Here is a 118948-nt window from a genome sequence, read left to right as displayed (position 1 = left end):
GGAGCTTCAGCTTTATCATCAGTCCCTCCAATGAATATCCAGGACTGATTTCCTTATAGATTGACTGGTTTGATTTCCTTGCTGCCCAAGGGACTCTCAAGAGTCTTCTCCAACACCAGAGTTCAAAAGCATCAATTCTTCAGAGCTCAGCTTTGTTTATAGTCCAATTCTCACATCCATACGTGACTACTGGAAAAACCATAGCTTTGACTAGACCGACCTTTGTCGGTAAAGTAATGTCTTTCCTTTTTAATATGCTGCCTAGGTTGGTCATAGATTTTCTTCCAAGAAAAAAAGAGCTTTGTTGAAGGAAATGGCAACCCACTCCAGTATTCTTGCCTGGAGAATCCCAGGGACGGGGGAGCCTGGTGGGCTGCTGTCTATGGGGTCGCACAGAGTTGGACACGACTGAAGTGACTTAGCAGTAGCAACTTACTTGGGTGCCTCCCAGGAGAGCTTCATACCTACTCAGGTGACAAACCCTTAAACTCGCAACTACAATCTAGTGTGAAAAATGTGATAAAAGGGTAAGAGCATTGAAGGGGTGCCTAATTGCAGGAAGAGGGGATGTCAGAAAGACATTGCAAGGGAAGTGACACTAGAATTGGATTTTGAAGACTGAATAGGGGTTTGTCAAATGGAATACAGGGAAACCTTTGCAAAGGATGAGAGATGAGAAAGTGCCTGATGCATTCAGGAAGCAAGAAATGTTCGGTGTAGCCAAGGGAGAGGATAGGTACATGGACAGGGTGAAGACAAAGAAAATGGATTAGGAAAAAAAAAAAAAGAAAATGGATTAGGGTGTGGCAGGATATGGGGAAATGGCTGGGTGAGATTATGAAGGACTCTAAATATCACGCAAGAAATTTAGTCCACTGGAGTCAATGGAAGGATTTAAGCAGGGGAAAGAGAGGCAGCATTGCACTTTAGAAGGATACCCTTGTGGTGGGTGGAGGATTGAGAAAGGAGTGGGGAGACCAGTTTGGAGGCTTAGGCTGTAGACCAGGTCAAAAGTGATGAGGCTTAAACCAGGCTAGTGACTAATCTTTTGGATCACACACTTCCTTTACAAAACTAAAGAAAGCTATTCCCAGAAAAATGCTCAGATGCATTCACATGTGTACACACAGACATTTTGCATACAGTTCCAGGGGGTTCAGAGTCCTCTGAATCTTGGGCTCTAATTGGATAGCTTTACATAATCAAATCAAAAGCTAGTGAAGGAAGAGAAGGAGTGCTTGCAGCAGGCCCAGTCTCTGGTACCCTAGGCCAGGACCTCGTACCGCCCCGGAGCTGACTTAGAGGACACCGGTCTTGAGTCTGGGAAGGCATCGAAGTCAGGGTCTCCCAGTTATGCCCAGAGCCAGCTCTCCATAGAGGAATGGAGGGTAGCGTTTTACCTGCGATTTATACTAGATGCCTGAAGTGGCTACAGATTAGGACACTTCCCTTCCCCTCTCAGAGCCTCAGTTACCTCAGCCACAATCACTGACAGGATATCTAAGGCACCTAGTAGGTGCTGAGCACTGGACATGCATCAGCTCAGTGAATCCTCTCAACGAGATGGATGTTATTCCCAGTTTTTTGGACCTCGCCCATGGCATGCAGGACTGTGGAGTCCTAGCCACTGGACTGCCAGGGAATCCCCTGAGGAATGCTGACTTCTGAAGGACAGATGAGAGGCAGAAATGCCTGGGGAAGAGGCTGGACTTGGGGACATGGGGTGAGCATGATGTCTTAGATCCAAGAGAAGGGTTCCATGAAGGGGGTGCTCAATGATGACAGACACTTCTGAGAGGCCCAACCTGCTGGTCCCCGGGAGGGGAGCCCATCCCAGAACCCAGGGCTCCTGCCTCCCTATCTGGGGCTCCCTCATTTTTCAGTCAACCGGCTGACAATCAGAAACGTCCCAAACTTCTGACTTAGCACAGGAAGGCCATTGGTGACCGCACAGCGGTCTCCGTTGAGAGACCCGAACTGAGATCATGGAGGTTAGGAACGCCTGGGAGTACAGGCAGCTCTTCCAAGAGCCATCTTTGTGTTCCACATGTGGGAGGGGGGATTGAGAGGATCGTAGAGGATTAAACCCCCACGGGGGGGGGGGGGGGATGACGCCACTTACATAAGGATGCCTGTGGCCATGTGCACTTCAGAGGACACGAGCCAACCCAGTGACCTCTGAAAGGCGGAAATAGCAGGTGATACACTGTCTTTGTACTTCTCCTGTAGCATTTGAGTGTGTCCCAATGAATAGTTTCCATTTTTATAACCTGAAAGGAAAGACTATTTTTATTTGGGGAAAAATGAAGAGTTCCGGTTGTGAAAAGAGGCAAAATAGGGCAGCAGCAAGAGGGAGAAGCGGGGACAGGGACTCTGAGCTTTTAGACAGGAGAAAGTGAGTGTGCTGTGCCCTGAGGTCACAGCAAGATGTCCCTCGGGAAGCTGGAAATGAGGGAAGCTGGATGGACCACTTGCAAACTGAACCTGAAGCCAATACACGCAGCAGAAGGGGGCTGGTTAAATGACCCTGGGATGCTAGGTAGAAAGGATGAGGAAGACTCACAGGTCCTGATGGAACTGGGAGCTGAGATCTAGTGTTAAGTAAAAAAGGAACTTTCAGAGCAGAGGGTTACAGTAGAGTAGGTAGTTATTTGTGTGTGTGTTTATTGGTGTGTAGTTGATTTACAATGCTTTGTTAGTTGCAGGTGCGCACCAAAGTGAATCAGTTATTCATAGACATATATTCGTTCTTTTCAGATTCTTTTCCCGTATAGCTCATTACAGAGTATTGAGTTCCCTGCACTATGCAATAGGTTCCTTTTTTTTTTTTTTTTTGCAGTAGGTTCTTATTAGTTATCTATTTTATATATGCTAGTGTGTATATATCAATCCCAATCTCCCAATTTACCCCCCCTTCATCCCCTTCCCACATAACCATGTTTCTTTTCTACATCTGTGACTCGATTTTTGTTTTATAAATAAGTTCCTTAGTGCCATTTTTTAGATTCTACATATAAGCTATATCATATATTTGTCTTTGTCTAAACTACCTCACTCAGCATGACAATCTCTGGACCCATCCATGTTGCAAATGGCATTATTTCATTCTTTTTATGGCTGAGTAATATTCAACTGGGCTTTCCTAATGGCTTGGTGGGTAAAGAATCCACCTGCATTGCAGGAGACGCAAGACATGCCTGTTTGATCCCTCAGTTGGGAAGATTCCCTGGAGGAGAAAATGGCAACCCACTCCAGTATTCTTGCCTGAAAAATCCCATGGACAGAGGAGCCTGGCAGGCTACAGTCCAAAGCATTCCAAAGGATAGGACACAACTGAATGCCTGAGCACACAGCATGATATTCCACTGTAAATGGGTACCACATCTTTATCCATTCCTCTGTCAATGAACAGACATTTAGGTTGCTTCTCTGTCCTGGCTACTGTAAATAGTGCTGCAGTGAACACTGATGTGTGTGTGTGTGTTCAAAATGCACACACAGGCTCATTGGCAGAGATTTTTCTGGGAGGAAATCTAAGATGCTCCAAGAAGGTAACAGATGAGCTGAAGACTTTTATTTTATTTACTATATATTCGGGCTTCCCTGATAACTCAGCGGTAAAGAATATGCCTGTAATGCAGGAGACACAGGAGACATGGGTTCGATTCCTGGGTTAGGAATATCCCCTGGAGGTGGAAATGGCAGTATTCAATGCTAATATTTTCTATCACAAAAATATGAGACTGCCCCCACACACACACAGTAGGGTAGGTTAGGTATGCCTTATGGGAGCTGAAACATTCCTGGCAGAGGCTCTGTCCTTAATCATCTGCCCAGAAGGAAAGACTTTTTTCTAACGTCTTAAAGACCAGGACTTGTTCCACCCATGGAACTTTGAGGGTTCCTAAGCAACGGAAGGGCTTCCCAGGTGGCCCTAGTGGTAAAGAACCCTCCTGCCAATGCAGGAGACATAAGAGACGCAGGTTCGATCCCTGGGTTGGGAAGATCCCCTGGAGGAGGGCAAGGCAACCCACTCCAGTATTCTTGCCTGGAGAATCCCATGGACAGAGGAGGTTGGCTATAGTCCATGGGGTCGCACAGAGTCAGACACGACCAAAGCGACTTAGCACGCACCCACATAAGCAACTGAGAATGAATGATGTGGCCCAAGAAAGAGGTGGCCATAGATGGGGGAGTGGTGGTGGCCAAAGGAACTTAGATTAAAAAATAAAGTTGGGGTGAGGGGAACTTTCCTGGTGGCCCATTGGTTAAGACTTTGTGCTTCCCATGGAGGGGGTGTGGGTTCAATCCCTGCTTGGGGAACTAAGATCCCACATGCCATGGGGCATGGCCAAAAGAAATAAAATAGCCTAAAAATAAATAAATTAACAGTCGGACTTCCCTTGTGGTCCAGTAGTTAAGACTCTGACTGTCTACTCCAGGGGGCAACCAGGTTCAACCCCTAGCAGGAAACTAAGACCTCACATGTCACGTGATGTGGCCAAAAAAATAAAGTCCTTCAACTCCACTCCAGGTGTCAGCATTTCCTGCTTCCGAAAGCTCCAACCCTGGAACCAGCCTCCAGCTCACCCTGGAGCAAGAAAAGATCAACGTAAACCTGGGGAAAGGCAAGACACTGGAGCCCAGGGATGCCGCTGAGGGGATCAAGCCCTTTCTGATGTTTTGCTTGGGAAGGCAGAATTTTGTTGTGTGGTGCCTCAGCTAATTGGCCTCCATCTGATACTCCGGAGGGCTTGTGTGATTAGAAGCCACAGCTGCCTTGCTCATTATTTCTGATTAATAGGCAGCACTTGGCATCTCTGGGCAATGATGCTGGCTTAGGATCCAGGTGTGATCTACACAGCCCATAAGAGCATGATGGCTTTGCAGCCCTGAGGTGGGAAGCTGTCCCCACCGAAAGCATTGTCTTATGTAAGTCCCAGTCCCTTGGAACACGATTTGATGAACTGCTTTGTCCTCGCTAGTTCCCTTGCTGCCAGTCTGAAATAACTAATGTGTACTCAGAGTTAATACATTGGAGACGTTTGTTTTAAATCTAAGCAATCACACTTGACCTCTGGCCCTCATTCCACAGTTATTGTTTTTATTGTAAAGTAATGCTTGGCACCCTGGTGTCAGAAAGAGAAAAAGAGAAAAGAGAGAGAGAAAAGAAAAAGAGAGAGAGAGAGAGAGAGAGAACAGGCCCCAAATGGACTCACTTGTGCTAAGCTCAACAACAGGAAACCAAGACTTACTACCTAATTGCAGTTTCAGCCTCTCCCAGGAAAATAATCCTTTAGCCAGCTTCTCCTTTAACCAGTCAATCTGGAATCACCTAGCCAGTACCCAGTGGTGGTTCAGACAGTAAAGAATCTGCCTGCAACCCAGGAAACCCTGGTTCAATCCCTGGATCAGGAAGATCCCCTGGAAAAGGGAATGGCAAGATCAGGCTTCCCATTGATCTTCAGAATACTGGTTACCCACTCCAGTATTCTTGCCTGGAGAATCCCATGAACAGAGGAGCCTGGTGGGCTACAGTCCATGGGGTCCCAAAGAGGAGGACACGAATGAATGAGTAACACACACCCATCAGTGGAGTGATTCGCCCCATAAACACTTCGTGCCCATAGTAGGAGGGTAACTTTCCCTGAAATAACCCACTCTGCCTAAAACTTCCTCTTCCCACCCGCTTCTGCCTATAGAAGCGTTTCACTTTGTACAGCTGTTTGGAGGTCCTTTCTATTTGCTAGATGGAGTGCTGCCTAACTCATGAATCATTGAATGAAGCCAGTAAGGTCTTTAAATTTACTCAATTGAATTGTGTGTTTTACATTCATTTGGGATCTTGAGTTACTCGAGAGAAGGGATCAGGGCCTTCTTTGGCAGTCCGGTGGTTAAGACTCTGAGCTTCCACTTCAGTGGGCGTGGGTCCAATCCCTGGTCAGGGAACTTAAGATTCCACATGCCATGCAGTGCAGCCGAAGGGAAAAAAGATAAAGAGAAGGGATCCACTGCGGCGTGTGGACAAACTCAGGTGTCCTAGCCTGAAGGCTGAGGGCAGGTGGTCCCTTGGTAGACAGTGGGTTATCTTTCTGGTGATATCCAACCTCCTCTGGAAAATTTCCATTAGCCCTTAGGAGTTGCTCAGAATCTATTGAAGAAAAAAACAAAACACCTGATAAATCTCACACCTGTCAGGAAAAATTGTAAAAGACCTTGAAAATGAAATGAAATTCACTCAATTGTGTCCCACTCTGTGAGACCCCATGAACTGTAGCCCGCCAGGCTCCTCTATCCATGGGATTCTTCAGGGAAGAATACTGGAGTGGGTAATCATTCCCTTCTCCAGGAGATCTTCCCTGACCCAAGGATTGAACCCGGGTCTTCTGCATTGCAGGCAGATTCTTTGCTGTCTAAGCCACCAGGGAAGCCCCCAAAAGACCTTGAAATAGGCAGAAAGTTAATCTGGAAGGATGTTAGAAAACGCCTGCTTACCTGATTCTTTGAATCTGTGCCTGTGCCTTTCCTTTTACAAAACCGATAGTAATACAAATAACTCTTATCCAGAGGGATGCTATTGACTTCTGTCTGTGGAAGCCGTTTTTGCCTCTATTAGCAAATTCATGTCTGCATTTCTGCTTGCCTTTGTAAATCTGTTGGGTCTTTTTTTGTTTTCCTTTGTTTTCTTTTTTTCCTGATTCTCATTGGAACCACTTTTTTACGCCTTGCACTTACTGTCAATGAATGAGTTAAAATAAGATCTTCGACACTTTTTATATTTGTGGGATCGTGATTCTTTTCTTCATTGTTCTTTAACATACCTCATATCTCCCTTTTTCCCCTGGCTATCAGGAAGGCAAAATTTTAAGATTAAGTTGTCTTATTTTTCTAAACATTTTACCAGTGGGGAATGCCTGTGGGCTGGGGCTGCAGCCTGGCTCAGGCAACAAGTGTGTGGGATTTCCCAAAAGGGCAAGCAAGGGGCAGCTGGAGCCCCCAGGATGTGCTATGTGACTTTGGGTGAAGTTTTAAACCTTGAAGTCTTGATTCACCCAGGGTTTCCTAGCAATACAATAGAAGCTTCCCCAAACAAACACCAGGGAACCGTGTGCCTGAGCTGTGTGCCTGCCACTTTCCTCCCTTTCCCACGGAAGCTCCACCTTGAGGCGGGCAGGCAGGGTCCTCTGACATTACTGCTGGAGGCCAGTGTCTCCGCTCACTGAGCTGAGACCCCCCGGGAACTGGCTGGGGCTGACACTCGGGGTCACATCCTCAGCACACTTCCTCCCCACACCAGACCCAGCCACTTCCTCTGAGGACAACAGAAGTTGAATGAGAGATGAGTTCCTGAGATGTTGCAATACCCGGGACCATGAGGACAAGTAACCCGTAGGTGTCTGCAGCATGAACAGTCCCCCAGGGGCCCTGGGAGTAATCTTTCTGGAGAGTAGCTCTGAATGCCCACTGCGTTCCAAGTGTCACATGAATCCTTCCCATAACCCTGAAGTTGAGAGCTCCCCTACCTGAAACAGGATAAAGCTTAGCAGGAGGAAGTGGGCTCAGGAAGGGGTGGACCTGGGTGGGAGATGAGACCAGCCACCTGGCCCAGGGGTCCTGACCAGGATTCCAGCAACGCTCTGCTAATCTGCAGACAGTACCAGGTTACAGATGTAGGGAACTGCCAGCCCGACCGTGGCCGGCTTTCTGTCGGCCCCCGGACTGTACTCCGCTGCTCAGCTGATCTCCCCGACGGGGACGGTCCATCCATGGCACTCAGCCCTTCAGTGGCTCTTCTTCCTGTCATCAGCCCTACGCGGCCTCCCTCTCTACTCTCCCCCTTACTGGACATCCAGGCCCTCCAATCCACCAGGGCCCATGTTCTCCCCCTGTCCTCTCTTCCCTTCATACCCACCTCCCCCATTTTGCCCAGCTAGGAGGAACTGCTTGATCTTTGAGGATTTACTCCAGGATCACCGCCTCCAGGAAGCCCACCCCTCCTACCCCAAGTCTCTTGTTATATAGCATACCTGATAGGAAGGGAGGCAGATTCCTTCTTGATGCAAATCCCTTGGCCCAGGATCAGCCGGGGATTTTGTTGAGATGCAGTCTTAGGTCTGGAATGGGGTCCCAAACTCTGCCTTTCCCACAATCCCCAGGTGATGCCCAGTGGTGTTAATAAAAAAAAAAAATACATGGACTTCACTGGCGGTACAATCATTAAGAATCTGCGTGTCAGTGTAGGGGACACGGGCTCAATCCTTGGTCCAGAAAGATTCCTCATGCTGTGGAACAACTAAGCCCTTGTGCCCTAACTACTGAGCCCCCATGTTACAACTACTGAAGCCCACGCCACTGGAGTCCACGCTCCACAACAAGAGAAACCCCTGCAATGAGAAGCCCATGCACTCCAACTAGAGAGTAGCCCTCCGCTTGCACAACTAGAGAAAGCCTGTGTGCAGCAATGAAGACCCAGTGCAACCAAAAACAAATTTTTAAAAACCATGGGAAAAAACCAACAACAGAGGAGCAAGGATCTAGGCCTTCCTGTAATTCTGAGACCCCGAATCACAAAATCTTGTTCTGAATGTTTTTAAGCACCATTGGTTCCAATCAAGTTTATGCCTCAATAGCCCTGCCCAGCTGGAACCAGCCCCATTTGGCCCCCAAGGGTGCTCAGGGCTCACAGCAGGTGACTAGCAAAGCTGGGATTCCACAGTGATCTTTACCCAGTGAGGAGTCACAGCCAGGGGCGAGGTTGGAGGCAGCTAAGGGCCAGCCCAACATAGGGACATCACAGCCCTCATCAGAAAGAGCATGGCCACCTCCTCTGGAGAAGGGCCGCAAACTTCCTGGGTGCCCTTCCCTCACTGAGCACCCCTAGGGCCTGTGGCCCAGCTGAGAGCACAGAAGCCTCTGTGAATGGAGTGAGGGAGGCTGAGAAGCAGGTCCTGTCTGTCACAGGAAGCCGTGAAGCACCCATAGCTAGTGACTAGACGCTTGCTCCTCAGAAGAAAAGCTATGACCAACCTAGACAGCATATTAAAAAGTAGAGATATTACTTTGCCAACAAAGGTCCATCTAGTCAAAGCTTTGCTTTTTCCAGTAGTTATGTATGGATGTGAGAGTTGGACTATAAAGAAAGCTGAGCGTTGAAGAATTGATGCTTTTGAACTGTGGTGTTGGAGAAGACTCTTGAGAGTCCCTTGGACTGCAAGGAGATCCAACCAGTCCATCCTAAAGGAAGTCAGTCCTGAATATTCATTGGAAGGAGTGATGTTGAAGCTGAAACTCCAACACTTTGGCCACCTGATGCGAAGAACTGACTCATTGGATAAGCCCCTGAGGCTGGAAAAGATTGAGGGAAGGAGAAGGGGACGACAGAGGATGTGATGGTTGGATGGCATCACCAAGTCAATGGACATGAGTTTGAGCAAGCTCCGGGAAGGACAGGGAAGCCTGGGATACTGCAGTCCGTGGGATCGCAGAATTGGACATAACTGAGTGACTGAAGTGAACTGAGACCACAGCACCCCCACACCCCGGAGGGGCTCCTCTACAGCAGCCTCAGCTCTCAAGATGAGCACTGCCTTCAGCCATCACCTATGGCCTTTGAGCTTCTAGTCCACAGACATGTGGTTTTCTACCAGCTGCCACTAGAGAAAAAGACTAGAAGTCCTTTCCTCCTTGCCCCAGATCCATGGGGCCCAGAGCCAGGACCCTCTGCCACCCTAGAAGTGGGGCAGGGCCCACCCCACTTCAGCCCCCAACATCCCTTATCTTAGGCTTCTTGCACACACGGGGTTATAGTTGCCCCTGGACAAGTGAGCCTTGGCCCAAGAAAGGACACATTGCCCAAAGCTAGGAAAACACAGGCTTGTCTTTACAAACCAACTTGGCCTCTCTCCTGTTGTTTAGTCACCAAGTCGTGTTAGACTGCAACCCCATGGACTGTAGCCTGCCAGCCTCCTCTGTCTATGGGATTTCCCAGGTAAAAATACTGGAGTGGGTAGCCATGCCCTCCCTCCAGGGGATCTTCCCAACCCAGGGACTGAATTCTCGTCTCTTGCATTGGCAGGCAGTCTTTACCATTGAGCCACCAGACAAGTCCATACAGACTCACTAAAGACAGTGGTACTTCGATTTCACCATTTGAGTCCATGACCCTGTTATAGCCCGCTCTCCGCCCCTACACAGCCACTCCCAATTCACCCCCATCTAGTCACTGCTCCACACCGATTTCACTTTCTTCTTTTATTGGGAAGCAGACACAGGGCACCCAGGGTGAGAAGCAGCCCGACGCCTCCCAGTGAGACCCAGGACAATGGCGGCCAGAGTTAGGGTCATCACAGTAGCCAGGCCTAAGCCCAGCATCACCAGAGGGGGAGAGGAGGTGGGCCCTTCCATGCCACGGTCCCTCATCTTCCCCAGGAAGATCAGCGGCCCCACTGTGACGTCTGCTTCCTCCGTCACTGAAAGACAAGACATCTGAGGGTTACCCGAGTCCCCAAGCCAGGAAGCAGGTGAGGGGTTCTGTTCTGCTCAGCGGGCTGAACCAGTAGGTTTAGTTCTAGGAGCTGCATTAGTTTCCCAGATCCCAGATTATGGGCTGCCCTGATGGCTCAGCGGTAAAGAATCTCTAGCCAATGCAGAAGACACAGGTTCAATCCTTGGGTCGGGAAGATCCCCTGGAGGAGGACATGGCTACCCACTCCAGTATTCTTGCCTGGGAAATCCCATGGACAGAGGAAACTGGCAGGCTATAGTCCATTGGGTCATAAAGAGTTGGACACGACTGAGCAAAACTTAATAACCCCCTGATTGTGCGTCAGGACTCCAGGATGACTGCAGAATGGCCCTGGCCAACATCAGGTGGGGGCTTGGAGCCTCTCTCACTTAGCTTTGAGATGGAATCCCCTAGAAATACATGTTAAGTCCCTTCAGTAGGGTTTGACTCTTCAGGACCCCATGGACTGCAGCCCACCAGGCTCCTCTGTCCATGGGTTCTCCAGGCAAGAATACTGGAATGGGTTGCCATGCCCTCCTCCAGGGGATCTTCCCCCACCCAGGGATAGAATCCTTATCTTTTATGTCTCTTGCATTGGCAGGCAGTTTCTTTACCATTAGCGCCACCTGGGAAGCCATCCCCTAGGGGTAAGCAGAATTAAATGGGGAACAAGAAAAGGACTGTCACCCTAAGGCAACAGCTGGTGCCTCTGAGGGGAGGGGCCTCCCGAGACCTACCGTGCCTGCGACTTCGGGGAACAGGCTGGCCCTCCCGGTGGGACAGCCTCATGGAACGGCCTGAAATGCCGCAGCGCCCCTTGCTACAGCATCGACAGATGTCAGTGGGGCCTTCAACCGGGGACCACCTGAGTGAAATACAGGAAATTAGACAGCTGTGCTGCCTTCAGGAAGCAGTTTGCGAATAGTGGGCACATTGGGGGAAATCAACACGAGTGAGGGTGGCCGGTCTTCCACCCCAGCCTGGACTCCTTACCTGTTGGAGGACTTGCTGAAGGAACAGGCTTTGTTTAGTTGGTCTGGGACTCGGTCAACCGGAGTGACTTTCAGGTGGCAGGTGATATATATCTGGAAACAAGAGCAGCTATTACGAGGGAAAGTTCTAGGCAGCTCAGTGACTGGTAAGCCAGTTCAATAACCCTTAACTTTTGAGGAGGGGAAGCCCACTTTACAGATGGGAGGATGCAGATTCAGAGATCAGCTTGCCTACAAGTCCAGAGCAAGTTGCAATTTGGATTCTGAATTAGAACCCAACCTATCAGCTTTATTCCTAGACTCTCTCACATTTCTCCCAATCACTCAGCCATGTCTCACCCCCAGGGCCTCATTAAATCAAAACCTTAGAACAGGGAATCAAGCCCAGTGGGAACAAAATCCAACTTGGCTGTTGGAATGGGAGGAATTTTGACAAGACAGGTCAGCCCAGGGCCTCTTGGTAGAGGCATCCACAACCAGAGGTCCCCCTCACATTCTAGGGGTTCCACACAGCCCCTCCCCACATCCTGCCAAGGCACTTGAACACCAGCTATCTTTCCTGAAGCCTTCCGCATACAGAACCATAAACTGTGGCCACCACCTAGTGGCTGAATGCACCAGCAGGGAAACCCTTTCGGAAACTTGAATCAGCCAGGCTGCACTCACAACCCAGAGAAGTGCTCCCTGGTCCTTTAGCATCCCTATTCCAGGAAGGGAACTGCCTTGAGCCTCAGCTTCTTCCCAGTTGACGCTAACTGGGGCCTCAGATCCCCGGAGCGGTTCCTCATTAGCTTTTGAGTAAGAGTCCATCTCCCCTGTACTGCAGCCTCGGTTGGCCCAGCCACCTGCCCACCTTTGAGGGAGAGCCCTCCCAGAGTTCAGGCTGCCTTCCCTTGATCAGGATCCTCCTCTGGTCTTCGGTACCCCATCTCCAGATGCGGATGCTGGCTGGCTCAGGTGTTGCCCTTGCTGATGGCATCTCCTCCTTCAGTGGACCACCTGTGACGTCCACTTTCTACCCCCAACCAGGATCTTCTACCTTAAGACCCACAAGGTCATCGAACTGGGGACCAGGACCCTTCCCCCATCTAGTCTCCTTTCTCCCCAGCCCCGTTCAAACACATGACCTGCCTTTACGAAGTTTCAGGGCAACACCCAGTAGCTTCAGCTGCACCCTTCCTTTTATCACCGTCTGTAGCAATCGACTCCTGTTCTCAGGTGAGGTGAAGCAGCATCCATGTGCTCATCTACAAATTTCCCACTGCTTGCCTCTCAGCGCCAACCCGCCACGTAAGCCTCTGGTTCAGTGTTCTGTGAACCTAGCTGCTTGTTAGACACAATTTAAATGGCTTTGATGCGTTTGTAAATAGACTAGTGACTAGGTATGGCATAACACTAACAGAACCTAGATGGTAGGTAAATAGCTATTCGCTTTGAAATCCTCTCTCCTTCATATTATTTGCAGATTTTAATGGAGTGGGAAAGTTCATGTCAGACCCCACCCCAGTTAAGTGAAAATATATGGGATGATTAAGTATCAGTATTTTGATGATCTTTCCAGGTGGTCAGAACAGGAGCCAGAGCTGGAAATCCTTGCTTTAATCACTGTTCCTTCTTGACCAGCTATCCCGAATTCCCATCTTCCCAACTCCTTTCTCAGGAAAACTCACTTAAGAGCTACTTGAGGGCTTCCCTGGTGGTGAAGGGGTTAAGAAGCTACCTGCCAATGCAGGGGACACAGGTTTGATCCCTGGTCCGGGAAGGTCCCACATGCTACAGGGCAACTAAGCCCGTGTGCCTCAACTACTGAGCCCCCTTCTCTAGAGCCCAGGAGCCCACAGCAAAGACCCAGCACAGCCAAAAGTATTTGAATAGAAGCATCTTTTTAAGATTCTACCAGCACTTTCTGGCGAGCTGCCAGTCCTACCTGTTCTTCCTGCCACAGTCGTCACATGTGGTCCGAATCTTAGCTCCCTCCCCCCAACCCACCACCCTTAGTGTCAAGCTGAGCTTCCTAGCTTAGTGGCTCATCAACAGCACCTGAAGACTTGCTAGGAATGCAGGTGCCAGGCTCTACTCCAAGTCTACTGAACCAAACCCTGGAGGGTATGGGGCTCAGTGGTCTAGTTCAACAAACCCTCCAGGTGATGCTGGTAAACTCAAAGTTCAAGAAGTCACTGGTCTAGCCTATGTTCAAGTTCGAGAGGCTACCTAGTATGAAAAGCTCATACTGACTTCCCTTGCCCTTCTAGAACTCCTCCAGGAAGGCTGGCACCTGCTGTTATGAACTCCTCTACTCTGCCATCTGGGTTCTAGTCCTGCTGACCTTGGTGAGGATAAGGTCAGTGACCTGGTCACCAGATACTGCATTGCTAATGCAGTATCATCATCTGATGTGAACTGTCAGCTGAGTCTCCTGGGTTCCCACTCTCCTACCTTGTTCTGTTTCCAGGATCCCTGACTGATTCCATCCTTCGTGGATTTTCTCACTCCATCCCGCATAGATTTTCTACCCGTCTCTTAAGGCCCATGCTTTCCCAAAGATCTCACTGGAGATCATGGCTTTATCTACTTGCTAAGTTACTAGGATGGGACAGAACTATCAGATCACTGCTTAAGGGAACAGCTCGCAAGCAACAGCACCAGCTTAGGAAGGCTTGTCCACCTGACCCTACGAGTTCAGGCTTATTCCAGGCTATTAAGCCATTACCGTGTTTCTGGAGTCATTAGCAAAATGGAACATGTCCACGATGAACTGGAGGATCTCCGGTCTGGGTCTGGGTGCTTTGAAAGCAGATGAGGCATCAGTGAGACCATCGACGAGACAACTTTGAAGAGAGCAAGTGAAACATAGTTAGAGCCGGAGGAAGGTGACATCTTTCCAGATGTGACAGTCACATCCCAGAAGGGTCCCCCGGAGAGGCAGGCCAGCCTCACCCGTGGAAGTCCACGATGGTGTGGTAAGGGGAGGTGCTCCAGTCCGGCGTCAGCGTGGCCACGCAGTGGTCCACGAACAGTCGCAGGGGCACGTGGCTGCCGGTGTGGACTTGGGCCTGGAGGTGGGCTCTGTCTCCCAGCTGGAAGGTGGGCATCATCTTCTCGGTGCTCCAGTTCTCTGCAAGGCGTGCCGGGGATGAGAGCCTGCCGGAGCACTCCCCTGTCAGCTCCCCGCTCCTGAACCACCTTGCTCACCCTCCATCAGGCGCAGAGAGAAAACCAGCTTCTCCTCCGAGAACACCGTGGTCCTGAATGGCACCCAGGTGGGCTGGATGGCCCAGCTACTCACGTTGCCTTGCCTGCGAAGAGACGAGCAGCTGCAGGGCTCCAGGCCCTACTAGAGACACTGTCCTCCTCTGGGGTGTGTCTGCCCACCTGTCTGAGCACTACCCCCCAGGATTTTGTCTGGGGAGGCCCTTCCACATATGCCTCGTCCCTTGTGCCTTCATCATATCAACACCCTCTCTCTTCCCCCTCCCAGACCAGAGTCAAGTTCAAAGCCTTCCTAGGTGTCCCTGGTGGCTCAAAGAATCCGCCTGCAATGCAGGAGACCTAGGTTTGATTGCTGGGTTGGGAAGATCCCTTGCAGAAGAGAATAGCAACCCACTCCAGTATTCTTACCTGGAGAACTCCACGGACAGAGGAGCCTGGCGGGCTACAGTCCACAGGGTTGCATGGAGTCAGATACGACTGAGCGACTTTTACTCCTCTGCCCTCAGCCCAGCACAGAGGGCCAGGCCTTGTAGTTGTAAACCAGTCACCTGGTCCCCAACCCTTTATGCTCCAAGGTCACAGGCACGTACTTTGTGCTGGGGCCTCCCCCACCCTCACTCAGCTACGGAATGCAGGTTATGATGGCCAAGGTCAAGGTCAGAGCTTGGAGCCCACCCCTGCTCTACTGAGGACCCTTTCTGAAGTGAGGGGGCGGGGCAGCCCTGCAGCTTCCCCCAGGAGGCAGCTGTGGCCCCGGCCAGTTTCAGGGGCTCCGAGCAGAGGCCGCAGGGCCACCCCCACTCCCACCAGGACTGAGGGCGGCGACCACAGCCTTAGCCCCTCCCCCTCCTCACAGCCCCACTGCCAGGCGCTGCCAGGCTTGCCGAGGAGCCTCTGGGCCAGGGGCGGCCACACAGACCTGGGGTAGCGGCACTCGATGGGGACCTCCGCGCGGTTAGTCCTCAGGATGGACAGGTTTCCCGCGGGGCGGGGGTTGTGGAGCAGGAAGGTGCTGTACACCAGGGCATCGTCGGTCACCTGAGGGGAAAGGAAGGGGTCAACTCTACCAGCATCACCGCTCCAGGTGTGCCCGGCAAGGGGCAGGGGGGCCGGGGCTGCTGGAGGTGGAAAGAACATGGGCCCTGGGCTCAAAGCCCACGTCGCTGACCCATGGGAGCGCCTGCACAGGCGCCCCGCTTCGCACCTGGTTTCACCGCAAAATCGTGACACCGCCCCTGGGCGTCTGGATCAGCTCCATTTCACCAGCAAGCAGCACCCTGTGACCAGAGGGTGTGAGCTTGGGTGTGAGCTCCCGTCTCAGGCTGCTGCCCCTACCCCAAGACACACACACCGTTTCCTTTTCCAGGGAAGGCCTGGGGGCCAAGAAAGCCCCCAGGAAGAGGCTAGAAAGTTCCAGGAATTTCAACTCACTGCCACAGCGGCTACCACCTAACTCACCCTCCTTTCTTCTGACTTATTCTCACGCTCTTCTCACAGACGAGGAAGCTGGTTTTGTGGTTGCCCGAGGCCGGAAGAACACCAGCAGATGCTGCTGGGCAATTTGCATCCCCTCTCAACGCCCCCCTCCCAGTGAGCAGCTGCCTGGCCCGCCCTCACCGCTCAAACTTCAGGGGAGAGTCCTAGCTGTCCATTAGCGTGGTCCCCAGGTAGAGAATCTGCATTTTTGTGGTACCCGGTGCAAAGGGAAAATGTGGGGCTCCTTGTCCAACAGGAAAGAATGTCAGGACAGTGAAGCATCATTCAAGCAAGCGTGTTCCCCAGAGTCAGCGCAGGTGGTGTTCCCCACAAGCCGCCAGAACCCCACGTGAATTTTCCCACGTGATTCTCCTCTAGTGAGACCAGGCAATCTGCCCAGCTGGGCTCCACGGTAGAGTCATGGGGGATCTTACAGATATTGATGTCTGCCCCCACTTCCATCCCGATTTCAGATGGAATATGGGAATCAGGAGTTCTAACCACTCCCCAGGTGAGTCTGATGACCAAATACTGGGAGTTACTAAGTTAGGATAATTTCTTAACTCTGGGCAGCTCTGGCTTCCCCAAGTTCTCCCCAGGGAAATGAGGCCCAGGCGGCTTCAGGTCCAGCCCTGGGGACCACCCTGAGACCAGAGCTCCCGAGGAGGACTCCTGGGGGGCTGAACTTGCCCTGCCCCTAGCCAACTGAGACCAGAGTCCAAGGGCCAGCTGGGTGGGGGGTGTAACGGAGGCGAGGACAGACCTTCTGAGGGGCAGCAGGAAGTTGATCCAGGAATTGTGCAACCACTGGGGTCAGTGCGCCGGCCCTTGCTAGGAGGGTCCTCCTACCGAGACCCTGCCCCTCCCCATCTCCTTGGGAGGCGATCTGGCCTGAATTACTCAGTTTTGCCCCTGCACACACACACCCATTTGAGACTGCCCCCACGGGACCCACACTTTGAGCCTCTTCAACCACGATGACCTTTGACCCTGCCCTCAAACCACTTTCAACTCAAGGCTTCAAAGCCATTAACATGAATGAGGGACGCCAAATTTTTTTTTTCTTCCCTGTGATGACTTCTGGGCTTTGAGGTTTCAAAGCTCACCTCTTCCATACAAGTTTCTAGGGCCCCACGAAAGCGCTGGGCCACCTGCAGAGTATCCCATCACGCTCCCCCCCTGCCCACCCATGTTGACTAAATGTCTCCTGGTTGCCCCCTAGGGGTTCAGAAGTCCTCAGGAATCAGAACGGGGGTGTCCGGCCTGGCGCAAAGTTCACGGCCACCTCTGGTCCCCACCCCGCCTCCCCAGCTTTGGCACCTAGAGGCAGGAACTCCCCCACCCCAGCGCCACCAAGGCCCAGCTTCAGGTCTCAGCGCCTCCACCCACCCAGCTCCCCCGAATGAAAGGAATCCGCCCCAGCCCCACCTCGCACCCACACTCCACACCGCCGGCCCCCTCCCTTGTCATCCCACCAAAGCTGGGGCTGCCGAGGGGGGCCAAGCCTCACCTGCAAGATGTTGCCACATTCATGCAGCCCGACCTCAAACCTAACCACGCCATCCGTGTCCGCGGAGGCCAGCGGCTCGCAGTTGTCGGGGCCCAGGGTGAGGTCCGCAGGCCGGATGAGCTTCCCGGTGCCGAAGAGGTCTTTGTCGACCGTGACAACCAGCTGAGCCTCCTGACACTCCACCATCACGGTGGGCGGTTTCGATGGCCTGAAGCGCTCGGTTTCATCATCCCAGAAGGGCTGGGGGCTGCAGAGCTCCGTGCTTCCCCAGAGCAGAAAGCAGAGGAAGAGCCTAGAACGCAGCCCCATGGTGCCCACGAAGACACTCCCACCCACTGTGACTCCTGGGCCGGCACCACCCACCGTCTTATACCCCCGGTGAGGGCCACTCACACCTGGGCTCCCAACTGCCTCTCTTCCGCAGTCAATCAGGTGGGCCAGGCCCCTGATGCTCAAAGTGGCCCCCCGGGCCCACAGCATCAGCCTCACCTGGGAGCTTGTTCGAAAGGCAGACTGGGATTTCTCTGGTGGCCCAGTGGTTAGGAAGGTGCACTTCCACTGCAGGGGGCACGGGTTCAATCCCAGATGGGGGACCTAAGGTCCTGCAAGCATCGTGGGCAGGCCAAAAGAAAGAAAGAAACCCAGATTCTCTGACGCAGCCCAGGCCGACTATGTCGGGACCCAGTCTTCTGCTCTCTCCCCAAGTGATCTGTATTCACATTAAGTTTTGAGAAGCATCAGCTGGTAGCCTGGTCAGTCATAGCTTCTCACCCCTTCCCTCCTCCCACCCTTTGCTGGCCTTTCCCTCATCACCTAGAGAGGGAGCTAAGAGCTACCTGGATCCTTAGGGTGTGTGTGTTGGTCGCTCAGTCGTGTCTGACTCTTTTCAACCCCATGGACTGTAGCCCACCAGTCTCCTCTGTCCATGGGATTCTCCAGGCAAGAATACTGGAGTGGGTTGCCATTTCCTTCTCCAAGGGATCTTCCTGACCCAGGGATCGAACCCACGTCTCTCACATCTCCTGCATTGGATGCAGATTCTTTCCCACTGTGCCACCTGGGAAGCCTGGATCATTGGGGGAGACCAGGAGAAAGCCTTTGACTAAGGATGAGGAGAATTTTATCAGAGATGGGAGCTCTTTCCAAGCAGAGAAACCATGGTATCATTAGGAGACCAGGGAATGTTGTGGGCTGCTACTTAACTTTGTTTTTTTTGTGTAAGGTCATGTTTTCCGATATTTATTTATTTGGCTGCACCAGGTCTTAGTTGTGACACAGGGGATCTTTAGTTGTGGCATACAGGATCTATTTCCCTGACCAGGGATCGAACCTGGGCCCCCTGTATTGGGAGCGTGGCGTTTTAGCCACCGGACCCACCAGGCAAGTCCTTGCTGCTCAACTTCATAGGAGGTAGTGGGGAAGGGCAGTGCAGGCAGAGGGATCTGTGTGAACAGCAGTGTAGACAGGGCACTGGGTGGGTCTGAGGGAAAACCTCAGGAACTCAGAGTTGCTGGCGCCTCAGGTCCCTAGGGTCCAGAGTGACAGTTTAGGGGGCGGGGGAAGTAGATTGGGGCAGGATCCTAAAGGTGCTGGGCTGAGATGCTGGACTTTGCTCTTGGTAGGGGAGAGGTAGGGTGGGGAAGATGAGTGATCTGGCCAGCTCTAGTTGGGGAGGGGTAGGTCTGAAGACAAGAGTCGGGGGGCTACTGCACCGGTCCTGTTTGGGGAGGTGGAGAAGGACTGCCAGACAAGGTCAGCCCTTCCTCACGGCCTCCTCCTTGCCAGGCCTGGGTGAGATTCCTCCAAGAGGAGAAGAACTCAAAATAGTCACGGCGTTAAATTCCTAGGGGCAGAAGTGATACCAAGCAGGGTGCTGTGGGGCTCCTGGGCACAAAGGCTTTCTATGTCCCCCATTTCTTTGATTTCAGGAGACAGCCTTCATTCAGCCCCCATGCCCTTTCCTGTGTTCCAATGAGCAGATTCAAGCACTTGTTAAGTAGGGAAGGGATGGGATTTGAGACCAGGGAGAAACAGTCAAGAGCAGCATTGGGGCAAGGTGCCCTTTCCCCATGAATGGGTACACACAACAATATCTTTGAGCTATTTTGCAGATACTGAAAGCCCCACCAGGTGGGAGAGTTAACAATTAACAACGGTGTGCTGCCCACAAGCATGTAGACCCCAGACCATCTGGACCTGAAGGTTGATGATGCTGACTCCTACTTGCCTCACCAACCCAAGAAGAATGTCCACGAGCTAATCATGCCCGCTTTGAACAACTACTATAAAACTTCTCACTGTCTTCTCCAAGAGGGGGGACACACAGTTTTGAGGGCATTAGCCCACCATGTTCCCCTTTGTCTGGAAAAGTAACAAAGTTATCCTGTTCTCCCTCACCCAGAACTCTGTCTCTGTGATCTGATTTAGCACTGGAGTAGAGAGAAACAGCTTTCAGCACCAGAAGTGCAGGTGTGCGTGCTAAGTTGCTTCAGCGTGTCCGACTATTTGCAACCCCATGGGCTGTAGCCCGCCAGGCTCCTCTGTCCATGGGATTCTCCAGGTGAGAATACTGGAGTGGGTTGCCATGCCTTCCTCCAGGGGATCTTCCCGACCCAGGGATGGAACCGGCCAGCGTCTCTTATTGCAGCGTCTCTGCATTGGCAGGTGGTTTCTTTACCACCGGAAGTGTGTACTCTTGTAAATGCTTGCTTCTAATTCCCTTGTGGCTCAGATGGGAAAGAATCTGAGCTACAGTCCACGGGGTCGCAAAAAGTCAGACACAACCGAGCGACTAACACTAACTGAAGGGACTGAACCATACTTCTAAGTTGCTTAAGTATATACTTCCTTGGTGTTTTTCGTGTTAATAAACTTGTTATTTTGTTACTAAATGTGTGTGTTTTTGTTAATAAACTTGTGGGAAAATAAATGAAGGGGAGAGATTACCCTCACCACTTCCTTTGACTTGATCAACACAGGTGGGGGTGCGGTGGGAGGAAGCCGGCAGAGAAGCAGATGGGAGTTCAGGCTTCAAGCTTGCCTGGACGGCCTGCCCACCACAGCAGAAACCACCTGGGTTTCCTGCCTAGCAGGCCCACAGGCAGAGAGCCAGCTGTGGCCTGAGGCCCCCGAGGGACAGCCAGCCGGAGAGACTGCGTCCTCTGCTGGGAAAGGGACCCCTCAGTCCCACAGCTGTGTTCGCAGGTTGTGCTGGGAGTAGGGTGGGGTTGGCTGGGGATGAGCGACCAGGGAGGGCATCCCTGAAGCCATCAGCCCCTCTCCGCCTTCGCGTTAACCCCCATTAGAGGACTTCCCTGGTGGCTCAGATGGTAAAGAACCCTTCAGCAATGCGGGAGACCTGGGTTCGATGCCTGGGTCGGGAAGAGCCCCTGGAGGAGGGCATGGCAACCCACTCCAGTATTCTTGCCTGGAGAATCCCCATGGACAGAGGAGCTTGGAGGGTTACAGTCCATGGGGTCGCAGAGTTGGACACGACTGAGCAACTAAGCATATCATAGCATAGAGGGCTTCAGGGGGGAAATAAGAATCAGTGAGGGTAGGGGTGGGGCATGAACTGGGCAGGGGGAGTCTGGGTGAGAGTCTATATGCACACGGGAGGTGGTGAGCATCTGTATTCCCGTTTTTCAGAACAAGGACCAGAGACAGCACCCTTGGGAACATGGCCAGTCCAGCCCCGACCACACCAACCCAGAACAGGTTCTGGATCGTTTACATTTTTTTCTGAGAAGTGCTGCCCCCTGGCGGCCAGAATGCACCAAAGCGGAGCCACCAGCTCAGAACATTTTCCCTTACTTAAAACTTTTTAAAGCCCAGAAGTCGTTGTTGCTTTAGTCGCTAAGTCGTGTCTGACTCTTTTGGGACCCTCATGGGCTGTAGCCTGCCAGCCTCCTCTGTCCATGGGCTTTATTTTTCCAAGCAAGAATACTAGAGTCGGTTGCCATTTCCTCCTCAGGGGATCGTCTCGACCCATGGATGGAACCCTCGTCTCCTGCATTGCAGGTGAATTCTTTACTGGGAAGAAAACACCTGGGAAGCCCAAAGCCCATAGTGGTTTCTAAAATACTATTCCTCTTTAAATGCCGGACCCAAGTCTCCTTGGAGAAATGGCTGATTCTAGGACTAGGGCTGGGAAAGTACAGGGTGAATCTGGAACATCTTGCTATGCCAAAAAAAATGTTCACAAAATGATAAGGATGTGTCAGAAGAACATAGGAGCCAAATGAATGGGGTGGGGTTGTGGGAACTGGCCCAGCTGGGGACACCTGTCCACCAGAATGAATGAAGACAATAAGGACAGCACATTGAAAAAAATAATTCATGAGTGTCCATGCAGAAGCTAAAAACACACAAATGAGTAGGCTTTTTCCATAAAAAGGGAGACTTCCTTATAGTACAATGCAAACTAATGACTGTAGAAGGAGAAATAGATTCAGAAAATAATCATTTGCAATCATCACAGTGGCAACAGATGCAGGCAAGAGGTATTACTGCAGGTTAAAAATCAGCTAATGGTGGGTTGGGAAGGGATGGATTAGGAGCTTGGGATTAGCAGATGCAAACTATTACATGCAGAATGGGAAACAGGGAATTCCCTGGCAGTCCAGGGGTTAGGACTTGGCATTTTCATTACTGTGGGCCCAGGGTTCAGTCTCTAGTCAGGGAACTAAGATCCCACAGGCCACGTGGTGCAACAAAAACAAATATAAAAAACGGGTAAACAACAAGGTCCTATTGTATAGCACAGGGAACTACATTCAACATCCTACGAAAGGGCACTTCCCTAGTGGTCCAGTGATTAAGAATCTGCCGTGCAATGCAAGGGACGTGGGTTCGATCCCTAGTCAAGGAACTAAGATCCCACATGTCTCGGGAAAACTAAGCCCATGTGCCACAACTAATATCCGACATAGCTAAATACTTTAAAAAAATATCCTGATAGAGAATTCACTGGTAGCTTAGTGGTTAGGACTCATCCTCTCACTGCTGAGGGCTGGGGTTCAATCCCTGGTCAGGCAACTAAGATCCCACATGCCGCATGGGGAGGCCAAAGTTAATTCTTCTAAAACATTCAATGAAAGTGAAAGTCGCTCAGTCGTGCCAGACTCTTTGTGAGCCCATGGGCTATCTAGTCTATGGAATTCTCCAGGCCAGAATACTGGAGTGGGTAGCCTTTCCCTTCTCCAGGGGATCTTCCCAACCCTGGAATCAAACTGGGGTCTCCTGCATTGCAGGCGGATTCTTTACCAACTGAGTTATCAGGGAAGTCCAGACATTCAGTATCACCTATTAAAATTTTTAAAATATATATCCTATGGTAAAGCACAATGAAAAAAATTAGCTGATGGTGTGATGAAGATGTTAGCTAATTCTATAATTATTTTGCAATATAAGATCAAATCAACATATTATCCACCTTAAACTTATACAACGTTATGTCAACTATATATTGATACAGCTGGGCAGGGGGGAAGCTCTGGAGATGATACTGAACACCACTGAACAGTACACCTAAAAATGGTTAAAATGGTCAATTTTGTGCTATGTGTGTTTTACCACAATTAAAACAAAACTATGTGATGGAAGTTTGAATACATCGTCTCAAGATTTCTCCCTAAGGATTCTTTATTAATTACAAAGGAATAAGCATGTGTGCATGCTCCGTTCGCTCAGTCAAGTCCGACTCTTTGCGACTCTATGGACCGCAGCCCTTTAAGGCTCCTCTGTCCATGGGGATTGTCCAGGCAAGAATACTGGAGTGGGTCGGCATGCCCTCCTCCAGGGAACTTCCCCAGGATCAAACCCGAGCCTCCTGCACTGGCAGGCTTTATCACTTAGCCACCTGGGGAGTCCCTTTTCAGTGGTTAAATCTGGCAAACAGCACTTTAGCCACGTTGTCAAAGTTAACCATTAGTTGAATAAACACTATTATTTATTTAGTGGGATAAAAGGACATTATGTGCCTCCTCATGAGAAGAGATGATGCTCAGGGTTTTTTTTTTTTTTTTTCTTTTCTTTTGCCCCAAGTCATGTGTGATCTTATTTCCAAGATGAGGGATCAAACCCAAGCCCCCTACATTGGAAGTGTGGAGTCTTAACCACTGACTGGACCGCCAGGGAAGTCCCGATGCCCAGTGTTTAGGAAAAGGTTATGTATGTGTAAATATACATGTGTGTATGTAAAAACACATGTACATGTATACATGTGTGTGCATGTGTATACATAAATATCTAATATATAGCAAATTACATATATACACATATTACATATATACAGAGAGAAAGCTTATATAGCAAAATGTTCATATTTCCTCTATATGGGTAAAGGGTAAAGAGGATTTCTAAATGAGAAATTAAAAATAAGCCCCTCCTAGGTCAGATTCAAGTGAAAGAGAGGACAATCAGGATCTGTTTTCAGAAGAAGGCTGTTAACCAGTTTCCAAAAGCAATGCCTGAAACAAAATATGAGGTTACTTGGTAGAAAACAAAAAGATGCGTGAGAATTTTGAGGAATAATTTATGAAAATCATCAAAGAATATCATCTAATTAGAGCTTCCATATTCATGGATGGGAAAAGCAATCTCAAAGATATCAGTTCTCCCAAAATTAATTTGTAAGCTCTATCAAAATCCCAACAGGTTGTGTGTGTGCGCACATGCGTGTGTGTGTGTGTGTGTGTGTATGTAACTTAACAAAACTAATCTAAAATGTATATGGAAAAAGTGAGTTGGCCCTTCACTTGGCCGTAAAGCAAGACTTTTGAAGAAAAAGTACAATGTGAGATATACACCCTAACAGATACAAAGACGTATTATAGAGCCATGGTGATGAAGGCAGGGTGCTGTTAGGACAAAAAAAAAGTACAGTGGAATAGACAAGACAGCCCAAAACAGCCACTTGCATATGTGGGAACATGATACACGACAAGGGGAACAGATGGACCACTCAGTGAGAGGAGCTGTGACAAGTATTATCCATATGGGGGAAAAATTGGATTTCTATCTCATACATAAAAATGAATTCTAGAGAGCTTAAAAAGCTGAATGTGAAAGCACAAAAATTAAGACATTTAGAAGGAAATACAACATCCCAGGGCAGAGTGAGGTGAAGGATATTTCCTAAATACAACCCCATGTCCTCCCTTCACAAAAAAAAAAAATTATAAGAGAAAAGTGACTTTTTTAGGGCACTCTCATAAATAATAATAAAATAGCTATAATAAAAATAGTTACCATTCACCATGTATTCATAATACATGCGGACTAGGCTGAGTACCCTAATCCTTATATCCATCTAGGGAAGTGTCATTGGCCCCATTTTACAGATGTGCAAACTAAGACTCAGACAAGTGGTACCCAAGGTCACACAGCCAGGGAACACCCAAACCAAGATTTGACTGCAGATTGATTGGACACCAGTTCCTGTTCTTCTGCCTCTAACCTTTACTGTCTCTCTGACACTTTACAGTAAAGTCAGTTCAGTCAATACCACACAATTGTGTATGGGCTGGGGGTAGACATGCCCAGATAAATAATTCCAATACAAACAAGGGTTAGGATTTACGGATACATGCCTGTCTCCCCCAACTATTCACATTAGATACTCAATAGGTGCTTTACAAATAGGACTTTCTACCTGTCACTCTGGGAAGACAAACTAGCTGATGCGTGATTAAGAATAGTGAGAACTGTGGGGCAGCTGAGATTTGCCACACACACACACAACACTGGCACTACTGCCATTGCATTAATTCTGTAGCCAGACTTTAGCTGGAGAGACTCTGATGGGCTGAGATTTGGCACATTTTTTTGTGCAGTGGGAGAAATGGAGAGAGATTTAGGGGTATAAAGAGCAAGCCGATCTGGAAAACTTTTCACTATTTCATTATTAAATGTCAAATTGTGTACAACATTTATAGCCCACTTGACTGAGTGAGTGACCTTTTTAGTGTGTGTGTGTGTATCTATATATATTTGGCTGCACTGGGTCTTAATTGTGACGTGTGGGATCGTCAGTCTTCGTTGGGGCATTCAGGATCTTTATTAATTTATTCTTTAGTGGCATGAGGGATGCAGGATCTTTAGTTGCAGCATATGAACTTTTAGTTGCAGAATATGGAATCTAGTTCCCTGACCAGGCTTCGAACCTGGGCCTCTTGCATCAAGAGCATGGAATCTTAGCCACTGGACCACCAGGGAAGTCCCTGAGTATGTCACCTTGATCACAGCTAAGAAAAATGGATTTTTGTACAACGTTTTGGCTTTAATTTACAGAGTGTTAAAAATTACCTTAAAAAATAGTGTTGAAAATTCCTTGGTGGTCTAGTGATTAGGACTCTCACTGCTGGGGCCTGGTCATAGAACTAAGATTCCACAATCCTCTTGGTGTGGCAAAAAAAGAAAAACGTGCCTAAAGGGAAAATGAAATACACCTCCTCCCACCCCAACTATTGTTACCAGTTTGTAATGAATCCTTCCAGACATTTCTTCTATGCATATAAAATCACTTAAAAATACACTTACTACATGCAATGTTGTGTCCTAGATTGGATCCTGGAACAGAAAAAAAAAAAAGACATTAGTGGGAAACGTGGTATATTCAAATAAAGACTGGAGTTTGGTTAATATTAACGCACCAATGTTAGTTTCTCAGTTTTGACAAATGTGTTGTAGTTGTGTAAGATTCTTAACGTTATGGAAAACTAGGTGAAGAATTTATAGGAATCTCTGTACTATTTTGGCAATTTCTCTGTAAACCTAAAATTATTCCAAAAGATTATTTTAAACATGCACTTAAATGGGGATCATATTCTACACTGTTCCACAATCTGCTTTTTCTCATAAGATATAGAGGACATTTTTCCTGCTGAAAATCACTCCATTCTTCTTGATGGCTGAATAGAATGCCACTATACAGAGGTAACCACAATTTATCCAACCAATGTCTTCATGCTGAACATGTGGATGGTTGTGATTTTTTTCCACTGTTACACTAGGACTTCCTTGTTCATCTATCTTTCCATATCTGCTTAGATATTTCTTTAGGATCAATTCTGAGAAGCGGACTTGTGGGTCAGAAGGTATATGTGATGGGACTTCCCTGGTGGTCCAGTGGTTAAGACTCTGCACTTCCACTGCAGGGGACTTGAGCTTGAGCCCTGGTTGGGCAACTAAGATCGGATTCCCACATCCTGCACCCCACACGGTGCAGCCAGAAAAAAAAAAAGAGCAAAACAAAAAAGCCTAGTTAAGATGGTAAATTTTCTGTTAAATGTATTTTTCTGCTTAAAAATAAAATAGTTTTAAAATATTTCATTAAAAAAAAAAATCCAGTTTCTAGCCAAGAGGGCCTGCTTGATTCTCAGAATGTGGCAGCCGCTGCCAGAAGCTTCCTCCGCACCGTTGGTCACCCAACACAAGGCACATCTCTTGGGATCTTTTTGCTTCAGCAACCCTTAGGTTGCTTCTGAAATAAAGGGCTGGATAAACATAATGGTCTTCACTTCTGGTCATTCAAAATTCTCCATCAGCAATAGTGCTGCCCCAAACATGCTCCTGGCTGAAGTCCACGGAAAGATCAAAGAATGAAATTTCAGTGACTAAAGGGGGTGATACAGGGCACGTCTCTTCTATCCTCTGATTTCACTTTTGCGTATTCTGTGGAAACTGCATTTTGTCACCGTGCAAACGTTTCTCACGATGGGACTTTCATTTCCCAACAATGGGTTGCAACAGACTCCCACTTCAGCCTAGAAAAACACACCAAGAAGGAAGGGTGATGTGGGCCGTCGTTGTACGATTTAATGCAACAGATTTCCTCCGAATAGGCGGGGTTGTTGGAGGTGCTTAGGGGAATTCCTTGGTGGTCTAGTAGTTAAGGGGCTTCCCAGGTGGCTCAGGGGTAAAGAATCCGCCTGCCAGTGCAGGCGATGTGAGTTCAATCCCTGGGTCGGGAAGATCCCCTGGAGGAGGGCATGGCAACCCACTCCAGTATTGCCTGGACAACCCCACGGACAGAGGAGCCTGGTGGGCTACAGTCAACAGGGTCTCAAAGAGTGCCTAAGCAGCAACAGCCAGTGGTTCGTTCAGGGTCTGTGCCCTTTCAACGCTATGGGCCTGAGTTTGATTCCCAGTCTGGGAACTAAGGTCCACAGGCCACTTGGCCAAAAAAAGAGAAGAAACGAATTAGGAGTTCTTTTCATGACTATCATAAATGGAATCATCAAGGTTTTGGGATGTCACTACCCTCCCAGGGGGCAGAAGAGCAGAAGAGCTGCTCCACTCGGGAAAGGCATTCCAGAATTTGGGGCCCTCGTGGAGATCTACTCACGCATCTTACACCAGGTTTTCCTACTATTCAGCCAAGCCTGGCTGCTTCCAAAGGATCTTTTTATTTTTAATTTTTTGGCCTCACCCCTCGGCATGCAGGATCTTAGCTCCCCAACTAGGGATCAAACCTGTGCCCCCTGCATTGGAAGCTTGGAATTCCTAACCACTGGACGGTCAGGGAAGTCTCCGCCATAGGATCTTTGAGAAGGTAAATCAGTGAATCAACCCCCTGGGCACCTGTCATTTCTCACACCAGGGAAAACCCCTTGTCAGAATCCATTTTCACACCTCAAGGTGATGATTTTTTTTTTTAAGGTGATGATTTTGAGAAATGCTAAAAACTTTTTTGCTTTTATTTTGCAGGGGTAATCTGTATTGCTTTTGGAAGTCATCTATGACTTTTTACAAAATGTCTTATTTTTAAATACTAATTATAGATTCACAGGAAATTACAAAGAAATGTATAGGGAACGACTTCCCTGGTAGTTCAATGGCTAGGACTCTGTGCTCCCAATCAGGGGACACAGGTTCAATCCCTGGCAAGGGAACTAGATCCCACATACTGCAACTAAGACCCAAATAAATAATTTTTTTAAAAAAGAAAAGAAATGTATAGGGAAGCCCCATGAACCCTCCGGGCTTCCCTGGTAGCTCAGCTGGTAAAGAATCCGCCTGCCACGCAGGAGACCCCCATTTGGATTCCTGGGTCGGGAAGATCCCCTGGAGAAGGGACAGGCTACAGGCTACCCATTACGGTATTCTTGGGCTTCCCTAGTGGCACAGACAGGAAAGAATCCGCCTTCAATGTGGGAGACCTGAGTTCGATCCCTGGGTTGGAAAGATCCCCTGGAGGAGGGCATGGCAACCCACTCCAGTATTCTTGCCTGAAGAAACCCCATGGACAGAGGAGCCTGGTGGGCTACAGTCCATGCAGTGGCAAAGAGTTGGACAGGACTGAGCGATTAACACTTTCACTTTCTTCTTACCTAAGCTGTATGTCAAGTGTATGTTCAGTTGTTGTTTTTTTTTTTTTTTTTTTAATATGTTCAGTTTTTAAAGCAACTGCTAAACTATTTTCCAGAGGGCTGGACCATTTTATGTGCCCACCAGCAATGTATGAAGGATCCAATTTCTCCACATCCTTGTTAGCATTTGGTACTGTCACTATTTCTTTTAGCAGTTTTGAAACGTGTGTGGCGATGGCTCATCCCAGGCTTCATTTGCAACACCCTAATGGCTAGTGATGTTAAACATCTTTTATGTGCTCCTTGCCATCCATATATTTCCTTTGGTGAAATGTCTCTTTGTGGTTTGCCCATCATCTAATCGGATTATTGGTTTTGTGTGTGTGTGTGTGTGTGTGTGTGTGTGTGTGTGTGTTCAGTTTGTTTAACGTCGAGTTCTGAGAGTTCTCTACATATTCTAGATAGGAATATCTCTATTCATTTAGGTGGTATAGCCATACAGTGGAATATTACTGAGCCATAAAAAGGGATAAAATACAGATCCATGCTACGACATGAATGACCTTTGAAGACTATAGTAAGTGAATAGAGCAGAACACAGAGGCCACATATTCTAGGACTTCACTTATAGGAAATGCCCCCGAATGGGCAAATCCGTAGGGATAAAATATAGATTAGCAGCTGCCAAGGACTGGAAGGAGGGGGAGAAGGGATTGACTGATAATGGGCACAGGGTTTCGTTGGGGGTAGTGAATATGTTCTGTAATTGGATAATGGTGATGGTTGTACAACTCTGTGAGTATACTCAAAACCAATAAATTGCACACCCGGAGCTTGTTCAAAGTCTCCTAGACGGGAGTACGGATGGAGAAAAAGGCTAGGACTGAGCCGAGGGCTCGCACCTACTCGCCAATCATGCTTTACGACCGGCAAGTTACTGGATCTGGCCAGTGAGACGTGAGGGGATTTCTCTTCTGGGTTTTCTGGGAAAGTCTTGTCGGCTTTTAAAATAGGACACAAGGTGGGGATGTTTCCTCTTTTCTGGCTCTGACATCGTTGTATGCTTGAGCTGCTCGGAACTGAGGCCACCATCTTGAGTCATAAGGGAAACCCGCCAAGGGAGGAGCAGCTTGCTGAAGACGGCAGAGTAGACCTGGGTCCCTGGTGATGTCCGTCCGCTGAATTAACCAGTCCTGAAACGGCCTTCCCCTCTTCCCTGCTGGCTCAGACAGTAAAGAATCTGCCTGCAGTGCAGGAGACCTGGGTTTGATCCCTGGGTTGGGAAGATCCCCTGGAGGAGGAAATGGCATGGAGCCTGGTGGGTTAGAGTCCATGGGCTCGAAAAGAGCCGGACACGATTGAGCGACTAATGCTTTCACTTTCTAAGTGAGGCCAAAAAAAAAAAAAACCACTCCTCTTTTTGAGTAACTTGGATTTGCATCTTCCATTACAGCCAAAACACTAATAGAGTATCAGACGCCTCTGAGGAAACTTATTCAATATTCTGTAATAACCTGTAGGAGAAAAGAATCTGAAAAAGAATATATATATAGGACTTCCCAAGTGGTCCAGTGGTAAAGAATCTACCCGTCCCGCCTGCAGGGGACACAGGTTCAATCCCTGGTCTGGGAAGATTCACAGGCCGTGGGGAAACCAAGCCCATGGGCCACAATAATTAAGCCTGTGCCCTGGAGCCCGGGAGCTGCAACTAATGACGCCTACGAACTCTAGAGCCTGTGCTCAGCAACAAGAGAAGCCACCGCAATCAGAAGCCCACACACCGCAACTAGAGAGTAGCCCCTGCCCTCTGCAAACTAGAGAAAAGCTCTCGCAGCAACAAAAACCCAGTGCAGCCAAAAACAAAAGAACATATATACCTGAATCACCTTGCTATACACCTGAAACTGACACAGCATTGTAAATCAACCATGCTTCAATTAAAATAAAAACAAAGAAACACTTCTGAGATATCAGGTAACACAAGGACTAGAGCAGAAACGGTAACTGTTCCCGGCACTTTTTCTCCCCTATTACACAGTAACAGAATTCTTAGCCAGGCTAGGGCCATGGGAAGATGTTCCGGTCCCGAGACAGCAGAAGGGACACGGTCGTGCCTCTTAAGGGGAAAAGCATGCCTTCACTGTTAACCTAAGGAAAGGTTTGGTGCTTGGCATGCTAAGGACCAAAAGCAGACTGAAGCCAACTGACCAGTGAGTGAGAGGTAAAAAAAAAAAAAAAAAAGAAAAAAATGAAGGTGGGTAAGCAGATGGCTTTGGGGGAGATTTGGCTGTGATGGGGAGCAGAGGGATGGGGCAGCAGCTGGAGGGGATGTGGAGGCCGGGGGCAGCCATGCCGATGCCCTGCTTGGATCTCCCTGCGAGAAAGGAGCTGATGAGCCCCGAGGAGTGCAGTCAGCCGACAGCCTCCACCTGTAGCACCTTGGAGCCTGGGATACACCCTTCCCGGGTGTCCCCCGCCAGTGACAAAGCAGGGTGGGGATACCGGGCCGGGCCATTGCTACCCTGAGGACCCAACCGATGGAAAGGGTTTTCTGTTGTTCCCTTTAAATGACAGAGACCAGAGTTTGCTTAGAAGTCCCATGAGAAGAAAGAGCAGCCGAACACGGACTAGAGAAGATGCACAGATGGAGAGCGGGAGGTCCCTGGGAAAGCAGAAGACGGAGTCTGGACTGCAGGGGAACAGATCCTCAGGCCCAGGGAGGAGGAAGGAGGCAGGAGGATGGGGGGACTGAGCATGGACATGCAAGGGGGTGTAGGTTTGGGAGCAAGGTGATGGTAGACCTCCCACCAGAGAAGTTTCTTTTCCTGAGACGCAGGAAGCAAGGCTAGACTCCAGAGTCAGGGAGCTAAGTCCTTCGAGGTTGCCCAGAACTGTGTCTCTGTTTCTTTTCCTGGTCTCTGTTTTCCCACCTGCACAATAAACAGCTTGGGTTAGAAATCTGCTCCCCCAACTTGTTTAAGCCTCGATGGATTTTCAAAAATACACTTTTGGGGGGACCCCCACCCTCAGCTTCTGGATCAGAATCTCTGGGGCAAAAGTGGTAAGGGCAAGAATCTGTGTGTGTATGTGTATTTGTGTATATATACATATGTATATACGTACTTTTAAAAATATATGTTACTTATTTATTTGGCCACATTGGGTCTTCGTTGCAGCACATGGATCTTTAGTTGCAGCTATGTGAACTCTTAGTTGCGGCTCATGGGATCTAGCCCTCTGCCTTGGGAGTGCAGTCTTAGCCACTCTACCAGGGAAGTCCCTTTATATATTTTAAAAAAATGGCCGGGGATGATGTGAAGGCACATCCAGGTTTGGGAACCACCCTGCCGAGCCTCTCAAGACCCCTCCAGCTCTGAGAGTTTGTGGTCCACCCTCCGCCCCTCCCAGGATGGTGCAGAATTCCAGCACAGCATTTGACTGAAGCTATAAGCTACAGAGTAAGCCACATGCCACTATCTGTTACCAGGAATTTAAAAAGCCGCAAAGGGCTTCTCTGGTGGTTCAGACAGTAAAGAATCTGCCTGCATTGCAGGAGACAAGGTTCAATCCCTGGGCTGGGAAGATCCCCTGGAGAAGTGAATGGCTACCCACTCCAGTACTCTAGACGGGAGAATCCCATGGACAAAGGAACCTGGAGGGGTTCAGTCCATGGGGTCACAAAGAGTCAGACACAACTGAGTGACTAACACGAAGTCCCAAAGGTACCAGAACTCAAAAGAACTACAAGGCAAAAAACCTGGCAGCAAAATCAGAGGTTCTGCCTGCGTGGGAAGCCCACTCAGGCTCCTACGATCATGTTTCCAAAGCCCCCAGGTGGGAGGTGGTCAAGGGCAGTCCCAGGAACCGGAGACAGGCATGCTTTTGGCACCTCTACAAAGGGGTGGAGACCTAGCCAGGCCTTTCTGAAACCTGAACCCTGGGGTGGGGGAGGGGAAGGAGGGGCGGCCTGGCCCTGAGAGTCCACGTCTGCCCCCCTCCTCCCCAGAACTCTCCTCGGCCTGGTCCCCCTTCTGGGGGCTGCTCCAGACCCCGCAGGCCACCTCCGCTCTCTTTTTGCCTCTCTCTGCCCCTAAGGTCGAGTGGGGACAGGCTGGGGCCACCAGCCAGCTCCATGGACGGGGGACTTCGCCTCTGTTCACATCCCAGCTTTGGAAAGAAAAGAAGAAAGGTCTGTGTTGCTTTGCATCTGGGAGATCCTTCCCCGTCTTAAACTTCTGGAGGCAGGAAAAAGGGATTTGACCTCGGATTGACTATAAAAGAAGGAACAGAAGGAGCCTAGAACCTTCCCACAGGTATGAATTTCTTCACTTTTGCTGGCATGTGTGAGTATGAGTGTGTGACAAGTTTTCTATTGGTCCGAGATGAAGCTGTCTTAATGATCTCCCGGGCCCCTTCTGACTGCTTCGGTGCAGTGATTCTGCAGCCCTAACTTTCATTCAGTCATTCAGTGTTTCCTTAGTACCCATCCTGTGCCAGATGCTGCCACTAGATAAGCCCTGATCCCTGCCCTCAACGGTCCCCAATCTGGATGGGGAAACATAATCGTAATAACAGCGACCGCACTTACGGCGGGTCAGGCGCTGGGCTAAGCTTTGTATTTACATTAGGCTCATGTATCCTAGCAAAAACTGGAAGAGGTTAAGTGTATTCCTAGCCCCATTTTACAGGTGAGAAGAGTGAGGCTCAGGGAGATGAGGTCACACAGTAGATTGTGGAGCCAATGCTTGGAACCACTGTGGATGCAACCTGCCTGCACCTAAAGAGGCAATTCAGGGCAACAGGGGCACCATTACAGAGTGTAGATCTCCAGAGTGTAAGGCAGGACCAAGCTCAGAGCTGGAGATGAGGCAGCCTCCATGAGGCCCGCTGAGAGCTCTTGGGTCATCTGGGACTTGAGGTCAGTGATGGTCTGGATCAGGGGTCCCCCCTCTCTCATTCCGGGGGGCCAGGGTGATGGCGGATAGAGCAGGAGGACTTCAGGATTCCCAGCCAGCTTCCCTGGGAGCTGTCTGTCCCCATACTTACAGAGCGGGGACTTCCCTGACCTGGGGGGCTAGTGTCCCAGCAGCCTGAGAGGTGGGTGGCCCCCAGGCCTGGGAGGCAGGGGCAGGCCCAGGTCACTGTGGATTCCCCTCAGCAAAGCCTGGACCACAGTTTCCCCCTCCTCACAGTTCTCGACTCCCATCTCCCATCTGTCCCCAGAAGGACAAAAGCTGATTATTCCACTGGGGGCTGTACTGGGCCCCATGAATGGAGTATTGAAAACCCTGTGTCCACATCCAGATAGATTTTCATCCTCTTCCCAACCAGACTGTTTGTCCGCCAGGATGGAGGCAGAGCCAGGGAAAGATGGCGGGGGGGCGGTATTCCTTTTGAGAGGGGCACCCACGTCCCTGGGCACCTCAGTCTCAGTATATCCCAAACAGAATCATCTTCTCTTTAAAAAAAAGTTTTTTTTTCTTTGTCTACACTGGGTCATAGTTGCAGCATGTGGGATCTAACTAGTTCCTTCACTGGGGATGGAACCTGGGTCCCCAGCATCGGGAGCATAGTGTCTTAGCCACTGGACCACCAGGGAAGTCCCTCAAACAGAACCACCTTCTAAACCAGCCACCCCTCACCGCCCCTGCCACAACCATCCAATCATTATCCACACACTGGGATGCTGGTGACACGGTGTGAATATTCACTGAGCTCTACACTTAGGATTTATGTTCTTCTTGGCTTGTAAACTTCAATCCAAAATTAAACAAAATAATCTCCCAGGGCTTCCTACCTCAAAAGGGCAGAGAATCCCAAATGGCATTTAAACCTCCAGTCCTACACCATTTTTGAATATTTGTGACTCATGAGAACCATGTCTCCTTGATGTTTTTTTCTTTACATTGACTCTTTTTTTTTTTTCTGATTTAAATTAACTGTAGTCTATTCCCTGGCAGTCCAGCAGTTAGGACTTGGCGCTTTCACTGCTGGGACCCAGGTTCAGTCCCTAGTTGGGGAACTAAGATCTCACAAGCCATGGTGCAGCAAAAATAATAATAATAATAATAAATTTAAAATTTAATTAGCTTTAAAGGGAAACCTGATATTGTTCCAGATCAATGGAAAGCCAGGATCCTTTGTCATAAGCAGAATGCACTACAAAAGGAAAAAACTAAGGCAACAGTAAATGTCCATCTATCTCCTCCCCAAATGATGTGGGTTTTGCTACCAGTGGCATCAGCACCCTGTTTCGGGATTTCCTGCCCTGGAGGAAAAACTCAAAGCCCTTAGCACAGCCGTGTGGACCTATCTTGGTTTGGGATCTCATGACCCTCCAACCTCATCTCCCACCACCTGCTTTCATACACCCTTCGCTTCAGCCAGACCTAACTCCTCATGAGGAGTTACCATGAGTATTTCCATTCTTCTCATCCTCCAACCACTGCCTCCATTCAGAATACCAAACCCCAGTGGAAATGTCATTCCCCACCCCGACGCCCCCACAAAGCTCTCCCTGGGCCCTTCCAGCTGGAAGAAGAGCCTGGAACCTTTAATTCCAGATGTTCCAGCTGTGACTGCTCACCACACCTTGATGGGACCATTGGAAAGACCACCCATTGGCTGGACACACAAGGAAGCAGAGATGCACACTGGTCCCCAGCCTGATGAGAGGAGCAGGGGATGGGGGCCCGGAGACAGGACCGCTGCCCCTTCTCCTCTCCCCCCAGCCCTGTCCTTCCTCCTCCTGTTACCACTGGGTGAGTGCCCTCCGGCCCCCCAACCCTTCCCCTTCCCTTTTCTGACACTCAGCTTTCCCAGTTGTAAAACTATGTTGGGATGTGGCCTGTAAACGAGGTGGTTTCCAGCATCCTTTCCAGCTCTGACATTTGCCCCAGGTTGATGAAAGATAAGGTCTGAGTTGGGGGAGTGGAAGGCTCAGTGTTAAAGGCAAGGGCTCGATGCACACAGAGTCTAGGCAGTGAGGATACTGGAAATAAGGACGGAGGGAAAGGACATGGGCTCACCAACGGCTGTTGGAAAGCCAGCTGGTGGAACAGATGGAATCAAACAACCGAGGGACTAACCTAACTTAGGAAAAAAGAAACTGACTCTCAGTTTCTTCATCTATAAAATGGGTACACTAGTACATGCCTCAGAGGTTGTAAGGTAAGGTATGTGGCTGTGTCTGAGAAGCTTGTGCACAAATGAGGGGCTACTAAGGGGTATTAACTTCTCACACCAGGCCAGTTTCCTTCTTAGGCCACATGCTCAGAATGGTTTGGTGAAGAGGAGTGTGGCTATCTGGGTTAGAGTTCCTGCTCCACCCTTTATTTGCTATGTGGCCTTAAGCAAGTGGCCTGACCTCACTAAACCTGAAGTTTTCCCTTCTGCAAAATCCAAACTGCCTCATAAATTGTCCTAATGATTAAGTGAGCCAGGCCACATAAAGCAATAAGCACAGTGCTGACATATACATATGTGAAAAGCTGAAGCAGAAGGACTGATAGGGACTTCCCTGGTGATCCAGTGGTTAAGACTCTGTGCCTCCAATGCAGGTGGTGTGGGTTCTATCACTGGTCAGGGAACTAAGACCCCACATGCCACAAAGCATGACCAAAAAAAAACAGAACCAAAAAAAAAAAAAACCAAAACCCACCAAAAAAGAAACCCAAAGGAAAGACTTACATAGGTAAACTTTTTAGGGGGAAACCAGAATGAAACCCAAAGTTAATTTACACCCTTAAGGGAAAGCTACTAAACATCTGGGGAGTAACAGAATCTGGGCAGGAAGCCCTAGGGGAAACCAAGATGACACAGACCTGGCCACATCACTGGGCAGAAGACCTGGAAAGGGGTATGTATATGGCGCCCAGAGATTCAGAGGAAAAAGAGAGCCCTTTTAGCTGAGAGTTCCACGAAGTCTTCCCATAGGAGGGGGCTCCATCTGCAGGGTTGGAATGAGCAGGGTGAGCAGAGGAGATGGCAAGATTACAAATCTGGTGACCAGACTGATGCAAGATTAAGAAGGAAGGTGAGGCTGGTCCAAAGATCCTAGAAGGCTTTGCAGAGAGTTTAGGGTCCAGGACTTCTGCAGGAAAAGGGGAGGCTTTGAGGAGTCCAGCAGTGGAATGGGATCAGCCTGTCTGGGTCTCAGGCAGATCTCTCTGGGATGGCCCATGGATCAATGGGTGAGGGATGAAGCTAGAAGGCCAGCTGGGGCAGTCAGGGGCTTTGGCAAAGCAGGGGCGGTGATAAGGAAGGGGGTGATGGTGAGGACTGGAGGGGAGGCCTGTAGGGGAGGCTGTGATCCTGGGGCCAAGGGAGGGGGCTGAGGGGCCAATGCTCTTCCTCACTCTGTTTCAGCTGGTGCCCTACAGCCCACCTCACTGCCCTTTCCAGGTAGGTGCCCCTGCCTCTCCCCTCCACCTTTTCCCCAGACTCTCGCTCCCAAAGCACTCAGGTGCTTAGAAGACCTCTGTTACTCAAGATGCAAGGGGACAGCCCCAGTGTGCCCATTTTACAGAAAGGGCAAAATAAGGCCCAGGAGGGACTGATCCCAAGGTCCCCACAGCTTCATGGCAAGGTGGGCATCCTCTAGGTAGGGCCCAGTGATGCCCCTCACCACCCCGTGCCAGCTCAATTCTCTCCACAGAACTCAGGCTGGTGGGGGGCCCGAGCCGCTGCCGGGGCCGCCTGGAGGTCCTACACGGGGGCTCCTGGGGCAGCGTCTGCGATGACGACTGGGACGTGGTGGATGCCAATGTGGTGTGTCGTCAGCTGGGCTGTGGCCTGGCGCTGCCCGTGCCCCGGCCCCTTGCCTTCGGCCAGGGCCGAGGCCCCATCCTGCTGGACAACGTGGAGTGCCGCGGGCAGGAAGCCGCCCTGAGCGAGTGCAGCAGCCGAGGCTGGGGCGTGCACAACTGCTTCCACTACGAGGACGTGGCGGTCCTGTGTGACGGTGAGCGTGACAGCCCGGGACCCAGAAGGGCAGGCCGACTGCCAGGCAGCAGGGCTGTGGGCTGGACACGTGAAGGGACTTCCCAGAGGTAAGAATGTTCCAGTGAAGACCAAGCCAGCAGCTGCAGTGTGTACATAGTGGGAAGACCCCCAGCCTGGCAGTCAGGAGCCTGGGCCCTGCCGTGCTCCGGCTCATGGTATGACCTCTGCTGAAAACCAGCAATGTTACTTCCACAGAGGGCTTCGATCGTCCCAACAGAGAGCCCCCTTCCCAGTTTTATATCCAGACCACTGGGGTCTGGTGGTTTAAGGCCCACTTGGCATAGACCTGCAACAAATCTCTAGGAGGCTTTGACCTCGAAAGCAGTAGTCCTGTTTTTCTAAGAAAATCAGCTGGAGGGCTTATTATAAAACCCAGATGGTGGGACTTCCCTGGCGGTCAAGACGCTGCACTCCAATTGCAAGAGGCACAGGTTCAACCCCTGGTCAGGGAACTAAGGTCCCTGAATGCTGCATGGCTCAGAAAACACACACACACAAACACATCCACAGATGGTAGCCCCATCCCAGAATTTCTGATTCTGCAGATTTGGGATGGAGCCTGAGAATTTGCATGCTGCATTTCAAACAAATTCTCAGGTGATGTGATGCTGCTTTAAAAACCAAGGAAACCAAGAACTGAAAGAAATCCTCTAAAGCAAACTCCTCTAAAGCTACTGCTTTCAGGACTCAGGCGGCCCTTTCTCCCCTCTTACCCAGAGTCCCCAGCTTTGACCCTTTGTGTGGCCAGAAGCCCAGAGATCAGGAAACTTAGGGGTCCATACACTGCCCCTCACATATCTGTGTGTGTGAGGATGGAGAACAAAAATATCCACATCTTCCTCTCTTCCACCCTGCTTCTTTCCCAGAATTCTTGCCCACGCAGCCCCCAACAAGGAGAGTGTTAACCAGCAGGGCACCCCCTACAACGCCCCAGAATGGAAAAGGTAAGTAAAGGTAATGTGGGGGACCACCTGGGTCTTAGGAGAAGGACCCAGGAGGAATCTCCCAAATCCTACCCTAGGCAGTGGGAAGAGACGGATTACTGATGGGTGAGTTTGGTCATTCCCTCACCCCTGCTCTGCCCCCTGCACCCCCACCCCCCAGGCTGCTCACTGTCTCCATAGGGAAAGAGGATTCATTCTAGTGAGATGATAAAAATAGTCAGCACAAGGCTGGAGAAAATAAAAGAGGTGGGCTAGTGTTAGTCATTCAGTCGTGTCCAACTCTTTGTGGCCCCATGGACTGTAGCCCTCCAGACTCCTCTGTTCATGGAATTCTCTAGGCAAGAACACTGGAGTGGATTGTCATTTCCTTCTCCAAAAGAGGTGGGGGCTGAAGCTTAATCCAATGGGAGAGTCAGATATACATAGAAATGCTGATAATGATCTTAGAGCAAGAAAATGAAAAATTCTCTTAAAGAAGGACAGATAAAAAGGCAATGAAGTCCAGAGGAGGAAGAGGATCCCATTCATCAGAGATTAGGGAGGACTTCCTGGAGGCAGAGTTGTTCCTGAAGTAAGGAACCAGCACATTCTATACAGTTTAGGAGCGCATGGACAAGGGCAAGCAGAAAGTGACAAGAGTCATAGGATTCTATCCTCAGATCCCCAAAAGCGCCCCTAATTTAGACTGTGAGGAGGCAGTGCTTTGGGGGTAAGTGGGTGAGCAGGTCCTAGGTCCTGAGACACCAGGTACTGTGGATATGCAGAGGGCCTGGGGCAATAGGAGGACCACTGGATTGGGATGGGCAGCAAAGCCCTGCGGGAGGTGCTCCTGGTTCCCGCCCCCGTCACCAGGTGAGGGCAGCGTGCGCCTGGTCGGGGGCGCAGGCCCGTGCCAGGGCCGAGTGGAGATCCTGCACGGCGGCCTGTGGGGCACCGTGTGTGACGACGACTGGGGGCTGCCGGACGCCGCCGTGGTGTGCCGCCAGCTGGGCTGCGGAGCGGCCCTGGCGGCCACCACCAACGCCTTCTTCGGCTACGGCACGGGGCACATCCTGCTGGACAACGTGCACTGTGAGGGCGGCGAGCCCCGTCTAGCAGTCTGCCTGAGTCTGGGCTGGGGCGTGCACAACTGTGGCCACCACGAGGACGCCGGCGCGCTCTGCGCAGGTGCGGAGTTGGGGGCGGGGATGGGGCGGGGATGGGGCGGGGCGGTATTCTGAAGCAGGAGACTGGGAGAGGGGCCTTGGACGCGACCGGGATGTTGAGTGGCTTGATGTTTCCCTGAGCTCTTTCGAAAAGGCCCCCAAATTAGTTTTTATTTCTCAGTACTGCTCTAGAAGTGCCTCAGAAAATTCTAGTAGACTTCACGACTATGTAATACCCCACCAATACTCCAGAGTTGTCTAACAGTACTCCAAATATGTCTCCAGAATTTTCTGGCACTCAGTTCAGTTCAGTCACTCAGTCGCATCCGACTCTTTGCGACCCCATGGACTGCAGCACGCCAGGCTTCCCTGTCCATCACCAACTCCCAGAGTTTACTCAAACTCATGTCCATTGAGTGGGTGATGCCATCCAACCATCTCATCCTCTGTCGTCCCTTTCTCCTGCCTTCAAGCTTTCCCAGGATCAGGGTCTTTTCAAATGAGTCGGCTCTTTGCTTTCAGGTGGCCAAATAATTAGAGCTTCAGCATCAGTCCTTCCAATGAATATTCCCAGTTGATTTCCTTTAGGGTTGACTAGTTTGATCTCCTTCCTGTCCAAGGGACTCGCAAGAGTTTTCTCCAACACCACAGTTCAAAAGCATCAGTTCTTCGGCACTCAGCTTTCTTTACAGTCCAACTCTCACATCCATACATGACTACTGGAAAAACCATAGCTTTAACTAGATGGACCTTTGTTGGCAAAGTAATGTCTCTGCTTTTTAATATGCCGTCTAGGTTGGTCATACCTTTTCTTCTGAGGAGCAAGCGTCTTTTAATTTCATGGCTGCAGTCACCATCTGCAGTGATTTTGGAGCCCAAGAAAATAAAGTCAGTCACTGTTTCCACTGTTTCCCCATCTATTTGCCATGAAGTGATGGGACCAGATGCCATGATCTTAGTTTTCTGAATGTTGAGCTTTACGCCAACTTTTTCACTCTCCTCTTTCATCAAGAGGCTCTCTAGTTCTCTTTCGCTTTCTGCCATAAGTGTGGTGTCATCTGCATATCTGAGGTTATTGACATTTCTCAAGCCTTGACATACTCCTTCTCCTATTTGGAACCAGTCTGTTGTTCACGTCCATTTCTAACTGTTGCTTCCTTACCTGCATACAGATTTCTCAAGAGGCAGGTCAGGTGGTCTGGTATTTCCATCTCTTTCAGAATTTTCAGAATTTTCCACAGTTTATTGTGATCCACACAAAGGCTTTGGCATAGTCAATAAAGCAGAAATAGATGTTTTTCTGGAACTCTCTTGCTTTTTCGGTAATCCAACGGATGTTGGCAATTTGATCTCTGGTTCCTCTGCCTTTTCTAAAACCAGCTTGAACATCTGGAAGTTCACGGTTCATGTACTGTTGAAGCCTGACTTGGAGAATTTTGAGCATTACTTTACTAGCGTGTGAGATGAGTGCAATTGTGCAGTAGTTTGAGCATTCTTTGGCATTGCCTTTCTTTGGGATTGGAATGAAAACGTACCTTTTCCAGTCCTGTGGCCACTGCTGAGTTTCTGGCACTAAGTACTCTTTTTTTTTTAACTTTTTAACTTTTTTTTTTTTTACAATGTTGTAATTCTTTTCAGTGTACAGCACAATGATTTAGTTATACATATGCATGTGCGTGCTCAGTCATGTCTGACTCTTTGAACCCTTAGACTATACTTACACGTATATACATGGATTTTTCTTGATTCCTTTCCCATATATGTTATTATTACAGTATGTTGAGTGCTATACAGTAGGTTCTTGTTGATTACCTAGTCTAGCACTAAGCACTCTTTGTGAAATACTTCAGAGTAAAGTAATAGTACTTTAAAATGGCTCCAGAGATACACCAGAATTCTTTCACTGAAACTCAGGTATGTCCCCAGAATTCCCTATCTCTTCAATCTGGATTATGACAGTATTTCCCCTCACCTGGTCCTTCTTCCACAACGAAAGGTTTTCTGAACAAATAGAAATAATAGGGCTGTTAATGGCACTTTACAGATGGACTCCACTCTGCCAGATATAAAGTGCTTACCCATGCCTCATGGCAAACCACGAGGCATCAATCCCGATTTACAGATGGGAAAGCTGAGGCCCAATGAGGCAGAGTGAGCCCTGGCAAAGCCTCGGCTAACCTCGCTGCATAATCCTGAGCATGCCCCTTGCCCCTTCTAATCTTATTTATCTGTAAGACGGGGATAGTTTTGTTCTTCAAGCTCCTCAGGACTGTGCATGGCCCTCCCTGGTGGGCAAGGCCTTCTTTATCTCCCCAACTTGGACACACATTGGGCTTCTGAGAACCCTGGAAAGAAAACATGCCTGTAAAGGCGTTGTATAAACTGTAGAGTGTATGCCTAGGCAGCACAAATAATTGACCAGAATTGGCAAAGCGGGGCAGACTTCCTTGGACCCCAGCTGAGGCTGAGCCTCCAGCTCTGGAAGTAAAATCTATTTGTCTTCTCAGGGAAACCCTCTCATCCTCTCCAGGAACCAGAACCTTGGCCTCTGACCCCACTCCCTTCTCTCCTACTCTAGTCCTGGGCCACCCGACTCTCGCAGCACCGCCACTGTTGGCCACAAGAGCGGACTGGGCCTGGAACACAGAGCCAGAGGGTAAGGAGCCCTGCCCTCCAGGCTGGAATGGTAGGGGTGAGGTGGGTAGGACTGGGAATTGGAAAGACTGTCTGGATCCACGGGGAGGGGGCCCAGGCTAGCAGGCCAGGGCTTTTGACCAGATGGTAAAGAGGTGGGTGAGAGAACAGATGAGCAGATGGAGCTAGGATGAAATCCAGAGCTCTGGAAAGTTCAGCAGGGTGGGAGGAGGCACTTCTTCGAAGCTCTGAAATAAAATTTGGCAGGGGTCGGGTGGAGTGGGGTGCTGAGTTTGGATATCGAGGGGACTTGTTAAAATTGAGATACAAGTTGAATGAAGGATATAAGTACTTTTGGAATGAGGGCTGGAACTATCGTTGGCACTGAAATCTGGAAGTAGGATTTGGTTCATTCCTTTCAAGCTTCCTGAGGACCCCACCACAGCAGACAACATGGTAACTCTAGAATTGAGGCTGAGTAGGGTGAAGGCGTGGTAGAGGTCGGACATCTCCGTAGGCGCGCCCTGTGCCCTGCTGCAGGCCAGAAGTCCCCTTTGTCCCATTCAAACGCTCTAGATGCCTTGTCTCCGCAGCTACAGGAGTTGGTGCCCTGCCTTCCAGGGAGCCCACACGGCTCACCACTGACGCCTGGGCGGCAGGGAAGAAAAGTAAGTGGCAGGACAGGGGTTCCGTTGCGGGTGGGAGAGGGTGGGGCCGGGGCTCTGCCAGGGAGCCGGCGGCCCCAGCCCAGCCCCTCTGGCCGCGGGCCTGTGCGCCCTGCAGGCGGGCGGCTGCGGCTGGTGGGTGGCCCTGGCCCGTGCCGCGGTCGCGTGGAGGTGCTGTACGCCGGGGGCTGGGGCACCGTGTGCGACGATGACTGGGACTTCGCGGACGCGCGCGTGGCCTGCCGCGAGGCGGGCTGCGGGCCGGCGCTGGGCGCCACGGGCCTCGGCCACTTCGGCTACGGCCGCGGCCCCGTGCTGCTGGATAACGTGGGTTGCGCCGGCACGGAAGCCCGCCTCAGCGACTGCTTCCACCTGGGCTGGGGCCAGCACAACTGCGGCCACCATGAGGATGCGGGCGCGCTCTGCTCAGGTGAGGCCGCGGCAGGACCACGTGTGCACTGCGGCACAGGCGAGGCGGAGCGCCGTCTGAGAAGTGGGCGGGGCCGCGCGCAGGCGCTTACTTAGGCATGGGCGGGGCCTGCTGTGAAGTGGGCGTGGCCGCGCGCTGGCGCGTACCGCAGTGCCGACGGGACGAGCAGTCTGAGGATGGGCGGAGCCTCGCGAAGGCACGGTCTTTGGCGCGGGCAGGGCGGGGTTCGTTGGGAAATGGGCGGGGTCGCGCGTGAGCGCTCACCGCGGCACTGCAGCGTGAGCGCGGCGGGAGAGTTCATGCTCCGCAGTGAGAGGTGGAGCCCACCATCGGGTGGAGCCCACTCTCTCTGCGGCTGCGCAGCATGGGCGGGGCCGGGAAGGGAGCGCCCTCTGCGGCAGTGCGGGGCGGGGCCCGAGCTGAGTCCGAAGTTCCCGAGCACAGTGTGGGAGAGTTAAGGGCGTGGTTGGGGAGCTTTTGCTGTGCTGCGTCAAGGATCCGAAAAGCTCTAGTTAGCAACGAGAGTTGATCAGCTTTCGGGGAGCATACGTTTGTCCCTTGGGAAGTCACTGGAAAAGGGATAGTTGCAGAGTCTGACACATTTAAAAATGCGTCTCCTTATTGACGGAGGTGGAAATTGATATTTTCGCCCTTGTTTGGTGCCCTGGTGGTAGCTTTGGCCACAGAGGGCTCTGCCTTGGGCCCAGAGCGAGAAAAACCAACCCCCGTTTCTGTTCCAAGGAGCGGGGGCCTATGAAGTCCTTTCTGATCCTAGATCAGGCTTCCCTTGGAGGGTAAGAGGTAACCAGGTCTCAAGGGACTGGTTCCCCAGTGTCACAGCCACCTCTTTCTCTGTCCTTGCTGAGCCAGGTCCAGAGGAGCTAGTTCAGCAGGAGGGTGCTGAGACCACCCGGGTGCCCACTCCTCGGCCCAGGGATGGTAGGTGTTCACAGTCCCTAAGAGTGAGGTGGAGGCATCAGGGTAGGAGGGACCAGATCTGGAGGGAGGTCACAGCCCCGGGTTACACAGCAGATTTGCACCAGGTCCTAGAACCCTTGTCCTTTCCTGCTAGTCTCAGGCCTCATCAATAGAGATGTGATGTCTGGAAAGAAGGAGGGGGGTTTTAAGCTAGAGCAATCGAGAGATTTCTAGAGTTGGGACCAAAATAGAGGGACGGGGTTCCTGTCCTGAAGAGATTAATGAAAGAATTCAGGCTTTAATTTGGGGAGTCCAGAGGGGAGGGGAGATGGTGATGACCTTCGGGGACACAATCTCATTTGACAACAGCCGTAGGACTGAGGTATTGGGATTGTAAACAGACAACTAAGGAGAGAACAGACATGGAGCTCCCAGCTTGCACAGAGTACCCCACAAGGGCTTGCACACATCTCCTGATGCCCATCTTATGTTATCTCATTTGTCTGCCCTCATCCACTGGCTCCCAGGGCAGCGAGATGTCCCAACCCACCACCCTTTGTCTCCTCTTAACTACCCCTCCCCTGGCCTAGCTTGGGAGTGGCCTGGCCTGGGCCAGCCCCTTCCAGCCCCAGGCCTTGTCCCCCAACAGGGCACCTACGTCTGGTCAACGGAGCCCACCGATGTGAGGGGCGTGTGGAGCTCTTCCTAGGGCAGCGGTGGGGCACCATCTGTGATGATGCTTGGGACCTGCGGGCAGCCGGCGTCTTGTGTCGCCAGCTGGGCTGTGGCCAGGCCCTGGCAGCCCCTGGTGAGGCTCACTTTGGCCCAGGCCGAGGCCCTATTCTCCTGGACAACGTCAAGTGCCGTGGGGATGAGGGTGCCCTGCTTCTGTGCTCTCACATCCGTTGGGATGCCCACAACTGTGACCACAGCGAGGATGCCAGTGTCCTGTGCCAGCCGGCGTGACCCAGCTCACTCTGCAGACCACCTCTTCTGGGAGCCTACTGCGGCCTGCCCCTCTTCCTCCAGGAAGTCGTCCTCCTGTGACAGCAGCAGTTCACTCTGCCCTGCCCTCCCCTTGCCTGGGAGAGAGCCTGCCCAAATGGTGTGGTCCTGCCCAGGGAAGCATAGCCCATCAACTTAGTGGGTGACCTCACTGTCATCACCTATGGTGGGCCCAGTTCAGTGAAAGCTCCCACTTTCTGCTCAGCTCAAACAAAGTGGTGGGAAGTGAATAACTCCTAACTGTCCTCTTTGGCAGGGGTCCCATTACGGGAACCCTGACCCAGCCTTCCTGGCCTGTGCTCCAGAAGGTTCAGCTGTAAATGGGGTATATCCCTTCCCTCCCGCCTCTATTCATCTTGGAATCCTCAAGAAGAGGGAAGGCAGGAGAGGCCTACAGTTCTGACCTTAAACTGCCAAGGGCTGCAGAAGAACCAGGGTCATTGCCCTGGCCTGCTCCAAGAGGGCCAGATGGTGCTTGGCTGGACAAGGGGACTGGAAGGGGCCAAAGCAGTGACAGTGGCCCCTCCCTGCAGCTGGAACCAGCAACTCTGATTTCTGCTGCCCCCACGACAGAGCCTCCATTTTGTAGATGCAAAGAACCCTGGGGGCCTGTAGCCACCCGTTCATAGGTGCCAAGTCAATAAAGCATTGTTTCCCCCTCCTTGTCTTTTAACCGAGGTCAATGTTGGGGCTTAAGTGCACTGTTTGTGGCAGCAGGAAAGACTCTGGTTAGGACTCTGGAGGAAACCCGCTGGGGGGTGGAGGACGGGTCAAGAGCATCATCAGAGAGCTTTCCACAGGCCCATCGCATCCTGGAAATGCTGACTCACAGTGTCAGGCCGCCAGGAAGGCCCCTAGAAGGTCCCCTGGGCCATCCTCACTTTTACGTTCACAGAAATCTGGGTCCTTGACGGGGTCTACTCGAGGTCATGAAACACGGTGGTCACGGCAGTGGAGTGACTAGAAGAGAAAAAAAATTGACAGGAGGCAGAAAGGATGATGGGGAAAAGGAAGCAGCACTGGGGCTTCCCCAAGGGCTGCTCTTGGGGTGCCTCACCTGGAGCCCCAGGGCCACAGAGAAGTGGGGGATGCTGCCAGAGCCTCTGTCAGCTCCAGGGTGCATGACTTGCCAATAGCAACTGTCTGACCAAAAAAACCCCGCCTTCCACATTAGCCTGCAGGCTCTGTATGAGTTTTCTCTCATTGCTGTAAATTATCACAAATTTAATGACTTTAAACAACATAAATTTATCATCTTACAGTTCCTGAGGTCACAGGTCAGAAATGGGTTTCCCTGGTCTAAATTCAAGAGTGTTGGCAGGGCGGTATTCTTTCTAGAGGATCTGGAGGAGAATCGATTTCCTCACCTTCACCAGCTTCTAGAGGCTGCCTGCATTCCATGCCTGCTCAAGACCTCCTTCCGGTCAGCAATTGCATCACTCCCACCCCAGCTTCCATCATCTCTTTTCCTGACTCTCCTGCCTCCCTCTTCCATCCTTAAAAGTCTTTTATGATTATATCAGGCCCACCTAGATAATCCAAGATAATCTCCCCATCTCAAGGTCCTTAATTTAACCACATCTGCACAATCTTTTTAACCATGTAAAGTCACATTTTCACCAGCTCCAGGGATTAGGACATGGACATCTTTGGGGGGAAGGCATTATTCTGCTTCCCACAGGCTCCAAACCCAAGTCCTGGCTGCCAGCCAAAGAGCGAGGCAGACACTTAAGCTCCAAACTCCATCAGCTCTTGGCAGTATTGGTTTTGTCTCCATTTGTCAGGGAGCTCCCTGTGTCATTGGAGGGATGAGGGCTGAAAGAGGGAAAGGAATGACAATGCTGAAGAATTCAGGCAGTCGGGGCTTCTGGTTCAGGATGGTGGAGTAGAAGGACGTGTGCTCATCTCCTCCTGTGAGAGCACCAAAGAATGGAGGGAGTGAGGCAGAGAAACAGGGATGTTCTAGCCACCCAGAGCCCCAGACCTGAGTGCAGCATGCTATCATTCTCACAGCCCATGGTTACTACCTCTCCAGGTACATCACCGACTTGATAAGACATGAGTTTGAGCAAGCTACGGGAGTCGGTGATAGACAGGGAAGCCTGGCGTGCTGCAGTCCATGGGGTCGCAAAGAGTCGGACACGACTGAGCAACTGAACTGACTGACTGAGGTACACCCACATTCAAGTATGCCTCTCCACTGTCTTGAGGTGTATCACAGCTTCCCACCCCTGGACTCCCCTTCCCCATCTAAACAAAGTGCTTTCATCGGTGCTCAACTCAAGGGAAGTATTAGCATCCCTTTTTACAGACAGGGAAAACTGAGGCTCAGAGAAGGGAAATGACTAATCCAGGTTTGCAGAGCATAGCAGGACTGGAAGCTAATATTCTTTCTTTTCTTGGCTGTACCACATGGCATGCAGGAGCTTAATTCCTTGACCAGGGATCGAACCCATGCCCCCTGCATTGGGAGCATGGAGTCTTAGCACTGGACCGCCAGGGAAGGCCCTTTGCTCAACTCCTTAGTTCAGTCTACAAAGTCTCCTGCACAGACTGGCCCTGCTTGTGTTTTTGACATCATCCATCACCACTTGGTGCCAGGATCTCGCCAGGCTGAACTACTTTCAGTTCCTCTAATGTCTGGGCTTTCTTCCCACCGGGCCTCTGCACATGCTGTTCTCTCTGCCTGGAATACACGTCACCCTCTCCCCTCCTTCCCCCTTAGTCAACTCTTATTTAGCCTCATGGCTCAGCTTTCCTTTTCTCCAGAAGGCCTTCATGGGTATCCCCCTCCGGCACCCATGGTCAGGACTAGGAGCCCCCATCACACCCTGTACCTGCCCAGGGACGGCACCGACCCCCGCATCTCAGCGGGCTGCTCTGACTTGGCTGTGTCCTCCTGGGGCTGGGGCTGTTGTGTTCAACTTTGTGTGCAAGACCTCATACACAGCAGGTGCTCAAATAATGTTTGGCCAGTGAACAGAGGACCTGAGCAAATATTTCTGGAGCACCCGTGTGCTAGTCTGAGCACTGGGCTGGACTCTGTGAGATCTAGACCTGTTCCTGTTTGCATGGCCCAGAGGTTACCTTCAAGGCAAGTCCCGTGATAAGGCACTGAACGAATCAACAGCCAAGAGATTTGGAGCAGTGATTCCTGCTACAAGGAACATGAGGCAGGGTGTTATGGGAGGGATTGGCTGGTGAGGGAAAGCCTCTGAGGAGGTAAGACTTGAGCTGGGCCTGGGTGGGAACCAGCCATGAGCCTTTTGTTGACCATGAAAAGGTTTAGGGTAGACCATTCCCGGTCCTTCACTAGGGATTTAGCCTGGCCTGCAGAAGGACCAGCAAGAAGGGCATTGTGACTGGAGCAAGTGCCAAGAGACAAGTCAGGAAAGCTGGTAAGGGTCAGACCACTCAGGGCTTTCTGGGCCACAGGGAGGAGTTTTATTCTAAGGGCAATGAGCCTCTTGGACATCTCCCGCATCTTTCAACTTCCTGACTGCACCTTGCCTCATAAGATTAATTAAAAGGGCCCATTAAAATAGAATACTGAGGATCCCTACCAAAAATCTCAGGAATTCTTATGGAGGTTAGTGAAGTGAGTGAAAGTCACTCAATCATGTCTGACTCTGTGACCCCATGGACTACACAGCCCATGGAATTCTCCAGGAGAAGCCTTTCCCTTCTCCAGGGGATCTTCCCAATCCAGGGATTGAACCCAGGTCTTCCGCATTGCAGACAGATCCTTTACCAGCTGAGCCACAAGGGAAGCCCAAGAATACTGGAGTGGGTAGCCTATCCCTTCTCCAGAGGATCTTCCCGACCCAGGAATCGAACCGTGCTCTCCTGCATTGCAGGCGGATCCTTTACCAACTGAGCTATGAGGGAAGCCCCTTATGGAGGTTAGGTCCTGCTAAGTCCCCCTGACTTTTGCTGATTTCTCAATCTCCCATCTGCTTTTACCTCCGTTGTGACTCCCCCTTTTACCTGTTCACTGACTAAGCCCTTCACCCCCAAAGTTCCACCGATTCCAGGCTGCACATGGTGCACACTTGGCCACTGACTTGGAGCAAGCATTCAACAAGCAGCTGAGGGACTTCTCTGGTGGTCCAGTACTAAAGACTCCACCTTCCAATGCAAGGGACTCGGATTCAATCTGTAGTTGGGAACTAAGATCCCACATACCTCGGGGGAACTAAGCCCTCATGCCCGTGGGCTCTGGAACCCATGCGGTGCCACAACTCGAGAGAAGCCCGCGTACAGCAACGGAAGATCCCACATGCCACAGCTAAGACCTGACGCAGCCATAAGTAAATAAATAAATGTTAAAAAACAAAGATCCAGCATGCCCCAACAAAGATCGAAGATCCCCGTGTGCCAAAACTAAGACCTGGCACAGCCAAATAAATAAATACAAAGAACAACATTAAAGAATCAAACAACTGAAAATTGTTAAACTCATGTCTATTATCATTATTATTATTATTTTGGCCACACCACACAGCCTGTGGGATACTAGTTCTCTAACCAGGGATAAAACCCAGGTCCCCTGCTGCGGAAGCTCAGAGTCCTAACCACTGGACCATTAAGAAGTCCCTACATATCCTGTTTTTAAAGAGCCCTTTTGTACATTCACATGCACATACAGGGCCACCATCACCACCACTGCACACACAGGCACATTCCCACATCATTTTTATTTCGATTTTCTCTACTCTAGCCCTAACAGCCTACCCCAAATGAGACCCTCCCTGTCTCCTCCCCCAAAGTTTGCAAGCTCTCTGACTCCCACATTTTTGCCTTTTCTTAAACAACAGCATTATTGAGATACAATTCACATAACATTCACCCTTTTAAAGTGTACAGTTCAGTGGTCCGTTAGCTATTTGCAAGGTTGTGCAACTATCACCACTATCTAATTCCAGTATATTTCATCACCCCACCAAAAAAACCTCATGCCCATTAGCAGTCACTCCCCATTTCCCTACCCCTGGGGCCTCTGGCAGCCACTAAATTCACTTTCTGTCCCGATGGCTTCTAGACATTTTGTAGACATACAATCAGGCAATATGGGAGACCCAGGTTTGATCCGTGGGTCGGGAAGATCCCCTGCAGAAATGGCAACCCCCTCCAGTATTCTTGCCTGGGAAATCCAATGGACAGAGGAGCCTGGTGGGCTATCCATAGCATTGCAGAGTCAGACACGACTTAGCAACTAAACAACAATAGCAAAAATGGTAATTACATATTTAACATTTTGAAGGATTACCAAATTGTTGTGCACAGTGGATGGGCCATTTTACATTCCCACGTGCACCGCACAGGGGTTCCAATTCTCCACATTTTTGTTGTCTTATTATCCCCAACCCCTTAAAAAAATTCTAGTCATCGTATTGACTGTGAAGTGTTATCTCCTGGTTTTAGTTTGTATTTCCCTAAAGACTAATTATGTCAAGTGTCTTTTGCTGTTGTTCTTATTGACAATTTGTACATCTTCTTTGGAGAAATGTCTATCAAGTCCTTTGCCCATTTTTCGCTTGGGTTCTTGCCCATTTCTTAGGCAGAACTGTCTATTTTGTCTACTGCAGAGTCTCCAGGACTAGCTTTCCAAAACTGTCCCTTTTGTTTTGCTAATCAAAGCTGTTTCTCCTAATTGAATTCTGCAGCCACCTATGAAACCAAGTGGTTATATACATTGTATTCATTGTCTCATTTCACTGTCTCAACCTAAGAGATGGAGATAAAAATCTTTCTATGATTTTACACAGGAGGATTTAGGGACTGGCTAGCATCACACAGCTAGATAATGGGTGAGATTCGTTCCCTTAACTGTCAAACTCCAAAAAAGCCCCATGCTTTTCCTACTAACTAGTACGATCGTGTCTCCTGACTTCTCCTGGACGTGTTTATCGCTACTGTAAGAAAGGGAAACGCAGGGTCAGAAAAGGATCAGTTTTTCTGGGTCACAAAGATCAGGGATCAGGTCTAGGGATTCTCACCTCCGCCCCCAAATCCTCCTCCAAGTCCCACACGCTCAGTGGCGTGGACCTGGAGGGGGTGACTTGGCTCGGCCTTTCCGGCCCGGTCGGGTCGCGCCTTCCTGCTGAGTCACGGCGGAGGGGCAGGGCGGGGTGGACGCCCCAAGAGGAGAGAGACTAGGAGCCGCCCTGCGTGGGAACCGAAGCCCCGCCTCTGACTCCGGGGTAGCCTCTTGATTGGAGAGTCGTGGACTGACATAGCCAATCACAGCAAGCTGCGGCGTGCGGTGCGGGTGGGGCGGAGCCAAAGGCAAAGGCACCACCTCCCCTCCTATCCCGAGAATCTGCCCTTTCCCGGCGCGCCCCTCGGGGCTTTTGGGAGCGTGCTGGGCTCCACTACTGGAAAGGCGGGTGTGCCTGGTACTGGCGTGGAAGCGTGGTGCCACCTATGCGGGGTCAGGGGGAAAGGGTCAGGAAGAATACCCAAGAACCTGGGGTGAAGGCGAGCTTTTCTAGTCTGTGCGGACATTCTCAGTTTACAAAAAGCGTTTGACACTCCACCCGCCCCCAATCGGGCCAGGCTGGGATCTTTATTCTTGTTTTAGGGGAGGATTACCCTGCAGAAGACTGTTAAGATTATAAGGCCAGTTTTTATTAAAACCGGCATTTGGAAAAAAAAAAAAAAACCGGCATTTGGAAGGGGCAGGCCCAGGTACTTGCAGACATGCATACTAGGCTGAGAGTTTCAAGACCAGCAGCTTAGAGGCACCCCGACAAAGGCCTGGGCGTGCAAGGTTGGCCCTGAGGGTCTTTGAGATGTAGACAAGGGGCAGGGAGGATGGTCTCTGGATCTCAGCAGTTTGTTCATCAAACTCATAGTCTAGGCCCTGTCTCTTCCTACCCCCACCTCGCCCCCGCCCCTCCCCCTCCCCTGCACCGCTCTCCACCCACCTCTCTGGCCTCTGCCCTTGGTCTTGGTCTGCTTAAGCTTACCTTACTCTCAAAGACTGCAAGCAGCCTTTCTTCCTCTCAACCTCACTCAGCTACTCAGCAAATATTATTTGAGCCCTTCCTTGTGTCAGACTGGAGCAAACAGTGCATCACAGGGCCAACCAGATCTCTGCTCCTGTAGAGTTGACAGTCTAGGCAGGAGATAGACCAATGATTCCATGAAATACTGGTGAGAGTTGGATGGGAGAGGAATAGAGTGCTAAGTCTGGGGCAGTTTTCAGGGCATTCTTGCCTGGAGAGTTCCATGGACAGAGGAGCCTGGTGGGCTATACAGTCCATGGGGTCACAAAGAGTCAGACATGACCGAGCAGCGTAACACTAGAACTAAATGAGTACTCCATGGAGACTTGAGAGTCCCTTGGACAGCAAGGAGATCAAACCAGTCAATCTTAAAGGAAATTGACCATGAACAGCCATTGGAAGGACTGAAGTTGAAGCTCCAATACTTTGGCCACCGCATGCGAAGAGCTGACTCATTGGAAAAGACCCAAAGAGAAAGAGATTAAAGGCAAAAGGAGAAGGGGGCTGCAGAGGATGAGATGGTTAGATATCATCACTGACTCAGTGGACATGAATTTGAGCAAACTCCAGGAAATTGTAGAGGACAGAGGATCGTGGCATGCTGCAGTCCATGGGGTCGTAAAGAGTCAGACGATACTTAGTGACTGAACAACAACTGAGTCTAGGAGGAGGGACCAGGGAAAGCTTTTGAAAGAAAATAGCTTTTAACCAGATGAAAGCCTGGACTTCTTGGAGGAATGGAAAAAGAAGCAGGTGGCTGGAACAGAGGCTCAAGAGAGACAGTGAATTGAGATGGGAGGAGGGCCTTTGTAGGCTCATTAATGGTTAGGAAGATTATCCTGAAGGCACTAGGAAGCTAACCAGAGGATTTTAAGCAGAAGAGAGACATAATAGGATTTGAGTTTTAAAAAGATCACTCTAAGTATCCTGTGGAGAAGGGGTAGATAGTAGGAGAAGAAGATGGAAACAGGAAAACCAGCTGCATTAATGCAGGGGAGCCGTGATGATGATTCAAACTCTGGTAGAAGCAGTATAGACCATGAACATAGGGATGAACTGTTGACCTGTCCAAGGTGGGCTGCAATGCTTTGGGAGCCTAAGAGTGGCACTCCCTCTGTGGGGCCCCCTTTATTCACTCATTTATTCTTTCATTCAACAAGTATTTGAGCACCACTCTGGCCAGAAATTATGCCTGGTTTCCCAGGGAGAGAGGCTGCCATCTGACCCAGTTGGGCTGGAAGGGAAAGGGTAATGTCTGCAGATGGATTGGTACATACCTCACTGGGACCCCACAGCTGTACAATACTGGGACATTGGTGTGGGGTTCCTCTGCATTCCAGCTCCTACCAGAGCCTCACCTCAACTCTGCTGCCAGCCAGCCAGTGAATTCAATTCCTACTTGGCTGATGGAGAAACTGATGCTCAAGAGAAGGGACTGACCTGTCCAAGGTCACCACCCTGAGCTAGAGGCAGACTTGGAACCTGAGTATCCAGGTTCCCACTGGCTTCTCTTCCCACCGCAGTCTGGCTGCCCACATTGGGGTTGTTTTAGGCTCCTAGCGCCTCTCCACCACTGTCAGGCAGGAGGAGAAGCTGCAGACAGAGGGGCGCCTGCTCCCTGCCTCTCTGCGTCCAACTCCGGCCCCGAGATTGCAGTATTATTAGCAACAACCCACGACTGCGCAGAGCTGTGCAGCCTCCAGCTTGCCAAGGGACTTCACATGCAATATCTCATTTGATCCATCTGGCCTCGCCAGGAAGTGAAAATTATTATCCCCACTTAACAAGCGAAGAGACTAAGGCTTAAAGACATAAACTATTATGCATCTGATGATCTCCACTGAGGTTCAAAAACATATGTATCCATTGACCTCTGATCCCCTGCAACTGTGCTGGGTTCCATAGAATGCAAAGATGAATAGGATCTGTACTCTGACCCTAAAGAGGAGACAATCTGTAAGGATACTGTGCATATACATTCCTAACCCTTGAGTAAGACCCTGGTGTATGCAGCTTTGGAGAAATGTGGGCTCAGAAGCAGAAGGAGTCACTCCTAGAGACTTCCCTGGTGGTTCAGGGGCTAAGACTCTGCACCCCCAATACAGGGAGCCTGGGTTCGATGCCTGCTCAGGGAACTGGGTTCCACATGCTGCAGCTAAGAGTTTGCATGCTGCATGGTGAAGAGCCCTTGTACTGCAACTGAGACCTTGCACAACCAAATAAAATAAATAAATAAATAAAATTTTTTAAAAAGAAGTCACTCCTAGAAGAAGTTCTGGGAAGTCTTCTGGAAGAGGAAGCACTTAAGCTGGAGTTGGGAGGCCAAGGACTTGGATAGACGGGACTAGGGTCCCCTTGATGTCCCTTCCTAGCATCCTGGGCCCGTCTTCTCATCATGTGTCTTTATTTGTCTCACCCACCGGGTATGGTGCACCTAGTAAGTACCCAACATTTGAATCAATGGAGGGACAAGTAAATGGTGGAGAGGCAGAACGAGGCCAGTGTGCAGCCAACCCTGATGATCAGGAGGGTTCCTCCAGCCCAGTTGTGGAGGGCTACCATCTGGGGCAGAGCTCTTGGGTGGGTGGGACAGAACGATGATCCATGTCCTTTCATCTCTGTGTTGTTGGGGCTTGGCAGCCAGCATAAGTGCTGGGGTTTGGGGGTGAGGGGAGATGGGTTGTTATTGTTTAGTCTTCCAGTTGTGTCTGACTCTTTTGCAATACTATAGACTGTAGTCCGCCAGGCTTCTCTGTCCATGGGATTCTTCTGGCCGGAATACTGGAGTGGGTTGCCATTTCCTTCTCCAGGAGAGCTTCCCAACCCAGGGATGGAAGCCGCATCTCCTTATTGGCAGGTGGATTCTTTACCACTGAGCCACCTGGGAAGCCCGGGGAAGTGGGTAGGAGCTTTTAATTGGTGAGATCTTTACCAATGATTCCTGGATCAGGAAAATCCACTGGAGAAGGGATAGGCTACCCATTCCAGTATTGTTCGGCTTCCCTTGTGGCTCAGCTGGTAAAGAATCTGCCTGCAATGTGTGGGAGACCTGAGTTTCAATCCCTGGGTTGGGAAGATCCCCTGGAGAAGGGAAAGGCTACCCACTCCAGTATTCTGGCCTGGAGAATTCCATGGACTGTACAGTCCATGCGGTCGCAAAGAGTCGGGCATGACTGAGTGACTTTCACTTTTAGCAGTGGTGCAGCCCTGGGAATTGGGATCACAACCTAATCTCCTGACTCCCCACCTCTGGCCTAAACTGCTTGGCCAGATTTTTGGAACTCTCCCCAAACGATGCCAGAACAGAAGACGTCAGTTGCCTCCAAGTTCTTGTGAGACCTGAAGGACAGCCTTGACACCCAGGTTACTCAGGTCCCCTGTGGGGCAGGTGAAGACATGTCACAACCACTGAGCATTAGGTGGCTATTTCCATCTTACTGATGGCGATGAAGACTGCAGGGAGGTCGATGGTTGCCAGACCTCAGAGTTAGTGAGAGGCAGAGCGGGGCGGGGGGGGGGGGCGGTGTCTGTGACTCCCAAGCAGATCCCTTCTCCCACTTCCTGCTACCCTTGAGGAAACCCTGGGGGCACTCTTCAGGCTTTAGCAAGTCACCCGACTGGGCTTCCTGCAGCAGGTGGTGCAGATGGAAGGGATGCTGTGGCTGCCTGGCCTGGCGGCCTCTGCCTTCCCAGAACAGCCATCCATCTTACACTGATTGGGTCCATCCCAGCAGCTTCTGGAATGAGCCATGGGCACGTGGCCAGCGAGCTCAGCACCTTCTCTCCACGATTCTGTCTCAGCCATCCTGCTTTCTTGTCTGTCTCTCTGTCCTGTCGGATCCTTGTCCCTATGTCTCTGTTTATTTCTCTTTTCTCTGCCTTTTTTTTTTTTTAATTGCCTGCCTCAGGGCCTCCTCCTTGATCTTTCCCTGCCCCAGGAGTAACCCCAGGATGTCCAGGGCCTGGGGAATTACAGTGGCCTCTACTCTGCCTGGTGCCTGTCCTCAGCCACCTGCACGACCCAGTGGACAAAGAAAGTGCAAAGCAGGGGAATACCGTGGTCACACTCCCCTTTGCTCAAGCCCCTGGCTTCCTCTTCTCTGGTTGTGAAGCTCAGGAGGCCCAAATCATCCCATCTTCCTCCCAAGGTAGACGTGCTGGCCCAGAGATCAGAGTTACGGGAGCAAGATGCAAGGGTGGTAGGGCCTTGTGCCTGGCAGAATGGAAAGACATGAAGGTTCAAGCCACTAGCTGCCCCGTGTGCCACGCTGCTTCTTCCAAACCCCCTGGGCAGACCCCCTTCCTTGGGGCCCAAAGCTTGTAGCTCTGTGAACTATCCCTGTGCCCTCAAAGCCTGGTCCTGGGTGGCCTTCCTCAGCCTTTGACCCCAAGTGGTCATTTTCCTCCTTCCCCAGGCCCTGCCTCATCCTGGGGACTTTCCAACATCCACACGACATAGTGTCTTCAACCGGAGCCTCTCAAGGGAGTCTTTGCACTAGCGCCTGTCCACTCCCCAGAATTTTCTGCTGCTCTTGGGGGGCTTCCCACTCTCCTAATGCTCTGGCACCCCCACTTCACTGCTCCCTCTGCCTGCTCTTCCCTGTCCCTGAGCCCTCTGGCCTCTGACCTCCTCCTGCCTTGATTTCCCCACCTTGCCCCGTCCGTGTCCTTGGCCAGTCTTAGCACCCACTCCTTTGATATACTGAGCCTTCTTGGCCCCCAGTCTCTTGGCCACAGCTGACCACTGCCTGCCCTGGGTGGTCTGACCTCCAACTTTGCAGCTCCTGATCCACAGTGCTGAGTGAGAACTGCCGGAGAAAACCACAGGGCCCAGCAGATGGGGGCCCGGTGCACACGGCCTCCAGGCCCAGCTGGTTCTTCTCCCAGCTCACTCCCCCACCCTCCCCAGAGGCTCCCTCAAACCTTCAGCCTGTTCACCAGCCTCTTCCCCTCCTCCTCCCATGACTCAGCAGATGACTTCAGCTTCTTCTTGGAGAAGAAGTTTCCCAGGAACCTCCCTGCTGTCCGCTCGAAAGTCTCCACCTGCCTTCCATCCCCACTCACCCCTCCTCCAGGGCTCAAGACCTCTCCCACACGTCAATTCATCTACCTGCTCCTCCCACCTCACCCCCATCCTTCCAGCCTCTCTCTCTCTCCAGACTCTCCCGGAGGCTTTTAAACAGCCCCCAGCCTTTTGCAGACAAAGGAAACCCTCCCTTGGTCCTGCAATATCACCACCAGCAATATCAGCTTCTCTCTCTTTCATCTGACCATTAAATGACGGATGAAAATAGTCATTTCTGTAACACAGTATTGTAAATCAACTGTACTCTAGAATAAAATTAAAATTAAATTGAAAAAAAGAGAGAGACAACAGTCATTTCCAAATTCTGATTCACCACCTTGCTAACCCCTGCCATTCTGAACCACTACAGCTCAGTTCCACTAAAATTGCACTTGCCGAGGTTGACAAAGATGCCCTAGCTCAGCAAGGCCTGCTTCTGTGTCCTTCCAGTTTTCTGAAGGCACTTGGCACCATGAGGAATGGATGGTCACATCTAGTGCTTCCTGGTGATCCCTCCAGGTCTCCTGAGCCTGTGTTCACTGGCCCACCCTGATCTCGGGTGGCCTCGGCCTGCACTGGCTTGGAGCAGGGCTTGGGTTCCCAACCGGAGTTTGAAGCTGGGTTGCGATGGAGAAAGCACCAGACCCTAGCTAGTAGACCAATGATCAGTGACAAGGGCCCTGGCTCTTCAGCTTTGCAGAAAAGAATTCCCATAAAAACGGAAAGTAGTGAAGCAAGTGAAGTATTTATTAAGAGGAAACGAGTACAGCACGTGTGGATAGATACGCACATGGGCAGACTCAGAGGGAGAGTTTTTGAATTGCACCCTCATGGCAGTTAGAATTACTTTTGTGGGGTATTTCTTCTAGGTTTCCTTTGGCCACTCATTTTGATTTGCCTGGTTCACAGTCTATATTTGGCCCATCTCAGGACCCTCCCATGTGGGTGCACGCGTCTCTTAGCCAAGATGGATTTTACCGAAAAGGCGTCTGGGTAAGGAACATCCCTTGACATGACTCCCCCTTGACCTCCATGGAGCCTTTTCTGCACACGTGTGGTTGGGGAGGTCTCCTGACTTTGAGAAAAGAAATCTGTGGCCTGGGCAGGGCCCAGCCTCCTCCCTTAGTTTCCTGCTGTTCTTGGAGTTTCGGTCCATGGGGAATGAACCTTCCATAGCTTTACTCTGGGGGGCGGGGGGCAGGGCCCATCTGCCTCCTGTCTTAACCCCATACCTCACTCCCTGCTCATTTATACTCTTCATTTTAAAAAATATATATTTAATTAATTTGGCTGCACCAGGTCTTACATTACAGCCCTTGGGATCTTTAGTGGCAGCATACTGGATCTAGTTCCCTGACCAGGGATTGAACCCAGGCCCCCTTACATTGGAAGTGCAGAGTCTTAGCCATTGGACCACCAGGGAAGTCCCCCATTTATATTCTTTAAAGGCCCATGGGTCCACCACCCACTGCAAACTCAAATTTCTATGCCGGGACCCAATCTGGGCATCTCATCTCCCAAACTGAACTTGTCCTCTTTCCCTTAACCCTGCTCTGTCAAGGAGAATGGGACTCTCCCTGTCCACCCACTTGTCTAGGAGTCATGCTGGGCATCTCCTCTGGTCACCACTGCTGCCCTACCCTCACTCCCACCACCTCTCACAGTGGCTGTTATAGGAACACCCCCACCCCAGTGGTCTCCCTTCTTCTGGTCTCCCCATCCGGCCCACCCTCTACTCCAGCTTCCAGAGTGACCATTCTAAAATGCAATCCTGACTCCTCCTCTCCCTTGCTTGAAATCTCCCCTGGCTGAAAAATCCAAAGGGCAGAATCTGGTCCAATCTGATCCAATCCAGTCTCAGATTCCCAACCTCAGGACTTTCTCGGGACTGGTTTTATTTATCCTCCCCTCCCCGATGCCCCCAAACCTAGGAAATCCCCAAAGTTTTCTTTGAAGGCTTCTGATTTGCACAGGGTGATAGAGTTCAGATCATTTCAGTGAAGAGCAGAAAGTGTCAAGGTTTTTGTATTAACCCAAGTGGCTTGTTCTGTGCTAATGGATCATTAGTTCTGTGTTCCAGAATTAACAGAGATCCAGAGATCAGTGATTTGTTTAAGGTTATTTAGCCCATCATTGGTTCAGCCAGTCTCCAGTGTTCTGTTTGCAGCCCCAGGTCCCTGAATCCAGCATGGACAGCCACTGTCTTGGGCAGAATGCCTGGAAACTGCTGTCCCTCCAACTTCTCCAGGAGGGCCTTGGCTTTGACTCATCCTCCTGGGGAATACACTCCTTCCCACTCTCATGAGAGAGCAGGTCATTCACTTCCTCTCTCAGGCTCCTCCTCCTAGCCAGCTTTATCTGCATCCTCCCATGGGAGAGGTTAGACCTAAACCCAGCTATGTGTAAGGAGTCAGGCCTGCCTTCACCCCTCCAGTGAAGAACAGGAGACACGAGAACCTCCTCATGACTCAGCCCTTCCATTTACTAGTTGTGTGACCTAGACAGGTTACTTAACCTCTCTGTGCCTTGGACCCCTCATCTATAGTGTGGAAGAATGGGGGTAAATGCATATGCACTCCTTTGTCTTCTCACTTAGTGGCCTTTCCTTGCCACCTGAGTGTTAGAAACGAGGTGAGGACTTAAGGGGAGAGATTACAGACTCCGAGGCAGCCTCTGATATAGGCACGTGGCTCAGCCCAAGTTGGTGTGACTGCCCTGCTTGGGGTTGGAGGCCCAATCTCCATTTGATGAAAAGTGCTCTCAGGCCTCGTATAACCCTCTGGGCACACATTTCTTTCTTCTCTCTCACTCTCTTTTTTTCCTAGTTGCAACATGTGGAATCTAGCTCCCTGGCCAGGGATCAAACCTGGGCCCCCTGCATTGGGAGTGCAGAGTCGTAACCACTGGACCACCAGGGAAGTCCCTGGGCACAGATTTCTTGACTTGGACGAGGAGGGAGGTCAGGAGCTCAGTACCATATATCTTGGTCATCCATCTCTTTGGCCACCTCTCCATTCCCTTTATGCACCAGACATTATAGATGGAGGAGAAAAAAAAAAAGGAACGTGCTAAAATCTACTCTTTGTTCCTGGAGAAATTTGTTCAGTGTGGAGACAAAAGGGCTTTACCTGTTCTAGCCTTAAATGTAAAAGGCTTTGAGGGAGAAAAAGGGCTCTCCTTTTTTTTATGACATCTGAAGGTAGAAAGAGGAACAACAGGGAAAGGGACCTGGGAACCTGAGTGTTGTCCCACAGAGGAAGCGGGGCTTCAGGAAACTGCCTGTCGCCAGAGGTTTGCTCGCAAGGGCTGCCACACAGCAGGTGGGGTGCTATATAAGGGACTTCTCTATTGGATGAACAAAGGTCCTTTTGGCTGTCCCTTCCGGTTTACCAACCTGTCCGGGAAGACAGGGAGGAAACCTGGTTGGTTCTGAAACTTAGAAGACAGGGCAAGCCCCATGCTCCTGAGTCATCTCGATTCCCTTCAGGCTTGCTGAGGAGCTAGTGCCTTTTGCTCCCGTCTGTCCTCAGGCTCAGAGCACGGAGTCGGTGCTGAGTGTCTGTGCCTACCTCCCGTCCCCGGTGCAGCCTGGGCTCCAGTCTGCCCGCTGTGTCAGCACCCTCGTTCCTATTACATGAGCAAGTGGGGTTTGCCGTCTGGAAGCATTAGTGCTGGGCTGACTCGGCAGAGTGGCCAACGCAAGAAAATGCCAGTTCCGTACCTCTTCGGCCAGCTCTCTGAGGCCTCATGGCTACGCAACTTCCTCTTTGAGCAGCCCAGCCTGGCCTTCTTTAGGGTTCCCAGGGTCTTTCGAGGTCACTCTGGCAGACCATTGATGGTGGCAGAATCCCCCAGAGAGCTTCAGGTTCCCAGACCCCACGGTTGGAGATTTTGATCCACTCTATTGGACCTGGGACTCTGGATTCTAGACAAGTTCCCCTTGTCTAGGTATTGGCAGAGTGGCCATTCTGAAATGCAAATCAGACCCCATCTCTCCCTTGCTTGACATCTTCTCTGGCTGAAGAATCCAAAGGGCAGAAACTGATCCGTTCTGAGATTCCCAGCCTCAGGGCTTTCTCAGAACGGGTTTTATGTCTCCTCCCTTGGATGCTGGGGAACTGCGATGCACAGCCAGGTTGAAAATCACTGCTGGGCATTACCTCCAAGTGCCGGTCTCCTGGCCTTGCTTCTCTACTGGTCCCTCACTGCTGATTCCAGTCCCACCCTGTCCAGACTCGGCCCAGGCCATCACTGGACAGCTCCAGCTGATGGAGAAATTGCCTCTTGGAAATGAACGGAAATTGATGGGCTCTCTGCAACTTGTTAGTCATTCAGTCGTGTCTGACTCTTTGCAACCCCATGGACTGTACCCAGCCAGGCTCCTCTGTCCATGGGATTTCCCAGGCAAGAATACTGGAGTGGGTGTCCACTTCCTTCTCCAGGAGTCTTCGCCACCCAGGGATCGAACCTGGGTCTCCTGCATTGTAGGCAGATTCTTTACTGTCTGAGCCACTAGGGAAGCTTGGTGTCTTCTAAAAGCAGAAAGCCCCTGCCTCATTCCCTGTGGTGGGTAGGTGGCCACCAGCCCCATCACTGTGGCTCCCCGCTGAGTCATTTGCCTTTTGTTGGAGTCAAGCATCAAGACCTTGACTTCAGACCCCTCTACTGAGTCAAGAACACATTCAGAGGGCATAATGGAGAGTTCCCTTTGAGATTTGGGGGGTGTAATGGGAGGTCCATATTGGGGAAGCACTTGGCCCAAGTTCACACAGATGAGTTTGAGAAGATTCTATCCCTGGCTCCTCTGCCCTGGAAAGTCCATCTCTTGTGAATGAAGACAGACCACACAGCCCATGGAACTTCCCCGACTAGGGATCCAGCTCGTGCCCCTTGCAGTGGAAGCACGTAATCTTAACCAATGGACTACCAGGGAAATCCAACAAAGGCCTATTTTTTTTTTTTTTTTTCTAAATGGTGATGAACATTCCCTTGGTGTGGTAAACTTTGAACTGGGCCTCTTTAGGGGAATGCAAAACTTAAAACGGAAAGATGTATCAGACTTTTCAATCTCTCCCTCCTTTCAGCCCAATCAGTTTTAGGGGATCTGAGAGACCCTAGATTTAGGGAAGCTGGTTTGGTGAGCAGTGGTCAGACACACGGAACAGAGAATTTCTGTGGTTGTCAGCCCCATGTTAACAGCTGTCTTTGAAATCCTCTGTCTGGCTCTTCTTCAAGACCGTCCTGTCTGGCTGTGGCCGTATCTGCTCCTGGATTTGTCTATGGTTCTGCCTTCCTGAGTCTTGGCCACAATTTGATCATGGCCATTTGTTTGGAGGCAAAACCTTTTAAGTCCTCTTCAAGAGGTAAGACCATCACCAGGTGATTCATTCTTGAAGCAGAGCCTTTTTCATTGAACAAAACTTCCCTGAGCATCTGCTCCATGCCAGGCTTGGAGCTCAGAGGTGACTCAGATGGATCTGTCTTTGAGAATCCACTTGTAAGACCACAGGGGAAGACAAAGTCCCATACCTATAAGTGCAATGACAAGGTCTAGAACAAGTGCTGGGAGCTGGAGGGAACTCCTGGGGGAGTGGTCAGTGTCTGAGTCTAAAAGCTGAAGAGGTGGGATGGTATGGGGGGTAAGAGTTGAAGGAGTTGAGATCCACTGCTGGGCAACACCTTTGCGTAGCCAGCCTTCTGACCCTGCTTCTCTGTTGGTCCCTCACCCATGATTCCTTCCCCATCCTCCCATCCCTATCCCAGCCTTTGAAAAGGCTCAAAGTCGGAAGGGGGCATTGCCTGGTCAGCAAGTGCCTGTCAAGTGTCCTCTGTGAGATGTAGCCAGGGAGGCAGGAAGGAACCTCGGGAGAAGCCTGTAAACTCCAGGCTAGAGAGCAGGGACTTTGATGCATGTGCAATGGGAGTGGCACGCATGGCAAAGCCAAGGCGAGGGGAGGAGAAGATCAAAATGTTAGTCACTCAGTCATGTCCAACTCTTTTCGACCCCATGGACTGGAGCCTGCCAGGTTTCTCTGTCCATGGGATTTCCCAGGCAAGAGTTCTGGAGTGGGTTGCCATTTCCTTCTCCAGAGTATCTTCCTGACTCAGGGATCGAACCCAGGTCTCCTGCATTGCAGGCAGATTCTTTACCATCTGAACCGCCAGGGATGCCCAGGAGAAGATGGGAAGCACATATAGAACCTTCTTTCAGTTCTTATACTGGAGATGCTGGGGAGACACTCAGGCAGGGTAATAGGCTGGAGGAACTTAAGAAGAATCCATCCAATTCTGTTATTTTATAGATGTACATTCTGAGGCCCAGAGAGGTAAAGCGGCTTGTTCAAGGTCACCCGGCAGGATCAATAGCAAAGTCAAGGCTTCAACCGGTGGGTCCTGCCTCCCAGCACAGGCTTCCTCCACTAGTGGCTCTCCTATCCTCAGGGAGGGAGGCGGCCCACTGAGATCTCCCTGTCGTCCTTTGCCTCTGAATCTGTCATGCGCCCTGCCCCTACTGCAGACCTGCCTGTCAGGGCAGCCACTGGGAAGTGTTCCCAGAGGACAGGGTGGGGAGCATTGCCGGTCTGCTTCGGAAGATGCTGCTGCTGCTGCCGCTGTTGCTGCCTCCGCACCAATCAGGGAGCTTTCTAGCCGCAGAAGGAAGCCAGGAGCCAGGGGATGGGGCTGCAGTGATTTACGACTGCCCAGAAACAGCAGGACACTAATGTCTCCGGCTGGCCTCTTTGTCCGCCAACTCAGGCCCCAGAGGCTGCCTCTAAAGGTCGTATCCTCCAGCACTGGAGATGGAGCAAAGGGTTAGCCACACAGGGCGCCTGCCCAGTGCCCCTATGTCAAGTCAGTCCCCAGAGGGCAAGGCTCCTCCTTTCCCAAAGAGGTAGACTCTCAAGAGTTTGGGCAGGAAAGGGTGCCCTTACCGCCTGAAGTCCAGAAGATCTGCCTGGGTTTGAATTCAGGCTCTAGGGGTCGCTAATGTGTGGCCATTGGTTGGTCATACAGCTGAGATCTCTGTGTCTTGGCTTCCAAGTCTAAAAAAAAACCAGAGATGGGGACTTCCCTGGTGTCCAAGGGTTAAGACTCTGGGTTTCCTCTGCACAGGGTGCGGGTTTGACCCCTGGCTGGGGAACTAAGATCCCACACGCTGCACAGCCAGAAAATATTTAAAAGTAAAATAAAAAACAAAGATGACTCTGAGCCTCTCAACTCTGGCACTGAACCAGCTACCAGGTCTGCAGACAGATTCCCTGTTTCCACAGCTAAAGAATGGGAATAGCCTTCCATTTCAGATGAGGAACAGGCTGACTCTAATCTAGAACTCATCATGGCTGGGTGGAGCATTGAGTTTAATTTCTCACTTCAAAGGTGGGGAAATTAAGAGCCAGAGAGGACATAGGTCTTGCACATAGAGCTGGGGGCCAGGCAGAAGGCAGAATGGCTAGTTCTCCACCTCCCTGCTCCAGGTTTCTTTCAGCAGTACCACACAGAGGGGAGGAAGAAACCAGAATACTAAGCCACTTGCTCTATGTCATGTCACCATGCCTTTAAAAGTCCTCTAAACAGCTGGGGCCACTGGGCAGATGCAGCTGTAACCCTAGAGTCTTAAAAAGAATTGAAAGGGAAAGGAAGGCAGGGCCATCAGAGAGGGGTCCCAACATGGAGACTGCTGATGTCAATCCTGTTTCACTTTAGAACATCCTTTTCTTTGCATCGGCTTTACTTTTTCCCTAAACAGATTTGGCCTGGATTTTTTTTTTTTCCCTTTCCATTGGACTGGTCAAGGAAAGAAGTGAGGTGAAGAAAGGCAGCCTGCAATGTGCCAGAAAGTTCCCGAGGTTTAGCTTCTAGGTCCTGAATCACTGACTGGGTCCGGAATCACTGATCCATTTAATCCACCTGCGGACAAGCAAGGTTCGCTGTAAGGGTTCCTTCCTACAGACCTGGGATGCCCAGGCCGAGAAAGACTGAGGCCTGTCCTACAGAGAGGAAGAGAAAGGAAGAGGAAGGACTTGGCAAACAGGCATGTAAGAGACAGAAGGAAGTGGGAGGGTTTATTCACCAGCAGGATTGCATTTTGCTGGGTGGTGTAGTAAGAGAGGAGGGACCAGATCCCATGTTGGAGGAGGGGTGAAGGAGCTATTTCTAGACTCTTCTCACTCAGGCCATCTCCTCCACTCCTGCCAGATCAGTCTCCCTGAACACATGCATGCATTCATTCATTTCTTCATTTCACACATTCTACATATGGATGCTGTGCCAGGCACTGTGCTCAGCACTGAGGAAACAATGATGATGGAAACCAAATGCAAACCTAGTCCTTTCCTGCCCTGGTTCAAATCTCACAGGTATTCTATTTATTTGGGAAGAAAGACTTCGCTCCCTGGCCTGCCATTCAGGACTCCCCAAGTTCTGTCTCCTGACTCCATCCCCAGTCTTGACTCCATACCCATCACTTCAGGCACTAAATGGCACTGGATTCTTTGTCTAACAATACACATGTCAGGGGGGAATCTGCCTCTGAGTCCCTTGCTTGTCCCTTCTGCCTGCTTTCAAATTCTACACATCTTTTTTTTTGCCTTTCATTTCACTTTAATTAATTTATTTTAAATCCTATACATCTTTAAGGGAGTGGGTTGAAAATGTTACCAGCTTTTCAGAACCTCTTCTTGGGAAGTCCTTGGGGGTCCAATGGTTAGGACTCCATTCTCTTACCGCCCGGGGGCCGGGGTTCAATCCCTGGTTGGGAAGCTGCCTAGGAGCAGGCCAAAGAAAAAAAAACAAAAAAAACCAAACAACAAAAAACAAACCCTTTTTCTATCTAGTGTGAAAGAATTAAAAAACAAAACAAAACAACAGAACATAACACATCGTGAATTCCTTGAAGGCAGGGTTCCATGCTCTCTTCCTCCAGTGCCTAGCATAGAGCCTGGACTATTCCTTCACAGAAATTCCCTCACTCTCGTTCTCATACACAACACTTCCTGCCCACTAATTTTTGTTTGTTTGTTTGTTTTAAACTAGTTATAATTTTCTAATGTACTCTACACATTATCTTTATTTAGCCTATTTTCTTGGGCAGAATTTGCTGTACCGCATTGCTTAGAACAGTGCTTGGAACATAGTAGGTGCTCAACAGATAAGTACCGAATAAATAAAATGTGCACTCAAAATTTTGGGGTATGTGAGCTACATGGAATGTCAAAAAAGGGAAGCATGTAAGCAAGAATTAGTCAGCCAGACCCCAGCGTGTATATCCTACGCGGGGAGAGAAGTGTTGGTCAACCCCCAGACACAACCCAGTGGTAAGCATCCATTGGCTCTGATAACTGAATTGAATCTTTAACACTCCACCCTGGAGAGGAAGAAAGGGCTCCCCAGGGGTCAGGCTGCAAACAGCTGCATTCTTTCCGTATATTAACCAGAGTGCCTGGCCAGTATCTGTCTTTCCACATTTCCACCTGTCAGGTCCAAGAACCTCAAGGCGGGGAAGGAGACATGGAACCTTGTGGGGGAGGGTGGCAGTCCCCCCAACGTTTGGCTCTTTTAATTCAACCATCTCTGAAGTGGGTACCACCCAGACAGTTTGGATCAATAGTGAATGCGTCCCATCTTCCCAGTCTCCCGGGGGCCTGCTGTTTTATCTCGGAAACAAGGTCCGGGGCTGAGGCCCTGGCCCCCTCCCCCAGTAATTTTCCGGAGAATATGGGGCGGGGCCGTGAATCAGCACTCGCTCGGACTCGGGCAGCCTTAGTCCCCGCCAGGGGTCCCCAGTAGCCGCGGAATTAGACCTCCCCCTCCCCCACCCCACCCCACCCCACCCCTCACCTCCTCCTCAATCCTCCTTCATCTGCCCGCTATGACCACTGGGAGATGTAGTCTTGACTGCCCCTTTGTCCTTGATCTGCTCAACATATCACCCCATCCCAGGGTGAACTACAACTCCCAGGGGCCCACGCGTCGGGGGGCCTGGCAGGGCTGGGGTCTGCAGGTCGGGGGGGTTGGACGTCGTCTGGAGAAGCAAGGGCGCAGTGAGCCGGGTGAAGTGAAGCACGGGGCTTGTCGAGGGGCACAGGGGAAGAACGGGATACCCGGGAGGCGGTGGCGAGCTGAGCCTGGGAGTGGAAACCCGAGAAACGGAAGGGGCCGGGGCGGGGCCGGGGTGGGGGCCGCGCGCGGGCTGGTGGGCGGGGCAGGCTGCGTCACGCGGCGTGGGCGGGGCCGCAGGGGGTTGTCCGCCCGCGGCACGCACAGCCGCCGCAGCCGCCTCGCGCCCGGTCCCGCGGTCGCAGCTCGAGTCGCAGCCTCAGCGCCCGTCGCCTCTAGCCGCTCGCGTCTCGTGTGGGTCGGTCCCTCCGGCACACGGGCTCCAGCCGCGCCGCAGCCGCCCTCCGAGCCCTCTAGGCCGCCCCGGATCATCCTCGTCCGGCCCGACCCAGCCCGTGAAGATGGTGGACCGCGAGCAACTGGTGCAGAAAGCCCGGCTGGCGGAGCAGGCGGAGCGCTACGACGACATGGCCGCGGCCATGAAGAACGTGAGTTTTCCCTCCCCCCCCCCCCCCCCCCCCCCCCGCCTCGCCCCAGCCCCTTCGCGGACGCGGGCCTTCGCGGGCGCGGCCCGGGGACTAGTTTCCCGTCGGCAACTGCAGGTCTGGAAGCCCCTGAGGGGGCTGGGGAGGGTCCCGAGAGCGCTGAGGACCAGGTGTGTGACGCGGCCTCTCCCCGAGCGTCCCCTAGGGCCGGCGGTGCGGCCGCCTCGGCCCTCCCCGCGCGCCGGGGCTGGGGCGGGGTCTTTTCGGGGCTGGTCTCGGGAGCGGGGTCTCCGGCCGCCGCGCCTCCGGGTCGGCTGGGGGACGTGAGCGGGGGGCCGTGCGCATCCTTTGTGCCCCACTTCCCCCTCCTCCCACAGCCTGGGCATGTGGGGGCGGGGGACCGCATGGATGCGGTTCCTCTTTTCTCCCTGGTGTCTGGGCGGCGCCTTTCCCATTCACTCAGCAGGTCTCCGGGCTTTCTAATACTCCCCCCCGCCCCCCCCCCCACCCCACTCCCCAAATGTTCCCACTGCCTTCTGCAGACAGATCCTTTAGAGCCTCCTCGAGAAAAAATGAAGGTTCTCCTGAAAACCTGGGCTCAATGGTGCAAAATCGAAACCTTGCTCACGTTTTTCTTAACAAAAGGCTCCCCTCTCACCATTCCCCAAAGCAAACCGTCTTCTTGCCTTTAGGAAGGGGGGCACGTTTGTCTCGCTAGCGTTTTCATTGATTGTTCTCAATATGTCATCTCCATTTTTTTCTTACTGTGCTCGAATTGAAAGGGTAGGTATTGTCTCTAAAATAAAGGTTGTGAATTTAGCCGTCTGGTTCAATTTGTGACGTATGCTGTTTCTTTTTTAAATACAGGCACACATCTGTTGAAATTCCTTTAAGTTGAAAAAAAATATTCTCTCTAATCTGATATTGCAAACAAAGCGGTGGTGGGAGGCAGTATCAAGTCATTCCAGAAGATTCTGCATTTGTCATATTGCAGAGAGCCTAGACTGGGTGGAGGCTGGGGAGGAGTTATTTTAAAGGGGAAAAAGTCTTTTTTTTTATTAATTTGTTTTGTTAGACACATCTGAAGCTTAAAAAAAAGCTAGCGCATCCTCAATGCTGATGAAAAGAATACTGATCTCCAGTTGTCGCATTTTGCAGATTCCTGCCTGTATTGCACCATTTTGTCAGTAATGCTACATTTATCTGATGGGCGGTCAACCAGTTTGATATTAGAGGAGGGGGACGTATTGAGCATTAGTAAATGAAACAGAAAATTATCTAATGATTTCAGTCTCTCACTATGTTAATATCTGACTTCCTGCCTTATGTAACAAAGGTTTTAAAATGCATCTCCAGTGTGCAGCGGATACAGGAGTGTACCTTGCACATGAAACCTCTTTAATGAAGCGGTACAGGCATTACAGATTAATTAATTCTCGAATAACTTGACTGGTTCACAGGAAATGACAAGGCTGATGCCTTTACATTTAAACCGGCTACATTAGCTAAGAAGATTTTTATCTCATTAAGAAAGAGGATTGGTTCTGAAATTGGGAGCATTGCTGTATTAATATATTGTCACACTCGCTGTTTTTATAAGGCACAAATGACAAATTGCACTTCAATGGATATCAGTATCTTTAGTTCACGTTATTTAGACTCTTCTAATTTTTCCATATTTCTAGTTTCACGGGAAAGCGAGTGACCTCGCACCTATATCCATAGCAACCCAGTGATGTCACACACAATGACACAGAGGCTGCAATGCACCTCAGGGCTGGTAGGGAGTATGCAAATGGCATTTGTCCAGGGTAATGCAGAAATTAGCAGATAAGCCAGGTGGAATTGAGCACTTCCTCTTCCGCCAGATGAGAATTGGTCCTCCAAAGAAGAATGTCCTTTATCCTGGCACAGGCACACCAGGGATCTCTGGATATGCCCGTTCACCTTTCCTATTTCCAGTTTTCTGGAAAGTTTTAAGATACAGTCATGTTTTTAAACATTCATCTCAGTAATAACCTTGGGCATTGAAGGACTAGAGATGGAAATTTTAAAAACAAGAATATGTTTTATGCTCATAGTGTAGGGGTATATGTGGGTTTATTGCAAATTATTAACTTGGCAGGTTTTAATAGAAACCTTAAAAAAGATTACGACTTCCTACTGGGGCATTTTCAGTGAACGATAGGGAATGAGAATCCCTACAGAACACTTCAGCTTGAGATCTGGAAAACTCGCTGTGCTTATGCTCCTTAATGGTATATGGAGGAAAGAAAACAGTTTTATAAAATAAAGCAGACCTTTTTCAAAACAAACCTGTTCACTAGTGATTTTGAGACATTGGTTTTACTTCTGACCTTCCTTTTCTCATCTGTAAAATGGGTCAACACCTACTTGGAAAAAGTTGGACGATTAAATAAAAAATGTAGATGCTTTAAAAAAGTAACTTTAAGACTTGTTTCTTTGTTTATATAAGTCACCACAGAATTTGGAAAATACAGGAAGATAAAAAGAAAATACTCAGTCCTGCCACTTAAGTGAGTTCTTTCCTGAGGTTGAACTCATCCAGATGCTAGTGTGGTGAAATTTATTCCTATCTAGTGAAGGTACCCTAGTAATTAACAGGGCCTGTGATAGTTATAGGTGTGCGACCAAGATAGAAATAATACGTGAGTATCTTGAAAAAGAGGAAAGAAGGAAGTTTAGTCTTTTAAGACAAATGTGTAAACTTGTATGTAAAAAGAACTGAACACCTAGATATTTCCTACTTGTTAGACAATACTGACTTCTCCTTTGGATTTTAACAGCCTCTTGAGAAGTTAATATTCTAAGTAGGCTACTGGTATTTGCCTTTGGAGGGGGTGGGGAGAAAAGGTTCTAGGCAACTAATGTTGAAGTAACTGGGATAAACATATTTACTCTGGTGTGTTGGCGGCAGGGGGGCATTAGTGGCAAAAGTCTATCCTAATTATGTAAAAATTACTTTCTAGCAGAATCTATATACTTTTTTTTAAATATACTTTTAAAAAACTTTTTTTTTAAACTATGTTAAATATTCTGTTTTTTCTGCCAGCTCTTCCAGGAGGCTAGATCAATAGCCATTATCACTAATGGAGTAATGACACCTCTGTAGACTCTTTGTGGAGTTCTGCCAGCCATTATTATAATCGAAGTCATGTGGCTTCAATTGTTCTCTTTGGAGTGGAAGAATACAGATAACAGTTGGCTTTTTATGTTCACCTTCCCAATAACTGAAATGACTACTAAATGCCTTTTCTAATTATTTAAACAATTTCATATGGGTTGTTTTTTTTTTTTAATTCTTATCGAGATGATAGATGTTGCTGAATGTGCATCTTCATTCCAGTTCATTAGATGAAATAACTACAGACCCTGGGAGGATTTCATCCTCTGGTACTTGGAGGAAGCCTTATTTATTTATTAAACCAAACTCTAATTAAATTATTAAAAAGAGTGGAGGAAATGATTTGAGTCTTTTTTGTTGAGGTAGCAGTCACAGCATAAACTAACCATTTTCAAGTGTACTATTCAGTAGCACTCTAGAAAAGGGAAAAATGATTTTTAAGAAGTGACCATGGTTGGCTATAGCTGGCTGGATTTCAGCACATGATTACTGATTCAGGAATGTGTCAGTAATGAAGTGCTCACAGCCAGTGGTAATCAGTATCCCTTTGTCTTTGTTTTCTAACATCTGAACCTTTTCAGCATAAATTGAAAAAAAAAAGAAGGGGGGGGACTTCTTTTGGCTTGGTTTGTATTTCCATTTTAAAAGTTCCAGGGCTTAAAAACTGTGTGATGCTCACCCAAATAAGAATAGATTACCTGAAATCAGAGCAAACTATTATTAACTCTTTGGAGATGATAGGAGTTATGCTGGTGTTCTTATGATCACTCATTTTCCACCCCAAGACTGACTGACTTTGTTAGACACGCTTGCCCTGCTGTGTGGTGGCGGTTCCTGCAGTGCTGAGAGTCAGGAGCTGTTCACGCATGGGCTTCCCATAAATACACTGTTTTGGTGCTTCTGAGGCAGCCAGGAACAATGTTTTTGCCTCTGATATGATCAGCCCTAACCCTTTTATCTGGCAGGGCACCTGATTATTTCTGTGTTCCTCCCAGATTCCATGAGATGAGGAAGAAAAGTGGTCAAAGGCCCTATATACGTTTAATAGAGAAAAAAGTCATATATAAGCCGTTGTCTTCTCTTTTGTCTTATTTTCTAAGCTCTTTTTGTTAGACTCAACAACTGTGATTATGGGGCACCCATATTGTCTTTCTAGGTTATAAAATCGGTATACCAACATGAGCTGCCTTATGGTCTTTCTGCTTATAACCATTTTTCTTCCCCAAATTCCCTTTTAGGTATTAGATTTGGTTTAGTACCAAACCCTGTTATCTTACTTTAGATTGGCACTTGCAGAGATCCTTGAAATTTTGATCTTACTAATTTAGGGGGAAAAATAGTTACAGGAAGAGCAATCAACAAAAATTCCCAAAGGAGAGCTTTAATTTTAAATAAGTGGTTACATTGGATTGGTTCCATGATTTTGCAGAAACAATAAAAATCTGTAAATCTTTTAAGACTAGTCTTTTTTTTTTTCTCTCCCTCTCTTTTGAAAGAACTGAATAAGTCTAAACCAAATTTTTGTCAGCATATTACTTGGAAGAGTGTCCTAAGAGGTAGATTGTTCCTTTACCTAAGTTGAACACTGTTAATGGGGTGCATAGCTTTAGTTGGGTTGTGAATTGGTAGATAGAAATGAGAGTGTTCTTACATACAAGATATAAAAAAAAAAATCCTAGTAGACTCACTGGTCTTAATCTTTGTAGCAGTGTCTTATTTTTGGAGAGGTGTAAAGCCAGACTTGGTGAGCAGGATCCAGGTGTAGTGGCAGCTTTTCCCTCTTAAAAATTCTGTTACTAGAAGAGGGGTACCAGGGCTGGGACTCTGACAGTGACGGCAGTGGGCAGCTGAACATCAATGACGGTGGTGCGGGAGGAATCCCTCTTCCCCCCTCCCCACTGCCGAGTGTGAAGAGCAGCTGTGGCGGTGTGAGACGTGAGAGAAGGCTAAGAGGTAACAGGAGGAACGCTTTGAAAAACACAGGTTTGTTTTGAAGAGAGATCATTTCAAACCTCTTGAGCTTTCTGAAAGGAGTTATTAATACGACACTTAAGCTGCCATATTCAGTTAACCAAGATCTAGGGGAAAAGTTGCCTGTGAGCGCCGGTACTTAAAGGATGTCAAAATCAGCTTAAAATTTTTCGACTGGTGGTTGCAATCCAGTGCCATTCTGTTTAGCACAGTGCTCCTTTTGTGAGGGCCTAAGGTGAAGTAGCCAACGAGTATGTCTTCGCAGCAGAGGCCCGGCATGGAAACCTGCAAGCCAATCCCACACTCCCGCCAGGACATTCATTCTTACCTGAGGGCCTGTCTGGCATGGCTAGAGCCGCGGATAGATGTTCTTTTCAAATCATACTCTGCGCTTCACGTATGACTCATCTCTGGACTGTCTCACTACATCTGTGTAATAAAAACAGACTTTCAGACCCTGGATTTTTTATTTTATTTTTTTAAGTAGGTTGGAAATGACCCAATCCACAAGGACGAGGAGCATTAACCAGGATGGGATAAGAACAGCAGAATAGCATTCTGAGACAAGGAAAGCTGGATGAGTATGTCCAGCTTGAATTTGGGGATGCTGTGATCTTCTGAGGGAGTCTGGTTGTTGGAAGGCTGTCATCATTGAAACTGACAACTGATGACAAAATGTCTGGCCTTTAGGATACTAGAAAATTTGGGAGAGAATGACAAGTATCACCATAATCCATATGCCAGGGATATTCCCATGCTGTCTTTCTACAGGGTTTTGTACCTTTCATTTTTCCCTTGATGTTTCAAGGTATTTTCTTCTGTTAATCAGTATTTTTAATAGCTGAACAAACCTGTGGATGTGTCATAATTTTAAGTATTTTTTTGTTTAGCATTTAGGCTGTTTCTAAATTTAGAGATATTGCCATGAGTATCTTTGTGGCTAAAGCTTTCAACACAGATTGCGTATTAGGACAGAGACCCAAAAGTGGAATTGTTGCAAGAACAGCTGAGAATTTTTAAGGAACTTGAAACCGTCACCAGTACTGGTATTTATCTCAAAAGTTTTGGAAGATGTAATTGTTGAGCTAGATATTACATACAGATGGTTCAAAGGTCAAGGATATTCTATTGCCCTTTTGGCTCCAAAAAGAAAAATAAAGTTGAAATGGGAAACTTAACTGCTCGCTTATGTGCTGCAAGCCTCCCTTTTTCTGCTTTCGTGAGGATGGATGGAATGAGTGCCTTTAAAAAAGAAGTTGAAAAAATAAAAATAATATGGGGACTTTATATGCAAAATAAAGATAATAGCATGATATAACCCCATATAACCAATTTCACCATTTGTCAGCATATTGGCCAATCATCCATCTGTATACTTCACTACTTTCTGGTTCCCTTGGTATTTACCATCTTGCATGATGGCTTTTTATTGACCTAAAATTACCCCTTATTTCCCGCAAATGTTCCAGTTACCGACAAGATCGCTTTACATTCAACTTTGGCAACCTCAAAGAGTGTAGTTTCTTGCTTAAAGCATTTAATCCAGATGGCAGATGAAGTTTTTCCTTGATTTTCAGAGGAGTGTTTCTCTTCGGTTGACATCCAAAGCACTGCTTCCCATCAGGCTTTGCTCAGGAGGAGGAGGAAAAGGCTCGATGGGTCTTGAGTGGGTGGAGGAAGGAGGATGCTGTGGCTGTGGGTTTACAGAAGGCTTCTCTCATTACAGGACTTCTTTTCGATTGCCTTTTTTGGGAAGGGGACAAGAGAGGCATATACCTTTTCTCAGTTGTGACCGTTATCACCAACTCTATTGTTGTTTAGCCCCTAAGTTGTGTCCAACTCTTTGGCAACCCCCTGCACCATAGCCCGCCAGGGTCCTCTGTCCATGGGATTTCCCAGGCAAGAATACTGGAGTGGGTTGCCATGCCCTCCTCCAGGGGATCTTCCCTACCCAGGGATCAAACCCTACATTTCCTGCTTTATTAGCAGGCAGGTTGTTTACTGAGCCACCAATTCGATAGGAGCGCTAAAACCCAGTTGATTTGTTGAGAACAATGTGGGTAAACAAGTTTTGCTTTTTGTTCCATCTCGTTGCTTGCCAAGCATTTTTAAAAAATCACTTTTGCCTTAAAGTCAGCATACTACTGGTTGTATGTGTGAATAGGTAAAAATAGATAGGACATACATTAGCTGTCTGGGCCCAGCCATCCTGAGTTTGAATCCGTGCTCAGAAGTATGGAGTTGATCAATTTAATGACATCAATAATGATGGGTGAGTGTACTGCCTTTTTATTTTTTTACCATTTGAAAGTCGTGGAGAAAAAGGCTAGATTTTTGGAACTAGACTCATTTATTGAGGAAGGAAAAACAAGATGGTAAAAACTTCAAGCAGCTATAGTAGCGGATTGAAGTTTAAAACTTGCATAAAATACGTTTCTGTTGGTATTACTTAGAATTATGTTTAGCACGTAGATTCCATAAAACATACTATCACTCCTTACTTTGTATTTATGGTACTCTTGCATTTTGGTCATGGTTTTCTCTTCCTAATCTGGCTGGCTGTATATACACATAATAAACTTTTTTTTTTTTTTTCTCCCCCTCCCCTAAACTTTTTAATAAAGGCTGATTAAGACGAGTTTTTTAGCAAGTGTTTAGACCTGTTGTGAAAATCACATCAGTACTATAATTTGTTACGGCATAGCACTACCCTGAAATGTTGATGCGTTAAACTAAGCAGCTGGTCCACAGTGGAAAACCTAGTGCACTTTTTGGTATGACTTTTTTCACATCTGTTCTGTAGTGCTCTACACTGACTATGGTCTTTTTGAGAAGACAAAAATATTTTAAGTTACACACTTAGATAAAAATATTCCAATATAATCGAACATTTACTGTCACTTGGGCTGTATTTTTCCCCATTTAATTTCACAACAGTTCTATAAAAGTGATGCTCCCATTTTATAGGTGGAAATGTTTAATTTGCTTAAGGCTTGAGTTTAACGTCTTTTTTTCCTCAATCTCAGCCTCTTTAAAACGTTTTTTAGTTTTCAAAAAGGAGTCATAGGTAAGGTGTATACATGGGTACCGCTGATCTTTTAGCTGTTGTCTCAATGACCTGATTTCATTAACTTTTAGTCAATGTTCCATTGTTTGCAGAAGCTTTGGAATTCTTTCAAACTGCTGTATATTTAATGCTTTTCCATTTAGTTGTCCCTGAGAGGGTTGTTGCTTAGTCTAGATTTTAAATACAGAACAAACTTCTTTAGGACAGCCCTAAGATAAATGTGAATGTATTTATCATTAACAAATGTGAGCCCTAAGACTGCATATGAGTGTAACTTGGTTTCTTTTAGAAAATAGTTGGTCCCATGATCTGGGTGTGTTTTAAGTATCATTTACCAAAGGAGAACTTGTAATTTTTAGCATAAGGAGATAAGTACCATGGTTTTGCCATTGGAGTCTTACAGATATTGACCAGAAGGAAAAGATGCCACTTAGGCTGAATGGAAGAGTATCCCTCACTTGAAAGAAATGGGAGGAAGTTGTGACTTTTTTGTTCATCAAAAGTAATACTGTCTTGTGTGGAATTCACAAGCAGGAGTGTGGAAACATGTTGGTTTTTTTTTTTTTGGAAACCATGTTTTGAGGGGATTTAAGTGAAGATGAAAGGAAGAAAATAATGTTAACTTGAATGTTTTGTAGATGCTCTAGACAGTGGGAGAAGTGAAAGGGACTGATCCAGAAATCACCCAGGGGAGAGACAGCTGTGAGGGGGGATTATTGAACATCTGTGGGTGGGAATATTCAACACCCAGGAAGAGAAGGACAGCCCAGAGCTGTGGAGTCGGAGGACAACTGAAGTCACCCTGGGTGTCAGGGGAGGTTTCCTGGAAAGGATAGCAGAGGTAGGGGTGTGGGTATGGGCGTGGTGGGGGTGTGGAGGGGAGAAGATTGGAGGCAGGAGTGTCCAGGCAGAGGGTGTGGCATTGCTCAGGTTCAGAATGTACAGACAGCTGAATCTGCTGCATGATTCATGCCCTCACTCTTGGTTGCCCTGAGAGAATGTTAGGAAATGAGTCCAGAGAGGGGCCGGTTCACGAAGGGCCTTACAGAGTTTGGATTTTTCTTAGGCTGTGGACAGTCATTGAAGGATTTTCGGCAGGAAGGGATCCTCATCCCATTTTTGGTTTGTTGAGAGCCTTGGCAGCAGTGTGGAAATTGAATAGGAGGAGAGTGGGCCAAGACTGATAAATATTGCAGGGTCTAGTCTAAAAGGATGAGGACCAGGGCAAGGACAGTGAGGGCAGATCGGAGAGAGAATTTGATGGCTGGAGAGAGGAGGAGGAGGAAGGAGAAGTGATGGAGAAGATGAAGTCAGTTGCTGTCGTGCTGTATTTGAGGAAACCTTTAAATGGCGGTCAGTAGAGACATCACGGCTACACGTTAACTCAGGAAAAGCCCTTAGAAGAGTGCACGGCGCAGGTTAAGTGCCCAGATTTACTTATTACTCCTTCACTAAGGAAGCAAATACTTAGGAACCACTAATGACCAGACTAGTCTTGGACCTGCCCTCATAGAACTGACATTCTAGTGGGAATCTCCTATGAATCCATGCTAGTGAAAACCAGGCACAATACGGTCATCCAGGCAGAATGGAGAGTCAGAGTCAAAATGTGAACCCTAGGGAATCACTCTTCTGTAGTGCCTGGAGCAAGATCTAAGATGAACTTAAGAGGAGAACACGGGATGTGTGAAGTCGGAAGACAGTTGTAACAGTAATAATGGGCTGAGGAGTGAATGAAAGGTGGAGAAATGGTAACAAGTTAGACTTGTTTTCAGAAACTTGATGTTGCAGGAAGCAGGAGATGTAATTAAAAGGGATCATTTACTTATTGTAAACCTGAACTTGGACTACATATTAATGGGAAAGTACAGGAAAGGGGCTCAGCTTGAGGTTTTACAAAAAGCCTTAATTCGTAGTGACTACAATCTGGCTTTTTTCGTTGGTCTCTCTCCATCCTCTCCTCTCCCCTCTGTTTTGGGTGTAAGAGTAGAAAGCAGGCTGGGTGGTTGTATTGATTGAGGATTTAGGGATGGTGCAGCAGCAGGACAGGAAGGTTGATATTCATGCAGAAATAATTTGATTTGATGGATCTGCCACAAGGAAGAAATAAAGCCTAAAGGGAAGGGGCTGAAAGAAAAAGGAGAGTGTTCAAGAGCAAATCTAATCGGTGGGAGTGAGGCCTGGTAATATTGGAGGATAGGATAGGAGTTTGATTTTCTTATTTATTTATTTTTGGCTGTGCCACATGGCTTGCAGGATCTCAGTTCCCTGACCAGGGATTCCTAACCACTGGACCGCCAGGGGACTCCCAGGAGTTTGATTTCAAAGGTGATGGTTGTCGGGGGCGGGGGGGGGGGGGGGAACTTAGGAGTTTGGGATTAACATATACACACTACTACGTACAAAATAGATAACTGACAAGGACCTAGCCTGTAGCACAGGGAACTGCGTATTCTGTAATAACCTCTATGGGAAAAGAGTCTGAAAAGGATGGATATGTGTATGTGTACAACTGGATCCCTTCGCTGTGTACCTGCAAATAACACAGCATAGTAAATTAACTTTAATCCAATATAAAACAGTTTTAAAAATGAAAAAAAAAAAATGAATGGTTGTGAATGAGTTCAAAGGTGTGGTTTGAGGATAAGTTGTCAGAATTGATTAGATCAAAGCAAACTGTTGTTTATAATTAATATGAAGGAATAGCCTTGATAAGGAAGTCGGCCAGAGGTCTGGACACAAGTCAACAATCCCAAAGAAAGGGAACATGACATTGATTCCGGGAGAAATCTGAGAAGCAAAGAAAAGGCATGAAAGAGGAGATGATTGTGAGGGAGTCAGTATGGGCTTGTATATATAAAAACCTGTTAAGCTAATTTTGATTGAGCTAATTTTTAGAATAGGGTTATTTGACTGCTAGCCAAGGGTGTGCTGGAGCATAGCATATCTGTTTCCTGACGTGTGGGGTTAAATGGCGTGCTGCAGAGCTTTGGCTTATGTCCCAGTTGTTGAAAAGTGAGATCAGACTGGAGCAATGGGTGGAATCTGGGCTAATGAAGTGGCCTTGTTTTTGCTTCAAGTCCTGTACCTTGACCCTAAAATTCAACTGTTATCGTATTTGGTGCTGGTGGCATCTAACAATAGCCAGCTTAATATTAGTTAAGTTTTTGTTTGAATCAAACTACCTGAAACAGATGTTTCTTATTTGTCTCAGTTCTGTGGACTGGCCAGGTAGTTGGGGTCTGTTGGGGGTTCCTGCGGGGCCACAGGAACTGAGGAGAGGCTGAGGCCTCTTCACATGGGGTCTCGTCTCCAGGTGAACCAGGCTTCCTTGGCCTGGTTCCCGGCAGCGAGCCCCGATTCACAAGCACTTTTTAGGCCTTTGTTTGCCTCATACTTGCTAATGCTCCACTGACCAAGTCGCACAATCAAGTTCAGATGATAGGGGTGAAGTACATTCTTGTTCTTGATGTAAGGAGCCTCAAAGTCATACTTAAAAGGAGGGGGCTCTACACAGAGTTGGGCTTCCCTGGTGGCTCAGATGGTAAAGAATCCATCTGCAGTGTGGCAGCCCTGGGTTCGATCCCTGGGGTGAGAAGATCCCTGGAGGAGGGCATGGCAACCCACCCCAGTGTTCTTGCCTGGAGAATCCCCATGGACAGGAGCCTGGCAGGCTGCAGTCCATGGGGTCACAAAGAGTCGGACAGACTGAGCAACTAAGCGTGCACACACACACAGTTGGAAGGAGTTCTGTGGGCCGTTTATGCAGTCCGTCCAGGCTGGATCCGTCCTGTTAGATTCCTGTCACTTAGCAAACACTGGGAGTGACCAGGTACCGTGGTGATTCACTGATGAGTGCAGGGTACTGCCTGCTCTCAAGGACTTTAGTCTTTTGGGGAGAAAAAAAAGGTATAGGGTTACACCCTGAGGCACGAGAAATAAGCAGTATAACAAGTGCATGGTGAACCTTCTAACAGTAAGCAGTAATTGGTTCTGCCTGTGCATTTTTCAGGCTTTAGGAAGTAAGTGCAGTATTTGAATTAGGACTTAAAGGATGACTTACAGAAAATTTTTCTTAATGAGTTCTGGAAGTGCTTTTTGGGTGGTAGGAAAAACATGAGAGCAGAAGAGTGTGTAGTGTGAGGAAGACTGAGACCTGGGTCTGGGTGTCGATGACTCGGAGCAGGGTTTTTTCTACCTTGGCACTGTTAACACTTGGACATTTCTTTTGTGTATCCCTAGGAGTGGAATGACTGAGTCATGTGGTAACTCAACATTCGGAGGAACGTTGACCTGCTGTTCTTCACCTGGAGAAAGACGTGTGTGGATCCCATGCAGTACTGAGTCTTTGAGGGTTAGGGCTACTAGGAGAGTATTTTACAAGAAGCTCCTCCTTGGTTAAGAACTGGTCATGTAGTGGAAAGCATATGAGATTTTAAGCCATGGGACTTGGGTTCCATTCTTTGGCTCTGAACCTTAATTTTCTATGCTTTACAATGGAAATAACAATACTGAATCACAAAGAGTTATCTGGAGGACCAAAGAGGAATTATAATTTTGGTCAAAGAACTCATTTCTGATACTACAAAAGTTACTTAGAAAAATACAGAATATATGAGTATTTCTTAAATATCGTTTAAACAAAGAGTCGAGATTTAAGAATGAAACCCTGAAAGTATTCCATTAAACTCAGAACGAAACGAAGATGCACATTATAGCATTAATAATACTGTCCCTGTTTTTGCAGCAGATATCCTTGCACAAATATAAGTGGTATTTGGGAATCATAAGATTAGGTAGTGAATAAACTGGGAAAATATTAGAATTAGTGATTAGTTCAATGAAACAGGGCTGAAAATCTGTGGTATATATGCTACTATGTATCAGTCCTAATCTGTGTAAAGATATAATGAGAGACTTTTATGCAACTAAGTTTATTTTTAAAGGTATTCTTGCTAGAAGTGAGGTGGTGAGTGCAAAGCAGCAGATGTGGGCTTGAGTTAGTAGTTTATTACATTAGTAAACTTGCTTATATAAAATTGTTGGCTTTAAGGTTTTTGTTTTTTTTTAACTTGGTTTGAAAAAGTTTGGTAAATGTGATTAACTGAGTAAATTATGGAGAGGTTTTGTTTGAATAGGTAACTACTGGTAACAGGTCAAAAATTCAATCTCATCAACCTTGACTGCCTCTCAGCCACTCTGTTTTCAGTGATAGAGAAATATCTAGAAACCTTTCTAGAGATAGAGTGAGAATATACAAATACTTTTAAAATGACTACCTAGAATCCCCTTGTATGGATGTTCATAAACCAGAGTCCCGCTGACCACCATTTACGTGGTCCCAGAGTCTAGCTGTTAGAAATGACACAGTGAGTCGGTTTCTGGAAATGGAATGGCAGAGTCGGAAGGCTTTTTGGTATTCAGTTTTGACAGGTTCCAAACTGCCCTCCCTGAGGCTTGCACTGGTTACGACACCCGGCAGTGGGTGGTGGCAGTGCCTGTGTCCGCGCCGCCAGCCTTCACGGTCAGCCGTCAAAATGCTGAGTTTCGCCAGTCTGATTGGAGGAAACTTAACACTCACAGAATGAAGACTTTGGGTTGTGTATATATATATTATTTTGCTCATTTTTCTATTATTGATTGGTTTTGAATTCCTTTTAGGAAGTGGGTGAGGTTTTTTCCTTTTGTCTTTGGTCACACTGTGTGCGGATTGTGGAATCTTAGTTGGATCAAACCTGGGCCCTTGTCAGTAAAAGCATGGAGTCCTAACCACTGAACCGCCAGGGGAGTTCCCAGCAGTAGCATGTCTTAAAGTACATCTTTTTTACTGAAGTATAGTTAATTTACAGTGTTGTGTTAGTTTCAAGAGTACAGCAAAATGATTCAGTTTATATATATGTGTGTGTGTGTATATATATTTATTTTTTAGGTTCTTTTCCATTGCAGGTTATTATAAGATATTGAGTGTAGTTCCCTGTGCTGTACAGTAGGTTCTTGGTATTAAAAAAGTACTTTATAGTTAAGTTGTTAGCCATCAGTCTGACAAAACAGGGCTGCCCCAAACCTTCAGTCTCCACAAGCCGCAGTGCTGTGAAGTGCAGTAAAACAGGGTGTTGCCTGTGTTGGAGAAACTAGTTCTTTCTCTGATACGTTGCAAGGTTTACATCATCAGAGACTAGGGACCTGCTGTCTGTCAGTGGACTGATGTTATGGGGAAAGTCTGCTCATTGCCCTGCATCACATCTGTCGAGTGTACGGTGCACCACGTCAGGGTCGTTGGGAGGAGAACGTGGTACCTGGCAGCTCTCCTCATTGCTGAGGCCTTGAGCTCAACCCTGAATATGCCATGGAAGTTCCCTGACTCTTCTGGGACGTTCCTCTTCCTGGAATGTTTCCCTGCAGCACAATGTTTATCCATGATCCTTGCTGCTGGCTTTTAAAAGCCTAGCGAATGAGTTTCTCAGGCAGAGTTTGGCTGCCTTGAGAGTGTCTCTGTGACTGGTGATCTAAAGTGAATACATGTGTGTTTCCTCCTCCTGAACTAGCACCTTGAGGGCATCTCACAAATGTTCTGTCTTTGGCACAGTGAGGTGTGATGTGACGCATGCTCGGTGCTTGGTGAATGCTTGGTGAGTTATCTGGTAAGCAGTGGCCTTTAACTGTATTTTTCTTGTCATCAGACCTTATGTGACATGTTACCAAGTTTCCCAGAATGAATAGGTGTTGACGTCCCTAAGGCTCCCTCCCTGTTCAGTGGTTTGCCAGGACTCAGTATATAGAGCCTTACCTTTAAAAAAAAAAAAATTATTTATTTGGCTGTGTTTCGTCTTAGTTGAAGCACGCAGGATCTTTGGTCACGCAGGATCTTTAATTGTGGCACACAGATTCTCTAGTTGTGGCGAATGGGCTTAGTTGCTCCTTAGCATGTGGGATCTTAGTTCCCTGACTAGGGTTTGAACCCAAGTCCCCTGCATTGCAGGGCAGATTCTTAACCACTGGACTGCAAGGGAAGTCCCAGAGCCATACTCTTGACTGATTTATTACAGTGGAAGGATGCAAAGCTAAATCAGCAAAGAGGAAAGGTGCTTGGAGTAAAGATGAGAGTAAGCCGGGTCTAAGAGTCTTCTCTCCCTGGAGACTCAGGTGGACTGTGTGTGTGAAATGTCTACTGGGAAGGAAGCTCATTAGAAACTCAGTTCCCAGAGGTCTTACTAAGGAGTGTTCGCAGAGCACTTTCTGCCTTGCACATACCAAATTCAAGACTTCTGGAAGGAACACATTGTTTGGACAAACTTTTTAGGGCCAATGGGCCATTCTTAATCAGGGGTAGTGGGAACCCTTCCAGAATCCTAGTTCTCAAATGCTAGCCAAGGGTCAGCTTCGCAAGCAGACCTTTCTAAAGATAGCAATCTCAAGCCTGTTGCCTGTTGTGTTAACTCCTTTTTTGCGCACACTGAACTTCAAGTTGAAGGCGTGTTGTCTGGATATGCACGACATGAACTTCAGATTGTTTTCAAAAATTTTAATTTGATATTCAGTAGGTCGTCTCTGGGCTTCCCCCATAGCTCAGTCGGTAAAGAATCTGCCTGCAATGCAGGAGACCTCGGTTCGATTCCTGGGTCAGGAAGATCCCTTGGAGAAGGAAATGGCAATCCACTCCAGTATTCTTGCCTGGTAAATCCTGTGGACAGAGGAGCCTGGCAGGCTACAGTCCATGGGGTCGCAAGAGTCGGACACGACTTAGCGACTAAACCAGCAGATAGTCTCTAGAATATATGGTTAACTGTATGCACGCAGAGCAGGGTCGCATCTCCTTGCAGTGGGTTATTTTGCTGTGTGCACAGAATATAGACAACATGGACACTGATGCTTGTCTTGTACCTTCTGGTGTTTTTCCTTTATTTGTGGTGTAGTGTGTTCATTTACCCTTTCCGTAGCCTCTTGGCCCTTTGAGGTGATAGCACTCCAAACACAGGAGGACCAAAAATGCTTGAGGGGGCCAAATGTGATAGCTGGTGTCTACTAATAGATTATATATATATATATATATATATATATATTTTTTTTTTTTTTAATAGATCTATTTTTTAATAGACTATTTTTTAAAGCAGTTTAGGGTCACACAGGAAGACACAGCGGTCCCATATGCCCCCTGCCCGCTCCCTCCATGCACAACCCTCCCCAGCGGTCAGCGTCCCCGAGGAATGCATCTGTTAACCACTTGCGGGCCTGCACCGACTCATCATTACTGCCCAGACGCGTGGTTTCCCATGAGGCTGAGTCTTGGTGTTAACACTGTCTGGGCATTTTTTTTTTTTAAAGTGTGTGATTACCTGTATTGGCCATTGGAGTATTAAAATCATGCAGAATAGTTTCGCTGCCCTAGGAATCCTTTTTTTCATATTTTAAGTAAAGTAAGCTTAATTGAAGTATTACTTAAGGAGTTTAAACATTCCAAGTTGCATTCATTACAGTTTAAGGTTCTCGATAGATAAGTTGAAGAATTGTGAATGACTTGGTGCTCCAAGAGCATAGGGGTCAGAAAGTCATCTAAGTAACTTTCCAAGAACCTCAAGGGTTGCTAATCTTAGGGAGAGAAGGTTTCTCCCCTCATAAACTGTTAGGGGAGAACAGTTCATACTAATTAATGTCTTGATGCCTTAGCAGCTGGGATTTGGGGCGTTCTGTTTCTTAAACTGTTGGTGTGAATAACAGATTTTTCTAACCTTTCTGCTAAAAACTGTCTTTAACTCACTAAAAGAAACTTGAACTTGAGCTGGTATCATAGGAGTTGAGAAGAGAAACCTTAATTTTATTTTTAAACAGAATGTAAAACTGGAGAATTCACAAACTGTCCATGTTTTCCAGTAGCCATGACAGTATGTTTGGGGAACCATATATGCAAATGGTCTGTTCTTAGAAACAGTTCAGTGACTGTTTTGAAAAACACTACCTTCCTTTCCAAATGATATACATCTCACACCCCTCCCACACTGAAAACTCATTCTGTCTTGGTTAAACCTTTTTAGGACACTATGTGAATAATTTTTTTTATCTTAAAAGTTATCTTGACTTTTGAAACTAGTATGACTGGGATCTCTATTTTAAATAAAAATCACAGATTACCTCTCATACAAGTCATTTTGATCTTAAGGATTTAAAAAAAAAACAAACCCCTGATTTAAGGTTTTTAGAGACATCTTAGTGCCTTTGAGCAGACTTTTTTTAAGTGTTAAAGGTTTTCCCCTCTAACTTACTTTTGCGGTAGCAGAGCACATCTGGGTATGTTCCAAATGTGGTTGAGTTACTGTATCTAAAGGTGATGCTGGCATTTCATGATCTTCATGTTCCAGTTTGTCTGAGGCAACTGGACAAACGTTGCATAAGTGCAAATGGCTAGCTTTGGGCTCCGCAGCCCCGGAGCAAGACTTAACGGTATAGAGAACTGGTGAGGTCACTGGGACTTTAAATAGTTGCTGGCTCTTGAAATAAGGACAGCATGATTTAGGGGAAAGGCCTGAACCCGACCCCAGTGACCTTAGGCACTGGGGCTTGCATTGGAGGCAGTTCTCAGGTTACACTAGAGGCGGCTAGTCTGCAGTATCTGCACATTCAGTGACTATGGGTGGGTGGCCTATGGTGTGCAGGGCTCAGGCCTACAGAGGCCGCAGCCTGTTGGAAAGCCAGTCTGGGGAGTTACTCCAGGCTATGTGATACTAAAGTTCATGGAAAGGAAGTGACATAAGGGAGCTAAGGACTAGAGAATCACCTGGAAAGGAGAAGAGATACTTGATAAGGGAAGATAGATTGGGGGACGAAAGAAATGTAGAGGCCTCCTACATGGAGAATTAAAGTGAAGGACATTGTTCAGGGTGTTCTCAAAAGGAATTGCCCACGGGAATTCCCTGGCAGTCCAGTGGTTAGGACACTGCACTTTAACTGCTTAGGTACCAAAACCTTGTCCCTCAGAGTGGATCTGTCTCCCCTCAGCCGCCTCTGCTAGAGCTGCCGTTTGCACTCTCACATTAGAGTGGGGATTCAGTAATGCATAAAAAAAGGCAACATAAGAAAACCTTAAGTTTAGGAAGTAGTTGAGTATGTATTATTGGCCAGATGTTGTGAGAATTAGTAAGCAAAGCATATAAACCTAAGTCTGGTTTACATTCTGATTTAATTCTGAGTGTGTTAATTGCTCAGTTGTGTCCAGCTCTTTGTGACCCCATGGATGGTAGCCCTCCAGGCTCCTCCGTCTATGGGATTTCCCAGGCAAGAATAGTGGAGTGGAGCGGGTTGCCTTTTCCATCTCCAGGGGATCTTCCCGATCCTGGGATTGAACCTGGGTCTCCTGCATCGCAGGCAGATTCTCTACTGTCTGAGCCACCAGGGAAGCCTTAGTTCTGAGAGGAACTATTTCAGTCACATGACCAGTTTCATTAAGCATAACCGCCTCCCACTCAACGCCTTCCTTTATAAAAGAGGAATATGTATACCACATGTAAGTGATCCATACACCAGGCAAGTCTCCTGGAATCCCAGCCCAGCATATCTTTGTGGACTCTGTCCCACTGCCTTTCATATCTGGCAGTAATAGAACGTTACGTGGATGCTGTAATCTGCACGGTGAACAGAGAGTAGCCAGTTTAACTGGGAGTGGGAGGAGTGGGGCTGGGCAGGACTTCACAGAAGATAGAACCTGGTTCTTGTGTTAAGTATTTTCCAGGCAGGAACACTGGTAAATGCTTTAGGCAGAGGCAGAACAAAGAGCAGATGTTGCTTGCAATTAACAGGTTACCACTAGAGTGCAGGTACCTGAGAGGATGAGGGAAGGGAAGCAGCTTCTGTGTTGAAAATCTGAGGAAAGAGCTCATGGTCTGGGCTTTCTGATACTGCCAGTGACTGTGCATGTACCGGTTTGGGTGTGGTAGTCAACCAGACAAGTAAAAATGTGACCCCAGAAGAGGGAGAAGAAAGAGGTAAGAGCAGTAAGAGCCCGATCCTTTTCTGTTTCGTATGGTTGTCAGACATCTAAAAGTGTATGGCTCTGACAATCACAGAAATCAGGTAATATAACTTAAGTAAAGGTAGTTTTAGTCATTTGATCTAATTTCTTTATTACATGCAGTTGTTTGGTAGTCATAGAAATATGCAACATAGATGTGCTGTCGCTTTGGTTTGCTCAAGGCTCTTAGTGTTTGGGACGATGGAGACCCTTTAGAAATGCTTGGTTGAAAGAAGCATTAATTCCTGTTGGCCACCTCAGCTCAGAAGTACTTTGCTCCTCTCTTCATCTTGTTGCTAATTGTATTCAAACACTAAAACACGTGTTCCCCCAAGTTGCATTAATATCTCCGTGATCAGTGTCAGGCCCGTGCCTGGAATTTATATCTTCTTAAGAGCAGAGAAAGCTTGTGTTTCTCAAAGTCAACTTGACGGTGACTCTCTTCTTAGCAATTATGCAAGATACCCTCACCCAAAAGAGATGGGACTCATGTTTGCCAGATAGAGCAAGAGTAGGAGGAAGCTGTCATTCTGTTTTTTGTTTCAGACAAACAAATTGATGAGGTATAAAAGCCACCTCTAATTAAAATCCCTGGCATTGGCGTGTATGTAATGTTCCTCAAGAGAACTGTTGACGTTTGTAATTTAGATCAAAATTTGGCTTTTCATCTAAGCATTAGACTTGCGAGTTCTTTCCGGAAACAGCTGAGCACGTGTGTCCTCCTCTAGGGAGGAAGCAGGGGCTTCGTGCACCATTGAGCCAGCTGTGGTTTTTCCCCTTCTTTGCTGCTCATTCCCTCTCCATCTCCCTCCCATGGACTCACACAGCCTAATGTCTGTGTGTTGATGACTTTAATCAGCTGATCCATCTCTTTGTGTTTTAGTAGCATAAAAGATAACGATTAGCCCAACTTGCCATCACCTGTACCATAATAGCTCTTTCTTCTTTCCTCTTCAATAGGTGACAGAGCTGAATGAGCCACTGTCCAATGAAGAAAGAAACCTTCTCTCTGTGGCTTACAAGAATGTAGTCGGGGCACGCCGTTCTTCCTGGAGGGTTATCAGTAGCATCGAGCAGAAGACATCTGCTGATGGTAACGAGAAGAAAATAGAGATGGTCCGTGCTTACCGTGAAAAAATAGAGAAGGAGTTGGAGGCTGTATGTCAGGATGTGCTGAGCCTGCTGGATAACTACCTGATCAAGAATTGCAGCGAGACCCAGTATGAAAGCAAAGTGTTTTACCTGAAGATGAAGGGGGACTACTACCGCTACCTGGCTGAAGTTGCCACCGGCGAGAAGAGGGCAACCGTCGTGGAGTCATCCGAGAAGGCCTACAGCGAAGCCCACGAGATCAGCAAGGAGCACATGCAGCCCACTCACCCCATTAGATTAGGCCTGGCCCTTAACTACTCCGTCTTCTACTACGAGATCCAGAACGCCCCGGAGCAAGCCTGCCACTTGGCCAAGACCGCCTTCGACGACGCCATCGCCGAGCTCGACACCCTCAACGAGGACTCCTACAAGGACTCCACGCTGATCATGCAGCTGCTCCGTGACAACCTCACGCTCTGGACGAGCGACCAGCAAGACGATGACGGCGGTGAAGGCAACAATTAAGGCCCCCAGGTGGACTGGCAGCGCACGCTGATGCTACTACTGCAGTCTTTATTTTTTTCCCATGAGTCGGGGGTCGGGTGGGGGAGGGAAAGGGAGGGATGACCTTCCTAGGGAGAAACCCACGACCTGTCCTGTCTTTGATCGCCTCTTTTGACATTTTTGCCAAAATACCACTAGTGGAAAGTCAGGCTAGCTGTGCTGGTTTTGGAATAGCAGCCTCACACTGGCATATGGACTGTTCTGTAGATTAATGCAAGTGGAGCTGTCTTTAATTTAACTTATTGCTAGAAAATAGGGTTTTAAGATGAGAAGAAAACTTAAAACGGAATGGCCCTCATTCAATAAGTTCTGTGGTTCCAGTAAGGATTTTTATGTACATACACTCTCGTCTTTTAAGTTTTGGGTACTTCCTAGCTCATCTGTTTTAGCTGTGCATTTTGTTTTTCAGGGTGTACTCTTAGCAGACATGGAATATTAAAATCCCAGGCTGGTAGAACGTAAGGTCTGTTTATGGTTTAGGCCACGCCAGTTTTCAGGTTAGTTGACAGTATTAACACTAAATTGCAGTTTACAGTATTTCTACATTACAGCCATATGTTAACATCAAGCCATTGATTGTGTGTTTTTCTTTATTTTGGCTCTTACATCCTTGTTCAGCCTTATCCAGGTCGGTTTTGCTGTTGTCTGTCTCCTAGGCCAACAGGCTTGCCTGAGGAGAATCAGAACTACTTGTTAGGTTTTGGTTAATAGGTGCTTGGCAGGTGGCTGTGGGATTTTTGTCCTTTCTTCTTAAATCCACCACAACAAACGATTAATCACTTTAATAGAAACATTGAACGCCACAAAACTAGAGAAAATTCAGGTCTGTATGTCATTCATTGTGCTGATATTTCCCGAGAAGTGCTGGGTTTTTTTCAGTTGCCACAGCTCCCTCGGGCGGCACTGCCGTCTGTCTCCTCTCTTGGGTCTTCCTCATGGTACCTTGTGCCCCCAGAGCATGCACACGGACGGGTGGGAAAGCTGTTGGGTTGTAGGAGCTGGTGGTCATTGTGAGAAAGTTCGTGGTGCAGTGTGTGAAAATTCAGGTGCTAGGAGCTTACTGGTAGAAAAATCCTGAAGGAAGAGCTCTCTCCATGAACATTCTGTCCAGTTTTGGGAACCTCGTGTATCTGTTTTTCCTCCGTGAAAACACTCCTTCCCCAAAGAATCGTTGTAGGAACATAAAACAGCATCATTATCAGATAATAAACCCTTAACTCCTATTTGACCACAATTTTTTTCATATTTTTTTTCTTTTTAATGAAAATATAGAAGTTGGAAATTGGATTGTGCCATCTTTGTACGTTTTAGAATTGAGGGAAACCACCATGCTCTTTCCACAAGTTTGTTTCCATCTGCCTTAGGTCCTTTGTTGTCATTTTGGACAAGTCTTTCTGAAAACACGACCTGTTGCATGTGCGTTTAGCCTTTTTTACAAGTAATAGCATGAACTGCCGAGATAGGTAACGACACCAGATTTGTTTCTTTGTTTTATTTAGGCAGGCAGAGGAGTGAGTCATAATTGAGGGAAAACCTGACAGTTGCTTTTGTTAAAACCAAAATGGAGCTTCCGGTTGTGAAACGCACACAGTGACCAGGATCCAGGTGACAGGGAAGATAGACGAGTGACGATGCCCTGTCGCCTGGCACAGTCTGCCCAGCGTGACTTTCCTTAGAAGGCCCCTCCTTGTACTTGAGAGCGAGTCCCAGTTAACCGAGCCTGCCAGAAGAACTAAGAGAAAAGAGCTTTATAGCTTCTGCGCCCTGGTAGGGGCCTAAGGTCAATGCCATGGATGGGAAGAGATTGGGGGCAGGGAGGGGGGGAGGTAGGTGGGACTTTCCTTAATTTTATCTTCATGTCCAGTGAGCAGTGTTGTGTCCTTCCCTTGTAGCATTTGGAAATGATTTACTGGAATTACAAAACCTATTTTTCTTTTAAATTTCAGCTTTGGCTCTGGCTGCTTTTTAGAATAATGCAAGATAAAAACCACATCTGAGGGCTTAAAAAAAAAATGAAGAGGGAATGGGAGACTTGATATTTAAGCAGCTTGAATGGTTTCTTTTCTTTTCTTTATTTTTAAAGAAATGCACTTGCCTATGATACTGTCTCTCCAGTGAAATGATTACTCCTCCATTACTCTATTGATACAATATTGTGCATGCTAGTGTTGTATTTCTATACAGTAGCTTGAAATTTATTAACTTATACTGTAGGTGTTATGTATTCCTATGACAAAAAAAAATTAAGTCTTCAAATTTTTTAAAGTTTTTTTAATTTAATTTTTTCCTTTTGGGGGTAAAGTTTGCTCTACCAAATAGTGATCGTAACAAATTGATCTGTTTTGGATGTTGCTATAGTGACATGCAGTTATACATTTTGTTTTTTTTGGGGGGGAGCAAAAGAAACACCAGTGTTAGCTTAATCTTAATGTCTGGTGTTTGTCATGGTGAAATTATAACTATTACAGTGTAGGAGAACACCGAATATGTTCTCTGAATGAGCCTTTGTGCTTTTTGTCATGTTATGCAGTGAACTATTTCTAAGGTCTAATCAGTGGTTATTTTTTTTCCAACTCCGTGTTTCTCTAAGGAATTCTTTCGCACACGGACCATTCTTAGCAGTTTTCCTCAGTGATGGAATATCATGAATGTGAGTCGTCATGTAGCTGTCGTACATTGAGCAAATAAACTTACAGATCTGATGTCAGTGCTGCTGAGCTTTATTTCACGAGTTGAAATTTTCCTTTGCTTTCGAAGGTTTGATTGGACCTGGGTGTTTCTCCCCCCTTCACCACTCAAAGAAGGCGGTTGCATGGGGGGAGGGGCGAAACGGTGTATATTGGAAAGTGCCCAAGTCTGGGAATCAGACCTGGGTTTACTGACCTTGAAAAAGGATCGCGCCTTTTGGGGCTCCATCGTTTCTCTTAGGAAATGAACCCTAAGTTTGAATCATGGCTCCTTTTGATTCTCAGGTGAATGAGTATTAAACTTCCAAGCTCTGGGGGTGGGGGCTGTAGGTCTCAATGAAAACTGGGTCACGTGCCTGGCTTGATATTTCTCAGTTAGCTGCCCATTGGATATCTCATTATGTCTTACATGAGATGGGTTTCTACACTTTAAAATCTTCACATAGTGTCTTGGGTGGTTGGTCAAGTCACACGGCACGTGATATCTTTGTTCCCTGACCAGGGATTGAACCTGCCTACAGTGGAAGTGTGGTGTCCTAGCAACTGGACTGCCAGGGAAGTCCTTTCTGAGGGGGGTCAGCAAGCTGAGCTGACTTGAGCTGGAGCGCTCAACAGCCTGCCAATGCTGACGGCGGCTTTCAGGATAAGCGCAAGGCTCGAGTTGTCCCCCCAGACGTGTGTGGTGTTCTGCCCTCACCAGCTGTGAGGGGGGATTGTCTGCAGGAGGAAACACCGGGGCGAAGGCTTTCCTCCACCACCAGTGTGGATATGCTCTAGCAAGGCAGGGAGGGGGCTGCATTGGTTCATGGCCGTGGAAGAGACGGCTTTTCAATTTTTTGAGAAATTTTAATTTTCGTTTTAGGAGCCACGCTGTGAGACTAGGTTCCTGCCACGTTAACTGAGTTCACCTAATTTGGCTCAGTGTCCCTCAGGGCCGCCCTGAGAGTGCTACTGCAAATAGAGCTGTGGGCAGAGAAGTGACCTTTGTGCCTAAGGTCCCACAGCTCACATGACCCACGTGCTTCTGCTCAACGGGGAGAGGAAACAGCAGCCAGCACCCGGCAGGCACTGACCGAGCAAGACCTCAGTGCTGGGGGGTCCCTAGGGTAGGGACAGACACGTCTTGCCAACAGGGGAATAGAAATATGGGCAAGATGAGAAGAGGCTCACCAAGGCTCTTCAGAAAGAAGGGTAGCTCCTGAGAGGTGTTAGTATTGAGTTGGCAACAAAGTTCATTCAGGTTTTTCCATAAGATGCTATGGAAAACCCGGAATGAACAAATCCACCCTTGTTCCTTTAGTGTAACATCCCATTGTGAAGGGGCTTCCCAAGTGGCGCTAGTGGTAAAGAACCTGCCTGCCACTGCAGGAGATGTAAGAGATAAAGGTTTGATCCCTGGATTGGGAAGATCCTCTGGGGGAGGGCATGGCAACCCACTCCTGTATTCTTGCCTGGAGAAGCCCATGGACAGAGGAGCCTAGCGGGCTACAGTCCATTGGGTCACAAAGAGTTGGACACAGCTGAAGCTACTTAGCACACAGGCATGCCCATGGTGAATGCCTGAAATATGCTGAGATGATTTTTCACAGACAAAAGGTCTCTTGAGATGAAATGCTGTCTACTGCTGCATTTCTACCCAGTTGTAAGAGTTCTTTAATGCAGGTGTTTCTTAAAACTTTTTCATCTCAGGACCCCTTTACATCACTCTTTACAAAGTATAAGTTTCGAGGCTAGTTTATGTCAGAAACCAGAAACTGAGAAAACTCATTTGTTTAAAAATAATAGAAACCTATTATGTGTTAATGATATGTAACAATTTCATGAAAAGTAATTGCTTTCCAAAACAAAAAATAGAAGAGTAGCCTTATTTGATAGTTTTGCAGATCTCTTAGAAGTTGTTGGACTCTCATAGTTGGTCCTGCATTCAGTCTCTCGTGATAGATTTCACATGTGAAGTATTGGCAGAAGGAGGGGATGACCTTTCATCCCACTGATGAGTAGTTGGGAAAGAATGGCCCGGAAGAGCTGAGGTTAAGAAAGCTCTTCTAATGCAGGAGTTGAATGATGGTTAGGGACCAATGGTAGAGGCCCTCTTTCTCAGTGCATTCTAGAACTTAGAAAACTGGTGGTGGGAAGGAATTCAGTAAAGGTGATGGGCAGGAGGGTAATTGTAAAGGAGTGAAGCCTCCAGAGCAGGGTTTTCCATTCCTGCTTTAAATACAGCTTTGCAGGTGGAGTGGGTGGGGGTGGGGGGGGGGGAGGGACATCAGTTGGGACTTGGTGGCAAGGAGCCTTTTAGTGTAGCAAATAAGTTGCCTGGTGGAGGGAGTGTAGTTTCCCTCTGCTCTATTTATATGTAATGACCTCAGGCTTTGGCCTCTGTGCCGGTCAGCGGAACGTATGTGTGTTGACTCAACACTCGTTGATCTGAGTGGCCAAGAACGGCAGCTCCCAACTGGGCACAGTTCTCAAAGCAAACTTGGAGAATCAGCCTTCTGAAAACTACCCGGGGTAACACTGTTCGTGATTTCTAACAGCTGACGAATCCTAGTGGTCTCCAGCCTAATCAGCAATAAAATGTGGTATACCAACTTAGTAATTAGCTGCTGGCTTGAACTTTCCAGTTCTCGTATGGGTGGCTGTGGTTGGATCTGAATGGCCACAAACCCTACCTCTGATTAGCCAGATACCTGTGGTCAGTGAAGAATTGTGAGAGTGGCTGGGTCACACCGACTGAGTCCTTAGTACCAGCCCGTTGGATTTTTGGTATTTCATCTGCATACTTGACCCACACCTGGCTTTATATTTTTAAATATAAAGGGGGAGGAAAAAAAAGTGCAAAGAGACAGTATGTTGCCCGTGAAACTTAAGAAAAAAATATTTGACTGGTCAGTAGTTTGGCAACATCAGGTAACACTTACGTCTCTCCTGGCTGTTTCCCAGCCACCCATTTCCCTTCCCACAGGTAATGAACTCTCCCCTAATCTGGCTCAGTTGGAATCAGTTTGAGATGGAAGGATTTTTGCTGCTTTTGAGCTTTAAGTGACCTGTGGGTCATACAAGGTTCTGCCTCGTGATTTTCTTTTTTTGGCTGTACTGTGTAACTTTGGGGATCTTAGTTCCCTGACCAGAGGTTGAGCCTGGGACTCTTGACAGTTAAGAGTGCAGAGTCCTAGCCACTGGCCCACTGGAGAATTCCCTGCCTTGGGGTTTTTAAATGTGAAAGTTTTGGAACTGGTAGTCCCAGTAATTGCCTCTTGCATTAGATTTAACCCTGTTCAGAGGACAGCTAGGTGGTATCAGGGGACTTTGCCCTCAGCCTTTTATTTTGAAATATTTCAAACACAAAAATTGAACAGAACGGTGCAGTGATAACTAAATATCTACTGCTTTGTGACATTTGCTTTATATTTGTCTTGTGGAACCTTGAAAGTAATGACATTTCACTCCCTATGTTCTTATTTCTCCTAAAAAGCACATTCTCTTAGGATGATCCCATTGTCATCACACCTAAGAAAATCACAGTAATTTCCTGATATCAGCCCATATTCTGATCTCCCCAAAGCGTACCCAGAATGCCTCTGATAGCACTTTCTAACCACCCTCCTCTGATCTAATGAAACGGATCAATTGGAATTCATTATGAGGTTTCTGTAAAGCCTCTACTCCTTCCACTACTTTTGTAACACTGACTTTTCCAGAGACTGGGTCACTTGGTGGTCTCACAGAAGGGGCCAGATTCTGGTTTTGTCTGTTTGTTTCCTCCTGTGTCATTTTACTTGTTCCCGTCTCTGTTGGGGCACTTTTTTTTTTTTGGTCTTGCATAAAGATTTTTCTTTGTTCCTCCATCTAGCCTTTTCATTGGTTCAGATGGAATAATTGAATTTGAATTGAATGGTGGCTGGCCCAGGGCTCTTCCTTCAGAATCAGGTGTTCTGAAGCAGCAGTCAGCACCAGCGGCTGTGTGACCAGAGTCGTTACCCAGGGGAACTGTCTTGTTTTCTGACTAGTCCTTTAGGTTAAGGCGTTTTGCCTCCTCACACCCATCTCCTTCCCTTGGATGAAAAAAAAAAAAACTAGGTAGGTGTCCACTCAGCCTTTGTGTCGACTCAGCAACCATTTACTCAGTTTGGTGAGTCCTGGTGCTCTGCAGCTCTTCTGCCCCTGTGCCTGGCCGAGGGAGCGGAATAGAGCAGCCCACCACATTCCCAGAGTTGTCAGGAACCCACAGTCATGTCTGAGAGGCTGCCTTCACACTGGATCTACCTTGGGAGAATGAATCTAGACTTGTTTTAACGCAGTCTCCACGATGGACAAATTACCTTACTGCTTACTGGCTCTTAGCCTCCTGAAGCCAGAATTGAGATGGGGAGTTTGGATGGTCCCTTCAGTTATCTAAAGCTTGACTGACAGCTCATTTGGGATTCCCTTATGAAAGCATATTGCCTTCCTAAAGCCCTTGCCTCTGAAAATATGGAGGTGTTATGGTTTATAGGTGGTTTTCCGTGCTCAGCTTCCCCCCCCCCCTGCTCAGCTTTTAAAAAAACATTCATTTTGGGGAAGGGAATGTCGTGGTCCTTCAGTGATGGTACTAGGTTGGAGAGGGTAGTGGGCAGACCAAGTGAAAAATATTCTCTTGACCCATTACATTCATTCAATACACAAAATAGATCTGGTAAATAGTGGCTGGGTAACACCTATACAGGGGGGAACAGCTTGTCGCTGACTGCAAGCACTGTGGGTGAATTCCTTTCCATTGTAATTTCCCTAAATGCTGTCCAGATCCTCAAAATCAGACACACACTTCATTACAGGGCTGGGCAAAGGCAAAAGGAGCAACGCCCGCCCGCCCCCCGCCCCGCCCCCATATTCTAAAGGTTAAGGATCTAAAATGTATTTAGCCCAGTGGTGACAGCGCCTTAACAACCGAGGTAAGAAAACAAAACGGCCTTGGCCCATCCCTCAGGGCTTCTGCACTCAAGAATGCACTAGGACTGGCCTGGCCGCCCCTGCCCCATTACTTGGTTTGCAGGGCCCTGGAGTTTGGAGGGCTCAGCATCCATCGGGGGCCCGACCCCACCTAGGGGCAGGCTTCTGTGGCTCCATCCTCTGCTGCCCCCCGCCGGGCGCTGCCCGTCTCTGCAGCCAAACCTGGGTGCGGCCAGGTTCGGCTTCCTTCAAGCCTTCGCGCGCCCCGGGCTGGGCCCAGACCCCGAGACGGCAGCAGGGCCCTGGAGCTCGGCCCGCCCCACCCCAGCTCCAACCCATCTGGAAGCACCATCCTCGGGCTTCTCTCGGGTCACCTATCCGCAAACACCTGGGCCCCGGGGGGCAGGATTTCGCTCCCTGCGTGTACCCGGGGCCTCAGTTATGCCTGGGCACACAGGCGCGCGTCGACACCGGCGATTCCCCGAGGGTGAGCCGCAAGACCCCCCGCGCCGGTCAGCCGTGTTTCCGGGGGCGCTGCCCCTGGAGTCCAAGGGGAACTTGACAACCCGGGATCGCGAAGGGGCCAGGCCAGGCCAGGCCAGGCCAGACTACCCCGGATGTGAGCAAGGGCGGAGACGGGGCAGCCTTCCAATCGCGGGCAGCAGGGAGAGCCAATCACAGCCAGCCTGCCCTGCTCGCCCAATGGTCGGCCTGTTGCTAGGGCTCTGCGCCGGGATCAGCCTAGCGGCTGCCCGAACCCATCAGCTCCGCCCGGGCTCTCGTCCCACCGCCGGGCCTTCCCAAGCCACACCCACCCCGCCTCCGTTCTCCGCCCTCCCCTCTCTCCTCCCCCGGTCTCCGCCCTCCTCGCGGGCCTTTGTCACCCGGAGTAACCTGGCCAGGCCTCTGTAGGGCATTACAACGCCTTATAGGGAGTTAGCGACCTCTGCGGGCCTTGTCCGTTGCCGCGATCGGTCGGCCGAAGGAGCTGGTTGGGAAGGGCGGGGTTCGGGCTCCCGCGGGGCCCGCGACCCAATGCCTGACCCTCAGAGTTCCCTTCTGGAAAAACGACGCAGCCTGTTAAGTGGGTTCGCCATGCTTTCTAACCTACGTGGATCTTGTTCTGGAACCAGCCCCTGGAGGTCTCCGTTATTTTCATATTGCAGAGAAAGCCGGGGGTCTCTCTGTACCACTTGCTTGCCTGACCCTCCCAGCAGTTGGCGGGACTCAAGGGGTTGGCCACCGAGTTCCATCACCTCACACGCAGGCCCCACGATCCAGAGGACGCGGAGGCCAGACTCTGCTTCCTCGGACATCAAGGCCTTCCACGGCCAGGCCCCAGCCCAGGTCTCTAGCGTTCCCTGCCGCTTGCAAAACCCTCTCCCACTCAACGCCCTTCTTTCCTCCACACTTCCGGGGTGGCCGCTCTGAGCGGTGGCCAGCCAGAGCTCTTCCCCCAACAAGCGGATGTCAGAAATGTTAAGAAGCTCAGACAACCCCAATCACCGCCCTTCTCATCTCCCAACCTAGAATTGTGTAATCTGAGGCTGGGAGGGAAGATGGGCTGCCTGAAGCAGAGTCAAATCTGGAGTGAGGAATTGAAGACCAACTTCGGTGTGGCTAGTGGCTGTTTAGAAAGGTGAGATTTCTGTTCCCAGCAACATCTGTCATTTTCCAGATGAAGGGATCTCAGTGATAGAAAGCTTAAGAGTTTAGGATTTGAACTTTCCCATCCTGTTCTAGTTGTGAGGCATAACTTCTCAAGTTCCTTAGTCCTTCAGAAGTCAGTTTCCATATCTGTAAAATGGAAGCCCAGTCCTAACTCCTAGACCACCAGAGAATTCCCTCCCAGTCTGTTCTTTTCTTTCTTGGAACTTTATGTTCCTGATTATAAATTGAATCTCCATTATCAATTGCTCCATTGGGTCTCTCCATCCATCCTCACATCATTTAAACTCCTTAAGTGTGTTTAGTCTTGAACGGAAATCTTCTCTAAAGGTTACTTTCTAAAGCTCAAGTCCCATTTCCTTCCATTTTGTAACAGAATTGAAAGAACAGTTACTATTTCCTCATATTTCCTTCAGCTTTTTTTTTTTTTTTTTCCTTTCTTTTGGCTGAGATGCAAGCAAGCAGAATCTTAGTTCCCAGACCAGGGATAGAACCTGTGCCCCCTGCAGTGGAAGCACGGAGTCTTAAACCCCTGCACGACCAGGGAATTCCTCCCTCAACCTTTGACTTACAAAGATCACTGGTGATTTCACCCTGTAATAAGGGTGATCTCCCTATTAATGTCTTAATAAGGTCAAAGTTATCTTCCCATAATTCCCATGAGTGTTTCTTACTTGAAAATAAGTAACTAAAGGCTTCCGATGTATTGACTTCCCTGGTGGCTCAGCTGGTAAAGAATCCGCCTGCAATGTGGGAGACCTGGGTTCAATCCCTGGGTTGGGAAGATCCCCTGGAGAAGGGAATGGCTATCCACTCCAGTGTTCTGGCCTGGAGAACTCCATGGACTGTATAGTCCATGGGGTCGCAAAGAGTGGGACACAACTGAGCGACTTTCACTTCCCATGTATTAATTCATATAATCAACTTCATTTTGCAGAGGAAGAAGTGGATTTAGTAACTTGCCCGTTGTCCTACAGCTCGTAAGTGCCGTGGTGGGGATTTGAACCCAGTGTGACCAGTGGCCACAAGCGAAGCTGTAATCCTCTGCTGCCTCTCAGTGGCACAGGGTTGCTATGAGGGTTTAATAAGCTGAGGTGTGACTGGCAGCTAGCAGGTGCCCGGCACACTGCCATGGGCCGGTGTGATTCGTAACACGACACCTATGTGGCAAAGGAGCAGAAGGTGGAGTAGGCTCCCAGGCCCTGCAAAGGCTGACCGAGGAAGTGAGCTAGGTGCTCCAGGAGGGAGGCTTGAGCTGTTTCAGCGACTGAGGCCCAGAGCAGGGAACAGGACCAGAGGTATGGGGGGAGCAGGGCTAGGGGGTGTCAGTGTTTTCCAAGACTTGGGTTTTCTGCCCCCATTTCTGCTCTGGGCCTGGGCAGAGATTCCCGAAGGCTCTGGGGTGGGTGGTGTCAGGTATCTGGGGATCTCTGGGAGAGCACCAGGGGGCAGTCACTTACCATCCTAAGTGGGGTAAGGGTGGGGCGGGGAGAGGAGGGAGGCTGGAGAGGCCAAACCCAGGGCGTCCTGCAGGGGGCGTCTCAGGGCCTGCCCTGGCCCTGCTCCACCCTCTTCACAGATGGGGCCAAGACTTCCCTTCTGGAGTCAGTATGCCTGACACCCCAGAGGCCTGCTGTCTGCTTGGTGGGAGCCAGCTACTCTTCCAGAACCGTTCTGCCCCCCTCCCCTCGCCCCGCAACCCGGAGCCTTGGGGCTCCACCTGAGGGACTGGCCTTTGAGACCACTTACAGGGTTCAAGCCTTTCAGGCTGGTCACGCCTAGAGAAGGGTTTTGGTTTTGTTCTCTTTTTTTTTTGAGATCTTTAACAGGGCCACCAAGGGGATTGTGCAAGGACAGCTCAGCCTCCAGGGCCCAGAGAGGTGGGCAGGAGGCTCCAAAAGTGGGGGAGCTTGGTGATGGAGGTAGGGGTTCAGAGAAGTGGGAGAACTCCCAGAAAGGAGGGAGTTTCAGTGTGGGAGAAGGGGCTTGGTGCTGGGAGTGGGGTGTAGTGAGGGAGTGGAGGATCAGAGAGGGACATGGACCTGGCAAGAAGGATGGGAGCTCAGGGGGGGGCTAGGGGAGGGGGCTCAGGGACCACTCTGGTCATCCGTTCACCCGATGAAGTTCTCAATCCCCCTCTCCCGCTGTCTTCCCGGCCTCCACACAGCCTCAACACAGCCATCCCTAAAGGACTTTCCAAAGGACTTTCATGAACCCATCTGATGAGGGGGAATGAAAGGGGTTGTCTAGACCTGCTCCGAGGTCAGGGCCAAGACTGAAGGCCTTCCTCGTACTAGGTCCTCGTTGGTCCTGTTAGAAAGTCGTCCTTATACCCTTGGGCCCCCCTGGGAATTTGGCCTTCCTACCATTGTTAGGGAATCTTCAGTAGCTGCCAACCTTGGCCATTCTCCCTTGATTCCCAGCTCGCACAGAGCTGGCAATGCTGACAATCCAAACAGGAGGGGCCTCAGGAGCCACCCAGACCCCTCAGAATGGAAACTGAGCCCAGCTCAGGGCTGGAGCCCCCCAGGCCCTGCCTCCAAAAGGGACAGCTGACTCAGACTCAGACCTGGCCTCAGCTCAATGCATTTTCCTGAATGCAAAGCCATTCCTGCAACCTCTGCCAGTTCTTGAAACCTAGCAGGCTCTGCCCTATTCCTGGCAGGCTCTGCCCGGTTCAGCCCTGAGGTGGGGGTGAGGGTAGATTTCCTTCCACTGAGGTGGCCCCTGGACCACCAGGGCTGCATCTTGACCCAACCATTGCCACTTAGGCTGCGCAGGGAGGTGTTCTGGGCTGGTCTGCTCTGCAAGGCTAGAAGGAAGGGTGGGAGGGGGATATGAAACTGCAGGGACCTCTCCTTGGGCAGGTCAGTTTTCCCCAGAGTCCCCAGACATGACCTTTTTTCTCTGGGTTGGGAGTTGGGAGCCTGTTGGGAGTTGGGAGCCTGTCTGGGCACTTGACTTTCCCTTGCCCTCAGTCTGCCCTTCAGAAGAGACAGAGGTGGCTGGCAACTGGCCAGTGAGGCTCTTCTGCCTTCCACGCTCCTACCCAAGGCCATCCAGAGATTCTGTTATTGATCTGGAGTTGTTCCTTCTTAGCCAAACCTGGGACTCCTGGGATTTTTCATGCTTCCTGCTCTCCCAGCAGAGCTGTCTCATAAGTTGTTCGGTCGCTCATTTGGGTTCGACTCTTTGTGACCCCATGGACTAGAGCATGCCAGGCTTCCCTGTCCTTCACCATCTCCTGGAGCTTGCTCAAACTCATGTCCATTGAGTCGGTGATGCCATCCAACCATCTCATCCTCTGTGGTCCCCTTCTCCTCCTGCCTTCAGTCCTTCCCAGCTTCAGAGTTTTTTTTTCCAATGAGTCGACTCTTCCAGTGAGTCAGACTTTTTCATGCTTCCAGCTCTCCCAGCAGAGGTGTCTCATGAGAGGCCTATGAGAATATGGTTCATCCTCAGGAGGCAGAGTTCAATGCATACGATGAAGTCAGAGTCACCTGGACAGGTGGAGGAGGGAGGGAAGAGTCAAAACTGCCCAGAGACTAAGAGGATCTTGCCATGGATGGCGTCATTCCTGCCTCTGGGCTCTTGTTCTTCAGGGCTGGAACCCAGGGACGTGGTAGATGGACAGATGGCACACACTTTGGGGTGTGGAGCGCACATTCCTGGAGGCTGCTTCTCTAGGAGAGCAGGCGTGAAGGCACGGCTTAGCCCCCATGTCGTCAGGGTCTGAGCTGCAGGGCCCAGTGCCAGAGTCTGACTGAGGCCCGCCCTGGCTCGCCCAGCTGCCCACAGCCATGCCGATCCTCCATCCCTGCTTTGATCCTAAGAGGTAACTCAGTCGCTGCTGAGCAAGTCCGGACCCGGGGCCAAGCCCTGGCTGCCGGGCTGTCCCAACCCCCAGGTTCCCCTGTGAGCATGTAGGGTTGGGTGCAGTGCAGGGGGGCAGCGGGGCCAGGGTAAGGCCAGCAGATTGTGATTTCGGCACGCGCAGCAGTAAACAGCAGCTTGAAGCAAAGACTTCATCTCCCAGACCCAGACTCCAAACCCCCGGACCACAGGAGCCAGCAGTTAGGGCTAGAGCCCCTAGTCCATGCCTGACTAGTCAGGAATGAATTCAGGCGAGGAGGCAGAAGGTAAAAAGTAAAGTAAAAAGTTTATTGAAAAGAAAAGGACATGCAGAAAGGCACTCGGGCAAGTTCAGAGAGTTGAGCCTTTGGAAAGTTTAAATCATTTATAAGGGGGCAGTTTTCCAGATCTCTGTCTTCCCTCAGGTCAGTCATCTTGCTTTGTCCTCCCCCCTACCCCCCCACGGTTAATTTGTCTTAGGACCCTCCCCTGGGGTGCGCACGCACCCATCAGCCAAGATGGATCTGGAAGTGAAGGCTTCTGGGAGGAGCAAGACTCATTATGGCCTGGAATTATCCTCAGACTTCTGACTCCAAGGAGCCTTTCTGCGCACGTGTAGTGCCTCCCTTATCCTAAAAGAGGAGAAGAGGAGAACCCTTAATTCTTCACTCAGACAGGGTTTTGCCTCTCTTTGTCCTGGCCATGATTATTGCCTTGAGATGTTAACAAGCGACAAAGACTGGCTATTTACCTATTGTTACTTCCATTTCTGAGAGCAATCAGGAGGCTGATTGTAAATTCCTCAGTTGGAGCCCACTTATCTCCTGTCCCAGAAAATGCAAACAGAAGGGTGGCTGATTGTAAATGTCCAACCCGGAGCCCGTCTATCTCCCACCTCCATAGGACCTCTCCAGCCTGATCGCCGCCCCACCCTGGGCTCTCTGTCAACTTCCTGGCCAATCCCAGGCAGGGACTCCGGACCTACCCCACCCTCCTCTCCACGCTTCGCCTGGTTGCCCCTCTCCCATCACAAAGGTGGTCTGGCCATGCCCTTTGGACTCAGCCCCGCGGTTCTGTGCAGCCTTTCTCTGGGCAGTTTTTACTCCCCACCCCGCCCTCTCCGGGAGCAGTCTGTGCCTGGCAAACCCCCGGGGCTGATTCAGTAGCAGGGAAGATGAGAGCAGTTGGAAACAATTCTCTCCTCCAGCAGCCAAGGTCTGGGGGCTGCCTGACTTTGCAGACACAGGGAGGTCAGCAAGCCCCAGACAGGGTGTCATGGCAGTCAGGAGCTCAGGACTTCAGAGGTCCCCTCCTTTTCCCACCCCCCAGCACCTCCACATCTGGTCTGTCACCCCACCCTGCAGAGGCCTGATGCTGCCACCCCCTGGCCTGTGGCCCCCTTCCCCCCTCTCCTGGCAGGACCCGTGCCACTGCATCTTAGCCTCACACTGCCCCCTGCCTCTCGGCAGGCCCCTCCCAACCATTCTCCTCTGAAATCTGGAACCCCATTTCTAAAGCAAGGATGCTTAAATCCTTTGATCAGCCTGCACTTGAGTGGCCTTGAATGCCCTCCAAGACGGTCCCCCCACTCCCCATCTCCCTCCCTTGCCCTGTCTGCTGGCAGCCCCTCCTGCAGTCTGACCTCACCAGCCTTCCAACCTTCACCCTTGCAATTCCCGCCTTACCTGTCACACAAGAGACACTTCCGGAAATCCCTCTTTCCCACTCCACTGAGACCCCCCGCCCACCGCCCCCGAGCTGTCCAGGCTCCTGTCTATGCTGTGCGTCACGAGTCTGTGTCCTCCACTTGCCCCCGTGGGCTCAAGCAGGGACTTGGACTGACCGGCTGGGTGCTGGGCCCAGAGAAGGCGCCAACAGGGAGGGCAGATTTCACAACTGGGAGGAGAGAGGAAAGAAGAGACCCAGGGATCACTGACCTGGAGCTGAGTGGCTTGCGCACCCCATGGGTCCCTAGGGGAGCTGGGGAGGGGTGAGCGGCAGCCTCAGGGGTTTGAGGTCTGAGAGGGAGCCTTTTTCGTTGGCCTGGAGCAGGGGCATTGCCCCCCAGACGCTCTTTGGCTGAGCAGAGGGGCCCGGATCCTAGCGGTCACTGAACCAAGGCCGGTGTCTGAGTCTGCAGCCCTGAAGGACATGGGAGGCCTTTAGAGAGAGACCCACTGGAAATCAGAGAAAGGCCTGGAGAGGTGGGAGGAGTCTCACCAGGTCTGTCAACACCCCAGAGCCAGTCTCTCCCAGTGGGGAACCCAGACCTGAGCCAGCCTGCCCAGAGGCGCTGCCGGGCCTACATTTTCTTCTTTTTGAAACATATTTATCTGTTTGTTTGGCTATGCCAGGTCTTGGTTGTGGTACGTGGGATCTTTAGTTGCAGCATGTGGGATCTAGTTCCCCTAACAGGGATTGAACCCAGGCCCCCTGCATTGGGAGCACAGAGTCTTAGCCACTGGACTGTTGCAGAAACCAGTACTTGAGAAACCAAGCACCACACTCAGAGAGTTGGAGAACTCAGGTTTATTACGCCGGCAGGCCCAGAGGAGTTAACACTCCAAGCTCTGAGCCCCGAACAAAGGGGTTACAGAGTTTTTATAGACAAACTACAGTGGGCAACACTAGCTGCTAATAGGCTGGTTTAAACTAAGGGAGGGGGATGCCTGACCTTTACACAGACAGGCATGATGAAGCAGGTTTGCAGGGGCTGAGCAATTGCAGAGAGCAGGACAAGAGTGAGGGAGATAAGCTCCAGCTCCTAGTATTGCAAGTCCCCACTTTCTGAGACTACGTGACCTACGTGATCCAGACTTTGCAAGGAGCCCAGCTGAGTTACAGAGGCAGAAGGAGCAGGAGGTTAGGTAAAATTTTAACTTTTCCTCTTCATTCCCCCCTCTTGATGCTTCTATCACTCGTGTAGAAAGCATCATCTCATGTTTTGGTAGGACACTCAAAGCTCCGCATCATTTAGGGGGCTATATTGAGCTATTACCATTTGCGACTTTATGGATTCAATCCAAGAGGTTATGAACTGGGTAATTGCATCGAGAATACAAGGGCCGAACAAGAGCGCTGCAAAGGGCATGATGAAAACACCTATTAAAGAGAGAAGCCACGATGCCCCACTCCAGATATTGCTCTAATTACCCCAGGAATTAGCTAGTTTTTCTCTCCTGTTTATGATTTGTTCCCTTAGCTGTTGGGCCATGTCCCTGACTATTTCTGATTGGTTTACATAAAAGCAACATTCTTCCTTCAAGAACAGGCAGAGTCCTCCCTTTTCAGCTGTCAGGAGGTCTGCTGCTGCTGCTGCTAAGTCGCTTCAGTCGTGTCCAACTCTGTGCGATCACACAGACGGCAGCCCACCAGACTCCGCTGTCCCTGGGATTCTCCAGGCAAGAACTCTGGAGTGGGTTGCCATTTCCTTCTCCAGTGCATGTAAGTGAAAAGTGAAAGTGAAGTCGCTCAGTCGTGTCCAACTCTTAGCGACCCCATGGACTGCAGCCTACCAGGTTCCTCCGTCCATGGGATTTTCCAGGCAAGAGTACTGGAGTGGGGCGCCATTGCCTTCTCCGTCAGTAGGTCTAGCCCTCTCCTATTCTGTAAAACCACCTCAGCCAGGGAGTCTAGTTGGTCCTGTAATGAAAAGCACAGCAATAATACCAATTAGGGATCGAGGCCAGGGTTGACAGTGAAAATCCATCGATATTTTGATAGCCGGATCCTCAAGCTTCCGCCGTGCATTGACCAGCCAGCTGCCAGTGTGTGGCTGCAGCAAGGCTGAAGAATCCTCAAGCTTCCGCTGAGCATTGACTAGTCAGCTTCCCAAGTGACTAGAGCAGGGCTCAGTGTCCTTCCTGGTTGAGGGCATTGTCTTTGGAACCGGACCTTGAGGAGGTTTTTGGGGTCCTGAACTGCTTTCCAAGTGTCCTCATCACAGAAAGCACCTGCCTTCCTGACTCGGGTGCGGTGGAGCCAAGGGATGACACCTATAACTTTAACGGCAGTAGGGGTTGCCAGAACGACGGTGTGAGGGCCTGTCCAAACTGGCCGAAGTGGTTTGTTTGTTTTTTCTCATCTTTAACCCATACCTCATTTCCTGGCTGATAGGGATGAACCTGATTGACCAAATGAATGGGTGTCTTTTCTAAGCTTTCTTGGGCGATAAGGCAGAAGACTTTTTCAGGGCCTGGAGGTGTCGGGACATCTCCAGGTCAGCTAGTTGTTGGTGGTCTCCCTTGAGCTTTTTGTCACTGGCGGTGGTCTTCCATATAAGATCTCAAAGGGCGAATAGCCTGAGGATCTCAGGGTGCATTTACAGAAGGAGATGAGAGTCTACAGAATGACAAGGCTGCTTGTTCTAGCACTGTCTGGGTGATGGCCAGGGGATATTCTTGTCATACTACTACTTGCAGAAACTTAACAAGAAAGTTTAAGATATACGGCCCAAAGATTAATAGAAGTAGGAAAGCTGCTGGGGGTGCTTAGTCAGGAGAACCAGATCCAGACACTGGCTTCTGACATTAGTGTTTCTCTAGGTATGAGAAGATGCAAGAATTTGGACTCATAAAAATCTTTACCTGAAAACATCTGACCATCTGAAGGCCTGTTTTTCCAGGGTTTTCCCAGAGCACAGAGTGTCTTATTTTTTGTCTCCACCCTGAACTCCTTTCAAGAGGGTGTTGAAGGTCAGCATCTTATAGTGGTCACGATTTAATCTTTGTAGAGGCAGCTGGCAAGGGCCAGCTTCCAGTCAGCAGGGCCCCTTCAGAGCCACATATTTGACGATGTTTTGGGGGCATTTCATAGTCATTGTGTCCCACGGTGCTGGGAAGGCTCATTCCCAGGTCTAACAAAGATTCCCTTGACAGGCCACTCAATGTGTTGTCAGTAGACCAGGTCTTGTAAGTAGCAAAAGTCTCTGGACCATACTTGTCTTACTAGCCTCTTGGTCCAGGAAAATATTTCCTCTTGTTGCTTCTTCCCGTATCTAGAGTTGCATTATTACAATTATTGATCTCATATGGATCTGCATATCAGCATTTTATTGCAGGCTCAGTCACACATTTGGTAACATAAGAAATAATTTTCTGAAACAAGCTACATAGAAAATAATATAGCTAGCAGTTATTAGTAAGCTCACGGGCAAGAATTTAAGTCAAGAACTTTCATTGGGTATAGCCCGGTATACCCGAGGTCATCTGACTCAGTTAAATGATTATAGCCAAGTGTTAATCTCCTGGTTGTACATCATGGAGCATCTGACCTTTATCCAAAGACTGGTTACTGACTTAAGCTTTAGAAACAATCTTAGAGTGTCCTCTTTAATAACTTGATTAAACCTTTTAGCAATATAACAAGGAACTATCTCAGAAGTGAGTCTTGGTAAGCATGGGCCTTAATTAACAAAACTAGAATTTAAAATTCGGTGAAACATAGTTTTTTCTTTTTTTGGAGAGCTCATTGTGAGGGCAGTAATACTAGAGCCAGGGAAGGCTTAATCCCATCAAATAGAAATGAGGTCTGTCAGGGAGCTGGGAAAAGCCAAGGGGCCGTCTTGGATTTCCCATAGCTCTGGCTGTTTGGCTTTTAGCTGTTGTTTATCCATTTTTAATTTCCTGATTTAGGAGCAGACTATTGCCATGTTTTAAGGACATCAAGATAGCAAAAGTCTAACCATGAGGAGTTATTTTCTTGTAGAAGTAGAATGAATTTTGTCTGCATGTACCATAATTTTAAATAATGCTTATTTACTTTAGCAAAGTAACAAAAAGATTTTAAAAACAAATATAAATCACTTAAAGGCAAAGGAATGCATAATCTGTTATCAAAAGCTGCACCCTAAGAAAACTTTGTTCTCTAAACAGAGAGAAGACCAAATTCCAGTCTGGTACCAGCTTACTGTTAATAACAAAATTTGTTTATCTGCTTAATCTTAGAAAGTCTTCTCCAAAATCTTGAAGAACTAGCAGTATTTTTCTAAAGGCATGAGAGTGAAACTATAGAAGGCATGTTTAGAATCTGATTCTATTGCAGTTGATAAAGAAACCTTGTCATAACACTTTAATATGATAACTAGAATTATAACTGACTATATTTTATCAGGGCATATCAGATCTATATGAATTTCACATAATTTTAGGATATCTATATTAGTAACATCAACCATACAGTATAACCTGAAAAGATTTTTCACCCCTTTAACAGTACTTCCCATGTAATTTAACATGTCCAGTGAGCCCAGGTAGCTTAATAGCTCTTTGGGATGTCTCAGGGGCTCTCTGAAGCATCCCCAAGTTAGCTAGAAGTCAAGTTATTTAGGAAGTTTTGTCAATAAATGTCAAAAAGGTTTATAACACTCAGTCAGGTAGGATCATATAAATTACTGTGAAATAATAGTTATTTACTTAGCCAAAGTTAACAAAACATTTCAAAGGTAAATATAGAACAGATCAGTTAAGAGGTAAAGAAACTTAAATCTATTATTAAAAGTAATTCAACATCTGAAGAAAGTATGTCCTCTTAACAGAGAGAAAGGCCAAATTCAAGTTTTGCACCAGCTTACTTTAAACTCATTTAGGTAAACTTAATTAAATTTATTTTAAACTTAGTCAGTCCTAACTATGCACAAAACTTTTTTAGGGTCCACTTTCCACAAACCTTTTAATCACTTTCTGTAACAGCCATATGTAAGTCAGACCTACTTTCCTTTTCCTTTATAAAATGTAATTTTATTTCTTTTTTTTTTGTAATTTTATTTCTTATACCTTTTTTATTAAAAGCATACATACTACATCCTTATTAGACTAGCAAACAAACATTAATACTAGATATTTAACATTGAATATTTCCCAGTTCACGTGAATCTGAAATTTATTTAGGTTAATTTTTCTTGTATTTAGAATTGTTTGATTTGTAAACATTTACTTTTCTTTAGGCCAGTTAAATTAGAACTCATTTACAACTTCAACAATATTATCAGAAAAAAACAAAAGACATACACTGAGACATACATAAATCCATACAGACAGAGAGACAGAGATCTTATAGTTTTTTGTTTGAGATTTAAAATATCTCTTTGACTCCTTTTTTTTTTTCTTTGCTTGAAGTTCTAATTTGCCCAAGGCTGAGGTCTCAGGCAAAGTGGGCTGTGTATTTCAAGGACATGGAAAGGGTTAACTTCAAGCTTTTTCCTAGGCAGGCCTTTTAACAAGTTAGCTATTTTTAATTGCATATGCAAAAAGAATTGGTTTTGCAGTTTCCAAAAAGAAAAATTTCTCTTGCTCTGTTCAGTCAGCAATCATGCACCCAATCATTCAGAGGCTATCACAATGCCTTCCTTCTCCCGAGTCAGGTCGGGGCTCGGCCGTCCCGAGGGTCGGTCAGAACACAGAACACCGGAACCCAGAATACTGTCAAGTGAAGTGGCATGCCTCCTTGTTGGTTTCGGGGTTCCTTCGCTCCAGCCAGGCCGAGCCACCAGTCCGGCAGCTCAAGGGGCTGACGTGCTTGGAATCTCGCTGGGGCCTCCAGAAATGTTGCAGAAACCAGTACTCGAGAAACCAAGCACCATACTCTCGGAGAGTTGGAGAACTCAGGTTTATTACGCCAGCGGGCCCAGAGGAGTTAACACTCCAAGCTCTGAGCCCCGAACAAAGGGGTTACAGAGTTTTTATAGACAGACCATAGTGGGCAATACTAGCTGCTAATAGGCTGGTTTAAACTAAGGGAGGGGGATGCCTGACCTTTACACGGACAGGCATGATGAAGCAGGTTTGCAGGGGCTGAGCAATTGCAGACAGCAAGACAAGGGTGAGGGAGATAAGCTGCAGCTCCTAGTAAATTCCCCACTTTCTGAGACTACGTGACCTATGTGATCCAGACTTGGCAAGGAGCCCAGCTGAGTTACAGAGGCAGAAGGAGCAGGAGGTTAGGTAAAATTTTAACTTTTCCTCTTCAGGACCACCAGTGAGAGTGCGAGGGTGAGTGTGAAGTCGCTCAGTCGTGTCTGACACTTTGCGACCCCACGGACTGTAACCTGCCAGGCTCCTCTGTCCATGGGATTCTCCGGGCAAGAATACTGGAGTGGGTTGCCATTTCCGTCTCCAGGGGATCTTCCCAATCCAGGGATAGATCCGCGTCTCCTGCATTGGCAGGTGGGTTTCTTACCACTAGCGCCACCGGGGAAGTCCCAGATCCCACATCTTCTGAGCTGAGCTCAGGGCACACATAGGGCCAGCCCAACCTCAGACTGCGGTCGTCCCTCTGCCCTGCTCCCGACGGTACGGCCCAGGCAGCCTACTGAGCTTCCATCCCTGCTTCCTCATCACTTATTTTGGGTTTCCAATGGAGACTGCAGTCCCAGTTCTTCACCTCCTACGGACCTCATACCCCAGCTGTGTCCTAGAGGACGGTCTGAGCCCCTAGACCTATATTCCAGTTGGAGCACTGACGGCACCCAGGCGCTGACCCCCGCCTGCCCCCGGCCATGGCCCTGGACTCTGGGTCTTCCTGAGACCTGGCAGCTCTCTCCGTTTTGCAGCCTGGTTTGCTTTCTTGAGTGGCCCTGGCCCCCAGGCTCACCTCCATCCCCGTCCATCTCCTCCTGAGGCCCCACGGAGCCTCCCTGGGTAGCACTTCAAGCTGTAGAGGCCTGCTCCCCATCCCCACCCCTGCCCCAGCCTGTGTCTTGAGCTTGTCTGCTCTCCGGTGCCTGTGGTCACTCAGATGGCCTCTAGGACTACTGAGTGCACCCGGGCAGGTCTCTTCTTTTTTTTTTTTAAATAATTTTATTTATTTATGATTTGGCTGCACTGGGTCTTTGTTGTGGCACGTGGGATCTAGTTCCCTGACCAGGGATTGAACCCTGGCCCCCTTCATTGGGAGCTTGGAGTTTTAGCCACTGGACCCCCAGGGAAGTCCCAGGTCTCTTCACTTCTTTGAGGCTTTGCTGCCCAGTTGCCAAGCAGGAGTAACGGCACCTCTTCTCAGGGCTGGCCTGAGGATTACCTTGTCAAAGGCTTGGCACCAGCTCTGCCACACATCAAGGGCACCGGTGGAGGAGCTGGCGGCCTTGCAAACGCTCTTTCCGACCAGACAGGAGGACCCAGACACACCCGTGGAAGTCAGGGCCATCCTGTTGCCAGGCACAAGGGTGCCGGCCAGCAGAGCGAGGGTGAGATGTGGACAGGCTGACTCTGGGTCGTGGCCCGGCAAAGTGGAGGCATCCAGGAGACACCTGAGACGTGGGGGTGTGCATGCCAGGGAGGCAGACGGAAGATTTAAGAGATCAGAGCTCAGGGAACCGGCGGTGGGAAGGTGGGTGGACTGGGCAGCGCCCTGGCCGACAGGTCCAGACCCGCGCTGCCAGCTGGGCCGGCACCACCCTTATTCCGGGCGTTTATTTCTCTGTGGGCCTCCCTCCAGGTTTGGTGGGGCCCTGGAGGGCTGGGACCTGCCTTGGCTTTATGCCTGCTCCAGATCATGGTGTCCAAACTCGGAGCCTGCACCAGAGAGTAGAGACGGAGAAGCTGGGCAGCGTGGGGGGAGACGGTTGTGGGTGGGTCCCTGCGGGTGCTGCTCCTCTTAGGGACCCTGGCAAAGCCCGGCTGAGCAATAAGAGCAGGGTCTGTCTGGCCACAGCCCCAGGCTATAGGACCTTGTTGGTGAAGACTGTAGGGTTTCTCAAGACCTTGAGCAGTTCAGACTCGGCTCCAAAGCCTCCATCTTCCTCCTCCCTCCCCGAGGTCTTCCCAGATCCTCCTTCATCAGGGAGACAGTGGGTGTGGGGGTGGAGGGTAGGAGAGGGTGGTGGGAAGGGCACAGACAAAGGAGAGGGCCGAGGCAGGCGTGGCCGTTCCTAGTGAGGACAGGCAAGGCAGGCCCTCCTTCGGCCACTGCTTCTCCCATCAGGTCGTTGCCTCTCTCTTCCACCAAAGCCTAGGCCACACCTGCTCTCGTTCTCCGAGGGGCACTCTCGGACCTGAGGACCCAGGTCCCATGCTGCCTGCACGGGCTGGACTGGGGGAATCTCCCCTCAGAAAGCCCCCTGGGGTGGCCACACCTCCCCTCCCCATCTACCTGGTCCAGCCCCTCTCCACAGGGATAATGAAGTTATGATGAAGTCAGGAATCTGAGCTCCCAGGAAGCCCCCTCCCCCAGTCCTGTCTCCCCTCACCTGCCCCATCACCCAGCTGGTTCCTGAGTGCCTAAGCCTGGGTCAAGTGCCTCTCATAGTTCCCCCTGCTGGTCCTGGGCGTTTTAACTGCAGTGAACAATCACTGCTTCTCTCTTGATGAACAAGGGGCACGGGAGGGCAGGGCTGTGCCTGGTGATGGAGGACACTGCACCCCCAGGACCCAGCCTGGGGCCTGGTGCCCAGCGGGCCCTCAGCAAATCTCAAGCCAGCACCAACCCCTTTTCCTTCAACAAACACACCAGGGTCTGAGGCAGGTGGTGGGCAGTGGCTTCAAACTTTATTTGAGAAAAACAGAAGGTACACGTATCAAAAGAACATAGAGGTTTGGCGGGTGAGGATGGTCAGTGATTACTACTTGAGGGGTGGGCCGCTGGGCTAAGGGCCTTTACTTGTTTGCGGGCTGTTCGGACTTCCCAGCTTCGGGGCCGCCAAGCTGGGCACGCGCCTGGAAGGTGACGGGAATGGTGATCTCGGCCGACTGGGTGGCTGACTTGGGCAACGGGGCCTCCACGGTGAGCGTGCCCTCAGGGGACAGGGAGGAGGAGACCAGGGTGGGGTCCACACCGGGGGGTAGCCTGGACGGGCGGAGAGGGTGGACAAGTTACACACCAGGGCGTCCCCGCGCGCCCCTCTCCCACCCCCATCCCCGCCCCCCAGATCCGGAGCCAGGACTCACGTGTATTTGCGAGTGAAGCAACGGGAAATGAAGCCGTGTTCGTCCTGCCTTTCCTCGTGCTTGCCTGGGAGGAGGGGGAGGGGAAGCAGGTCACGGGAGGCAGGGAGGGACGGCCTCGCCGGCTGGCCCGCGGCCAAACGCGCCCCACCTGGTGGCCAGCAGTCCGGGCTGGCAAGACTGACGGAGGGATCTGGGTGCCCGAGACTGTCCCGGAAACTCAGAAGCTTTTGGAAAGTTCGGGTTCAGGGGCTTGGCGAGTAGGGGGTGAGGGTGGAAGCGCGGCTCGGGGCAGGCGCACACGCTCCCTCCGCGGACCCGGGCTGGGAGCAGGGACCGTGACGTGGGGGGGGATGGGGGGCAGGGCCGGGAGGGCGACGCCTTCTGCATAGCGACTGCGGGCCCGGGTGGGTGGGGCGCGGGGGGGGGGGTGTCTGGTCCCTTGGGGGCGGGGCTGGGGTTGAAGGGGGTCTCCGCTGGAAGGGGGCGTTGCTTTCCTCAGTGGAGACTTTTTAGGGCTACAAGATCCCTTAGGAACTCCCAGCAACCCCCAACTCCAGGGAAGCGGATACAGACCAGGGGTAGGGCGAGGAGCCCGGGCCCAGCTCCGGGGGCTCCCCCCACCCTCCACTCCCCACCGCCCGGCCTCCGCTAAGTTTTCACTTTCCAGCGGCCCCCTCTCCCCGCCCACGTTTCAACCCAGGGCTCTTCCCCGGGACCCGCGAGAGGCCAGCGGCCGGCGTCCTCAGTCCGCGGGGTGGGGTGGGGGGGGTGCTCACCAGTGATCTCCACCACGCCGTCCTTGGTTTTGACCGTCAGCTCCTCGGGGGCGAAGTGGTTGACGTCCAGGGACACGCGCCAGCGGTCGGCGGTCTGCTGGATCTCGGAGACCCCGCTGCTGAGCTGCCGGCTGAGCGCGCGGTTGTAGGCGGGACCCTCGATCGCGGCGGCGGGCAGCGCGCGCACGTAGCCCGGCCATCCGCTGTGGCTCAGCCACTGCGACCACTCCTCGGGCAGCCGGGGCAGCCCGAAGGCCTGGTCGAAGAGGCGGCTGTGGGCCGGATACCAGTCGCGGAAAGGGTCCCAGCTGGGGCCCCGCAGGAGCGAGAAGGGCACTCGGCGCTCGGCCATGCTGACTGGTCTGGGTGCGTCCGGAGGAGGCTCTGAGAAGCGGGAGAAGTGGCGGGTGCAGGACCCCACAGCGCTTTTATGGGCCTCCAGCCGGGTATTTTTAGCAGGCGGTGTTTCAGGTCTCTATTAATGGCAATGACTGGCCAGGGGCAGCCCCTCCCCCTGCATTACCCCCCCCACTGCATACCGGGGCGCGGGGCGGGGCGAGGAAGGCCCTGCCCACATCTGGAACCTTCTCTTGTTCGAGAAAACAAATGACTAGAGTCCTGTTGTCGGCGCACTGCCCCTCCTCGGAGGCCTGGGTGCTAAAGCGCTGGGCCGCGATCTGTGGACAGTCGGGGAGGACAAAGCCGAGAGAGAGAGAGGTCGGGCAGTTAGTCCCAGGCCGCACAACTAGGAACTGGCAGAGCGAGCCAGGATTTGGACAGCAGTGTGTCTGTGAAATAATGCCTTCAGAAGCAGCGTGGTTAGGGCCATCTCCGGAGGCAGACCGCCTGAGTTCACATACAGGTTCTGCCACTCACTGGATGAACTTGTGCAAGTTGAGTCTTTTGCCTCAGTTTCCCCATCGGGAAAATGGGGATGATGATGGTGGTGATGATAATGCTTTCATTGCTGCGTTAATTTGAAGATTCAGCCACTTAATGCAAATAAACATTTTAGCCCAGGGTACATGATAATGAATATATTGTTATTATTAGCCCCCTGAAGTTGAAAGAGGGGGCAGGAAAGAGAGCATATGTGTCTCCCTGTTGCAGAGGCAATGGTGTGTGTAGGTTTGGCCGTTTGCCCCTGACCCCCAGTGGAGTAGACTCAGATCACAAACCCTGAGGGCCAGTGCTGAGAAGGGGTCAGGAGGAAGGTTATGATCAAGTCTCCCCATTACATCTAGTTTTCTGAAGGAGCCCTCGACAGGGGAACTTGAAATGCAGCAACCTTGAATCTAGTCTGGGCTTTGCTGTTTGTGTGATTTGGGCCAATGCTCCTTTCCCTGTTTGCAGATTATTATCTCAGAGCCTGTTCTGTTGAATATTCCCACAGACAGGGAGAGGGGGCAGTTCCTTCAAACTTGCTTGGAGCCTGAGGCCCGCCTCTTCTGTCTGACTGCCTGTGAGATTCACGCCCCCACTACCCACTCTGGGAAAGGATGCTGCCCCTAGCTTCCTGCCATAATCCTAACATTCTCTCTCTCTCTCTCTCCTGCCTTCTTTCTGACATATGTCTTGTATTCCTCCTTTTTCAGTGAGGAAGCAGGTTTGGAGAGATGAAATAACTGGCCCACAGTCTAGCATAAGACACTAGCGGGGTAAGGCTCTTGTCTCTCTAGTGCTCAGGGCTCTTCCCCTGGTTGGGCTCCCACCTTGGGCTCCTCTTGTTTTCTCTCCTCCCGAGACCCACTCTGCTTGCTGCCTGCCCCCCGCCCCCCGCCCCCCAAAGGGTCTCAGCTTCAGGAAGCCCCAGGCCTTAGCTCCCTGGCACTCCCAGCCCCACCCAACCCCAGCTCTTAAAGTCAGGGTGAGGTCAGGAGCCAGGGAAGGCCCTCATCCACTCCTGCTTGCCCACCTCGGCCCAGACTGGAGCCCAGGTGCCCCTCCCTTGCCGGAGCTGTCACGTATAATCATAGGTGCTTTCAAGTTCGGCCCAGCCACGCTCTGGGTGGGGGCTGCCTGCCTGGCTGCCAGCACCTTGCAGACAGAGGCTCCTTTCAGAGCTTCCTTCGATTTGCCTGAAACCAGGGTGGGGAGGTTCCATCCCTGTTGCCCCAGCCAGGGGAAGTTGTGCAACCCAGAGCGCCTCCCCCAGCGCTCTCCCCATGGCGGTGGGGGTGGCAGAAGACAGACCTGAGAATTCACATCTTACTTTTTTTTTCAACACCATGGGACTTGTAGGGTCATAGCTCCCCAACTAGAGGATTGAACCTGGGTCCTTGGCAGTGAAAGCATGGAGTCCTAACCAATGGACCATCAGGGAATTCCCCATGTCCATCTTTGGTGGGTCATTTCTTGAGGGACTCTAATCAGAGCTGCCAGTCACAGGGGAGGGGACCTGGGTGGCTCTCGGTGGTGGTAAGAGGGGGTGAGCGGGGCAGAAACTGGGTTTTGGGGTCAGACTGGGTGGGGCGTGAATCTGCTGCTGTTCACTGGCCTTCTGACCTCGCTGAGCCGGCACGTCCCCATCTACAATCCGCAGATAACCACACACCCATCTTTCAGGGCTGTGCTAAGTCTATAACCTGATAACCTGGTGCTCAGAAGTGTTCATTGTTATAATAACAAAAGAGGAAAGAGGGCCTTTAATCTTGGATATTGAGACTTAGATTAATGAGAAATACCTAGGTGGATGCACTTTACAGCACATTCAAGAATCTTATCAGAGTCTCATTTTGGAGATGAGAAAACTGAGTCACAACTGGCCTAAGGTCACAAGGCTGGTGATGGGTGGACAGCTTGGAACCTGGGGCCTCCTGCCTCTCCGGCCTGGGAAGTCCATCCAGGGAGGGCTGTGGGCTGCGGCGAGATGAGGGGTGCAGCCCAGGGTTACCTGAGGGACAGGGACGGTGGGGCCGGCCTCTCTGGGGTCACTTCTAGCCCTGACCAAGCAGAGCACCTTTCTTCCATGGGACTGAGCTGCCAGGGGTAGCTGCCAGCAGTGGTGATTTAACTCTGCCCCCAGGGATTTCCCAGATGCCAAGGGGTTGGGGGGCAGGTGGGCACTGCAGGGACTCCTTAATCAGAGGGCCCCTCCCTTCATCCCCAGCCTCAAAGTCTGGGGTACCCTGCAGCAGCCTGGAGACCAGCCTCCTGGCCCTGTGCCCGAGGCCTCAGCCACATTAGCCACTCCCTTGGCAGGCCTTTGCCAACTGCGACTGTTCCAGCCCCTCCTTCCCTTGGCCCAGCCTCAGAGAAAGCTCGAGAGTGTTCAGGCAGCTACCGGAGCTCCCAGGAGAGGCCTGACAGCTGATGAATTGCTAGTCGCTGGGCCTGCTGGGAACTAAAAATGTGGGCAGCCATAATTAGACAGCAGGGGGGTGGGGGGCAGTGGGTGTCTCTGGAAGCATCTAGATACTTCTCCTGCAGGAGTTCATTTCCACAAACCCAGCTCCTAACTAAGCCTTTGGCTTCCTGCTGGCCTGGGGGGGTCACCTCATCTCCATCATCACTGAAGTGGGGGGGGGCACCAAGGAGGGGCCGGGTGGGAGGGCTGGGGTTCCATCCTCTTCTCCTTCCCGCCCTGCTGTCCAGCAACAAGAATCTGTCAGGCTTGGGAGTCTGGAGATGTCCATGTCTCTGACTGTGACCTTGGCCAGGGGCCGGTCTCTATGACTCATTTGCTTCATCTGTACGGTGAGACCATTGGACTGGATGTTCTCGAAGACTCCTTCCAGCGCTGGTGAATCAACAGATTCTCCTCCACTCTCTCCCTCCCTCCCCCCGCCACCGCCTGCAGCCCCTCCCCCCAGGGATGTGCGTATGGTGAGAGGAGATAGAGGGGGCCAGAGGATGCTGAGATGTGATCTCCCCAGTGGGCGTGGCCGTTGGAGGTAGGCGCCTCGGTGGCAGGAGCACCCTCATGGGCTGGGCATCCTGAGAATCCTGTCCCAGGTGGAGGGGAGCTTGGCAAGGGAAGGGCAGGTGCCTGGTGATGAAGCTGGTTTGCCGAATATGCCCTTGGCTGAAGGGAGGCCGGGCAGGAGGCCAGGTGGCTTCCAAGAGCGTTTCAGAGAGGCAGGCGAGGGGGTGTAGTCAGCTGGAACCCCCAAATTGGGCATGTACACTTGTGACCTGCTACCCTGGGCCTGGGGCTGTAGGAGACGGTTAAGAAAAGGGGGAGGATTTGCCAGGAGACAGGAAAGCCTCGTCCAGCCTCCTGGCTGCTGTGTGCGTTGGGAGAGAGTGGACGGAGGGGTCCCTGAGGCCCCGCATGCAGAGGAGAGGACTACTACGCCTCAAACGCCACATCTTCCAAAGGTTCCCCCACCCCTGCCCCCATCTCCCCTCCTTGCTACCCGATATGGAATTCAAGTTTCCTGTTTTCCTGCCTGCCTTCCAGTGTTTTTCCCTTTTCCCAAGGTCAGAGCAGAAGAGTGTCGGCTGAACCCTCTGTCTGGGGGAGGGACGGGCGGGGGATGGGGGCGGCTGGTACCCTCCCTGTCCTTTTCAGGGGAACAGGTGCCAAGCACCCAGCGAAATGCTGAGCAGGAGAGCTTCGGGCTTTCAGGCTGACACGGACCCTTCCCCAGGGATCTCTCCTCTCAGTCCTGGCCAGTTTTGTTTCCCTTCTGGCCGGGGACCAACCCGCAGTTTTTTCCCTTCTCTCTGTCGCCCTCTAGGGTCTTCCTGCCGCCACCTCGCCCTTCGTCTCCACCCTGCCCTAACAGAGGCCGGAACCCCTCATTTCTCAGTTCCCTCGTTCACCCCTTTACTCATTCAACAAACATCTCAAGGGTGCCTGTTTGCGGGATGCAGAAATACGAAGGCACGGCCTGGGCTCCAGAGGCTCACAGATTTAGGGTGAGCAAGACATGCCAACAAATAACTGCATCAACAGTTTGATGCCCTGGGACTTCCATCGGGTTCAATTCTTGGTTGGGGAATTAAGATC

The 118948-nt window shown here is 49.6% G+C and overlaps 4 protein-coding genes, 2 long non-coding RNA genes and 1 other non-coding gene across 8 annotated transcripts; 2 read left to right on the top strand and 5 right to left on the bottom strand.

Annotated features, from left to right (window-relative positions):
* Positions 1-10236: 10236 nt before the first annotated feature.
* On the bottom strand, positions 10237-18026 carry ZP3 (zona pellucida glycoprotein 3). The gene is made up of 8 exons (XM_043455801.1): positions 17693-18026; positions 15626-15744; positions 14689-14792; positions 14434-14611; positions 14207-14324; positions 11498-11589; positions 11242-11369; positions 10237-10469 (listed from the first exon to the last, which is right to left on the bottom strand). The coding sequence occupies exons 1-8, from the start codon at positions 17999-18001 to the stop codon at positions 10252-10254; spliced, it is 1266 nt and encodes a 421-aa protein (XP_043311736.1). The 5' UTR covers positions 18002-18026; the 3' UTR covers positions 10237-10251.
* A 14950-nt stretch (positions 18027-32976) lies between these two features.
* On the top strand, positions 32977-46407 carry SSC4D (scavenger receptor cysteine rich family member with 4 domains). Of its 2 annotated transcripts, XM_043456570.1 has the most exons (11): positions 32977-33317; positions 35568-35765; positions 37372-37407; positions 37661-37966; positions 38874-38951; positions 39804-40118; positions 42675-42752; positions 43324-43398; positions 43514-43825; positions 44696-44764; positions 45393-46407. In XM_043456570.1, exons 2-11 carry the CDS (start codon positions 35600-35602, stop codon positions 45707-45709), a joined length of 1752 nt encoding a protein of 583 aa, XP_043312505.1. In that variant the 5' UTR covers positions 32977-33317; positions 35568-35599; the 3' UTR covers positions 45710-46407. The 2 variants fall into 2 exon arrangements, with proteins under 2 accessions (XP_043312505.1, XP_043312506.1); XM_043456571.1 differs by lacking the exon at positions 43514-43825.
* A 345-nt stretch (positions 46408-46752) lies between these two features.
* On the bottom strand, positions 46753-51883 carry LOC122433536. Its single transcript, XR_006267114.1, has 3 exons — positions 51748-51883; positions 49934-50043; positions 46753-47659 (listed from the first exon to the last, which is right to left on the bottom strand). It is a non-coding gene; the product is annotated as an uncharacterized LOC122433536 (long non-coding RNA).
* Positions 51884-60668: 8785 nt separating this feature from the next.
* TRNAG-CCC lies at positions 60669-60741 on the bottom strand. Its single transcript has one exon. It is a non-coding gene; the product is annotated as a tRNA-Gly (tRNA).
* Positions 60742-68059: 7318 nt separating this feature from the next.
* On the top strand, positions 68060-91904 carry YWHAG (tyrosine 3-monooxygenase/tryptophan 5-monooxygenase activation protein gamma). The gene is made up of 2 exons (XM_043455496.1): positions 68060-68367; positions 88507-91904. The coding sequence occupies exons 1-2, from the start codon at positions 68281-68283 to the stop codon at positions 89161-89163; spliced, it is 744 nt and encodes a 247-aa protein (XP_043311431.1). The 5' UTR covers positions 68060-68280; the 3' UTR covers positions 89164-91904.
* A 10766-nt stretch (positions 91905-102670) lies between these two features.
* On the bottom strand, positions 102671-104154 carry LOC122433439. Its single transcript, XR_006267098.1, has 3 exons — positions 104024-104154; positions 103090-103162; positions 102671-102970 (listed from the first exon to the last, which is right to left on the bottom strand). It is a non-coding gene; the product is annotated as an uncharacterized LOC122433439 (long non-coding RNA).
* An 8643-nt stretch (positions 104155-112797) lies between these two features.
* HSPB1 (heat shock protein family B (small) member 1) lies at positions 112798-114498 on the bottom strand. Its single transcript, XM_043455838.1, has 3 exons — positions 113995-114498; positions 113219-113282; positions 112798-113117 (listed from the first exon to the last, which is right to left on the bottom strand). Exons 1-3 carry the CDS (start codon positions 114344-114346, stop codon positions 112928-112930), a joined length of 606 nt encoding a protein of 201 aa, XP_043311773.1. The 5' UTR covers positions 114347-114498; the 3' UTR covers positions 112798-112927.
* Between the last annotated feature and the right edge of the window lie 4450 nt (positions 114499-118948).

Source organism: Cervus canadensis, chromosome 32 (genome assembly GCF_019320065.1).
Source record: "Cervus canadensis isolate Bull #8, Minnesota chromosome 32, ASM1932006v1, whole genome shotgun sequence".
NCBI classification, from domain to species: domain Eukaryota; kingdom Metazoa; phylum Chordata; class Mammalia; order Artiodactyla; family Cervidae; genus Cervus; species Cervus canadensis.
The sequence above is the reverse complement of the archived record's forward strand: the minus strand, read 5'-3'. Positions and strand labels throughout refer to the sequence as shown.

What these genes read in the sequence shown, in the direction of transcription:
- ZP3 (XM_043455801.1), bottom strand. Translation starts at nt 18,001, where the DNA reads ATGGGGCTGCGTTCTAGGCTCTTCCTCTGCTTTCTGCTCTGGGGAAGC. An exon ending in ATCGAGTGCCGCTACCCCAG is followed by an intron (nt 14,793 to 15,625) that starts GTCTGTGTGGCC and finishes GTCTCTTCGCAG; the next exon opens with GCAAGGCAACGTGAGTAGCT. An exon ending in CTAATGACTCCAGAAACACG is followed by an intron (nt 11,590 to 14,206) that starts GTAATGGCTTAA and finishes TCTTGTTTCCAG; the next exon opens with ATATATATCACCTGCCACCT.
- YWHAG (XM_043455496.1), top strand. Translation starts at nt 68,281, where the DNA reads ATGGTGGACCGCGAGCAACTGGTGCAGAAAGCCCGGCTGGCGGAGCAG. An exon ending in TGGCCGCGGCCATGAAGAAC is followed by an intron (nt 68,368 to 88,506) that starts GTGAGTTTTCCC and finishes CCTCTTCAATAG; the next exon opens with GTGACAGAGCTGAATGAGCC.
- HSPB1 (XM_043455838.1), bottom strand. Translation starts at nt 114,346, where the DNA reads ATGGCCGAGCGCCGAGTGCCCTTCTCGCTCCTGCGGGGCCCCAGCTGG. An exon ending in CGGCGTGGTGGAGATCACTG is followed by an intron (nt 113,283 to 113,994) that starts GTGAGCACCCCC and finishes CCCTCCTCCCAG; the next exon opens with GCAAGCACGAGGAAAGGCAG. An exon ending in TGCTTCACTCGCAAATACAC is followed by an intron (nt 113,118 to 113,218) that starts GTGAGTCCTGGC and finishes CCGCCCGTCCAG; the next exon opens with GCTACCCCCCGGTGTGGACC.
- SSC4D (XM_043456570.1), top strand. Translation starts at nt 35,600, where the DNA reads ATGGGACCATTGGAAAGACCACCCATTGGCTGGACACACAAGGAAGCA. An exon ending in CGCCGGCGCGCTCTGCGCAG is followed by an intron (nt 40,119 to 42,674) that starts GTGCGGAGTTGG and finishes CTCCTACTCTAG; the next exon opens with TCCTGGGCCACCCGACTCTC. An exon ending in CACTCCTCGGCCCAGGGATG is followed by an intron (nt 44,765 to 45,392) that starts GTAGGTGTTCAC and finishes GTCCCCCAACAG; the next exon opens with GGCACCTACGTCTGGTCAAC.